Source organism: Astatotilapia calliptera, chromosome 15, assembly GCF_900246225.1.
Source record: "Astatotilapia calliptera chromosome 15, fAstCal1.2, whole genome shotgun sequence".
Taxonomy (NCBI): domain Eukaryota; kingdom Metazoa; phylum Chordata; class Actinopteri; order Cichliformes; family Cichlidae; genus Astatotilapia; species Astatotilapia calliptera.
The window spans coordinates 698365-820260 of NC_039316.1; the positions used below are offsets into that span (position 1 = coordinate 698365).

Consider the following 121896-nt stretch of genomic DNA (forward strand, 5'->3'; position numbering starts at 1 on the left):
TTAATATGGCTTTTGTGTTGTTAACATGTTTAATGTTTTGTATTTTCTTCTATTTGATCTCAAAAAGCTCCTAAAACAGTCAGTGATCACTGTTGACCTCCCTCGGCTTTTATTACCGCTAATCATTTATTTAAGCTCAGTTTTTAAAACCTTAGGATGTAACTACAGCCCAGCCCATGCAGCAGTATATGAATGACTAACCTCGTATTGTGGATGGATTATCTCAGTTGTTCTCCTGGCTGAAGTTTGGTCCTTTTACAGCATCCTGCCATGCGATTACATTTGTTCCTGACCACCGAGAACACTCACGTTAACTTTTATCGAGTGGAAAAAAAGTTATCTTGTTTATATTATGCTAATATAGCTGTGTTGCTAGTGGTCACGTAGCACAGCTAGCCAAACTTCAGTAACCCTACGAACGTCACTGCTGTTTAGTTTTCTGTCTTCATTTATGTTGGAAGTGATAACAGAGCTGTACGTTTTAATTTGTTTCCAAAACCCTGCAGTCAGGACATGCTATATTGTATTTAGATAGAAGCTAGCGAGCTAACTCCCTGCTAACTTCTAACTCCCTTAAATGTCATAAATTCCGTTTTCATGGATGCCTGGATGTTAAACTCAGTTGTTACACCTAGTAGAGCAGAACGCTGATCATTTTATTAAAGATGAAAGACTTTAGACAGTTTTTCAACACGGCTAGTGACGTCAGACTGAACAATCGGATACTCCTCCACTTGTCCAGTTTCACCAAGTTGTATTCTAACTTCACAAAACTGAACAAGAGGACCAAAGAAGAAGCTGCAGACCTAAAAGACTATCTAGAGCAGTTAAACAGTATTTGAAAGTCATGTCCTTAAGAAATAGGAAAAAGAATCCAGCAAAGACCTGACAAGACCCGAGAGAAGAATCTGGTTGTTCAGTTGATCAGCAACTGTTTGCTGAAATCTCCTTATAAATACTGTCAGTGGATGTGTGGCTGTCAAAGGGGACATTTTTGGTTCAAATGATTGCAAATATATACAAAAGGGTTCAGGAGATGTCTACAGTGTCTACAACCATCTGTAGATGGTAAAGCTTCAGTCATGGATTGGCCTCCCCTGAGCCCGGACATAAACATTATCGAAGCAGTGCAACAGAACAAAAGGCAGAAACATCCAAAGAGGAGCTTTGAATGTCCTTCAAGACGCCTGGAGAACTAATCTGAAGACTACTTTTAAAAAATTATAAGAAAATCAGGCTCTTTGTAGAAATGTTTGTACATTTCAATTGACTCTGCCTATTTTCCATATTCATAGAAAATGTAAAGAAATAATGTGTGGCCTTTAAGTTGTAAACTTAGGAGAGATTCTCTAAATTAAAATATTGAAATACTATCAAATGTTCGCTTTATTAGTTTGACATTATTGGATAATTTAAAAAAATCTCCTTCAAATGATTATGATCGCCTTCTTTCAGACCTGTAGCACGATCAACAGGATACCGCTGATGTGTGAAGTGATTTTGTGTCATTATTTGCCAAAAGCTGTAATCAAGAAGCTAACAGGAGTTTTAATGTAAAAATGTAACGAGCGTTCAAAGAACAGGTGAGTCGTGCTGGTGGGTGTTTTTTATACAGGAGTGGAACCGGAGTTTCTGCCAGAGAGGAGATAAAACGATTGCCAAGGTGGGTTTCACAGACTCCTGTGATGTTCTCAGTTTCATTCTGAGACCTTACCTGTTTGTATCTTGAGTGGCAGCTGGCAGGCGGGTGGAATTCCAAAATGGCAGAAAGAGATTTGGTGAAGAGTAGGCAGGCAGGTGAGTAACAGGCAAGTGTTATCCTTTACAAGCGTACTGACCAGCTGGAATGCTCAGGTATAACCGGAAGTGTCTGTTAAATTCCTCACGGAAACAGGAATTCAGGAAAACAGGGTATCCATTCTGGCAATGGGTGGGCAAGTGGAGAACAGACGAGAAAGCAATGCTAGAACGCAAAAAACATGTAGGCTAGGACCATGACACCACACTCTGTGATATTTAAGGTAATATAGAACAGTTCAGTGGCCCTAATAAGCAATCATACAAATATACACCAATTAAGCAAAACATGATCAGCTTCCTAATATTGTGTTGGTCCTTCTTTTGCTGTAAAATGACACATTGTGGCATGGACAGACCCCTGAAGCTGTGCTGTGGGATCTGGCACTAGGATGTTAGCAACAGTCCTGTATGTTGTGGTGTGGAGCCTCCAAGGATCAGACTTGTTTGTCCAGTTTCACTGGTTCACTGCTGTTCCTTTCTTCCAAACTGGGAACACCCCACAACACCTCTAGCCTTTGCAATTTGGCCCTCATCAAACTCACTCAAATCCTTATCTTTGTCCATTTTTCCTGCTTCAACTTTGAGGACAAAATGTTCACTTTCACCCTCCCACTCACTATCATGTGTAGATAGTAGATATAATCAGTGTTATCCACGTCACCTGTGACATGTCCCTTAGCACAGCGGTCCCCAACCCCCGGGCCTCAGACCGGTACCGGTCCGTGATTCGTTTGGTACCGGGCCACGAGAGTTGAGGCTCAGGTGTGAAATGTATGGTTTTCAAGGTTTTTAGCATTATTTTCTTATCGTTTTTATCGTTAACTCTGTTTTCCTGGGTCTTTTCACGTGTGTTATGAATAAATCTTCTTTTTTCCGGTACCGGTACTAGTTTTATTTTGTTGTATTTATCCGCGACACCTTAAAGGCCGGTCTGCGAAAATATTGTCGGGCATAAACCGGTCCGTGGCGCAAAAAAGGTTGGGGACCGCTGCCTTAGCATGTAGCTTAAAGTGCCTTTGTGGCTGTTAGCATGGCTGCTAATCTGACAGCAAACTCTTGTGTTTTTTCAGAAATATTTCACGAGATTGTTCTGATCAGTGTCTGGGGCAAATGTTTTGTGGCTAAATCCCAATCTTAATCTTTTTTTTTAAATTAATGTCTCCCATAAAGAGTCAGATCCAGTATTTCTGTGTATAATGAAGAAATGATGAATTTGCACACCTTGATTAAAATAATGATGCTTTGATTCCTAACTATTGAGTTCAGCTTAAACATATCAGAAAAAGAAAAAGGTTGTAATGCTGAAGCTTATATAAGACATCCCATTCTTTTAGTGTTTTCCAAAGAAACAAAGCGCAGCTTTTTGTTCCCTCATAAAAGTCTCTGGCACAGCACAACATACATTGATCCCACCCTTACTGAGCCAGTAATGATGTGTACAAGCATAGACAGGCGAGCAAATGTAAAGTGGATATTTATAATTATTGTGCTGGTTCAAATGGCTGCATTCCTCTGTGCCACGTTTTAATAAAGAACCAATTTGTCAAGGACAATAAATTGTGACAAGTGGAATCAGGTTGGTAACTTGATTTCTGCAACCCCAACGTCGTCTCTTACTCTGTTCAACATGACAGATTTCGGTTCCACGGGCCCTTCATTTTCAAAAAGGTCATTGATGATGCGGGGACACATCAGCACACATCTGATCGAGTGACAGCTGTGCCTGCGAGCCATCTTTCTCACAGCACAGACCAATTAGAGAGGGTCTTGTATCAATCACAAATCAAATAACATCTCATCAAACCCCCTGTCTGTTTTTGATTCCCCCTTGCCCCCAAGAGATCCACGGGACTCCCCAGATTTCATCTCCATCACCCTTCTTTGGGCTTCTGACTAGAGCCCATATCGTATCTTAACAGTGCAAAAATTAAACAGATGAACATGAACACACATCTTCACATACAGATACACACACACACACACTGCCCAGGGCAGTGAGGGACAGTGCAGGTAGCCAACCCAATTAACACCTTAATGAGGTGGTCCCCAGTAGCTGTCGGATGTGCTCTGCACACACAGCCGAATGCACAGCTCTTATTTTCTGGGACATAGCATCCAAGGATCTTACAGGTCAACTATAGCTGGATTCTCTAGGTTCAAAATTTCCTGAAGGGCAGCCAGCATAGATGAACATCTTTTTAAAAAAAAACACAACTGGATTAATGCATAACTGCATAAATCACTAGTGGAGAAACCCAGAATTTGCAGACAAACCCCAGTTCTCTTTGGATAAACTTTGCTTTCCCAGTGCATTTAATAAGCCACCAATCATGGAGCTGCTGTGCAAAAATGTAGAGTTTTTTATCCGTCACTCATTGTCATCAGTTTTTTGTTTTTTTTCGTAGAACAACAACATACACCAGCAGTTCCCAACCTTTTTTGCACCACGGACCGGTTTATGCCCGACAATATTTCCACGGACCGGCCTTTAAGGTGTCGCGAATAAATACAACAAAATAAAACCAGTACCAAAAAAAAAGAAGATATATTCATGACACACAGGAAAAGACCCAGGGAAACCCAGTTAACCATAAAAACGAAAAACCCTGAAGACCATAAATTTCACACCCAAGCCTCTCATGGCCCGGTACCAAACGACTCACGGACTGGTGTCGCTCTGTGGCCCGGGGGGTTGGGAACTGCTGACATACACCATCGTACATGGAAGAACGAGTCCTGAAATTCCATCAGTCTGGGACAACATGGAGGATACTCAGAAAGCCTGAAACCACATGAGAACCACGGCAAGTTTTTTTTTAAAAGATATGAACCACCTGTCTAGCAAATAAGCGAAAATAATGAGACAAAGCTTTTAATTCAGTTGCTAAGCTAGACGTCCAATCGGAACATCTCAAGTAGGGCTAGCTATTTCTGCAAACCACTTTGCAACCCCCTTCCACTCCAGCTCCTCTGTTCATGCCGTTTCTGATTCAGCGAATGTCATATTTTCTCTCATGGATGTGCGATCGGTTTTGTGCCAGGTATTGCTGCTTTCTCCAGCTTTCCATGTGTGCCATACTGTCAAATAGAAATTGCTGCAGAAGAAAATACCAGTGGGTTGACCAAGCCCACAAGCGAGTAACTTGAAGAATTATGACTATTTATCTCACACAGAGGCTGTTTTAAACACCAGTTTAATGTTAGTATTCTAGTTAATACAGAATATATATAATTTCATCTAAACATGAGACACTACTGAACTACTTTTTAGTGTAGGGCCAAGAAAAGCTGTTGATAAACATCTGTCCACATCACATCAGTAAATACAACAGAAGGCAGACAATATTAGTCTTATAAGTGAGTGAGCCTTAGTGATTGCAGTGCAGTCGTAGTGGTATCCAGTGTTTTAGTCTTAGCAGAACAAGTTGACAAAAGCAGCGTGATGAAGACAGAAGAAGAGTGTTGGACTTGTGAGCTCCTGAAGAAACTTTGAATCTCTTGCTTGTGATCAAAGAGGCAGAGTGACTCAACCCGAGCTTTAGTTTAGCCACTTGTTCTCTCCTCAGAGTTGAAATCCAAGTTTGCCTGGAATAATAATAGCACCTTGATGAGGCTCTGTGCGGCACACTGCAGCATTAGGGCAGGCGGTTTGATTCATGGCTCTGACAAAAATCCTCTTGTTTATGATCACACAACATCTGTTGACGGTGAATCACTCCTTGTAATCAGCACTCTGCTGCTGTTTGATCATTTTATCAGTCACAACGTAGTGTGACTGTGAATGTGTGTGCGTATGTTTATGCGCGCCTCTCAAAGCACTTTGCAGCACAGGCTCCTATACAGGCAGCTCTATACCTGCCTAGAACTGCACTAATAACAAACTGCTCGGGGTTATGTGTTTGTGCTTTTGAGCATGGATTCGATGGTAGATGAATGAAGCCATAATCAGCACGTGAATGTGCGCGCTCGCTCCTGAGGGTCCACGATGGTAGCGGTTTCCTATCATCAAAGCTGATAAACATCAAATAGCTATTCAAACATCCACCAGTGCCATTAATGAGAATGTACCAAATACCAAAGACAATGATGTAGCAGCTCGAGCAAATAAAGCTGCGGCCTGACCCTGGAAATCGAAACCTGACTGTTATCCGTTTGTTTTTGAAGTGAGAGCGTGCGCTGCTGCCACTAATTCCAAACGCTAATTCAAAGAGGATTCGTAGGCATTTTTTCTAGGTCAAACATCACAGCTTTGAAAAGCTCTCCTTCCCTTGCTGTTATGGGGTTGTTGTTTTTTTCTGGTGCTTCTGCTTTTCTAAATTGCACTTCTGTTGAAAGTGACAGGAGTTTTAAAAAAAGAGGTGGGTGGGTGGGTGAAGGGGGGCAATCTAAAGGTTACAAAGTGGAGCCAAACAAGAAAAAAAAACCAAGCTTGCACAGGTTGGTAACTCTTGATACTCGCTGAGAGGCATTACATCTTTCATTTGTATTTGTTTTCATGCTCTTTGAGCGATGTGTCTTACTCTAAATCTTCCCCTGTTCCCGGTAGAGAGATCAGGCCAAAGCCTTGAACGCTAAGCGAACACGAGGGACCAGATACAAGAAACCTTGATCCAGAAAAGCTTAGCCATCAGCTGGCTTGAAGGGTGTCGCAGGCCTCCAGCACCATGTGCTGAAGTGATAATCTGTGATTTTTTTTCTTCTTGTTCTGGCAACATGTCGGTGCTAAACGATCACCTCTGCGGTGTTTTGCACTGGTCTGCCCACCAATCACTTCAGTCCAGTGTCACTATTACTCTGACATCACTGGGCTGACAGCAGCTGATGACCCTCCACTTAAATATATAAGGACACTATAAATAGCAGCCTGACAGTTTTCTACTGAGACATGAATCAAACATGCCTGTTAACAGAGCGCGTTACTCGAGTTATTTCTTATAGCGACAATTTCAAAATGAGCAGCCGGCACAGGCACAGGACTTATAACCCCAAGTAAAGATCAAAAGAATAACGTCATAAACTAGCGTACACGTCTGCAAAAACACGACCCACAGGGCAGGTGCTTGGTAAAGAAATGAGCACTAAAAATAATTACAATCTGATAATGATAAACAAAAAATGTGTCCATGTCCAGCTGTCTTTGTGAGCATTAAAGACCATAGAACGTTTTTATATCTTTTTCAAGACTTTTAAGACTCAGTTTGAGGTCTAAAATTTCAACATCATCGTAACAAGTCCAACCATAACTGAAATCCCAGGCAAACAGAACATGTCATTTCTGTTTTTATTCAATTGTTCTCCCAAACCTTTGGTGAATAACAGGGAACAAATAAAAGAATCCTTCTAATTGACACATATATTTTCCAAAAGATCCATTTCTTTGTTTCTCCAAAAGTAGGTTTACTTTATTGTGAGGGTTAGTTAGGTTTGGGGTAACATTTATACAGGATAGTTCATCTTCAATCATCAAAGAAATCATCAGTGATGAATCCTGACCTAGCCATGTTTTCTGGAGTCCAGCAAAATTTATTTTTCAGCGGAAAAACACAAAATCAATTTTAGTGTTGGGATCTAGTTGACGACTTAGACCACAGGGGGCACACTCGGCTTAAAATCTGACAATCACTCATCCCAACGACCTCAAACTTGATACTGCACTTCCCCGGTCCGCTCAGCATCACACCTGTCAGTTCAGTAACTGATCAATGGATGTGCAGAGATTTCTTGAACTGTGTGTACAACATGTCAGTGTAGTAATAGTTCATTTGGCTACATACAGGCACTGCTTTTTAAATGTTTCCATTTTCATCAGAAATGATAAAAATTAAAGAAAATAATCAGTGTAAAGTTTTAGGTGTCAAAAATAAGGACAGGGCGTTGAGTACTTCCACTCATTTCCTTGTGAAGCTCAAAGGTAAGCTGGAGTTTTTCTGTGGATTTACTTTGTCTCAGCCTCTTTGATCTTCTCACATAATCCGAGAAACACATGAGTTTGAAATCAGGGAAGAATACAGGAAATCTAACGTGCCTAAACTTTTTTGCTCAGTCCCTCTTTTCCACATTGCCTTTAGCTCCTCTACGTTAGTGGATGAATATATTTGAATGTATTCTGTGTGTAACTGATGGGTAGTATTTTTAGAGCAGCAAGAAGATTCTTAGTTAAAACTCCAGAATGGAGTCTGCATGTTCCTCCCACAGTCCAAAGAAATCCACATCTTACTATAATGGTCACAGCATATGTATGTATCAGGGATGTTCCTGACGACTAATTTCTTAGTCAACTAAACGTGGAAAACAATTAGACTGACTGGTCTAAAACTAAGAAACACTCAGATATAGGGCTGCCACGATTAGTCGACTAGTCACGATTACGTCGACTATCAAAATCGTCGACGACTGATTTAATAGTCGACGCGTCGTCTGAAGCTTTGTAAGATCACAAAAGACGCAGGAATAAGTAGTAGGATTTAAGAGCGTAATAACGGACTGAAACAGAAGATGGCAGCACTGCATGTACAAGGATGCTGCAAGCAAGCAAGCTGCCGTTAAACCCCGAAGAAGAAGAAGAAGAAGCTGTGTCCCAGAATTCATAGCGCAGCCCAGCTCAGTTTCCAACAATGGCGGCAGCTAGTTAGTTTTAATATTACTCTTATTATTCTTTCTGGGTCACAGAATAAACGTTTAATATATTTTCAGGCGAGAATGTAGCTGTGTAAACCTCAAATATCTGCTCAGTTTATCAAGACACCGCATATTTTCAAAAGCGCTCCGACGTTTTCGGAGACGTCTGTTACCCACTAGCTCGATAGCTAGCCGGGGGCTAGGTCACTAGCGCCGTGAGAACCAGTGTTGCCAACTTAGCGACTTTGTCGCTATATTTAGCGAGTTTTCAGACCCCTTAGTGACTTTTTTTCTAAAAAAAAGTCGCTAAAAAAAGACGTGAAAGCGCGTATCGCTTTTACTCTCAACAAGCAGCAGGTGCTGTAACGCAGTCAGTTCTTCTTTTACTCTTATGCTGTTTTGTGGATCACAAGGTTTAAAACTACTTATAAACACACACACAAAGTAACTCCACCAGAGTGCCTATTTCAGGTCACTTTTGCCGGTCCAAGCCCAGGTAAAGGTGCAGGGTTGGAATTGTGACATTAAAAAAACAATAATTGCTAAAAGAAATTTAATTTGTAGTTCTAAATAAACTCTAAATGCATTTAGGACGTTTTTTACTCACTTTATGTCTCTTCCACGATGTTATTTCTCTCTCCAACAACATAGGTTACAATTAGATTAGCATGACCAATTATGCAAATTAGGCGATGACGTCATTTAGCGACTTCTAGCGACTTTTAGGACAACCAATAGCGATTTTCCTTACTGAGGAGTTGGCAACACTAGTGAGAACACCGGACTCCCGGCAAATCGTTTTCAAACCCACCGCCGTCTTTCGCTACTCAGCTTAAACATGATATATGAGTCACTTAGATAACTTAAAAATGTTATTGTTTGGCTTTTTTTAGTGTTTTATTTGTTCCTGAGTAAATCTGTTTGGCTGAGATTAAAGTTTTTACACAGCTGAATAAACATCAAGCAGACAGCTGATTATCAGAAGTGTGAGATGCTCGAGAATTTACTCCGGTGTCCTGTTATATTTTAGATAGCAAGGAGTTTATTAAACTTCACTGAAACAATCTGCAAATTTCATTAAAATTTAATAAACTATCATCTTGTCTTTATTTTTAGTTAGCACCTTAAAAGCTTAAAGCTGTAAGCTAATGATAGTTATATAAGAGCAGATGCTGCTGGTGCAATAAGCTGTACGTTTTACATCCAATGGATGATGATTTGATTAGTCGACTATCAAAATAATCGTTTGTGGCAGCCCTACTCAGATATCAAGTTAAATTTGAGACAATTTAACATCAAAAAACTTAAAGGCAGTAATCACTTTGTCCAATGATGAATCACGTCGCTGAGCTGCGCGGCTCATCGCATCGTCAGCATTGCGTGTAATACTCCAGACAACGAAGAAGAAAAATTGTCCATTATGAATGTTGCACGCTGTTCAAAGATTCATGACAACGACTTCAATAAAAATTAAAATCTAAAATAACAGAAGAATAAATCATCCATCCATTTTTTTATGCTTATCTTAAGTTGGGTCACGGGGAGCAGCAACCTAAGCAGGGAAGCTCAGACCTCCCTCTCACCAGCCTCCTGCAGCTTATCATATGTAGAGGCCAGGCCAGCTGATAGATGCATGTTCTCCAATGGGTCCAGGTCTACCCTGGCAAGTCAGAACATGTTACCCAGAAGACGTCCGCTATAGCTGGGCTTCTTTAGATGTGGCGGAGTTGCTGCCGCACTCTGAGACCCTCCCGAATAACTGGAATTCTCACCCCATCACTTAGTGAAAGCCCTTCCATCTTGAAGAACTAGCAATAATAGTGTTGATCATCAATCATCAACTTTTATGAGCTTCAACCTGCCTCTTATCAAATAGTATGTGTAATATACTTTGAACCCTTATCAACCCTTCTCCACTTTCACTCAGTTCTTTCTCAAACTCGGGCTTTTCTTTCTTTTTATAAGTCCTTGAATAGAGGAGCAGATTTTCAACACTCTGGTGTGAAGACCAGAGTCTCCACCGTTCAAACAATGCTTGATTTTCAGCTGGTGCACTTGTGCAGCAGGTACTGACTCTCTGTGAGCCCAGCCAGGGCGGGTGCTATGTGCCCGGTGTTGCAATTTATTCCAAACAAACCACTTTTGCTGCTTCCAGAGAAACAGCAGATTCATTACCGCCTCATGCCCGAGGGCTTTTCCCTGTTAAATACCGAGAAAACTCCAATCCCCTTATCAGTGTTTACAGCGACAGCAAATAAAAAGAAAAAGTGAAAATGACTTTAATTTATATTCAAATGCCACGTATTTTACTTGAATTCTTCCTTTTATGCATGGCCAGGCTGGCTCGCAGACAATACATTTACAGTGAAACACGAGTGAACTGAAGCACCACCTTGGGAACTCGGCAGTCTTTCAGAATGATCCTCTGAGGTCTATATTTAGACACGAGAAACCCCTGAGGCAGAGGTTTGTTTTGTTCAACAGGGAATACAGTTAAACTACACCATGATGAAAGTGTGTCACACACACACACACAGAGCGTGGCACCCACGGTGATAAAAGATCATAACTGACGATGCAGCTTGAAAAGAAAAGCAGCATGCTGACAACACTGGTGCTATAATACCTGTAGAAAACAGAAATATATTGACATTTCTTATTAATACCTGTATGCGCTGCAGCCGATGTATGAAGCGAGTCCTTGGCAAACAAGTCTTTGATGACGCTCACTCCTGTGTAACCACCGTAAGTTTACCGTGCTCAAAAAACACTCTTGTGGTGCTTTTTGGACACCTCATATAAACAGACAGAAAGAAAAGCACAATCGTTCATGTGAAGCTACTCATCGCGTAAAGCCTCGTGTTTCTGCTCTGTTTTACATCACCCTTGTTTACTGCTTCAGCTTGTCCTAAATAAGCTCTAACCTCTACTTACTGTGAAGTAGGGTGTTTAGCTGAACCGACCATCAACCGCCACTACTTTTGTATTTTCATTTTTGAGGTACTAGTGATCCTCATCAAAGGGTTTGTTTAAAAAGCTCTGCGGCTTACTGACGATAAATCTGAGAGAACAGAATGGGACGCACGAAACGAAAAGAAAAAACACCGCCTGGTGTGTTACAGAAAATACAGTATGCGTGGGTGGTTTGACACGTCATAGAACCTTACACAACTATTTACTCTGAGCAACACACCAGTGGATTTTTAATCAAACAATTAAGATATGACTGAAATTTTTTTCAGGGTTTTCAGCACAAACTGTTTAAGAATTATAAACCTTTGTGTACAAAGTCCTCTCATTTACAGTAATGGGACAAACTAATATAAATTTAAACATAAGATTTGTTTTAATATTTAAATGAAACTACTTTGAACTCATGAACATCACCAGTTGTTGCATTTCCTCTTTTGAGATACTCTGACAGCCTAGGTTTCATCTGTAGTCCAAGTTCAATTCAATTTTATTTATACAGCACCAAATCACAACAGTCACCTCAAGGTGCTTTGTATTGTAAGGTCGACCCTACATAGAGAGAAAAACCCAACAATCATATGACCCCCTATGAGCAGCACTTTGGCGACAGTGGGAAGGAAAAACTCCCTTTTAACAGGAAGAAACCTCCAGCAGAACCAGGCTCAGGGAGGGGCGGGGCCATCTGCCTCAAGATTCTGGGTTCATCCAATTCCCAAGATTCAATTCAATTCAATTTTATTTATATAGCACCAAATCACAATAACAATCGCCTCAAGGCGAGAAGCCAGCAGCAGGGAGAATTTCATGGTTTGATCCCGGAGCAGGAGTGAAGCTCACAACTTCTTTAGTGCATGTTTCGAGATGTGAGTGGAGCAGTTTGAGCTCCTGTTGACAGAGTTGGGACCACATCTGAGGAGGCTGGGAAATCATTTCAGAAACCCGATTTACCAGCTCTGTGTGTGAGGTGAAATAGTATCATTTTACTATTTGTATATTGAGTACTGGTGGGTCTATTTTAGGCTGTGAGTGCACTTGTAGCCAAATGGTAAAAAATCTAACTTGATCTGGAAAAATTTAGTCAGCAAAGCAATGAAGTGCCAGCAAACAGGCCGAGTTAAACAGGCTACAATTACAGAAGCTGCAGTTTAAAACTCCATCATACAGTGGGGCAAAAAAGTATTTAGTCAGCCACCGATTGTGCAAGTTCCCCCATTTAAAATGATGACAGAGGTCAGTAATATGCACCAGAGGTACACTTCAACTGTGAGAGACAGAATGTGAAAAAAAAATCCATGAATTCACATGGTAGGATTTGTAAAGAATTTATTGGTAAATCAGGGTGGAAAATAAGTATTTGGTCACCTCAAACAAGGAAAATCTCTGGCTCTCACAGACCTGTAACGTCTTCTGTAAGAAGCTTTTCTGTCCCCCACTCGTTACCTGTATGAATGGCACCTGTTTGAACTCATCATCTGTATAAAAGACACCTGTCCACAGCCTCAAACAGTCAGACTCCAAACTCCGCCATGGCCAAGACCAAAGAGCTTTCGAAGGACACCAGGAAAAGTATTGTAGACCTGCACCAGACTGGGAAGAGTGAATCTACAATAGGCAAGCAGCTTGGTGTGAAAAAATCCACTGTGGGAGCAATCATCAGAAAATGGAAGACATACAAGACCACTGATAATCTCCCTCGATCTGGGGCTCCACGCAAGATCTCATCCCGTGGGGTCAAAATGATCATGAGAACGGTGAGCAAAGATCCCAGAACCACACGGGGGGACCTGGTGAATGACCTGCAGAGAGCTGGGACCAAAGTAACAAAGGTCACCATCAGTAACACACTACAACGGCAGGGAATCAAATCCCGCAGTGCCAGACGTGTTCCGCTGCTGAAGCCAGTGCATGTCCAGGCCCGTCTGAAGTTTGCCAGAGAGCACATGGATGATACAGCAGAGGATTGGGAGAATGTCATGTGGTCAGATGAAACCAAAGTAGAACTTTTTGGTATAAACTCAACTCGTCGTGTTTGGAGGAAGAAGAATACTGAGTTGCATCCCAAGAACACCATACCTACTGTGAAGCATGGGGGTGGAAACATCATGCTATGGGGCTGTTTTTCTGCCAAGGGGACAGGACGACTGATCCGTGTTAAGGACAGAATGAATGGGGCCATGTATCGTGAGATTTTGAGCCAAAACCTCCTTCCATCAGTGAGAACTTTGAAGATGAAACGAGGCTGGGTCTTCCAACATGACAATGATCCAAAACACACCGCCCGGGCAACAAAGGAGTGGCTCCGTAAGAAGCATTTGAAAGTCCTGGAGTGGCCTAGCCAGTCTCCAGACCTCAACCCCATAGAAAATCTGTGGCGGGAGTTGAAAGTCCGTGTTGCTCGGCGACAGCCCCAAAACATCACTGCTCTCGAGAAGATCTGCATGGAGGAATGGGCCAAAATACCAGCTACTGTGTGTGCAAACCTGGTAAAGACCTATAGTAAATGTTTGACCTCTGTTATTGCCAACAAAGGTTATGTTACAAAGTATTGAGTTGTATTTTTGTTATTGACCAAATACTTATTTTCCACCCTGATTTACGAATAAATTCTTTACAAATCCTACCATGTGAATTCATGGATTTTTTTTTCACATTCTGTCTCTCACAGTTGAAGTGTACCTCTGGTGCAAATTACTGACCTCTGTCATCATTTTAGGTGGGGGAACTTGCACAATCGCTGGCTGACTAAATACTTTTTTGCCCCACTGTATGCAGCAGCTAGTGAAAAGTTTGCTTCATTAGCACGTATCCCTCTGCATGCATGCATCAGTGCACATGGGAGGATGACCGAGTTGCATACTCGACTCTGCTTGTCGTTTCTGTTTTTTCTTCTTCTTTTTTTCATATCAGTGTGGGCTGACAGTTAACATCGCGCCGAGGTAGAAAAGTTACAGCAGAACTGTGAATGGAAATGTTTTTGGTAGACAGCCATTCAAACACAGCCTGTTTCTTCAGCATCTGTTGCCAGCTTCACGGAAGCTTGAGCCTGCAGCCTCGGGCTAAATCCTGCTTTAAAGACGACAGCTCGTCAAGATGAGTGACAGGTGCTGGGGTACGAACTTGGCCAACTGAGTATGAGGAGGAGGGCGGAGCTGACGATACACTTCCTACCTCAAGGCATAAAGTTACATCTGGTAGCCGGGTGTTACCGTGATCATTTAAGAGCTTTTTACTGCGAGGGCCCAGAGGGCGAAGTTTGTACAGCACCAATCATCTTTTCACACACCGCGTAAGGCTTGTCAGGTCACCATTACTCATTAGGTTGTTTTCTTCTAAGTGAACCAGCTTTACAGAAAGACTGTCTCGAGGAGCTGGTGGCTCAGAATCAGCCCCTGCTTTGTAATGACGGAAAAATTACAAAGCTCTCTGACCCGTTTAAGACACCGAGGGCTTTATGCACTTATTTATGACCGCTTCCTGCGTGCAGCTAAGGGGAGGGAGGTGGCGAGCGCAGGGTGCCACTGTGCCTCTATCACTTTATTAACAAAGGGAGGACACACGGCACAGCGGCGCATTCATCATCCAACCAGCAGCCGGCCCTGCGGATAAGACAATACACATTGCTTTGAGCTCGCATTTGCTCACGATGCTGCAGGTGTGTGTGTTGCTGATGGTGTTAGATCCCTGCGTAGTTGAGGTAAGTGATGGCGACATCCCACAGATCCTCTCCAGACAGCTGGGAAAACTCTAATGAGCCTGTGAACCTGCTGAGAAGTGTGTGTGTGTGTCTGTATGTGTGTGGACGTGCGAGGATGTGGTGAGCGCCTGTGTGTGTGTGTTTACTGCGGTGTGTAGACAGTCCTGTGTTTTCAAATCTGTAATTCTTATCCCAAGACTGAATAAAAATAGAACCCTTTCAGAGTGATGCATCTCTTATGGTTTGCAAAAACCAGCTCTTCATATTCCCCAAATACAAAATGAAATCAACTTTATCTGAATCACTGCTCTCATCTGTCTTCCTTTGTACAACAACATCCTGCCTGCTTTGCTTCAACCATAAAAAACAGTCGGTGATAAAACAGTATTGCAGCCGGTAGTTTGTGTGTGTGTGTACGTGGCTTTAGCTGTGTTCCACTCATGACAGCCGCCCAGCAGGGGGGAAACACACACTCCATCTTGTGACCTTCGCGGGTGTTAACGTCGTTGCCATGGCAGCGACGCTTGATGCTTTGACAGGTCTGATTTGCCCTTGACAGAAATACGGCTACAGGCCTCGCATCTCCTCGTGTCCTTGTCTCATCTACAGTATATAAACCTGTCATTTTCACACACACACACACGTATCCATATGCTCTACACATGCAGTTAAATTACATTTTAACTGTATGAGCTCGTGGCGAGCTTCCCGGCTGCGAGGCCCCCTGCTGGCCTCTTTGTAGCTCGAGACTTAAGTGAGACGAAGCCGTTTGAGGAACAGAGACTGTACAAATTCATGTTGAGCTCAACATACTCCATCTATCCCTCTTTTTCTCTCTCCTCTGTTGACTCCCCCCTAACCCCCCATGACTCTTTGTCTTACGCTGGTTCTCAGGCTAAAAGTTCACTTAAGATTGGATGGAATCGGTGTGACTTCAAATCCCAGCCACTGCTCTAGTGAGTCATGGCGAAATATTTCACTATATAATAGATGGCGCTGTAGTGAGATAACCTGATATATCTGATGATGGCGCAAACATGCACACACATAAACACACACACACTGCTTCCACTATTCTCCCTGCTCTTTATCTCTGTCTGGGCTGCACCGGGACCCTGTGTGCACCTCTCTGACGTTGACAAAGCACTATGGGTGTTTTTGGCAGTCATCCTCCCCTCAGCTACCTGCTCACCACTTCATCAAAACCACAGGCACCAAAATGGCGAGGGATCCATCAACTTCCCACGCTGAGAGATGATGTCATCAGCGAGGGACGTCTCCTGGGGGACCATTGCTGATGGCATGATGGTGCATCAGCTGCTGCTAGGTCTGAAAATGCCCTTGCTTATTTCCCTTTATGGATTTAAGTGTGGAACTTTTTTCAAATCCCATGTTTATGTGCAAAAACTTTCACGTAAACATTTGCCCGCTTACTTCAATAAGATTAAAAAAGACATAGCAATGGGAAAAAATGAATATTAGAAGAAACGACTCAAAACCCATAACTACACATCTAAATGCACACCAGTCAACACACAGACGCAACAAAAAAACACTCCAAATCCAGAAACATCTCAAAACACAAAACAGTAACAAACAAACCTCCAAAGGTTTTGGAAATTTGATGCAAGTCAAAAATGAATCAAACAGACACAAAAGAAGAATGTGCATGGAAATACTAAAAGTAAATATGTTCATTTAAAATATATCTGCAGTTGGAGGTTTCGTCCACTCCATATGGACGGTCAGCCCAATCAGTTCAGGTCAATTCAATTTTATGTGGAAAATAAAATATGAGCAAGCATTTGGCAACAGTGGGAAGGAAAAACTCCCTTTTAACAGGAAGAAACCTCCGGCAGAACCAGGCTCAGGGAGGGGCGGGGCCATCTGCTGCGACCGGCTGGGGTGAGAGAAGGAAGACAGGATAAAGATATGCTGTGGAAGAGAGACAGAGATTAATAATAACTAATGATTAAATTCAGAGTGGTGTATAAACACACAATTGTGAGGTGAAATGAAACACACAGTGCACCATGGGAAGCAGTGCGGGCCCATTGCAGCGTAACTAAGGGAAACTAAAGAGAGCAAAACACAGCAGACTCCCACTGAGGTCAGTGAATGTAGCACACATATAAAGGTAAAAAAAAAAAACTTTATAGGAATATATTTTTCACTGTTTGGTCTTTTTCCAATTCTCATTAATTGTCATATTAATAAATACAAATTAACCAAAGAATACATTAACTATAAACATGAATCTGTACTCAGTATGAGGAGCTTGGTTTCTGGGATCTTTGTTAGTTGCATTAACAAAAGAAGGACCCGGCCATGATTCAGTGAAGTCCTTTTTCGCTTGGTGTGGGTCTAACTGTGAAACTGCACTCACTGAGCATATTCAGGATAATCCTCCTTCTGGGGTTCAGTACAGCCACAAAATAGATTCAATGCTTTTCATTTGTGCTTTTTTAATACGACTGAAAATGAGAGAAAGACCCCTGAACTCATCAAGAAAGTGTTTACTGAGTCACTTTTCCATAGACTTGTTTTTGCAGCCACAGGTAACCCCCTCGTGGACATTAAAGACGTGAAAGCTGTGTCCATATTATGTGGTCTGTTGTTAGCACAATAATAATAGTAAAAGTGTTTTGGACATTACATAATGTGCAAATGTAATCAGTTACTAATGTAAGCAGCAATTAATGAAGCAGTCACATTGCTTTCTTTCACTCAGCGCAGTAGTGTCAAAAGTTGAATTCTTGCCGTCTCAAAGCTGCCACACTCTTGTCTCATTGCAATTCCCTGCAAAACCACTGCACACCCACACATATGATTTCATTATTTTTGGATAATTGGAGCTCATCTTGCGGGTTTGTGGGAGTGTGAAGACTGTATTTGATTGACATCTTGTTCACTCTCTTGTTTGCTTTGTCGCACCAGCCTTGGGGGGACAAATTACACCCACCTTACGAGGCTTCCCACCTTCAACCTGAGCAGAGGTCTAATCAGCCAGAATAAGTGAAAACACATGTGAATGTGTATGCTGCCCTTAATAAGCAGTATTTACTTACTCGTGATGAGCAGCTTGCTCAGCTCTGCTGAATATATGCATTACTCTAGAAGTCCTGACAGGGAAGCTGCAGGGTTCGTATGCCCTCCAGCTCTGAATAAAACCAGGGGATCTCTGAATATCTGCTCACCAGAGACTAGCTAATCTGCAAGGAAGATATTATAAGAGCATGAAAATAAAACAGTTTTGTTGCTCCTGCAGGCCATATTCTTTCTTTTTAAGTAAGCTGTGACATTATACATCCCCTTCACAGAGATAACGTGTCTTGTACGTCACACTGAAATCATCAACCTCCATTTAGCTCCTGAAATACAAGCGAACTCACTCGCAACCTGAAAACTGTAAACACTGAATTTGGTGCTCACTGAACAGACTTGATGTGCCAGTTTTTTGCAGCTCTGTTTGCTCCAAAGCATTTTTTTCCTAAATCAAATGAACAAGTCACTAAGATGGTTACAATAAATGATGGAAATATGGAAATAGTCCACATTTACCAAATTAAAAAAATATCAGCCAAAACCCAAGCCAAATGGCTCGCTAAAGCTGGCACTGGCAACTTTATTTATCCAATAAATCAGTTTTGTAATGACTAATATCTATACTATCGCCCACAGCTCATAAGATTCTTATGTTTCTTGATGTGTTTAAATGTTTTGACTCGTCCTAGCAGTGAAAGGACAGGTTTGTAGCAATAAAAGGTCTCAGCATGGATGGATTACAAGAATAGCGAGTCCTTGAGTGACCTCTAGTAGGTATATGTCTTGTGTTCAGGCTTTTGCACACAAGCTAAAACAATGATGACTGTCATAACATGGATGAATTACTGGAGCTGTCTCACCAGTCAACACTACATGTTACGTGACAATTCCAAAACAGCATTTTTCAAGTAACATGAACAATAATCACATCATTTCTAAACACGTGGCAATAACTTGCCTGCCACATTGTACGTGTGATGCAGCAGGACGGAGACCATCCAGCGACCACGATATATATCAGACATATATTCCCTGACCGATTGGCAAATGGTTGGCAGAGGTTGATGGCAGAGGTACGCGGTGGTCACTGCAGGTTGCTGCGATTCGCTGCATTTTCTCCAAACAAAGCCAACTACTCTATGAGCAGAAGTGAAAAGTTACTCAAAATGAGTTACCAAGATCATGAACGATGTGCTTACAGAGGTTAGCAGAGAAAGAGCCTTTTCCCATAGATTTCTATGGAACTGGAAGTATTTTTGGAACCACAGCTATCATCATCCGGTGCCCTACAGATAAAATTCATCTTTAAGGCACTTCCACAATGGCTTCAAATTTCTGACTGGAAAGCTACATCCACTTTTTTTAAATGCCTATGTTTGTGACCAATTATAGTCTTTTCACATATACATAAAAAAAAACCCACACTGAATACATGTAAAATACTATATAGTGCATATATCAAGCATAAATTATATTACTCATCCATGCACAATTACAGGGCCCTGCTTTATTCTAGGTCAGCGGTCCCCAACCCCCCGGGCCGGTCCGTGGGTCGTTTGGTTCCGGGCCACAAGAATTTATGGTTTTCAGGGTTTTTATCGTTATTTTTTAATTGTTTTTTTTTTCGTTAACTCGGTTTCCCTGGTCTTTTCCCTCGTGTTATGAATAAATCTTCTTTTTTTGGTAGCGGTACTTGTTTTATTTTTTTGTATTTATCTGCGACACATTAACTGGTCCTTGGCTCAAAAAAGGTTGGGGACCGCTGCTCTAGGTCATGTGAGCACGCGCTATAAGAACTTCTGGTATAAGTGCATATATTCAGAGTTAGCTGCTTGTAGTAAATTTATTTCGTGTGCGTATTTTCAGTCTTTGGAGTGTATACTCGTCGTTGGGCCGCCATAGAAACCTTTTGAGTTTTGCTTACTTTTTTCTGGTTTTCTCCTTGTCAAGCCTCAGAGAAAATACTAGAAGTAAAGAGTGAATTAGCCTCAGTCTCAGCTGTAGTTGTTGGTCAGCACTCCAAAGTATTTCACCTTCTCTTGTGACTCTGTTAAATTTATAAAACAAGTCACAAACAGTGGTCTTCCTTGGGATCTGACATATACATGATTAGTACATGGCTGTGTACTCTGTGTTATTGTGTAATCTCTCACTATGACTGCTGTAAATCCTATTTGAGGTAATGTAGAACACTTTAAGGCTCCCTAAGTCCTCTTGCATGACACTCATCCTGAATTTGCATTTAGCTCCTCTTCATTATTCTCTTTCTCTCTGTGTGTTTTCTTTGGCTGCTCTCAGCGTTGCCGTCAACACTGATTGGTTTCCTTTAACCAATTAAATCATCCGAACTCATTAAAGCATAATTAACTAAGCCTACATCCACTTTGTCAGCACTGCTCCGTTTTGCCTTCACCGGTTCTTTTTGTCGTGTAATTGTGTGTACCTGTACTTTCTCCGCATTACAAGAAGAATTTGGATTCCTGGCCCTCTCCATTCTTCAGCCCTTTAATTGACATAATTACAGGATTACAGTGTAAAGCTGCTACTCTGTCACTTCAGTGCCGCAACCGGCGAGGTGACAGTGCAGAGGCGGGATCCGCACAGCCTCTCGGTTTGACACCAACATCCAGGAGGACAACAAAGATAAGGAGGGCTAGAGGGAAAACCCTGGTTGTGACAAGAGCAAATTAACCTGCTGTGCCCGACAGAGAGCTGTCGCGGTCTCCTCCCTTTGCCCCAGTCATTCTCCTTCCTCCCTCGTTTCCTTCCCTTCCGTAGGCCTCAGCTTGAAATTTTGGTTTACTTTTTCCCGCCTGCTTTAATTGAATAATGATCTGTTGTTATCAGTGGTTTCTTCCTTTATGTAATCTCTTTTATTACCGTGCTTCACCATAATCACCAGAAAGCTGGTCTCTCATTCTCATCTCCCAAAAGAAATAAAAAGAGGGTTTAATTTCCTAACAAGGTGACCACTCCCTTTTTCCCATAGACTCTCACTCTCCTTCAAACTCTGTTTCTTCTCCTCTCGTTCCCTCTCTCATTATTGTCATAGCGACGCGGTAGCCTCGGGCGTCTCACCTGGTCTGAGACGTTACTAATCATGTCCCGGAGCTAAATGGACTAGAATGGCATCTTTATCAGGCCTTTGTTGTCTATAATACCTCTGCAGCACCCCGGGCGTGGATTAAATCCCTACATATCTAAAGTCATCTGCTGCTGCCAAAGTGCGTCTGTTAGAGTGGGCGTGTTCCGTCCTCGGGGAGCCCAATCAAGAGGTTACACAGAGCAGCAGGTTGGCAGGGGCAACATCATATGTTGTGATGTGTGTGGGTGTAGGAGGTGTGGAGGGGAGGCTATGTGTGCGCTAACTAGCCCGTGTGCAAAGGGAGGACCTCCAGGCTCGTGACTAATTAGGAACAGCAGATTGGTTAATAGAAACGCGTGTTAACATGTAACGTGAACTCCCAGCACGCCCTCTCTTTGACACCGAAGGCCCCTTTCTTTGCCCTCTATGCTCGAAACTACAGAGACTCGATCTCCCACCGTGACCTCTGCTGTCAATACAGCGTCAGCCTGACTGACGTGCCGTTTATTTGTCTCCCCCTCCTCTGCAACATCCACCCTTCCTTTGTTGTCTTTCTGCGTGACTAAAGGTGTCACTCACTTCCTTCTAATCGCAAAGTTACATGTCAGGCATCCGCTTCGCTGCGCCGCGTACATGGGTGAATTTGCCGTCATGAGCACGTTTATGCTCGGCACACATATGTTAATGAGAGACTGGTGAAAAGGAAAAGAGCCGTGCTCGTTGATTCCCATTGAAACTCACGATCGGCCTCGTGCGGGCTGATCAGTTGTGCCATCAATCCAATGCAGTTTACAACCTGCTTCTATTATTGTTGATATTTCAGGTTGACACATGATAAGAGTCGGTGGAGGTATAACGATAGACTGTCATTTACATTTGTTTGGAGCAAATACGAACCCCGAATCTCTGCTTTGGTTACTGTGGAGTGATTTTTATTCATCTTCTTTTTCGCCAGTCAGCCTCCAGCAATTCCGTCATGCTCATTGCAAGAACTTCTCTGCTTCTCGGGGAAACTGTGATAGATTTCACAGCTGACATTTTGACTTGTCACAGCAGAGAAAGCACAGGCGTATTAATGATGGCTCAATTCCATTAAGCGGAGATCCTGCCACCTGTGACGAGTTGAAATGTCTGCATGGAAAAAAGGTCTGGTGTAAAATGTTCTCGACTGCAAATCACTGATTACTGCTCGCAAAAAGAAAAAGCATAAAATAATCTTCTTTGATCTTATTTGCTTACACTCGGCTTTTATCCAGAGCAACATGCAAACTGTAAGCTGAATACTTTCTGTAGTGTTTATTTTGCCATGTAGTTGCCTATAAAATAAGATGCTGGCACCAGATGCTGGCACCAGTGTAGTCATTCCTCAACAACAGAATAGTCCAGTTCAGTCCCAGTGCAGGTAGATTTCTCCTGTTTCGAAGAACAAGCTTCGATCACTCTCAAAAAGGCTTAAAGTGTGGGGAGATTTAACATGCACTTATTTAGACAGACAGGAAAGGTTTACGGCATAAACACAGGAAGTACCGATGGAAGAAAAAGCTCCTTCACATTAGAATAATGCTCTTTCACAATAAATGCACACTAAAGGCTTGAGTTTTTGTTCCTTGAGCAGAGTTACAGTAAAAGATATTCAAAAGCATTTACAAGTTGATTTTGAAAACATAAAATCAACAAGGACTCGATATAATTTCAATAAAAAGATGTCTACATATGCATATTTCAAAGACTGTATATCAAAGATGGCTGTAGCCACCATGACATAGCCCAGTCTTGCCTTTAGCTTTATGGACATCACCGTCTTGATTTTTTACTGCTGGGAGTGAGATTATGTATGCAAGGGACTGGGGTGCTACAATATTAGATAATGCTAGTAGGTTTAGCTTGCAAGAAATGTCCATAAGGTATCAGTAGAACCCACAGACATAGATTTCTACTAAAAAATAGATTTTTCTCTCAGTGAAAATTTACCACAAAAGTTTTGGATTCATGCCATTAAAAATCGTCCAAAAGGCACCAGCATCCCAAACATGTGGCAAAAATCGAAATGTCTTAGTCATGTATAAATATTTTGTTTTTAATCTATAATTATAGAGATCAAATAGTATTTTAATCAGGCTGTAAACAAGTAAAATCCACCATTTATAGCAAAGGAGTGTAGTCTTTAAGAAGTGATCCTCCAGTGGCTATTTGAGAACTGGCCCAGGTGACTTTTTTTCAACTGACAAATCGCACTTGCGTCAAAACCATCGGCCTTTACATCTGCAGCTGTAGCCTTCTGACATTCATAAACAATGACAGGCACTCACAACAAAGACGTTTTAGCCGATGATTAAACCAAATACTCGTTACTGTCTGATGATAGGACTTGTGAAAAAAGGTATGTCCAAGGTTATGTCTTTATAGGTAATCAAATACAATACTGGGGAGAAAAGACAATAGCAATGATCTCTGAGAAGCAACTGTTGCTGCCCATCAATATGGGGAGGATAATCCTCCCCATATAAGGTCAAACTATCTGACGTCCATCATCTAGAGTGAGAAATGTTATTCATGAATGGAAAACATTCAAAACAGATGCCAGTCTTCCCTCGAGTGGTCCCAGCAAATTCACCCAAAGGTCACAGCAGGAAACTCAGAGAAACAGCAAAAAACCCGAGAGTGCCATGTCAGACTCAGGCCTCAGTTAGCATGTTAAAGGTTAAAGTTTCTGAGCATACAATCAGAAAAAGATGGATGAGTATGACTCGTTTGGACAGATTGCCAGGAGAAAGCCTCCTGGACAAAAAAAAAGACACGAGAGCACATCTTAGGTTTAATCTAAACAAAGAAGGAGACTTTCACATGAAAGCAAAGTGGAGCTGTTTGGTTATAATGTGCAGCAAAACCAAACAAAGCACATGAGCACCAACATATCATACCTACTGCCAAGCACGGCGGCAGAGGGGTGATGATTTAGGCTTGTTTTGCAGCCACAGGACTCAGGCACCTGTCACTGACTCCATCACTTTTTTGTATTCCTCCAAAGTTTTCTAAATGTGCAGCCATCTCTCGAACAGCTAAAGTTTGGGTCATGCAACAGGACAATGATCCCAAGCAGAGCAGCAAAACAGAATGGTTGAAAAAGAGCAACAGAACTGACTGAAATGCTATCCGGTCGTTAAGTGATGAGGTGACGAATCCTACTTCCGGGCCTAAAGTAGTCTGCGTTTAATATGGCTTTTGTGTTGTTAACATGTTTAATGTTTTGTATTTTCTTCTATTTGATCTCAAAAAGCTCCTAAAACAGTCAGTGATCACTGTTGACCTCCCTCGGCTTTTATTACCGCTAATCATTTATTTAAGCTCAGTTTTTAAAACCTTAGGATGTAACTACAGCCCAGCCCATGCTGCAGTATATGAATGACTAACCTCGTATTGTGGATGGATTATCTCAGTTGTTCTCCTGGCTGAAGTTTGGTCCTTTTACAGCATCCTGCCATGCGATTACATTTGTTCCTGACCACCGAGAACACTCACGTTAACTTTTATCGAGTGGAAAAAAAGTTAGCTTGTTTATATTATGCTAACATAGCTGTGTCGCTAGCGGTCACGTAGCACATCATTATATACCAGCTAGCCCAACTTCAGTAACCCTACAAACGTCACTGCTGTTTAGTTTTCTGTCTTCATTTATGTTGGAAGTGATAACACAGCTGTATGTTTTAATTTGTTTCCAAAACCCCGCAGTCAGGACATGCTATATTGTATTTAGATAGAAGCTAGCGAGCTAACTCCCTGCTAACTTCTAACTCCGTTAAATGTCAGAAATTCCGTTTTCATGGATGCCTGGATGTTAAACTCAATTGTTACACCTGGTAGAGCAGAACGCTGATCATTTTATTAAAGATGAAAGACTTTAGACAGTTTTTCAACTCTCAGTAATGCCATAGTGATCGTTTGATATATGGACCTGCAGCGGAGTTTAGGCCCAGACACGGCTAGTGACGTCAGACTGAACAACCGGATTGTGGGACTAAAGAAAGCTGTGCATAAATGAATGACCACCTCAGTGAACTGTGGCAACATTGTAAAGAGGAGTGAGAACTCCTCAACAGTGATAAAAGTCATATAAAAACAGTTACTTAAAGTTGTTGCTGCTAAGCTACTGAATCATGGGCTGTACGTAGCTGCTGACAGGTCGGCTTCTGTATTTTTTTGTTAAAAAAAATAATGGCATGATGTGCATCATGTGTTATTGTTCATCTGACACTGTATTTAAAAAATGTTAGACCCTGCTGAGAAACAAGTCATCGATACATAAGAACCGCAGAATTGAAGGAGTGTGTGCTTTCTTTTTCACATGACTCATTTATTGTCTTCAGATAAGTGCAGTTTGTAGACTTGGTCTTAATCCTGCCTTTGCTTTGGTATATCAACTTATAAAACAGCTTCATTTCTCCTGTGATTCTTATAAACTGAGATGCTGCTTTCCAGAAATCCCATGTCAACATTTGATGGGGTTCACAAATGCGGACTGGTGCAGTCTCTAAAGATAAACTGGTTGCTATAGCTTTGCCAAAACCCTTTAAATCCTCTGGCCAAATTATCCCAAATTGTAGTCTGAAACAATTAGAGAAGGGAAACTGAACCAGGATATAAAGTGATTGCCTCAAACATACTTAGGAGCCGCTGACTGTTTGCTCAAGATCTTTTTGCCTGACTATGGATTTCTCAGTAAAGATGTCTGGATTAATATGGATTTCTGCGTTTCTAGCATCTACATATTGCCATCTCTCGTCCTCAATCTGCTGCTAAATATTCCGCTGCTCGCCTGCAGTAATGAAACAACTGCATCCATCTGGCTTATTTTTTGTTTAGGCATTGGAACGCATATTGTACAGTTTCCTAATCTGCGAAAACAAATTGACGAGGAGCACATGAAGACACAATTAGTCTAGGAAAAACCCCAAAAAGAGCCACTAAAACATTCTGATTGTTTGAGAGTGTTGTTGGCTCAAAAAAAATATTGGTTTGAGGGTACAGACAGCTTGGCAAAAGCAGGTTGTGTGTTTATCCGTTCCTCCCTTTCCCCCCTCCCTCTCAGTGTTGGTTTCCATCCAGTTCCAAAAACAGTGAACGTTCAAAAAAATAAAAATAACTTTTTCTTCCTTCTGAAGGAAAACCAAATGCCTCTTTACGTGAGGTACGCACAAGGAGGTACTTCACCCTGCTCAACAAGGGGATCATAATCTTCTTGACACAGACACTCTGGGTATTGGAGCCGGCCTACAGCAGCACTTCTAGAGTTTGTCAGCAAGAAACCTGCTTCTCCCAGGATTCCCATTCTGCCTCCTGCCTCACACTTTAACACTGACTTTGTCATTAAGGCCTCTTTCTCTGTTATTCCTGTTCCCCCTCCTTCCTTTCCTCATCCTCCTTTCTCCCTGTCTTCCTTCACTCTCACAGTCCCAGTTACCACAGCCTGCTATTACACATCTGAGTCAAGCATTTAACTTGCATCTGTAATTGACAGAAAGAGGTTGGGTTTAAGGAGAAGTCACATATTGCATTCGCTATTTCTGTGTGTGTGTTTGTGTATATGTTAGTCGTGTGTTGCCATACATTTATCTTTACTGGCCAGGAATAGCTCCGATGACCCCGCTGTGTGCATGTGTGGGAGCTGCCATCACAAGTTAGCAGGATCCTACATCAGTTTTGTCTGCGCTACACGACAGTCGTAGCTGCAGCGCTGTTACAGATGGTTGCTATTTTGGGGTGGAATCGGCCAGTTTTATTCCACTTTCTTTCTCGCCTTTGTTTTTCATCTCATTTTGATCCGTCGCCCTTATTTCTGAGACAAATTTCAACCTCGTGTGAAATGCTCATCGTTATTCTGTCTGTCAGTCTGTCTGCGTCCAAAAAGAGATGTCTGATGTTTCTGTGTGGGCGTTTTTGAACACCCTGCTGGGTGGGCGGGCACCGTGGACACCCGAGTTTGTGAGTACGATAACTTGAGAACGAAGCTCTGTAGGATTTTGAAATTGACACCACTGTACAGCTACTAAAAATCTCAGGCAATTTCGAATTTCAAGGTCAAGGTCAAAGGTCAAGTTTTCTGAAAGTCTTATGAATGCCATAACTAGCAGTGGCACTGGCAGCCATCAGTATATTTATGCCTAATATCTTTTCTTATATTAGTAAATAGACTTTAGTGAAGAGCTCATTTTAATCAGAGGGTTATATATAAAATAAAGAACAAGCTGTTTTCTTTAATGGGCCAAATTACAGTCAACCCCGTCCTTTTTGGCTACTTAAGTATCTTTATAGATCTGTGATGTTATATTTGTTACAGTTTTTGGTCAAATCTGTTTTAAAAAGGACATTTTTTAATGTCAGTGACACCTTTAACCCAGATAAATAAAGGTTTTATTTGAAATTCACACAAAAACAAATTTCTCGCACGTGGGACTAATAAAGCTTATCTTATCTTATCTTATCTTGTCTTATCTTAAAAACTGATTGCAGCTTGTGCCTTGTGATACAAATGTTCTTTCTAGCGCAGAATGATTTGATATCATTCATGATAAGATAAGATAAGATAACCTTTATTAGTCCCACACGTGGGAAATTAGTTTTGACGCAGCAGGAAGTGGACTGTGCAAAAGTTATATAGCAAAAATTAGAATACAATACGAATAATATGCAGTACACAACTGAACAGAATAGAATAAAATACAATACTATATACAGTAGAATAAAATAGAATAAAATATACAATGGGATAAAAATAGAATACAAATTCTATATGCAACTGAGTAAAAATACAACTTTGTCAGAAAAGAGTATTGCACTTTTATTGCACATGAGAGATATGTTTGAGCCAACGAGTCTTTTATAACAGTTTAAAATCGCTTTTGGCAGATGATCACGTTTTAGCACAACATTGTCCTTCCCAGCAGAATGACGGCAAAGGTTCAAATGATGGAGCGCACCGGAGGCCAGAGCATATTATGTCTACAGTGAGGGGTCGGCATGGTTGATGACGAAGATCGAGTTTAAAAAAACAGCACAAGGGGATGACCCGAATTACAGAATTAAAAGAAGCAGAGTCAGAGAGCAGAGAGAGCAGATATTACCGGGATGCAGGGATTTGTTTTGTTCCTGGACAGAGGCAGAGATGGTGGCGTCCTGCTCAGAAAGCAGCTGTACGAGCCCACAGGTTGACACTGCAAAAAGCCGTGTGACCACTAGGGACCGGTCTTTACAGCGTTGGCCTCCTCTTCCTTGTTGCCTCCAGTGGTAACAACATGTTTTTTGTGTCTTGTTGTTGTTTTTGTGCACTCCCAGCAGGATTGGAGAGAAAACATATTTTTAGTGTTCGTTTTTCCAGGTGTTGAAACATTTCAAGCTTTCCCCCCAAAAACCTCACCGATTTGAAAACATGTTTACAGCGGGCTACACCGCCACAGTTATCCGCCGAATAGAACGAGCCAAAAATACCCACAATACGCTACATCCAGGAGAGTCCGGGCATTTGGATGGAGTTCCTTTTCCTCGTTGCGCTCGGATGAATGAATCACGTGGATGTTTTGATTTATACAGTCAAACCTACAAGCATTCGGGAGAGTTTCTTCTCTTCAGCCTGTCGGTTCGCCAGAAGCAAAAAAACAACCAAAAAAAACGATGCGTGACAACTTGATGGATGGTGATAATAGTAGGGTTTGTATAAGGCCACTGTGGCATTCAAATGATCTCCAGTAGTCTACACGCTGTAGCGAGCCGTTTAAATGCATGCTTGCTGGTCTGCATAGTTTCGCGGCCATATGGGAGCACACGCTGCAAATGTTTCCTTCAACAGTAATGGGCTTTAATTTTTATTACATGTTACCATTTGTTTTCGCATCACAACTGTGTTTTCTTGGCATTTTTTTCTGGCTTTCATTAAGATACTCGGCTTTTTCATGCTTTTGACTTACATAATGGAATTTTATGCGTGACCAGGCTTTCTTTTGATCCTCTTCTACGTCCGGCTGAAAAGCTTTCAGATGTTTTGTTTGGAGATTAAAGCCCATTGTCTTTGAGCAGATTGCGCTAAATGCGGACTGTGTCACCGAGTAACGCTGTGGGAAATGAGAACAGGATCTCACTTAGCATTTCACCTCGATTAAAAAAAGAGAAAAAAACAGACTCTGCGGAGTGGCTCCATGTGATGACACAGTCATTACTCATTCTTTTTGCTGCATTAACCAGGTGCAGAACTTTATGGAAATTGACTTTTTTTTCTGCCCATTTCTCCCTGGACATACTTGTGTAGACTCTTTAAATCTTGTCACGAGAGTCCATTTGCTGCTTTGACCTCAAAATTAAGTTTGAGACCTTCCAGAAAAGGCAGGATCTGAAGCTTTCGGGATCTCCTGTGTTTCTATAGATGACAATGACCCAGTTGCCTCAACTACTCTTAATGATTGCTGCTGGAAAGTGCTCATCATAGACATCGCTTTTTATTCCTCGAGGTATTTATTATCCGATCAGAGTAATTAAGTGTGTTGCTTTCCTAAGAAACTGTTATTCGCTGCGGTTAGCGAGCTCTTTGCAATCCAGTCACTCTGTTCTTTTTTTTTTCTTTCACGGGGTAAACCATTTTCTTTCCAGCCCCGGATCTTGGCTGTACAAGTAAGGAAATCTGTGCATGCAGAGAGTGCTAAAACCTGAGTGTGGTGATGAAGGCCATTGGAAAAGGGATAAGTGATTCAGCAGGCGGATCAATAGAGAAAGATCCATGCCTCACAGCCGGCTCAATCAGACCCCCAGGGGGTGAGCCAAACATTAGGAGACAGAAAGATGGACAGAGAGTGGCGTGTGTGTGTGTGTGTGTGTGTGTGTGTGTGTGTGTGTGTGTGTGTGTGTGTGTGTGTGTGTGTGTGTGTGCTGAGAGAGAGCATGCTTTCATTTAAGGCCTGATTAGACCAGCAGAGAAAGAGAGAAAATGTGGATCTTTTGTCTCACTGCTTTGGCATTTCAACCGCTATGCTAATGAACCACATTGTACTGAAGTGAATTATAATAAATTGAACCAAACTGAAAAGGGGAGACATAGAGACTAAGTGCTTCGGGATTGAGCTTCTTCTTTTTTTTTCATAATTTCTTTTCACGAATTGATCATGAATCTAATTTTTCAGAGCCACACGACAAATCAGATGTTTGATTCGCCCTTGAACTTAAACGCTCGCTTCCACTCAGGTTCATTGAAGCCCGAACGACTCCGGTTCCTCCACGAGATGAGTCACTTTCCTCGCCACTTCATCCTCTAACCATTTGATGTGTGATTGATTAAAATAGAAGCGGGTGCAGCCTCATCACGCTGCTGCATTGATGTTAACATCTCTGGTTGCTGGTGTGGATTTCAGCACTGACCTCTGCTCAGTCTTGTAAGTCAACCCTGCAGCCCCCCCATTCTCCTTGTACGACCGTCACACTGATGCCCCCAAAGACAGTTCAGTTTAGCCCTGACAAGCCGGCACACATGACTCCCCCCCAGCACTCACTCTGAGATGTTTTCCTTACGTGAATAATGTATCAATTTCTACAGAAACGGCAATGTTTGCATTTCTCTCTTCCTCTCTCTTCCTCTTCCTCTCTCTCTCTCTCTCTGGATGGTTCTCCCTTTTCAGTCTGAAAATAGAGTGCAGAAGAAGGCTGTTGCTATGGTGATACATCCACTGGCGTTGCCCGGGACATTTTTAGCCACGCGATGCGCGGGGGGATTTAGCTCGCCTGTAACTTTCTGTAATTTCCATTCTAATTATATCACTTCTGCTTGCGCTGTGTGCCACCGCATGGGGTAAAACAGCCGAGCACGGCTGGGTGAAGATCCAAGACTCTGCTCTCTCCGCTGCCCTTACACCACATTATGCCATGCTATCGCATAATATCAGCATTCAAAGAAAGAGGAAAGACGGGGACGCGGGCAGGGAGGGGGAATTTGTGCCTGCACGCTCGTTGCACTGGTACGTGAACGAGAAACTGAGACAAAGGGAGAACTGCCCGAGCAGAAAGAGTAATGCTGCTGCAGTACTGTACATGACAGAAGGGTGGTTTTACAATGTGATAAAAGACCACACTCTGTTACTACTCAGTGGACAAATCAAATGAGAGACGAGCTGAGATTAGTTGGGCACTCACCGGACTTAACATTGGTACCAGCAGGGGGTCTCAGCTATCACTAATCACCAGGAGTTTGAACTGCGTGCATGCAGCAATGCTACAGCTTCCTATGAGGTTGCGTAGTCCACCAGCCAGGATAAATGACACATATATTATTTGTCATATTTCATTCATGTCAGTATCCTACTAAACTGTCAAAAACAGAAAGCCATATGTGGACACATTTGGGATGTATTAAGACAGATTATTGAGCGCTATGTTTAGGTGACTGAAGCACAGTCCTGCTGTCAACTAAACAAAACAAGGGGAGGGAAAAAGAGAAAGTGGGCTTGTAAATCTAAACGTATGTGATGACCTAAATGAGGCGACGTCTTGATGCATGCTCAGTCATCCAGGTAAGTAAATCCCCAAAAGTGGATTCTGTTTAAAAGATCGGAGAAACCTGCAGTCAGAGACTGAAGAAGTCACCTGGACGAAACGTTTCTCCCACTGAAAACGTCCAGATGAACAGAATCAAGCTTTTGGGGATGAGGAGGTAACATTGCAACACCTAAAGGTTAGACAGCACTATTAAAAAGAACAAAACTGTAAAGCAACATTTACACATCAGTCATATCTCTTATTTCTTACTTGTAAAGGAATTAAAATACTGGGTCCGTCGTGGGTCTGAACTAGTGGACCTGCTGTGGTTTAAAAAACAAAAAAATAACGATTTTTTATGTCTACAAAAAGAGTGAATTTTAAATTGTTCAGTTTCAGGAAAAGTGGGTCAGAATTACTGGCAATAATTTCAGCTATAATTAGATTTTTCTTTTTTTGGGAGAAGTGTGGGGGACATGAAAATGGCTCTGCAGAGTCTAGATTATTGTGAAGCAAAAGTTCTGTATATGGCCATAATTTAAAAACAATCATGCTTGTTAATTATAACATTAAATATAAACCTATGGTGACACTGAATGAATTACAGTGTAATTTCAAACTACAGTCTTGTGCAAAAGTCTTGACTCACCCTTTGTTTCTTTATATTTTTCTTGAAACTCAATATTTGGTGTGACCACTTTCACGTAATTTCTTTAAGTAGTCTCCGGGAAGAGTTCTCCAGGCTGCTTGGAGGACATTTAAAGCCTTTTGCTCTGTTCTCTGTCAACATGATCCCACACTGCTTCAGTAAAGTTGAGGTCCGAGCTCTGGGGAGGCCGATGCACGACTGATGGTGTTCCACTGTCTGATTCTACACCCAGGTATGCTGGTTGTGAACTGGCAGTGTGTTTGGGGTCATTGTCATGCTGAAAAATGAAGCTGTTTCTTTCCAAATGGTGCTGCATGCTGGATCAAAATCTGATGGTATCTTTCTGTTTGTAGTTCCTTGGACTTTGACGACAGCTCTGTCTGAAATGAAGCTTCCCCGTGTTTCACAGATGGCTGTACCTCTCTACAGACCTTCTGATGAGGTTTTGAACCGAAAATGTTCTAATTCGCATTTATCACTCAATAAAACCTGATGCCAGTGATTTTCATCCCAGTTCATGTGTGATATGGGATACCTCAGCCTTTTCTCCCTTTTCCCCCGGTCCTTAAAAATGGCTTCTTGACCCCCACTGATGTAGATGGATCAACTGAAGGGTCAGATGGATTTCTCAGGTCCTGTGTCAGGTCTTTCAGATGCCATTTATCTGCTGCAGATCGTTTTTAAGCCTGCCACTTCTTCTTGTGTCCAGTTTCCTCAAATGTTTTAAGGACACACAGCACACCATGCCCAGATATGCCAAGGCTTCAGCTGAAATCACCTCGTTGGTTCGAAGATACTATATTATCCTTTATACCTATATTGTATCTTTGCCATCAGCTTTTTCGTAGATTGAGAACAAATGATGTATTGTTGTGACATGCTGCTAATAACAAAGTGCCTAAAGATACCATTTAAAATGGGTGTTTGCTAGTTTTTTTTAATATTCAGGCAAAACATTGTTTCATTCTTTGTGTTTTTATGCTTAAATAATTCATAGGCAAACGTTAAGTGGCTTAAGAAGCAAAAAGAAACATTCCTGTGGACTGAAAATGAGTGAAAGAGTCGGCAGTGACAAAGAAAAACTTTGAATGGCATTCAGAAAGTCTGAAGAACCATCGCTCAACATTTACAGTGACAACAAAGTCTGCCACCTTTGAAGCAAAAGATAAAGAAATGAGGTGTGGCTCAAGACTTTTGGGATGTATACGATTGGCTAAACTTTTTCCTTTCCTAACGTCGTCTCTGAGATGCAAAAATAGCCCTACAGTACGTGACTGACAGAGAGCAGGTTGGGACTTCAAATGCAACTGCTGTAAAATCTACCAGAGAATTACTTGTGTTTGAAGACAACTTACTTTAGGTACTTGGATAGCAGCACCAACCAACTGTGTAAAAAGTGTTTTGTTCCAAGACACTGTGCCCACCATTTGGAAATAAAAAGAGACACCCACTCTTAAAGGACAGAACAAAAGTTTATAAAACACTTGTATTAATGGATAAAATGTGCAAACTCTTTGGAAAAAGGAATTCTAGCACAGTCTCAGGCGTTGCCAGTCATGGGTGCCTTTTTCTTTCGTGGTATCTCTCCTCACTCCAGTGATAAAGATTTGGTGGGGTAGCGCTGGGAAGTAATTCCCAAAGTAAGGAATTATTTTAAAAAGTGTTGTCTTTAAATAATTCATGGACATCAAAGACCTTCCTCATTGAACCTCATGAATAAATCAAAACCTTGGCCAAGCTCAGCGTTCCACAGCACGACTTCACAACAGAAAAACCTGAAATATGTTTAGAGATAAAACAGAAGGAGACAAAGGATGGAAAAGGAGCAAAGCAAAGAAGATGTGTAACATCTGAGCATTGCTTACTAAGCGTGCAGAATAGTTAGAATGAATCATCTTTGGATGTTTAACTTCTGCTGAATAACTCTGGTGCCAAAGCCTGAGACATTTAAAAAGTGAGTGAGCTGCTTCTCTAAACTAAAGTGTATGTGTAAGGAAATGAAGAGTCTGACTGATGTAGCCGTTCCCTCGTTGACCATGACATCTTGTATTTCCTAGTGTCATTTTACGCTCCATTAGGGCTGCTGATGTTCATTAAAGATGACTGCCCTTCAGCAGATGTGGCACCGCAAACTAATTACAACTTTTAGCAGCCGACGCCCCCAAACCTTCATTCACTGTCATAGTTCTGCGACAGAAAAAACTGAAGTTGAGTCGTTTCTAAGTTTAAAAGATGCCAGAACTCGGTAAAAAGTAAAAGCCAGTCATTCTTCACTTCAGCACATGCCTTATGCAGGAACTAGACTGTGTATCATCCTCCAAGTAAAAACTCCACTTTTAATTATTTATTATCAATTGCATCAAAGTTGTAGGTTTGCAGGGGCCAACAATCTATCATCGGATTTCCTGCATTATATTAGTTGCTCTTATGAGGGGCCATTTAACCACCTGTGTTATTATTCTTGTAAACCTTTGGATGTTTTCTTATTTTCTGCTGTGTGTGAGGCTTTTAAAAGGTAAAAGCAGTATGTGTGTATCCCATACAGCACAGCTTCCTACCTGATGCCTTTTAACTTTCTGCTCAGATGTTTCATTTGCAGTGTCATTTGGCATCTTGCTAACTGGAATATAATATTCATAATCTAGTTCAGGGTCAATGCATGTGTACACTGCAATATATAGACTAATGTAAAAAAAGAAATGTTTTTGTTTTTAATAAAGAAAATAGTGGTTTTTATAACTATTATAACATTAAACTGCCTGAATATGTTCTTAGTTAAACTCCACACAGCGTGTACTACTCCCTTCATGGGGGAGGTCAAGTGTGCAAAGTACATCAAAGTCTCTAGTTTGAGAAACAGACACCTCATACGCCTGTAACTAGCTGCTTGTTCACACGGTAGCTTTAAGAGTCAGACTGTGCAAAGCTGCACGAAAAACAAAATATTTGGGAACTTAAAAAGCTTTTATTTCAGAAGGTTATTTGTTGAGGGAGCCAGAGGTGGGGAACTCCAGGCTTCAAGGATCAGTGTCCTGCAGGTTTATCAACCTGGGTCAACACACCTAAATCAAATGATTAGGTCATTACCAGGCCTCTGGAGAACTTCAAGACTTGCTGGGGAGGTCATTTAGCCATTAAAATCAGCTGTGTTGGATCAAGTACACGTCTAAAACCTGCAGGACACCGGCCCTTGAGGCCTGGAGTTCCCCCTCCCCTGCTTTAAACGGTAAGAAGTATAACTATGTAGATGTATTATATAACCTGGTATCACTTCTTTAATTATTAGTTTCCATTCACTTTAGTTTGATCAGTTATACTCGGTAAAGAGAAACCTTTTCTTTCAGAAACAGTAACATTTCTCAGTGACTCCAAACTTTTTAATGGCTACATTCTGGTACTAATACTATAACCTGCAGTGTGTGGAATCTGTTAAAAATAAACAGAGCTACCTTCAGTGGGTCAGCATTGCACGAATCCTCTCTGTGTCTCGTTTGCTTTCTGTTGTTAGCCCTGTACACTTGCTGGCGGTACATCTGACCTACTTTTTCCAGCCAGTACAAAAGATAGTTAACATGTGTCAGCTTGTGCAAACAAGTTCCCTGTGCCTTTAAATGCTCCTCTATTCATTTCTAGAATACATGACCTTTTTTGCATGCTGGTTTTTGCTTTGGGGAAAGTCTGGTTCTGAATTGGCCTATGACAAACATACAACAGTAATTGAATTAGATGGCCTACTTCTGCTTAGTTACCAGTTAATGTAGGTATGGTTATTCAATTTCTCCACTTTCAGCTTCAGCAAGAAGCTAATGCAGATTTTATTGTTGGACTCAGTCTATTTGTGGCTTTGGCAAATGGCCTTGTGCCTTTCTCTGTGAGTTAACATTAGCAGTACTAAACTGGACATGCCAAGTCTTATTATTAGTGCCTCTAAAATTAATTCCAGTACAGAAATTCACTGTTCTCTCTTGCTTAAGAAATCATATTTTTATTTGTTTATCTGAGCAGACTACAGCGTATATAGCAAGGACCATTTTCTGCATTCTCTGGCAATGAGCCTTACTTGGCTTCTTATAGTGTTTAAGTAGATATTGAGTACGCACAGACTCCTTACACACAGGAAATGTAAAATATTGCAGTATTGGTGTTTAGTTCAAGAGAAATCATTTGGATTCTTGCAGTTTTTCTGTGTGTGTGTTTCTCTCTCACACAAAATCTTTCTCTCCATCTTCCTCGGTTCCTCTCTTCATCCTCTTGATTCCAAGTAAAGCAGGCAGGCAGTCTCCCTTCCACGGGAGGCCTCTCCACAGCAGATAATAGTCCATTCCACTCATTTTGGCTTCCTTTTATTTGTTCACATCAACATCAAAGCCTGTCTGTTTCCTCCACTGGGGAGCAGGGCTTTAAGTCTTTGACTGATCTGCCTCGTTCACTCGTAGCGCTGCCCTGGTGTGTTCATACATGCTAATACACACACACAGGGAACAAGGAGCTGCATAGGCATGTTTAGAGCATGTGTAGAAAGCCTTACATAGAATCTATGGGTTGTAAATCAGCGGTCTCCAGCCTTAAACTGATTTGCGCCACAGATCAGTTTATGTCCGACAATATTTTCGCAGGCCGGCCTTTAGGTGTTGTGGATAAATACAAGAAAATAAAACCAGTACCGCTACCAAAAAAAGAAGATTTATTCATAACACACAGGAAAAAGATCCAGGGAAACCCAGTTAATGATAAAATAATAAAAAAAAATCACAATAAAATCAGATAAAACCCCTGAAAACCATGAATTTCACACCCGAGCCTCAACTCTCGCGGCCCGGTACCAAACGACTCACGGACCGGTACCAGTCCGTTGCCCCTGTGTTCTAAAGTATAGTGGAAAGGAAATAATAGGATTTATAATGGTTTAGGCAGAAATACACCAAACACAGGAAGAGCACAGCTAACCTGTAGCAATGCTAATGCTCTCTAACTAGCTTGCTGTGGGAGATTTTTCAACCACATAAATGTGGTTTTGTTGTTAATTATCATCTTCAATATAAAAGTATTTAATTGTGTAGTCTTGTGTTATCAGATATTCAGCAAGATACGAAGCACAAAAGCTGCTAAGCACTAGGCAGATAGCTTTTTATGGTGGATACGAGTCTCCATAGGATCCCATGTTAAAAATGGGCGGATAATTAGTATTAAAAAGAATGACATAAAGAAACAGACAAAATACGGCTGAAAATTGTTGTCAGCTGTAGACCTGGTGAACTCATCAATATGGATGCAGGTAAAGAGTAAATGTAGGGGCATAGATGCTGACAGTGGAGCTGACACAGGAACTACAGCTGTGCCTGATCTTTTTCAGAGGAATCTTTTTTGTTTGTTAAGACACTTAACACTGACCTATGAATCATTCAGACATTTAAAAGGAATCTATCTCAAGGGATGAACATCGCAAAGAATAATTTAAAATTTTATCTTTAGGCACTTTCCTACCAGCAGCCCGTCTTGAAAACACATGATTTGTTATCATTTCTTTAGTTGAATCTCTGAAGACTGGCAAAGATAGCACAGTCATAAATTTGCACCACCAAGGTGAGTCCCAAAGAAAACTTGGCATATCTCATCATGGTGTGCAATGTGTCTTTATAACATTTTTGGAAACCGGACAAATAGGGACAAAAGAAGAAGAAGTGGCAGGGCTGTTTGCCAAAACCTCAACTGAAATGGTCTCAGTGGAAGGATGGCTGTTAAGTTATTCTCACAGAAAGGAAACTGGGAGAAAAAGTTGAGGGATGCCAAATTACACAAGAACTGAAAATCAGTGCAACAGGTCTTACTGAGGGATGAATCCAAATTTGACATTTTTGGTTCAAATTGTCATCAATATGTACAAAGGATACCAGGAGAGAGGTGCAGCAATCAAGGACTCACATGGAGTAACAGACCTCACAGACATCAACATTGTTGAAGCAGTGTGGGATCATCTTTACAAAGAACAGAACAAAAGGCAGAAACATCCAATGAAAAGCTTTGAATGTCCTTCAAGAAGCCTGGAGAACTGTTCCTGAAGACTACTTAAAGAAATGACACAAAGCTTGACGAAGAGAGTTCAAGTTGTGTTGAAGATTAAAAGTGATCAACACTGACTTTTAATCTTGTTTGGACTGTATAAACTCTGTTTTTTCCCAACATACTGTATTTTGATTTATGTTTGCACAAGTTTCAGTAAATCACAGCACCTACTTAGGGGTGGCTCTGCACTTCTGCACTGCACGCAAAATGTCTTGATGCATGCTCAAGAAAAACTGTCATTGTGCAAATGCACTGTTTGTAAGATCGGGGAAACCTGCAGTCAGCTGAGACTGAAGAAGTCACCTGGATGAGTGACGAAACGTTTCTCCCACTGAAAACATCCAGATGAACAGAATCAACTTTTGCGGTGTGCAAAATGTTCAATTTTCCTAAACAGTAAACAAGAATATATTTTCTAGCTGGTTGCATGGAGAATTAGCTTAAATTTGACTTTTTCACAGTAACAATATATGACTACATGATCCCATTCCTATAGTACAGAGATAAACCAAATCTTTGGAGTAATGAAAGGAAAATTTTTCATTTGGGGAGTTTTTTTGCTCAGTTGGAGTCAATGCTACACACAAAAAGACACGACACTGTAGGATACCAAGCTGTTACTCTTCAATCTAACGTTAGCCAGTCGTGGTCAGATGTATTAGCCTTACGTGAGGTTTATTTACAGTGGCAAATCTTTCTGTTGCCTGGTCTGACAGCTGCTATTTCTGCCTGATGTACACATTGAAAATGGTGTTGAATTACAAACATGAGCTTGTTCTGAAGTGGGAGGAGCTCCTGGTGCCCCGGGAGGTATTTAGACCCGTCTGCACTGACAAACTGAAATGATTTCTTAGAAGCTGAAATGATTAAACTGGCGGCCTTGGTATGAACCCTATATGCTAAGAAACATAATGATTAGGGTTTGAAAGAAAAACTGAATTAGAAATCATCAGGGAGCATCAACTATTACTGTAATAAACAACAAGGCGGATTAAGAAAGAGCACAAAATCTGCTCTTGAATTTCAAACCAACTTCTTAAGTACCGGTACCATGAGATCATTTCGTTTCAGCGCTGCAAAAATAATTTCACTTGATAAGCCCATCAAAACATGTGCTCTGCTTATCATTGTTGTCCCTGAAGTTGTTAAGTTCCCCTTCAGAAAGTGCTATTCAAAGGTTTATTGGCATGAGAGGACCATTCTTAAACCCCCACCCCAATGCAAACACACACACACTCACATTGATGCTGAAGGCACAAGATCAATTGCTGATCAGATGATGGGGGCTCCTTCTCTTGGCTTTCTTTAGAAGTCAAGCTCTTTGGTTTCCACGTAATTGGCCTCTAATCTCTCCTTTCTGTATTCTCTTTCTTCCCCTCTCTACTCTGGCTTTATTCCATCTGTCTGCTTGGATATCTGTCTTCTCTCCATCTTCCTTTCCCCGTCGGCCTGTTTTCTCTTTGCCCGTTGTTTGACCACCCCCACTTCCTCCCCTGTGTCTCTTGACACTGCTCCTAATTACAAAACGCGTAGGGACCATTAGCGCGGACCTCCAGCCGACGCCTGTCCCTTTATCCATTAATTCCGTCCCTTCTGTCGTTATCTTTCCATCTCTGCCCCGCTTCTTCCTCTGTTCTTGGTCAAAAGTCGCTTTGTGTGGAACACATTAGGCGAACAAAGGCAGCAGGCTGGAGCGGTGATCAGAAAGGTCACAGCGATGTACGGCCCTCAGCACTGCTGCCAGGGTCAGGCCTGTCTCCATGTGGACACACTTAACACTCACACAGCCAACAGCGGTATGGCATTTTGCAGGAAACACTTTTTTTTTTAGCGTTTCTTGAAATAGCATTCAGTGCAAAGCTGGAAGGTTTCCTTTGGTTTGGGGAAAATAAAGCGTAAATTTTAGCACTGGTTCCATTAGACAGAGCTTTTTAAACAACAGCTGTTTATTATGAGGTAAAGGGCAGTGCACCCTAGGGATGGGTATAGTTTTGGTTTTACCAGTATACCAGTACCAAACCGGTACTTTTGAAACGGTGCCGGTGCTTAAAGAATGGAGAACACAAAATTGGTCCAAAAACCTCTCATGTTCAGCTGTTTTTTTGTAAAAAGATAACAATGTTAGCCTTTTCTGCAGCTATGGGGCATATATGGCATCACTCTTGGCTGGAAGCAGTGCTTAAACAATGGAAAAAACACAAACTTTGTCCTAAACCTCTCATGTTTAGCTGTTTTCCACTTTTTCTTTGGTCATTTTAGCCTTTTTGGCCAGGGTGAAGGGAGTATCTGCCATCAAACAAGGAGACAGCCGCATGTAGCTATGATGATGTTTGCTAGTTCACCTTACATGCATTAATGTAATAACGTGGTTAGCCTACTCAACGTAAATTACACACGAACAACATGAAGCTACTCACGCAGAGAAGAACGGCTGCTGCTGCATCATCATCCTCATCATTTCTGCTACACTGGCAGGGCTAGGGGCCAGGACTCTCCTCTTCGTGTTCTTGGGGGATGTTGCTAACTCCGGGTCCGATAACAGGCACCACACCCGCAGTAGATGTGCTTGGTGTGAGGTCTCGCAGCAAGCTATCAAATACGGCGCATTTCTCGGCTTTTAAAAAAACGCTATGCGTCGCCAGGTGTTTCATCAGATTCAAGGAGTTACCTCCTTTGACAGTATCACAGTATCAGCTTAAAGCACTTGTTGCTGCTGAGTTTGCATCTTTTGCTGTGAAGTACAGCCAGACTTTGACCGCTTCGCTTTGGGCATTTTTAATCTGTAGCTCTGCTCTAAAAGAACATACGTACCTGGACCCGCCTACTACGCTTGCAAAGGTAAAATGATTGGCTGGAATCCAAAGTGTATGACATCTCATGAACAATAAAGCACCGAAATGTGCGCTGCTTTTCGGTCTGGTTACTGCCGTTTATGTCAGAATGGCACCGGATACCGGTACCCATCCATAGTGCACCTCTACAAGACAGAAATCAGGAATCTACAAGTGGTTAATTAATTAAATCAGTGCTTACAAATAAACTAATTAAACTAATAAACACAATGGATCAGTGGACCCTCGGGTCCTCTACAGGCATGGGGCTTTGAGGATGGTTGCCCTCCATGTCTTCACTTGCCTAACTAAAGGTAAGTAGATGAGGGGGATGGTTGCCAATGTACACTGAGGTTTTTTTTAAAGTTCCTGCCAGTCAATCACACCCCAGTGTTCCTCTCTAGTTTTCTGACATTCTCTTTATCCTCTCAAGGATAACTAGTGTGCGTGGGAGGTCTACCTGTGTTTTCTGGATTTGAGAAGGCATTCATTCATGTCCCTTGAGGTATTCTGTGGGGGATCCGATGGTAGTATGGGATGTCCCACACTACCATCCCTTTGGTCCCTGAAAACCATTGCAAGAGCTTGGTCTGCATTGCTGCCAATAAGTTTGACTTATTTCTGGTGAGTGTTGGACTCCTTCAGTGTTGCCCTTTGTCACTAATTCTGTTCATTATTTGTATGGACAGAAGTCCAGGCATTGTTGGTCTCAGAATTTCTTTTCTTTTTGCAGATGATGTGGTTCTGTTGCCTTCATCAGGTGGTGGCCTCCAGCTCACACTGGAATAGTTCACAGCCAAGTGTGAAGCAGAGGGAAAAAGATCATCAGCACCTCCAAGTCTGAAGCTGTGGTTCTCAGTCCGGAAAGGGTGGCGTGCTGTCATGAGTGAGCAGAGTGGGAGATTTACAAACAGATATGGGCCATGGCTGCAGTGATGCAGTATGTGGTGCATGAGAGAGCTGAGCGTAAAAGGGAACCCTCACCTATGATCACTATGATCATGTGGAAGAAGATGGATGGATGGACCTCCAGCCACTTCAAGTGCTAGACTCTGCATAGCATAAGGCAAGACACAAGAAACACATTTTAACGCAAATAAAATCCCCAAGGGGATGCAGATTGTGCAAATTGTAGTGTCCTGACTTACTCCTGACCACTGCTGACCACACTTGACTTACTCCATCACCCCCCAACCCCCAAGATATAGACTTTGTTTGTTCAATATTGCCACTCCAACAAGAGACGCCTTGTGAGAACTCACTGATATGAACATTAGTTATGTGTAACCACTGTTCATGAATATGGATCAAATGACCTACAAAGAGTTTTTCAATTGCTGCTTGTTGCAACCCTATGACATCATCATGAGAAGTTTCTGGAAGATGCAAGCAATGATCCAGTTTAGGGACATTAGGTTTCAGTGTTAAAACAGAATTTTTCCACCCAAAGCAAACGGCAGCAATAGCGTCGGGTTGGGATCTAAATATTACTGTGGAAACTCTGACTTAGAGCTGCACTGTTGTTGCCCCACTTGTGCTTGTACTTGTGTCTCCATGAAACTGCACAGCGTGTAGGAAGATGTGGTGTTTAAAGTGCCTGCATTCATTGTCCTCTCTCTTGTCAATGGCTCTCTGTGTTGTACGCTCTGTGAATGATATTTGTGTAAGGCGCTGTGGCTCGTGTCAGGCTTCCAGAGGACCAAGAAAATTAAATCCCATTAGTGTTTTATTCTGCATATATCTCCGGATGAACATGCAGTGCAATCTGAGTGGGCAAGGTTTGCCCCTCTATGGCATGTACAAGCCTGCGCATGAGTCGCATTTCAAACTAGCTGGCTGTGTTGCATTACTGCACGTTGTTTGTCGCTATGGGACAGCCTTGACCCTGCGTGCGCTGTGTGATGTGAGCCCTCCATCCTCTTGCTATGCGTTTGTCATGGGATGGTGCAGCTCCTGGTCATTACGGCAATCACATGTTAGATTTATGCTGCTGCCTGATGTTTCATGGCTTTATAAAATGAGATGAAAGTGGATCTCAATGGCCGGGAAGGGAGAGGGGGGAGCGTGAGGGATATGGGAAAGAACAAAAAAATATGAGGGGATTAAGGGCGGCGGGGCGTCCTGAGCGTGATGCTGTCGATATTCATTAGCCGATAATGAAAGTGGACCATTACCTTCTGCAGCTAAGTAACTGTTTTGTAGAAGGAAACATGAGCAACTACGTTTTTTCAAATTGGTAGACATCGGGAAACATTGGAGGCTAAACCAGGATTGACCTTTGCATGCACACTCATAGTGCACACAGGCACAGCCCCCATGCCAGCCCCACTCCACTTCACCGGGCTCCAAACGGCAGATGGAAGACTTCATTACTGCTGTCGTTCTGAGGATGACAGACACACACACACACATGCACACACACACAGATTTTACTGAAAATTAAATGTTTGGCTCACACCCTGCATCTTTTTCCCACCTTTAGTCATTACACAAACCTCTACAGTAGATGGAAACATAAAAGCTTTGACTCATAAATGCAGAGTACATAACACAGTTCTCTTCTGCACACACACACACAAGCATGTAACTCTTGCAAGACAGTCGTCATGTCGTGTCTCGGCAATACCATAAGCTTGTTGGTTTTGTTTATTGTTAGTCTCCAGGCACTGGGAGGCCTTTTTTACTCATGCGCGCACACACACACACACACACACACTCACACACACACTCACACATGTGCAGGCGCTCCAAATTGTTCGATTAAGTGGGTCATCCTCTCCTACAGTCTCTTGAAAGAGAAAACAGCTTTTTTGTGCATTTCTAGCCGCGAGGCAATCGCACCCGTCCATGGTTTTGGCTGCACCTTTTAGGAGTATTTATGGAAATGACAGGACGGCACTCTGGACGGCTACACGCTGCTCGCTTGTTGCTTAAGGTGTGTGTGTGTTGCATGTGTACACATCTACCAGGAAAAAAGAACTCGGCAGCTTGCGTGTGCGAGTGCGAGCCTGCGTCAGTGGTCATTACTGTTTATTTCTCTGTGTGTCTATATCTCTTGCATTGGACTGCTCTGCACATTTGGCAAGAGAGCGCCGACCCTGACCTGTCACTGCAAACGAAAGTCAACTATCCTCCAACCAGTCCACTTTGACTGTCTGAGAGAGCAACACTGAGAGGAAGGAGAAAAAGAAAGGGAGAGAGAGCCAGAGTGAGCGGCCATGTCTTTCTCTACCCATTCTTTCTGTCTCTTTGGACAGCTCTGTGGCAGCCCAGTCTGATCAGACTTCCTATCGCTTTGGAGTATTTGGACTGAATCGACTCCAGCAGCCACAGCTGCACAGGAAACGCCGTTGCACAGTGAAATAAACAGGCGGCACATTAAAAATGAGGGTGCATATGTCATCAGACGGTATTCAAGGTCTTTGGTTAATGAAGCATGTTATCTCTCCTGTTTGTGTAGTGGTTGTGCACCTGCGATGCTCCGGGTGTACAGTCTAATGCCAAAGGACGCCCACAATAACACAAAAAGTGCTGGTACTGTGTGTGAAGGTGTTAAGTCATGAAAAAAATGCACTAAAGCATTATAGTCTATTAAAAATAGAAGAAGCAAATAAAAATAATATTACACTATTAAGTACATGTTAGCTCATAGAATGTGGATAGAAAAATTAGTTAGCAATTATATCCCATGTTTACTATTAGCAACAAAAGCTTTGCTGTCTTTTATTATGTTTCTAATACATATACAAGTGGTTACATCTAACCAAGACGTGCTGTTATTTTATCACCATGCACGGACCTTTGTCAGAGAAATGTTGTGTAATTCTTGTATAGGTGCATAATATAGATAAGATAAGATAAGATAAGATAAGATAAGATAGAACTTTATTAATCCCTCGGGTGGGTTCCTCTGGGAAATTCGACTTCCAAAAAAAGCACAGCAACGACCGAAGTTGCAGTTACAGAACTGTTATATATATATATATATATATATATATATATATATATATATATATATATATATATATACACACACACACACACACACACACACACACACACACACACACACACACACACACACACATATATAAATACAGAGACAAATATAAATAAAATATACAAAGGGGATAAATAGAATAAATAGGAATAAAAAATAAAAATACAAGTGAATTGCACATTTCAAGTATTGAGTCTATTGCACTGTTGACTATTTACAAAAGTATTGCACAAGGTATTGTACAGTGAGGTGCAGAGGCACTACAGCTTAGTTGTTCCCCCCTCCTTTGTCCTCCTGTCTCCCCTCCCTCTCCCCTCCAGAGAGGAGTTAAACAGTCTGATGGCGTGTGGGACAAAGGAGTTTTTAAGTCTGTTAGTTCTTGTCTTGGGGAGAAGCAACCTGTCACTGAACAGACTCTTCTGGTTGTTAATGGCCGTGTGCAGAGGATGCCCAGCATTGTCCATAATGTCCATCAGTTTCTTTAATGTCCTTTTCTCTGCCACTGTCACCAGAGTGTCCAGCTTCATGCCGACCACAGAGCTAGCCCTCCTGATCAGTTTCTCCAGCCTGGATGAGTCCCTCTTTGCTGTGCTGCTCCCCCAGCACACCACAGCATAGAAAAGTACTCCAGCAACCACCGACTGGTAAAACATCCTCAGGAGCTTCCTGCAGACTCATTAGAGTTTTAAGGTGAATTGAGTAAAATGCTTTGTGAGCTCCAGTTTTTACTAATATCATCAGAAATTTAGATTTATCATCTGTCATCTCATCTAATTTGAGAAAGCAGCAGAGACTGAAAAATGAAGTCTGAACGGAAGTGACAGAAACTGCAGTTCCACAAGTGGCCACTTGAGGCTGCTTTCAAAAACGAGACAGTCCACAAGACTTTCAAGGTAAAGTGCGAACCTTTGTAGCATGAAGAAACAAGGGTACACCCTCACACAAAGAAAGGTCAGTGTTTCTTCTTTTATAACAACTGCATAAAAGTACACAGTGTTTATAAAAGCAAGCAAAACCAAAGCAGCAAAAATGTGCACACAATGAACCAGCTGAACAACAACAGTTGTTGTTTAGCATTCTCACATTATGTGAGACCTTATTCACCAAGTCACCGAGTGATATGTGATATTTGTCCACGCTCATCTATGCATGCAACTCACTGACAAAACTAGCTAGCCAGCCTTAGCATTAGCTTAACATTCCATCATCTGGTCACTGCTGATGTCGATAACCCACAACAGACAAAACACAGTAGAAACAAATAGGTGGCACCACCCTCACTACAGTTTATGGCTGTGGCAAACACCAGCGTACACAGCTTGGCGATCTTGCATAAGTTTAACGAAGAAGGAATTTTATTCAGCACATATGAGGAACCAAAATGATAAAATAAATATGCATATTTTTTATTTATATATATTTTAGTGAAAGCTTGGCTTAAATACTGAAAAGCCAAAGCTCCTTGGTAATTAAGCAAAACTTCATCAGCTATGAACTTCAAAATCTGCTCTCACTTTACTGTTTTTAAGTTGTTATAAAAGAAATACCTCACCTATGCTGGTTTGTTTGTTAGGAAAGCAAGTGTAAAAGTCCTGTGCGTGACTTTTTTGTCTACTAGGAACAAATGTAGGTGGTCACAGTGTAGGTGTTTCCATCGTCTCATATGAGAGATGTTTACACAGTAGTAAGATTTAAATCACTTGTATATAACACACCTACACACCTACACACATACCTATTTGACCCGCCCACTGCCTGTTTCAGGTAGAACTTTAATGCTTATCATAACATATAGAGACATCAGAGTCAAGTTGTGTGTGTGTGTGTGTGTGTGTGTGTGTGTGTGTGTGTGTGTGTGTGTGTGTGTGTGTGTGTGTGTGTGTGTACGCTGTTCATACCTATGGAGCTTATGTCTACACCCTAACAGCAAGGTTGACATGAAGCTGAGAAGGAGTGTGAAGGGCACAGCACCTCAGGAGGAATGACACAAACACACATGCATATACAGCACACGCGAACACACCTCCTCTCCTTTCTTTTCTCTCTTCGATGACTCATCCCACCCAGGGACAGTGAGCGAGCGAGGCAGAGGGAGAGTGAGAGAGGAGAAAGGGAGAGGAGAAGAATTGGAGAGTGTGAGCGGCGACACAACGGCAGAGAGGCAAAAGCAAGTTAATAGATTCACAGAGAAGACATATGGCGCAAAGCATCTCCTGACTGACCTTTAATTTTACTGCTGTGCAAATCCCATTGTGTTCTTCGCTCTAAAAGTAATTCACAGCCATTTATTGGCTCCAAACATGCATGATGAGGCTCACCGGTCCCATGTGAAGTCTCACAAATGATTTCCCTAAACATTCCCGTATTCTCCTTTAAAATGCCTTTTCCTTCCCAACTAGCTCAGCAACATGCTGAGCTTTGTCCCCGCTGGTCCACTCTACTCATTTGATGGTATCTGTTAGAGCGATCCCAAACTTCCTAGGCATTCCTGGTCTGTATCACTGCACATCACAGACAAAACTCTCTTCAAATCCCATGGTCTCTAATGTCTTTATCTTATGGTGTGGGGATATTTGAGAAAGTAGATAGACTCTCAGGGAGCTAGGAATGTTGTCACAAGAGGCGATTATGCTGCATTGAAGGAGGCACGCTATTGAGCTGGCTGTATTGCTGAGGATATGTCTGTATTGCTGACTGCTGCAAAGCCCACAGATAGTTGAGTGGTCAGGTCCCATGTGCCCGTAGAGCTACACGCAGCATATGGCTCTACTGCATTGCTGTTCTATCCTTTCTGAACATTTTAAGGGCACTAGGTTTGCTCCATAGTTAAATATACTATCTGATAATTAAAAAAAGCTCCCTTCTCTGATTACATTGAGAGTGCGTCAGTCTAAAATTGACCTGACGGTGATGTGTCCGTCATGTAATGATGCAGTTCTCTGACAGGATGGTTTTAAATGAGCTTCAGTCAATTTCCAAAATGGGCTTTATTTTAAACCCTGTGCGTTCAGTGTGGAAGCTTTAACTAAAGTAAATAATGGTAGCAAAGCTCGTTCTCCTCATCGGTGTTTAACTGCAGTGTGTCATTCTGATTTCATGTTGAAAATGAAGGTGAGGGGGGTTATATACTTTATACAGCTTTTCCACTGATGGTCATTTTTACGACCATCATGCCGCCTCGCAGGGCAGCAGGGTTTGGGTTGCTGCTAGATTGCTTCAGATAATGCAATGCTCTCAGGCGGAGCCCAGGTTTGTGTGTGCTGTGGGCCTGCCTTGCTGCCTCTGAGGGGAATGCTTCTACCCAGAGATCCAAACCGATCCCCCAAAAAGGTGTAAAAGCAAGCCCAGACGAGTCCTTACAGAGTGGCATACACTCTAGAGCTTTTGGTGTCATTATTAGACACAAATCAAAGTGATTTGGAGCATCATATCTGAAAATGTAAAAACTGATTTGCAGTGAAGTTTTTTTTAAAGTCATGTGCAGAAGCTGGGTGTTAATTAGTTAATGATTAAAAAAACTAATTAGGCTCACTTGCAGAGGATCAGAAATGACTTAATCCTTTCTCAAAGTCTTCTCAGAGCTAGTGCTAGCATGTTTCCGATAGCCCAGGGATATACTAGAACCTCAGGCTGTATGACATCATCTGAAAAGTGAAGTCAATGCCTTAAACTTGCATTTTTTCCCCCCAATGGTCAGCAGGGGGCAACACTCTGGCTGCAGAAGGGTTTATAGCTCTGTGCAGGTCCTCTTGAGAAAACAGCCCTCAGGTCCTTTGCTTACTGAGCTCAGTAAGCACCTTCCTGATAGGTTTATAGTGTTAGTTGCTAGTTTCTGAACTGAAGTTCATTTAGTAAATTAAGGTGTCCAAATGGGCTGTTCATCAAGGTATGCTTTATGGAAGCTTTCTTCATGTTAAAAGGGAGGTTTTCCTTCCCATTTTGCCAGCTTCAAGAACTGAATTCAACTGTCTACTTAACAAGTTGCTACCCTCTGTGTAACGTCTTACACAAAATTTGTGGTTGACTAGAGAAAGCGCACATTTGCTGGGGATGGCCTGCCTGCCTGTAGAGAGCTCTGTAGTCTGATGGAGGCACTGTACAAAGGATGTGGGCCGCTCTTGCTTGTGCTGTTGGTCCGTCAGCCAACCACAGAGAAGAGCAAAGTTATAACACACAAAGAACTGAAGTAAAACAAAGACTGTTAAAAACAGTGAAGTGTCCACTGCAGGCACTGTCTGTGCTTTTTATGCTTAATTTTATTCAAGTTTGTCGCTACCTGCTCTGTTCTCAGTAGTCAAACATTCAGCGTTCAGCAGACGCTCACGTCATCTATTTCCACACAGTCAGGACTGCACAGTGTTGGACGACCCCTCTCCCACCTCGTCTGAATGGAAACGTATATGCAGATGAACACATTTGCATGACTATAAATTAGACTTTAGAACCATCAGTTAAATGGTCCAGTTATTCTTAACAAAATGTTAGCTATTAATTAACCAAATAGTATTATAAATGATGATAATATCAAAGGAAATATTTTATCAATCTTTGTATTTTCTTCCACTCATCTGGGGCTGGGTCGCAGGGGCAGCAGCCTAAGCAGGGAAGGTTTAACCCTAAGCCCAGACCCCCTCTCACCACCCACCTCCTCCAGCTTGTGCGGAGTAACACCAAGGCGTTCCCAGGCCAGCCAAGAGATATAGTCTTTCCAGTGGGTCTGCCCTTGGGTTTCCTCCCAGTGGGGCATGCCTGGTACACCCCACCACCCCCCATGAGGAACCCAGGAGGCAGATGCCTGAACCACCTCAGCTGGCTCCTTTCGATGTGGAGGAGCAGCGGCTCTGGAGCTCATCACCCTATCTCAAAGGGGGAGGCCAGGTCTTTCTGTCACTACCCAAATCTTGTGAACATAGGTGAGGGTAGGGACGTAGTTCGACTAGTAAATGAGAGCTCTACTTTTCAGCTCAGCTCTCTCTTCACCGCGATGGACCAGTGCAGCACCCACATCATTGCAGCGGCATATTCCCGAGGCACGTCCCACAGCACACCCCGAGGAACATGGTCAAATGTCTTCTCCAAGTCCACAAAGCACATGTAAACTGTTTGGACAAACTCCCATGCATCCTCAAGTATCCCCGAGAGGGTAAAGAACTGGTCGAGTGTTCCGCAACCAGGGTGAAAACCGTATTGTTTTTCTTGTATCCGAAGTTCAACTAACGCACGGACTCTCCTCTCCAGCACCCTAGCATACACCTTTATGGGGAGGCTGAGGAGTTTAACCCCCCCTTTCGTTGAAGCACACCCTCCAGTCATTTTTAAAACATTTTTTAAAAATTGTGGTTGAATGTAAAGCCACAAAGCTTCTGAGAAATATCCAGACAAGCAGGGACATGTAGTGACTGAGGTAAATTTCATTGAGTAGCCTAAAAGAATGCATTACCTGGGGCACCACCTGTCCACTTTGAATGCCAGGTGGATGGAGATACAGGTTATAGATGCTAGCTAACCGCTAGGCCTCGCTTCCACTGACTCAAGTCACTAAACTGGAAACCTTGACTGTATTTGGGCTTTTGGTGCTTTTTGGAACATTTAAGTCCATTTCTGATTAAAAAAGAAGCTCTCAGTCTATGAAGTCTGTGGTCACTTCTGGGTAAAACAACCCCCAACCCCCAACCATCACACTTAACCTTTACAAACTAAGGGGTGACATCATAATGGCTAGGTCTATCTTTTATGTACGCCTATGGTTTTACCTCCATGTTATGCAAGAGTAACACTAACAGTGTTTGGAAACCGCAGCTAAACCAATAATGTTGCAACCACAAATTTGCAAACTTGTGGCCTTTGAAACATTGCTTGCAAATGTTGTGAGTGGTCCTTGGACCTGGTCCTGGATTTAATGCAAAATAAAATAGGCACTCGGCAACCTTTTACATAGGAGTAGAAACAGAATATAACCAGTTGGCAGCCATTTGAGCTGAGTCCCATACCACAAAGAGACAAGTCGCAGATGAGTTTGGCTCATCGCCACAGACTCAGACTGATTACAAACCTTGTATGTGGTGACCTGTGCAAACACCTTGCAACTTAAAGCAGGTACCCCGAGGTTGAGGGTGTTGCACCATCAACTTCTGGGGAACCAGTAGCTGCTGCTGCTGCAATCGCTCTCCAAAAGCAATTCAAATTCATATTTTTACTCTAATGTGTCTGAGTTATTAGCCAATATGATTCTCTGTGTGCTAATGGACTAATAATTCAATTTATTCCTAAGCTGTACACCTATTTGTACAGCTTAGGCACCTATGGCTGCTCCAAGGGCCTGGGTTGAGGCCCACTCCAGGTCATTTTCTTTGTGTTGTTATCCCTGCACTGTCTCCTTCTTGTCCCGTCTTGATTTTTGATTCTAAATGTCAAAAGAAAGAATAGATGATCAACCCTCAGCATCAGTTCCAGGGTGAAAATGCCCCCACTCAAAGGGTCACCAAATAGTTTGAGTAGTGTCAAAACAATGTAAATCACATGTTACAGCACTCGTAGGAAATAGATCTCAATGAAATTAAAAACCTACAGAAGACTATAAACGCATTTGTTAAGCCTGATAATTATATATATATGTTAAACCAAAGGCATTAAAAGTCACTTAATGGAACTTGAAGCTCCACTTAGCTCATCTGTGTGGCGGTAGACAGATAGACCCATTACCACTGTAGCCAGCATCCATAACATGAATTAGCATCGATAGTTCTGGTAGGAGAAGCCACAGACAGTGATCATCAATCGGGACTGAGCTTATTAACTTCAAAAACTGCTCCAGGGTGTTAATAAGATGGCTGGCGAGTAGCAAAACATGCTGAGAAGTGCTGTGGTTGTAACACGGTCATGTTCCTGTGTCTAAAGCTTTATCTGTGCAGTAAATCCACACTTTGTCGAAGCTGCTGTGATTGGTTGGCTTGAGTAACGATTTGTCCAAAGATCATGCCTGTGCTGGATGGTCTTTCATTGCCTTTATTGTATCTATAAGACAAATTCCAGGATTCTGTAATTTCTGTAAGTTTCTATAGAAGCAACAAGTTTACTTCCAGTCTCCACGGTTTCAAATAAACTCAACACATGGGCATCAGAGTGGAGCAAGTGCCAAGTTAGATTCAGCACAGGACAATAAATAAAGCTTATTGTAGTGCTTTCCATCATTATTTTCAACACACCAACATATTTTGGTAGAATGGTGATCCGCCAGAGTTTCAGAGACCAGAGATTCAAATGCCAAACTGCACTAAAGCTGTTCTGGAGGAGCACGGTAGCACAGCACATTAAAACGCCTTCTAGTCCATTTTCCTTTAATTTGTCACATGTCTAAATATTTGTAAGAAGGGGAAAAAGTTCCGCTGTGATGGTAGAATTATAAATTCCTGGCAGGAGTGGACAACCAGCGTACAGAGGTCCGGCCTAGCCAGCTGCTGAGAGCTGCCATTCCCAAAGAACTGAGTGTTTGGCAGGGGACGGCGTTGAGACACACTGGGTCCCCTCCTTCAGCCTGGAGCTCTGCGAGCTCTACTTATTGGAGGAGAGGAGAGAGCTCAGCCCAACGGGAGGCTTTGCTTGTCAGGCCCTGAGCGTGCTGAGTGTGTACTTGTCGCTGTGTGTAAGTCGGCGTGCCAGTTTGTCTGCACCAGTGCGCGCCGTGTTGTGCTTACGTGTGCGAGCGCCCACTCCAGCTGCAGCGAGATTTATAACGTGGCACGCATGTGTGAGTGCGAATGTGGATTCTGTCACCCGCTGGGCCTCACACACATTCCAAAATAAACGGCTCCCACCGAGGATTACTATCGATCCGTGCGGAGCGCTCGGCTGCATTTGGAAAGAGAGAGTATGCAACTTCGTGTCTCTCTCACTCTCTCTCTCCTTCTCTCAACCCGACCTGTCTTCTGAGGAATGTTGCGTGTCTGCATGTCTGCAAAAAAAAGAAAGAAAAAAGTGTACGGGATGATTTGGAAACACAGTCCACTAAAGTGTTACAATGACAAATCACTGCTAGCTGTCTTTCAGACGTGCGAGGCTGGGAGTGTGCGCACGTGAATGTGTGCGAGAGGGCTACAGAGACAGGGAATGTTAAAAGGAGACGGGGAGACTCTTACACCTCCCTCTCACTTCTTTTTTCCTCTGTGAACTTAGAGAAAATCTTTTCCTTGTCAGACTTGAGGGAGAGACGGGATGAGGAGGAGGGGGGAGAAAGAGAGACGATGAAAAGCAGAGAAACACACATGGAGAGGCAGCACAGAGAGAGGAAATAAAGAGGCTATTTGACAGCCAATACGCCTGCCTGTTTCCTGTCACCCACATGATTGCTGACCCACCCCTCCGCCCGGCCAAAGCCTCTGGGTAGACAGGCAAAGATGGCAGCCCCATTTAAAGAATGAAGTATCATGAATGGATGGATAGCTCCTAGGCTGCTCAGCGTCTGCGAGCTTGCGTGTGTGTCTGAATGCGTGTTAACAATAGCGCAGTGAGTTACTAGAACTGAGTCATTATATTAAAGTCATCTCATAATTTCGGAAGTATATAATGTGAACAAGCAGATAAGGAAAGCAAATATAATTGAAGAACACAGGAAATTCTTGTCAAACTACAACAACAACAACAAAAAGAGGCATCTGTGGAAATGCAGGGTTGCCAGGTCTTTGTGACCAAACCACCGCAGTGAGCTATCAAAACCGGTCTCTGTCCAGCCATATATGCAGATTTTAAAGCCCGACAGGATCCCAGATGTCTTGTAATATCAACAAAGCAACACTAAAAATGCAAGATTCCCTAAACAGCTCTTTAGCTCGGTTCAAATCTTTATTTGTCAGGGACCGTGCACAGCTACGTTCCAGTCTGCAGTCCCAGAGCAGACAATGCGTGTATAGACTTTCACCTTGGTCCTAAAATAGTCTAATGTGATGAGTTACAGCTTATGTATATGTATGCAAAACAGCTCTACCCATCGAGCAGACAAAAAAAGTAACCTGTGGCAACACTTCAAAAGTAGCTGGATTTCGCTTAAAAACCACAAATCTTCTTTAACTCTTAGGCCCAATCTCCACACTCATGGACTCGCAGACTTTGAGGAGCACTCCTGCTAAGACCATGAGGACTTAAGGCTGTCCCACTGTGAAATTGTCAAGTGCACGAGGGGCTCTCTCACAGACGTTTTGAGCCTTTCATGCACACTTTTCTGTAAGTCCAAATTTCTGCAGCCTTTGCCTATAGGGGAATTAGCTGCAGTTCACAGCGTTGTGACATTAAATGCAGGGTTACCAAGAGAAGCCTGAAATCATGGAAATAAGCACCAATCAACCCTGACATCACGAGAAAATACGTCTACAGGAATTCAGAGGAATTTAAAAATATACTATGTTGCACTCCCAGTTTATTTCAGACAGCAAACTACTAGATAAACGTTACCCTAAAATAAGCAAAAACCAACAAACATACATATTATGTTAATAATTATAGACTACTTGAATCCAGTCATTTTTGTGTGTTGTGTTTTATGGTTTAGTTGCATTTTACCCAGTTGCATCCTGTTAAAATTAGCACTGATTTCAAACTCTTGACCCCATAAGAATTTTCCCTGCAGTTTATTGTATGGACCAATAAAGGACTTTTTTTTTTCAGGCACAAGAAACATTTATTCAGTGTAGTTGTTTTACTTATTTGCTTTACTCGCTTATGGTAACAGATGGTTGTTGCTCGTGGCGTCCCAAACCAACACGTTCTCACTCCCAAAGCGTAACATTTTACGCTAGGTGACAAATCGTCGGTATATTGCGCTTTCGGCCACCCAACATGTCTTTATGTTACGAGTTCGGAAAAATGAGGAATCAGTCTACACATGTGCGTTTATTTTACTTAAATCGCTTTGGAAAACACTATCTAACACATTTAAGGTGGCGGTTACGGTTAGGGACAAGATCAGGGTCAGGGCTGGAATACACGGCTGGAACGTGTGTTATCGCGGGAGCGTCATTCTATTCGATTTCATCCACAATTCGGCGCGTAGCATAGGAACGCAGACGGTGTCATGGTCCTGGGTCAGTGTTTTTGATTGTTGTACTTTTACTTTTGATAGTTTTATGTATTATGACTGTTGTGTTTTGGTTTCCCAGGGTTTAGTTGTGTTCCCTCTGGTTGGTGTCATCCCTGCCTGTGTGTCCCCTTTAGTCTCCGTGTTTAGTTCGCGTTTCTTAGTCTGTGTCTTTGCGTGTATGTGTTCCTGTTTTACTTTGAAGGTCCCTGTCTGATGTCAGTGCGTTCTGTTTATGTTTCCCTGCCTCGTCAGCTGTGATGTCTTCCAGGTGTGGTCCCCTCCTGTTTCCCATCCCTTGATTCCTGGTGTGTGTATTTATAGTGTGTGTTACCTCGTCCTCGTTGCTGGTTCGTCTGCGTCTCTCCGTCTGTCGTGCCTCCCTGCATCTCTTTCTGTTTTGTTTCTGTTAGTTATTCCCATGGAACGCCTCAGGATGTGACAAATCGTCAGTGTGTTACGCGTCGGGAGTGAGAACGGGCTGCCCAAACATGTGTGTTGCCCTCTGGTGGTCGAACTATGCAACATCAAAACTTGTAAAATGGTTGAAGGGTGTTTCCCTTGTCAATTCATTCATTCATTGGCAGTTATACATGCTGATATCATGACACGGGCAAATAGCTAATATCTGCTGATAATATCAGCTCACAGATAAACCAGTCAGGCTCTACTTGTTTCAGCTAGTAAAGACCAGCTGGGAATTACTGGTACAACTAAAAACTAATTAGCTCTTGGAGTTTTGGGGGCGCTGGCATTGTTAAACAAAGTAGAACCCAATAATGCAAGCAGTTTGTCATGTTCTCGCTATCCACAAAGATATTGGAGATTTATTTGGGTTTCAGGTGGATGCAGCAATGTAGTTTGTGATTAGAAGTGTTTAGTTGAGCATAATTTAAATCATCATGAGTGATGCCACAGTCACAATATGTAATTAACTGGTTGTCAGCATGCTGACCCAAGATGGAGCTGCTTTGAAACACAACATATAAATAAGTAAACATGTATTTTTGTGGTTAAAGGACACACATATTAATAGAGGGCATCAATGCATACACAGTAAACCGAAATACCATAATTTGTACTGTGGCACATCTGGAGGAAGTCTGGCTTGCATGATTAGGTGTCAGCCTAGCGTAAATGCAGTCTGTGGATTGGCAACACCTGCAGTTTAGTTAATTTTATCTGACAATGGTTGTGATCATAAAATAATATGTTTGTCTGTAGCAGCAGCTTGGGTTTCTTTAACAGACTCTCTCCATTTCTCCTTCCCTATCGTGCTGTTCTGTTGCAGTTCGGCTGTATATGTGTTAAGCGGCAAATGAAATGGATCACTGAAATGTAATTTAAATGAACTGTCAATAATGACAGACATTTATAACCACTTAATTAAATGTTCCAGTCCCACTGTGGACAGGACTGCTAAAACAAAGAACCTCTGCTACCATTTCTAATAATAATATACAAATAAAATACTAAAATTGCATCCAGTATTGAGTTAAATAGTAGTCCTCTTTTGAAGACACAAACACTATCAAAGACCAAGCTTCCAGGTTTGAAGGTAACGTAGAAGTATCTTAACTCAGCATTCATCTAATGGAGACCAAAACGACTTCCAGTCCTGCAGAAGTCTGCAGGAAGTCCTTCATTGGCTCTGAACTCTGTAAACAGTTTCCTGATGAGATTATGGCCTCAGTCATTCATTTCTGCTTATATTGATTAAAAAATTAAGTCAGTTTTATAAATTATAGTCATTCTAAGAAGTAATTCGCCAATGAGAACGTGGTTTCACAAACAGATCTGGTCTAGGCCATCACAACAAAATGACAACAGCGAAAACATTCAACTGGAGCTTCATAATAGGACTTTACTAACCAGTGGGTGACATCGATCTATTAAACTGTCCAAGTTTGGAGCTAGCCTCGAGTGGCTATTCATGGAACTTCCAACAGGGCATATAGCAGTTTAGTTATTTTAGAGAGCACATGGACATAAAAACCAGATCAGCTGGTTGTTGTTTTTTGCATCCCAAACGTGTGCTGCCGGCACAGAATTTGCCCTCTGGTGGACAAACTGTGCAACATCAACACTCGCGACATGATTGAAGGGTGTTTCTCCTGACTCTTTTATATTTCTTTATTTTTATTGGCAGTTTGAAATGCTTATACCTATAAATGAGTCCAGTACAGTCCGTTCTTTAGCCCCAGAGGTTGCTGCCTAGTTTTTCAAACCCTGCTGTATTTGATAAAATATGCTTTGTGTGGCAAAATAGGTTGTAAGAATCTTTTTCTTCACCGCAAGTTAGTTTTTCATGTGGGCACATTTTCATAACACTAAGGCTTTTTCTTAATGTGTTGACATGATCTTCCTGTCTGGCTTAACCCACCAGAGCCTGGAGCCAGTGCCAGGCTAATTCACATTGTGGCTAAGACTAGCCAAGAAATACAATGACTACACTTGTCTACTTACTCATTATGATAACCACAGACTTGGAGATTAAAAATTTGTGTGCCAATAAACACTGGGGAACTTTAGCTGTCCAAATGCAGTGGGACAACAATGCTTCTTTTTTCCATCCTATTGCTGATTGGCTGTTTGATGACAGGGGCGGAACAAGAACAATTCAGCATTTCAATTATTAAATAAATTCCTGCTGATTTTAATCCGAATTCTGAACTGAACGGACTCTTTGCTGAAATTACCCATCACTCTACATGCCAAACACACTTGGTCCTCTGGTGCTGGATCAAAGTAGTAACCTGACTGATTTAATCACCCAGGTTATATCTGTGTGATCAATAACTGACGTAGTTGACTGCATCATTAGTGACTATAGTAAACCTGTAATAAATGCTCTATTGGTGTGTATTTTTACGGCAGTGAATGACTTGATCCCAGTTTCAGTCTTAAAACTTACAAGATAACCAGTAGCTGACGAGTAAAATCATCACACATATCTTGTTTAGCTGTGCTGCTACCTGGACTCTGTTTTTCCTTCACTGTCTTAAGCCTCGGCTCGTCTCTCCTCTCCCAGGCTGTTTGTGGGGCTCAGAGATAAGATCTCCCTCAATAGCAAACTTTGGAAGACATCTTAAAGATCCCCCTCTGTCGCTTCAGCTTAATGCAGCCCCCTAGGCTTGCAATACAAGCACACATGCAAACACGTACACACACACGGCCTCCCTCTAATAATAGGGGCACGGCGAAGCAGCCTGGATATGAGGGCCTGTAAACACACTTCATTCTCCCAACACTCGTCTTTGATCTTTATTAAACATAACAGTTTCCTTGGTGCGTTTTGAGCTCAACTTGAAGCACCGCACTTTGCCCGCTTCCATTTCCCCGCCCATATATATAAAAAGAGAGCACATTTGGATTTCCTTGCTGTGGGCTCTCAGTGGGCTGATCACTGCCACGTCTGTCAGATTCATTAATTCAGAAGTGTGGCAAGCAAGTTCTGGTGAACTGTTTCTGGAGGCTACGTGTTTACATCTCAAAGCACCCTATTTTGCATATCTAATGAAGTTTACTCTATTTTTAGCAACGTGCAGGAGTGGTAGGCACGCATTACTTATGTTATTGAAGGGTTTAAATGGATTATCAAAGCTGCTTTTTGCCCGTCAAAAAACCTGCTCAGTCAAAGTTCTCACTACTCTGGCTGTTTAACTAAGGTGTTCAAGCCTTCCTGTTAAGGGTTCCTGCTTCCTGTGTTCACAGGAAAAAAAAAAAAAAAAATCATGTCCTTCAGTTTCTGGATCCCATGGTCCATAATGATCTGATCTCTGTCTCCCATAGGCGGGCCGTTGCTATGGTAACCTGATGACGCTCTGAGGCAGGATGGGGAAAGGAGAGGAGGGAGGGGGAGGGAGGGAGATGAGGAAGACGGTAGCTGCACGGGAGATTAAACGAGTTCAAGAAGATGACTCACTCTGTTAGGAAAGAAAGGCGTACGCCATATTTTAATAAAGGTGCTGTACTTCTGCCTCACACGGCGACGCAGTCAAGTTTTTCTAAGTAGACCCGAGTGAACCCCGTGTGTGCGTGTGCCTGTGTGCGTGAGAGAGAGACAGAGAAGGTAAAGGAAGCGGTGTTAAGGCTACTTGACATGAGCAAATGAAAATGTGATTTATGACCCGGGCAAATGCGTCCAACGGAGCTCAGTCTAGTTGATGTGCAAAAGGACAGAATGCCCCTCCATCCGCCATCTATAACAGCTTCTACTCCCTTGCATGACTCCCTGCATCTGCCTCTCTGCCCTGCTGTTGCCATAGCGACCACTTGGGTACAGAATCAAAACAACTTACTGGCTTAAAGATAAATAAATAAATAAATAAATAAATAAAATCCCACATTTTAGCTTTGGATGTCATAATGGCTAAACGAACCTTTTGTTGAATAGCCTTCTTATGTTCTAATACTTAATTATTTGTATCTATGTCACAAGGATATATATCTATAAATCTATATCTATATAGATAGATATATTAGTTCCTTAATTTAGTAATGTTTGTGTGTTCAAAATGCATCTTACTGAAGATTTAGAAGATTTATTATTAAATCAAAGGTAATATGATAATCATTATACTTTAATATTATCATATTACCTTTTTTACTGCATTTTTTTTGCTACATATATGTGTGTGTGTGTGTGTGTGTGTGCGCGTGTGTGTGTGTGTGTGTGTGTGTGTGTGTGTGTGTGTGTGTGGTAAAAAACTGGTGAATGAATCGTCTTGTTAAGATTATAGACGATCTTTGGACATGTCTTCCGTACACAATGGCATTCTTTCAGGGAACAGAGCTCTCTCTAGGACCCAGGGCGGGCACCGGGGGAAGTCCTCTGCTGCTTGCTGCTGCTGGCGGGGCAAAGCAGGCACAGCACAGGAACACACACATCCACGCGCGCGCACACGTACACAAACTTGCGCATACACACGCTCACCGAGCTCTTCTCCGACAGTAGAGAGAGAGGGAGAGCGCGAGCTCAGAGAGGAATAAACAGAGGGAGAGAGCGAGAGAGACCATAGGAACGCAGAAGCGGCTTGTGTGTGTGCGTGTGTGTGTGTGTAGGTACGCTTGCTCGGCGGTTAGAAACGACTGGCTGGGCGGATATGGAGGGGCTCGGGAAAAACGCTGGGAACTGACCGAGTACCGAAACGAAGAGTGAAAGAGGGAGAGAGGGAGAAGAAGGACTGACGGATAGCACGGTAGGAAGGACGGAAGGAAAGGAGGAGAGGAGGAGAGAGAAGTCTAAAAGAGGAGAGGAAGAGTGTGAAGAAGGGGCTCGTCTGGAACACAGAAGGATCCTAAGGTGACTTTACTGGGCTTTTTGTGGCATTAATGCAGGTCTGGCAGAGGTGTGTGTGAGTGTGTGTGTGATGATGACATGTGCTGCACGGCTCTGCACTTAAAGGGAAGTGCTGTGGAGGTGCGTGTGCATGTGTGTGTGTGTGTGTCACAGTAAGTATGTAAGTATACAGGTGTGTGTGTGTGTGAGAGAGAGAGAGAGAGAAAGAGAAAGAGAGAGTTATGAAGGTTGTTTTCCACAAGCTAAAAAAGGGGCCAAAGTGAGCTGAAGTGACCGCTGTAAACTGGAGTGAAGGGATCAAAAGGAGTGGATACTTTTTAAGGGAACAGTGTGATCTCATTCCAACACAAACGCACTTTTTCTTTTTCCTGGTAGGCTACTTTAGGCTGAAGGAGAGAAAAATAGGGGCAAAACACTCTCTTTAAGTCCGTTTTCCCCTTTCTTTCACTGTGTGTGTGTGTGTGTGTGTGTGTGTGTGTGTGTGTGTGCGCGCGCTCAGGTGTTTGGAGTGCAGCAGGTAACACATCACTTGGCGGCGACGAAACCAAGGCTGAATGAATGTTGTTTTTCCCAAGCTTGAAGGAGGCTTGATAAGTAGTAACAGCTTCTGAAACGTGTGTGTGTGTCTGTGTGTGAAATAGAGAGGGAGAGAAAAAGTGTGTGTGTGTCTGTGAGCCATAGACGGCAAACAGGTTGACGGAGGCAGATCTGATCAGACGCACAGCAACAGAGGAGAGAGCATGGCACAGGCTGAGCAGCAGCACATTGGATTACACACACGCGAATACACACACACACACACACACACACACACAAGCTCTGTGGCCAGGAGAACAGCTGGGAGAAGTGTGTGTGTGTCTGAAAGCCTTACACTTAATGCATGCATCTGCTTTTTCACATGCAGGAATGTTTGCCTTTGCATTATCTTATGTGCCACTGTGTGTGTGCACGGGTGCGTGTGCGTGTGTGCGTCCTACTGAATTTGCGCAAATTCAGTAGGACGAGGGTTTTGTCGTCTCTCTCAGACAGACGGCGTGTCTCTACCTCCGTCACCCCCCCCCCCCCCCCCCCTTCTCAACCCGGTCTGGAGACAGGAGGTGGAGGAGGTTTGGGGAGGGGAGGAGATCAGTTGACCAAGAATGAGGCAGATGAGAAGATTAATCCAGTAGCGAGAAATGAGACAGAGACGGAGGGGAGAGGAGAGGATGATGGAGATTTTAGGACAGCAGCAGGGGGAGGAGGAGGAGGAGAAATGGAAAGAAAGCAAGAGAGGATGGAGTGAAGGAGACAGGGGGGCTGACATGCTCTCTCCAGGAGTGCTGTGAGAGCTGCTCATTCATAATTCACCTCCATGGCAAACGTTCATTCACATATTGACCCCCCATGGCTGAGCTCAATGGAGTTCTCGCCCCTCCACCTCTCACTGTCTCTCAATGGACACCCCTGTGGTGCGACGTTCAGTTAGCCCGCTTCTTTTTCACTTTGGAGACAGTTGAAGCTCTCAGACGAGGCTTATGCCGCTTTTGTCCGTTATGGCCGTTTTGACGCCTTTAGTTTTTCCAGCTGGAAGCTCTGATGGGAGATTGAACTGTGTAAATTGAATATTGAATTCAGACTCCACCCTAGACACAGATAATTGGTATGGATGGATCAGTGGGTTAGTGCTCTCAGCACAACTGTTGTTTGTCTGATTCCCTCAGCACAGCTAAAACAGCCCATAATGGATCTATAATTCATGTGTGAATGAATTGAGTAGTATGCAGTTTGAATATAGTTTTTATTGGATGTCATCTCGTGATTTATTCAACATAAACACTCAAAAAAATGGCAGTTTTAATATTTCTCGTTGCACTGGTCAGGCTCAGAGCTACGCAGTAAGCGCTCTGGTCAGCTGTGGCTTTGAGCCACGTGTGTGTCTGAAATGCACCGTCAGAACAAAGTATACAGCAGAGGCTACAGCACATTTAGTTCTGAAAGGTAAACACTACAGAAGTGCACCTTATCAGCAAAAGTGAGGAAAAAAATGTCCTGACTTCTTAAGTTTTATAGGTGAAAAGAGGACACAGCACGAAGGTAAACTGGCGGAAAAAAACAATGGAGAAAAAAGTACCAGATTATAGTTAAATCAGCTGTTGTGCTGTGTGAAGATATGGCCCATATCTGGGCTCAGAGCAAGGCAGTGCACAGACGACGATCGCACTGCTACTTCCATTGTAAAGAGTTTGATTCCTGCCTGGTCAAACTAAATATGGTTACACTATTTATATTTATTGTTAGCCAATATCCTCATTGTAAACCCTTGAATTTTACCATGTAGCAAAACTTTCTTCCAAAATACATTGATGCATAGACACAGGTGCAAATATAATCACTACTTTGTGTAATGGAGTACTTTTTTATTAAGAAATTTCCACTTAAAGTGGACATCTGTGGTCCGTGATCTGGTTTGTAGTAACTGGATACTATATTGAAATATTTTTGTTTCAAACTAAATATATCTGTATACGAGAGAGAATTATGTTTTACTGTTTAGTCCACTCTGCCCTCAGTGGAGCATTTGGCTGGTGGCAACATTTAGAAATGAACTCAACACAGGGGCAAACACTGCAGTTCCTCTAAATGTCCACTTGGGGCATTCCCCATAGACGCCAGTGTTAAAATGCCGAACTTAACAACGTTAAAAAGCACGTTCAGAGCCTGGGTAGAATATGTTTTTGGTCTTTAATTTAATTTCCTCTTCATAACTACTGTACAGAGGCGGAGCCTTTTGAAGTGTTATTAATGCTTAAAGTGATTAAGTATTATAAGCATGGCTGCAATGCGCGGTGGATGGTTGCCACGACAAGCAAGCGTTGCCGGTAGCTGTTGGGTAAGCGCCACTTGAGCTAATATGAGTCACCACACTGGAACTTTGAAGTGAATTCAGACAATAATAATTCAGACAATTATCTGACGGTATGAGTTAGAGTCATTTTAACCAACAGAAATTCCAAGAAGTGAGTGCTCCAGTTTTGAGAAAATTAGCATTTTATGGACCTTGCTAACCTAGCAGCAAAAATAGCAAAGCTGACCCTGAGATTGGCGACAGCTACAGGAGAAGCTACAGCCACCCCTTGTGTAGAGTTATACAAGTTTTATATTTCCACCTCTACACTGCTAAATTCTCTGAGGCAACATAAGCCCCTCTTGATTGTACGCTACAGGTAGGCGCTGAAGTAAAGTGTGGTATTACAAAACAGCACAGGCCAGGGCTAGCTGAATAGCATGCTAGCTTCATTTGATATCTCTGCATATTTTGCCATAATGTCAGGACTGTTAACTAACATGCTAGTTTATGAACTGAGATTATTTTTCTCCTACTTATTTCCACTCAGAGATGAAAAAAGAGCTTTTGTTTCATTAATGTTGGAATCACAGACTGTATATAAAAGATGGACATAGTTATTAAAGTACAAAACAGTCTATGAGAAAACAGCCTTCAGCTCCCGTTCTCTGTCACCTTGTCAATGTTTTTTTCTCAACACGTTTATGGCTTATGGTTTATTTAAATCTTACTGAATAAACCATTCAAATTTTGTGAATTATTTTCCCCGAGTCAAAAGCTGGACAAAGCAGGATGAGCTGTTCTGTGTGACTGACACTCAATTATCCAGTGAGTGTCACAATCAGATCTACCTGTTGTTGTTATATGTGGTATCTGGTTTCAGAAATGCTCAGGTCTGCTAACCAGTGGGTCAGTTATACAGTCTATGCTTGTAATCCGTAGTCCACCACGAGATGCTAGAATACTCCCACTCGCCGTATTTTTTTACTTAACAGCTGCAAAGCAGCTCCAAAAATAATTGAACTTCTTAATAGCGATTTTTAAGCACCCAACAGTGCCCCGAGATTCAGTGTTGTCCCAGCTGACTTCAGATCTTTTAAAACTCAGTCAGGAACTCCTGACTCTGAAAACACTGATAGCAAGCCGGGAAAATTTTTAGCACGAGCCATTAAGCAAAAGCATCTTTAACGCCGTCGCCTCACTGGTAAATGTGATGGGAAGTGTCTTTTGATTCTCTCCTGAATAAAGCATCGTCAGTTGGCAAATATGCATGACAACAAATTAAATATGTGACTTTTAGATATACTGTGAGTTTTTATTTATTTACAAGAAACAACTTGTAAACTTGAACTTGTGGCGGTGCTTTATTGATTGCAGTGAAGAAGAAAGCCGCTCCTTCTGTGTGTTTGCGGTAATCGTTGTATTTCAGGAATTATTTATTAGTTAATGACTGAGCCCGCTGTGATTGATTAGGGCTGATGAACTTTGCCTTTCATGCACAGGTTCATATGTTAATGCAACCGGAGAGTTAAAAGACGGGCTGTAAATTGCAGTGGAAACGCAGCCGGCCAAAGTAGCCGAGATGGCTTAGAAGAATAATGCTCCTCTGTATCCCCCAGGTTATAATTGTCTTCAATAGGCCTCCTGCTGATTTGAAATGGACTCATTGTCCACAGTGCTGGGCACCTCTGCTCAATTAGCCCCTCTCTCCTTAAGTCCTGCTGAGCTATTGGCGGTCGCATCCTTAGATAGTGCACGCACATAAATGCTCACTGACACACACACACAAACGCGCACGCGCAGCATCGTGCATAGAAAGACGTCAGCGGGTGTAAAAATAGAGCTCATAAATAGGGGGAAAAAGTGTTTTATGTTTACAAGGGGTGATGTCATGTTTGGTGTAGATCCATAGCTGACGAATCGGAGGGCAGCTGTGGCGAGTATCAGTCTGCTCGGCTTTGGCTCTGCGATCTGGCGATTTTCTTTTTCGGTGCTTTTAAAGGAGCGGCGTTTAAGGAGTTGCAGTTTAATGTGTGTGTGTCTGTCTGCTTGTTTGTGCGTTTTCAGCGGCAGAGGCATGCACACGGTGACGCTGCTCTGGTTGCCAAGCAACACAGGAACGTGGGTGGAAGGATTTCCTGTCCTTAGGAAGCTTTGTTTATAAGTGGGGGGGCGAGCGAGTGCGCGCGTGTGTGCAGATTTCAGTGGTACGCTTGAGTGCCTGTGCGTTTTTAATGCACTCTTTGCCTCAAGTCAAAGTGCTACATAAAAGTCATCTAGGACACACACACACACACACACACACACACACACACACAGGGAAAAGGCAAAAAAGGCCCTTTTTTAGTCTGAGTTGGATTTGCGTTGCATAACTTCTCCAGCCGGTCTGTTTGCGGCACTCTGTCTCCTTCTCTTCTACCCCAACACTCTCGATATGTCACAGCCACCACGCTCACGCCAAGCTGCCTCCCGCTGATGATGTCATCAGCATGCCTCACTTTATGTTTCCTCTCGCACATGAGATTGCAATTATGTGCCCTTCATGCAATCACACAAAAACAAAACAAAACCCAAAAACCCGTGCACGGCGTGCCTGTCCTGCAGGCGTCGGACCCCGTGATTACGTAATTGACATTGAGTGAATGGGATGACGTCAGCTTGGCTCTCTCTGACTCTCCTCTCTCTGGCTAGTTACAGTGATGTCATAAATGGATGCAGCCATACACTGCTTGTGTGTGTGTGTGTGTGTGTGTGTGTGTGTGTGTGTATGCTGGCATGCAAAAGCATGTGTGAAGACAAAAATGACCTCAGGAGCCATCTGATTTATATAATGACATTACTCCTCCCCCTTTTTTTTCTGTTAAAGTGAAGATACTTTACAGCTAATGGATACTTTTTGGTATTGTATGCATCGTTCATAGACACACACACACACACACACACACACACACACACACACACACACACACACACACACACACACAGTGTTAGAGCTCGTTACAGCCCCCTGAGAGAGGCTTCTATTTGAAATGGATACCCCAGTGTCTCGCGACGGGTAACTCCATCGCCTTGCTGCCCTCCATCTGCGACTGTCTGACCTTTGTCGATTCTCATCCCGAGATTCGCCGACGACTGCAGGCAGGCAGTGAATGAAAAGGGAGAAGAGATGGTGCTGGGTCGTCTCCACGGATACTGTACTCGCCAGTTCTTATTTTAGCAAAAGAAAACACAGCGTCACGGAGAAAGAGTGATTTTCTTTTCTTTTTTAGCGGTTGGCCTTCTTCAGTGCGCCACAGAAATATCTGTTTTTAGCTCTCCGTTTGAGCTACGGGGTTTTTAAGCACAGAGGAAGACTGCTCTATTTGTGTCTCGGGTTGAACAGGCCGCCTGTTGTGTTCTCCAAGTGTTGTGGTTGACGCTCTGAACATCAGCCATCTAAATCTGGATGGGAGAACTGGGAGCTTTTAACGGACCTGAATACACACACGCAGACGTGCGCTCAAACACACTTTGTCTTTCTGCTGTCCTCTGATAGTTTTTTCTCGTTCCAACCTCAAACCCCAAACCGTGGGGAAATCACACCGCACGGTGGCTTAAAAGTTTATGAACCGGGAAGCAAAACACACACACACACACACACACACACAAGAATGCTTTAAGTAGACACACTCGTGCAGACACACAGAGAAACACAAAATATGCAGATTTTCCCCAATAAACTGATTAGCATTAGCTCAGCCCTGCTAAGGCCAAACCACAAACAGAGTACTGTACATAACCGCGCAGCAGCTTAACACTGAACAGGACTGTTTGATACCACTGCGCAAATATACACACACAAGCAAGAAAAATACACACAAACACACAAGACCATAGCAGCACAAGCAGATCATGAACGCTGTCCAAGCGAAGTCCGCTTCAGCTAGTAACAGTTCGACATAGATACACAACCAAACTGATTATATACACATGCGCCCCCCCCCCCCCCCCCCCCCCCCCGGAGTCTTAGGGCCTTAGTCAGCGTCTGTGTCCGTGCGTGGGCCTGTTCCCTGGCAGGGTGAGGGGAAAAAATACCTTCCCATATGATGTAAACACCAAAGTCCCTGTTTGTGTGTGTGTGTGTGCACGCATGCTTTTAACACTATGTGTATGCGTGTGTGTGTGTGTGACTGGCACCCTCTGAGATAGGATTCGCTCGCTGTGACAGTTTTCCAAATTATTCCACAACACAGTGCAGTTTCTTTTTAAAGATAAGTTTCTCTGCCATCTCTGCTTTGTTCCACTGCACACAGCGGAAAGGAGAAAGACGGAGTAGACAGAGGGGCTGACGTGTGACATCACTAACCAAATGAAGGCAGTGAGGTTAAAAAAAAGGAGAGGCCACTGCTTTTAACTCGATTCATAAAAATCTCTATTATTGATTTTGTGATGGTTTTAGTGCAGGCAGCACTTTGTTTTGACTAATGCCAAACAAGAGGACTTCATTATTTCTACTGTTTTATAGGAAATATAATTATTGAGTCTTCAGCAGGTCCCTTGGTTTTTGTGGGGGGTTTTTTTTTTTGGTTTAATAACGTGCATGACTCACACGTTAAATGTGTGTGTAGTGAAGAAAATGTCACTGGCAATTATTGCTACAGTTAACTCAACGAAGAGCTGTTAGTTAAAACGCAGCATATCCTTTGTGGGGTTTTCATTTCAGGGCTGTCAACGAATATTCTGCATACGATAATGAATCCTGATATTTGACTGTTCGATTGTGGAACGAAGCTGAAGTGAAGGCAGGTAGAAGGCAAAGGTGGAATAAAAGATGCAGGTAACACACAGAGATGTATAGATGCAGATTGGAGAGGAGCGTGCAGTGAGTAGCTGAGCCTCCTGTCATTAGTGAGCATACACGTATCAGCTGGTCAACTGTAAATGATGGCAGATGCTCTTAATCCTCTGAGGACTACAAAAGTCTCGAGCCACCTTTCATTTCTTTATATTTTGCTTTCAAGGAGCCAGACTTTCTGGTAGTTTTTTAAAGTGGTCTTGAGCAATAGTTCTCCAGGCTTTCTGAAGGTCTTTCAAAGTTTTTCCTTGGACGCTGTCTGCTTTTCAATCATTCAAGCTTAAAAAAAAGCACCTTACTCAAGAGATGAACCAGTGTTATATCTACACATAACAGACAGCTTAGCAAAGAACCAATTTGAAATTGTGTCTTTAGGCACTTTGTTACTAGCAGCCTGTCACAAAAACACATCATTTGTTCTCATTTCTTTAGCAATGGGAACACAGTTTGACAGCCACATCATAGTATTTTTGCACCAACAAGGTGATTCCCAAAGAGCTTTTAGTTGAAAATCTAGCATATCTCAGCACAGTGTTCAGTTTATCCTTAGAAATGTGAGGAAACCGGACAAGTGAAAGACAAAAGAAGAAGTGGCAGACCTAAAAAAGAAAACTGCCTACAGCAGATAAACAGCATCTGAAAGTCATGTCCTTAAGAAATAGGAAAAAAGAAACCCAGCAAAGACCTGACACCGGGCCTTCGGTAGATCCATCTATTGTTCACTGAAGCCTCATCAGAAATGGTCTCTGTGGAAAGACGGCTGTCATGAAGCCGTTCTAACTGAAGGGAGAGGAGGCTAGGCTATACCAAATTACACAAGAAATGGACTGAAAATCAGTGGCAGGGCGGATGTAGTGATGACTCCAAATTTGACATTTTTGGTTCAAATCATTGTCAGTATTTCTGGGGGAGGTCAGGAGAGAGTCTACAAGCATTTGTAAAATATGCTGGAGGCTGTGTATGCTTTGTGGCAGTATTTCAGCCAGTGGTGTTGGAGATCTTGTCAGAACTGATGGACTTATGAATGCAGAACAATACTGACAGATTTTGATCCACCATGCAGCACCGTCTGGAAAATGTCTGATTGGCATTGGCTTCATTTTCCAGCATAACAATGATCCCAAACACTGTCAGTGCAGAAAAGCATGGATTGGCCTCCCCATTATTGGAGCAGTGTGGGATCATCTTGACAAAGAACAGAACAAAAGGCAGAAACATGCAAAGAAAAGCTTTAAATGTCCTTCAAGAAGCCTGGAGACACACAAACATGTATATCTGCTAATTAATGATGACTAGACTGACTCATAATAATAATAACAGAAGTCTGCTCAACAGAAAACAAAGCAGAAATATACTCATGGTCCATACCACACTGTAGGCCATATTACCTATTTTAATTCTATTAAAATATTCCAAAAGTCTGATTCATTGACTACAATTGGTAGTGAAGCCAAGCAGACACTAATCAGCCACAGAGCCCTGTGTCGGCACATCTGTCAATCAAAATCTCTTATGAACTATTATACTATATACTAGGGCTGGGCCATATTATACCGTTCACGGTAATACCGGTATAATGTTAGGCAACGATAGGAAAATGAAATATCGCGATAGAATGGGAGTAAAACGCGCATGCGCAGTGCCTTTGTTTTCATACGCACATGGCCGATTGTTGAGTGAAACAGATGAACCAGAATTGGTTTGTAAAAATGGAGCAACTTCCGTGATGTGGAACTGGTTTGGTGTTTGTCCATCAGATACACAACAAAGCACATTTTTTTGCAGAACATGCAAGCGGCCGTTGTTATTGTCATATTTGTCGGACTAAGATGCTCTTAAATCTGGGAGTAATCTGGGTCCTAAACTCCGTATACTTCAGGTCAAACAACACTGCAGCATCACTTAGAGTTAAAAACTGTCTAAATTCTTTCATCTTTAATAAAACGATCAGCATTGCTGCTTTACCAGGTGTAACTATAAAGTTTAACTTCCAGGCATCCATGAAAACAAAAGTTATTACATTTAACGGAGTTAGAAGTTAGCAGGAAGCTAGTGGAAGTTAGCTCGCTAGTTTCGCTAGTTGCCTAAGCATGATATTGCATGTTCTGACTGAGAGATTTCTGAAAAAAATCAAACGTACAGCTCTGCTATCACTTCCAACATAAATGAAGACAGGAAACTAAACAGCAGCGACGTTTGCAGGGTTACTGAAGTTGGGCTAGCTGGTATATAATGATGTGCTACGTGATCGCTAGCGACACAGCTATGTTAGCATAACATAAACAGTGAAGCTGGAGGATGAACAGTAACACTTTTCCACTTATAAAAGTTAACGTGAAGGTTCTTCATGGTTAGAGACAAATGCAATCGCATGGCAGGATGCTGTAAACGGACCAAACTTCAGTCAGGAGAACAACTGAGATAATCCATCCACAATACGAGGTTAGTCATTAATATACTGCAACAACATGGGAATAGAGCAGCTGCCAGAGAATTCAACATTAATGAATCAATGGTACAGAAGTGGAGGAAGCAAGAAGAATGAGTTTAATCAAGTTTGATTTATCTGACTGCTTTGTTTCGCTTAATGTGCCTTATAATCCCGTGCACCTTATGGTCCGAAAAATGCGTACTGCACACTGCAGTTTAATGTTGCAAAGCACCTCTTTTTAACTTCAGTGGATATTATACATGGTTATGCTCAGGATATGTCAGCCCATTTCTACTGGAAATGCCTTTTGGTTAAACTTTCAGCAAGGAATTTGCATTTGCACTGTTACATTTTTAATGTACATAAAACCAGCTTCTTGTTTAAGTGAAAATAAATGGAAGGTTGTCTTTTTGCACTAGTAATGTTGTGGAGTTGTATTTTGTCTCGCATCAATTATATCGTCGGTTATATCGTTATCGCAAATTTTCAAATATATATCGTGATAAATATTTTTGGCCATATCGCCCTGCTCTACTATATACTATACTATTATAAGGGGCAGGGATAGCTCAGTAGGTAGAGTGGTGGCCCAATGATCGGAAGGTCGGAGGTTAGATTCCCCTGAACAGCTACCCTGAGGTACCCCTGAGCAAGGTACCTGCTCCCTGGGTGCCCAATGGCTGCCCACTGCTTCACTGTGTGAACGGGTTAAATGCAGAGAGGAATTTCCCCACGGGGGTCAGTAAAGTACACTTACTTTCTTTCTATAAACCCAAGCTTATTGGAAATGTCTCGTTTTTGGAACCAGACTCAAGTCGCCCCTAAAACTGCAGTTTTGGGCTCTGCTGCATTGGGCCCAGTCTCAGTCAGTGAAGGAACGTACATAACACAACATCACATTAGAAAAGCTACACACCTCCACCTAAAGGGTAGGCCTCAGGGTCAGGTGATGTTACATTTAAAAGTAACATCTAAAGAATGCTGAAACAGTATTCTGTTACTTTGTAACCAAGAGTTCATGTGTTACCAGAAATTATTACATTGGTAGCTTCTCTTCCAGCACCTAACCAACAACAAGCTTGTGAATTTCCCTCGCAATGATAGCGTTAGCTGAGCTGAAAGCTAGCTAGCTGTTCAGAAGACGCCACACCGGAGTGGTTCTCCTTACCCCTGGTGCTGTGGAGCTGCTGAGTTTAGTTAATAAAATAATTCAAATACTAATGATTTACCCCCAACACAGTGCATCAGTTACAACAGAGAATTAAGAGATTTTCAGAAAAAAGTAGTAGAAGAACGTCAGAAGTCACATCATGGTAACTCTTAGTAGTAAATACTGATCAGGCTTCGAAAACACTACATTTACACTTCCCATAATGCAGCATGGAAAACACTGGTGTCTGCGTTTTTAACCCTGAGCTTGCAATGATGGCTTTTTGTTTTTAAAAAAAGCACAAAACTTCTAGTTGTCAAGCCTACAGCAATCGTGATGACATCATTAGTGGTTACTTTTTTCAGCCACAGATGACATTATAAAACTGCTGTCTCTGCACGAGTGCACCATGTTTGCTAGCTGCTACCCCGGGGGCAGTTTGTCATTTACATTTCGACGAACGAGACAAATCTGTCGAATGTACTATTTAGGCGTATTCCCAGCTAAAAGTCGAGCCTCTGCAGAAGCAGCCCAGATTTTGCAGCTCACCGATTCTGTTTTGAAGCGTCACCGTGCACAAAGGGAACAAGGCAGAGAGGACAGGAGCCTCGTTCCTGTGATAACCTATAAAGAATTCAGCACACAGATGGGCTGAGCTACCTGCAGTCCTGATGAAACACACTTTTTTTTTTAAAGTTGGAGGCAAAGTCACTTTCCCTTTGCTGTACTCGTGTTAGTGTTTGGTAGCTGCTCGCAGGGATTTGCTGTACGGAAAGCCGCAAGGGACGCAAGTCATCGAGGGACGTCGCTCAGTCACGAAACAAGGGAACCGTACCTTAAAGCTCGTTTTCAGACAAACGGAGGGGACAGGTGTCACTTGAACTCGAACAGCAGGAGCAGAAAAACTCTTAAACCACTGATGTTTGTGTTCCTCTTTAGTGGCACACTAACAAGCTGGTGTTCTGCTAACTTTACACTTTGTTTTCACCGTGGAGCGCTTACAGTGGCACAAGATTTATTATGGTCTGTCGTGAGGCACATTCAACACATCTCTCCTCAAACACTGAGTGAGTGGGAGAGCCAGGTGCAAAACAATCATCACCTGTCATCATATTCATTATAACCACATTCAGATGTGGTCAGGGGCACGCTGGGAGGGGGGGGGGGGTTGGTGGGAGGCCATCGCACTGCAAATTATATGTGCCGTAGGTTTGTTGCTAAGCGACTTTGTCACAATACCCCTGTGACCTTCCGACCCTGCCAAGCCTGGTGTTACTGTCCCCGTCTCACACTTGCATGTGCATGCGCGCGTGAGTGTTATCCGAGACGATGGTGAGACTGCCGCATAGCAACCGAGAACAGCTGTGATTTCTCTGTGGTTCGGACGAGCGTGTGCGTGCAGATTTGTTGTGCGTTTGCAAGAAGCTGCCGTCACTGTTCATCTATGCGCACACCCACTACAGCATAATATGGCACGCTGTCACTTCCACAGCGTGATAACGGCAGAGACTCAATCAGCCAAAATGCCCCCCAACACACACACACACACACACACACACACACACACACACACACACACACACACACACACACACACACACACACACTCGCTCAACCCTGTTGTCAAATTGCAGCTGAAAATAGAGAGCGGAGGGAGCGATGGAGCAGTCATTTCCCTGAAGATCCATTCATGTAAAATACTGTTATTCAAACCTCCCTCCCCCTTATTCAATAGTCTTATTCATCTCTCTCCTGACTGTAACACCAAACAGGCCTTGTCTTCTGCTTCCCAGCGTCAGCCTTTGCGCCTGTGCACGCACAAGCGGGCGCCTGTGCGTTGTTCTCAGCTCTTCTCCAATAAGAGGAATGTCCTTGGCCTGTCCGACCCTCGCTGCTCCCGCTGAGCCCTCCGTCAAACACCTAAGGCGGGCTCTCCCGTGCTGCTCCAGCCAATCGGGTACCCTGGCAGTTAATGACATCAGTTAGCGGAGGATCTTTAGGACTGGCCCCTCGAGGTGATTCGTCGGGGAGCGAGTGCTCTTATTGTTATGATGATTAAGTGTTATATGAAGGGCTATCAGAGGAGAGCCCCTTAATGAAAGTGGAGCGCAGAGAGCAGAGGCAGCAGCGGTGCCGGTGTTGGTAGCGGCGTAGAGAGCTACAGAATTGAGCTAGAAATAGAGTAACGTTGGAGGGAGAGAGGTGGGGACAAAAAAGAGGAGAGTTTTAAGGTGGAAGACGGAGAGATACTGTGAGAGAGAGCGAGAGGGAATGTTGGGCTGAATATTTAACAGCTGTGTCCAGACTTGCTGACTCCGGGTGTTCATGATCTGAATGTACCATGAGAGGTAGACAGTGCGCACAGGAAACCGCTGTAAAAGAGCGAAAGGGGAAGAAGGAGAGGAAGAGAGAACAAGTGCACGTATGTGCAAATGCATCCAAATGTGCACGGTTTTGCCTTTTTGTAATTTGTATTCATCCGTGGATCCTTGCAGGAATGCGAGCATGCGTGTGTGCGAGTGTGAACGCCGGAGATTCCCTGGCTGCTCGGTGAAAGCGTAGAACGCCCTGCCTCGGAGGAAAATTCCATCCCACGCTGTTGTAAATCATCAGGCTGGGATGTCCAACGTATTTTGTCATTTTCCTAATGTGCACTTGTCATTCGCTTTTCTTTGTTGTGCCCCCCCTCACAACAAAGTCTTTTACTACATTTCCCAGAAAGCCTCCTGATTGATCTTTATCTGCTGGAGTCTAATGTCCGTGTAGAGTTCCATCAGGATTTCTTAGTCGAGAAATCTGGAGTTCTGCCACTTTACTGAAGACCGCTACAAACTGAAATACTTTGTAAAGACACTGCTTACTGAAAAAAGTGAGAGCAACACCCTTTATCTTGTTATATTGTTATTTCTCTGTGGCTCAGTAGAACTATATTAATGTGAAGTTATGTTAAATTGGACTTATTATATTTTCGTTCTGCTTGAGTAGACACCAGAGCTTTGTGTCTGAGATGGACGTGTTGGTGGCACCTTATACATCATCCAAGCCAAGGGTGGAAAAATGCTGCCTGAAGCAGAGCATTCAGAGCAGACTGAAGCCTGAGCGTTTGGCGCAGAGTTTATTTGTGTATACTAACCTCATCATTTGAGTGTATATGTATTACAGAAGATAAAGGACAGCATAATAGGCCAATTTCTAAATATCCAACACTTTGCACTAGAATTGAACTGGACCGGTTTGCTTTGCATGTTTAAGGGTGTGTTTTTTATCTGGACAGTTTTCAACACTTAAAGTATTCTATTAGCATGGCCTGCACTGACAAGCGTAGTACCACACACCCGAGTGCTTTTTCTCAGGTGCACTGATTACTGAAATTACCTTTTTGACTCACCTTTCTGCCAAAGCATTCAAAGTTGCAGTCTTACGAGCCGAACAGCAACTATCACTGCTACTGTTACAGAAGTAGTATGCTTTTTTTCTTTATTACATTTCCATCTGCATTTTGTGTACACAATGAAGTAACTTTCTCACTTTTCAAGGCTGAAACAGAGAATAGTTGTGAAGCATTTGAATGCTTTCATGTAGAGATGCATAACGCATGCATTTGCTTCTTGTAGATGTGCTAAGGAACACAGCTGCACAGACACATGAACCCTTTGGATGAGGCTATAGTGAACATAAGGTCATCAGCACACTGTCAGAGGTCTTAATACTGAGCCCATTCTGTCAGTCGGGTGCAATCAGTCTGTATGCCGGGTCACTGACAAAGTAAAAGTCTAACAATTTGATGACGAGGTGCAAAATGTGAGTGGTGTGCAGCGATTATTAAAGTGCTGCTGATATGCTGAATGACTCAAGTTGGCTCAAAGCTGTTTCGATGGTGGTCTTTGGCCATATTTCAGTCCAGCTCAGGCACAATCCAGGCTGATCAGCTGATGACTTTCCTTATATCTCTCTACACATCCAGTTGACAAATCTGTTTAAGTTGCCTGCCTAGAGTTCCTACCCTCTTCAACCCGCTTTGCAACCCACCCCAGCTCCTCCTTTAATGCCTGTCATAGATGCTCTGTTCTGTGCTGAGGTCTCGCTGCTGCTCTCAGGCTTTCCATGTTTGCACTCGAAAGGGGGGGGGGGGGGGGGGTTGGATACCAGAGACGTGCAGCCAAATATATATAACCGCAGATGAAAATAATCTTCTTTTTGACTACAGTGGTCCTTACTGAAATGAATGCAAGTATTAGATTGCAGCACGAGTAGCCATTTTTTAGGGTGAGGGATAAAGTCACATAAGATTCTGCAAAGCCCCGTCATAGAGTGCAAACGGGTGTAGAGGTTTGGGATTTGATGAGCCATCAAAGTCACGGCTACACTCCTCCCGGATCGTGTTACCACATCTCCGCAGTTCCTGTGCACAACCGCAGAGCCCCTCGAGCCTGCTTAAGTGTTAGCCTGCCTCTGAGTGGGTACCTCGGTCGTCTTCAGGGTTAATGTCGGGCAGCAAACAGATGGACCCTTCTCAGTTTATTCAACAAACTCCACTATCACTGGCATTCATTTGGCACTTGACAGATGGAAACTTCCGACTTGGGTTCACGAACTGAAAGCATAAAAGAGAGGGTTTCAGATACCTCCTGCAGCGATACAGAGAAAGTCAAGACTTACAGTTGCTGCACTGGGGCTAATTCAGTTTGTGCTGAGGAAGAAGAGGCCCGGTAAAGCACAAGGTTTCCCTTACTTTCCTGTAAAAATCTCCGACCAACACTGAGCCTTCATCACATATTTTGCACTGGCAGAGAGAACGTCAGCACACACCCCCACCCTCCCCCTCACACACATCACCCCTGGCTAAAGGAATGTAGTGGAAAACGAGGGACTCGAGATAGAAGATCAGAGGCCTTAATATGAACCACATTGTGTGTTGTTCTCCTATTTCCCATCTCCTGTGTTCTCCGCATCAGGAGTGAAACAGCCTTTGATGAATATCTACAAAGAGATTTGAGACTTATAAAGAGCGGCAATTTAGCCAGGTATGTTATCTTAAGCCTGGTAATTTGGGAATTCAATTCACTCATCGGGGGGAGCCTGCGGTGTTTATCGGGCTGACTCGCATCAGCGCCGTACATTGAAATAGAGGATCTGGGGGCTATCCAGTCAATAACTGACCGCATCTCAAAACGCAGGTTATCGCATCGCTTATACCCACAATTCCCTCCCTCTCTCGCGCGCGTGACCGTGGATCAGGACCTGCCTTTCCCCTGAGTTACACATCTAATCACAGCAGCATCATCCCTCATCCCTAATTCTGTTGGCAGGGCCTGTCAAACAGCATACGCTGAAAGACGAGGTGACTTTGAGATGCTGCTAATGACCCTAGGATATAACTCCCCTCTGTCTTTTACTCCCACTCTCTCTTTCTTCCTTGTCCACTCCTGTCTTTATTACTCGCGGTCATGCTCATTCTTTTTCACTGCCTCTCTCTGAATCTGCAGATTAGAAAACACAACCCAGAGCAGGGTGAGTGGAAACAGGGAGTCATGCCTATTTTTTTTTTAATTTAGTATGTGGAAACACTGCGGAGTCTTTAAGGGTCAACGCGAAGACGAACTTCTGTTCAAATGTTATTCCACCTTTGTTTAAAGCGGGCAGCCCCGCAGGTTAAAAACCTCCTCCATCACGAGAGGCCAAGCAAGACTCAGCATCTGCGCGCGCACACACACACACACACACACACACACACACACACACACACACACACACACTCTCTCAAAGCCTCAGACAGAAAAACACACCCCAAAAAAGCAATCCTAGCCGAGTACTGACTACTTTATAAGCACTCCAGTAGACAACACTTCATCGTCAAACCAGCGGGCTCGTTGCCAAACCTATTTAAATCTTGACTGAACAAAGCAAAGGCAGCTCCTTATTGTGTCTGCCACAAGAACCTTCATTAACCGTGTAAACTCAGCAAGTGAGCTTCAGATAATTTCACAGCCTGTTCCATGAAGAGGGAGACGAGCACATACAGGCACTCGTGCCTAATTTGGTTTTGAGAGAGACGACAAAAACAAATCACGGGACTGTAAAAAGACTTAACTGCTACATCGAGAGGATTCCCAAATGTTTATATAAAAAACGGCAGGTGGATAGGGTGAAGAAGGGGTGGTGGCACCGATGAGCAACAGAGTGCGGTCTGTAACGGAGTGGGTGACGGTGTGTGGATATAAAACAATATAATCTAGTGTTTGCATGAAAGTGAAAAACTTTTTCTCTGTCAGCAAAAAGATTTTTTTAAAAACCCTCATGACCCAAATTCAGCTTTTGTCCTTTTAAAACCACTCACTCCGTTGCACAAGTTTTTCCTACTTCCCAAAATAGCTTCGTTTTTTTTTTCCATTCAGCCTAAGCGACTGCAAAACAAGCTGCAAAGGTTGTGACTGTGCTAAGATGGGCAAAGCATCACCAGCTTCAGACGTTTACACACATGCTCTGCAGCTCTGAATGCCAGTGTGCAGCAGTAGATGCTCTTTAACCTGCACGCGCGACCCAATCAGCACCACCTCCAAAACCATCGAAGGCACGTCTTAATAGGATTCCTGGATCTTCCAGCATTTTCTGGAGTTTGTGTGTTAAAATAGCTGCGCTTTCTTTTCCTAGTTATCTGAATTTCACCAGCTTCACCAACACACCAGGTTCAGGATCTGGAGGTGAGGCTTGCAGCATGAAGCATTTCTTATTAGACACTTAGTTGCAGTTGTAGTTTTCTGTTTTTAGTTCAGTCTATTTCCAGGGTTTGTTTCAGTTCCGTTTTTAATGTTTGGAAATGTTTTATTTTAGTTTTTATTAGTTTCATTGTTAGTTGTAATCTTTTTAATTATTATTGTATGCAGGCTGTAAGTCAGAGGCAAGATTTAGGTACAGAAAGCAGTGACACAGTCTGCCAGATATCCAGAATAAAAACATCTGTTATCAGGCACGAAGCTGTAACATTTTTATCAAACAGATTGTTTCTACTGAATTTTAGTTTGTTCGCCACGTTCACAAAATTGTTTCAGTTAGTTTTCTTTTTTTTTCAAAAGGATACTTTTTACCCCTCAGCTAAAAATCTCGGATGAGCTGGAATCTCAGAGGTCAAGTTTTTGGAAAACTTTGTGGATGTGATAACCGGAGAACAAGGGACGTAGGATTTTAAAATTGATACCACAGGTCTGTCTACTTTTTAAATTTTAATTTAGGTATCTAAATATTGTTTCACGTCTACTTTTAGTTTGTAGTTTACGTTTAGTTGACGTTAATAACCTTGCTTAGTTACAACCTTTTACTATTTCTAAGCTTTATACATCTGTAGAGTCAGTATCAGTAGTCTCATTGGCACTTGGCTCACTCATCGGTTTAAAAAGAGAAGTCAAAGTGCATTAAAAACTTGATGTCAGTTCACTTTACCTGAATTTCATCGATAGACGAAGCCATGAGTACACAAACATGGAAAAAGCTTTTAGGTCGTCCACGCTCTGTCACTTTAAGAAAGTATTCGGATAACCGGGATTAATATACTTGGAAAGCTGTCAGCGAATAAAGCCCGTGTTCAATGTATCTACGGGATAAATCAGTCCTGTAAGTGCCGGAGGATGCCCTGCAGAGAAAAAGAGCCTTTTTGGGACTCCGTTCGAGCGATAGCTCATATCACTTTTTCTCTTTTGGCCTGTTTGCGAGTTTGTAAACAGCCTGAATTTTGTTTTGTCAGCATTCGGAACACGTTTCAGTTGACATAAGGTATCTTGTGTGGCGTTAAAAACAGCTTGTAGGAGTGGGAGGGAGGAGTGAAGGATGTAAGCAGAGTTGTATCATCAGCAGAAGCCGTGGAAGTATCGTCAGCAAAGGCAGGAGAGGACCGCATAGGTTACTGACAAACTGCTGCCTCACCCCCTCGTCCTTCCCGTTTCACTATCTTTCAAATTCCACTTTCTTTTCACGCAACCGGAACGCAATTTCTTTCCACCTCTGGGATAAGGGTGATCTACTAAACTGCTTTACTTTCTCGTCTAAACACAAGGCGGTGCGGTTTCTCGATCGCAAACTTCTCTCAGCCTCTTTGAGCTGTTTTGTTATTGATTCCAGTCTGTGGCCAAAGCTGGAGAGCTGGGGAAGCCAAAGAGGGCAAACCTTTGGAACCGGACAGGCTCTTCCAGCGCTTGTTGCCATGGTTTTTTGTTGTCGGGACAAACTGTCGACCAGTGGCTGAGCGCCTGAGCTGCTGTTTGTTAAAGATAAGTGGAAAAGCCAGAGGGGAGAGAGACAGACAGACACAGAGAGGGAGCCCTGCTTCTTCTTCCTTTTTTCCCTTTTTTTTGACTGCAGGACAGCCGACTGAAGAACACTCACCACCTCAAAGCTTCATCCACCCCACTCTCCCCTGAATGCGGGGATCCCGATAGATCACGCTCCCCTCTTTAAACCGTTCGCTAAACCTTTCTCCTTGCGCTTTTGTGACCCACACTCCTCTCTGCCCACTATCAAAGCTGTGTTGGCTGTGCTCTGGCCGCTTTGATATGGTATAGTGTTTCTGGCAGTCTCCCTTTCTCTTTCTTTCTCCCTCTCCCCTGCTCTCGGTCTGTCTCTCCCTCGCGTTGTCTCTCCTTTCCTACAGTATTATAAAAGAGCACTGAGCGCCAACAGGGACCTGCTCACTGTCAGAAAGAAAAGGCAGGGAGGCCTTAGAGGGAGAGCGGGTGGGGGGATTGGGTGATGGAAGGAGAGGTGGAAGCAGTCAGATAGTGTTATCTTTATTACTGTTATAATTATGATTGTTGCCGATGTCATCTCAGGTTTGATAGCATCTTTATCAGATCTGACCTTGGTATTAGATCTGGTTATTGTATAAGGATCCTTTTAAACTACTTACTTTAGGTTCTGCTTTCGACATTTTTCTTCCAGCTGCACTGGTGGGTCTGGTCAAGAGCGACTCGGTGTACACTCCATTGAACCGTAGTTTTACATTTAAATAAATGAGCTCTTGTTTTATCTTAAATCCAAACAATAATAACACTGTGAGGTCTGTGTGTGTGGCTCTGGAGCGCTGAGGTAATTAGCGTAGCTTAGCATCAAGCTGGACAGAAAGCTAATGTTACAAACATAAATATTCAGCTTTTAAAACCTGTTCATGTGAAGAATTTTCTTTGCTTGTTTCACTCAGATACTAAAACGTGTAAATGATGTTATTTAGCAGTTAAAGTTACATGTAATCGTGTTTTTTAATGACAGATGAATTTAGATATACAGATTGTATAAATAGTGTGTTTGTGGATTCTTTAGTTTGGGATCTGTCTTTGGAAACTGGACACAGTGATGTGAGAGATTAGAACTGGTCAGCTGGCGCTAAAGCTAACTAGCTTGCATCTGTTGCTGTGTCTGTTCTTCACTCTGGTATCAGTAGGGATGCTAGTCACGTGCACTCACTGGAAAGACTGAACAGGCGGCTCTTGAACAAGCATGGTGTGGACCTGGGTGGACCACCTTTTGGTTTCTCACGCAGTGTGACTCTAAACATAATGTTTTACCCATTAAGTCCTAAAACTAGCAGCTGGAATCATGAACTCATCAGGAGTTTGTTTACTAAGTGAGCTGCTGTCTCTTTCTAAGACTTATTATTGCATCACGAGGATTCCCCCTCCCTCGCTGGCCGTGAGAAACGATGCAGACTTGAATGGACTTGACTTTAAGACTCTGAGGTTATAGCCATCTTTCTAATACAGTCTGTGTTTTCTGCTTTGGTTAAACTGAAGCAGGAGTGTGGGTTAATGCTAAGATAGTCTTATTTATATTTATATAATGCATTTTTAGTCTTACTAACCGCTCAAAGCACTTTAGACTACAAGTCACAAACAACCATACATGCATGTACACTTTAAGGACTTCTGTAGATACAGGGACTAATGCCATGCTAGGACAATACACTGACTTGGACAAAGTGTGCGAGAAAACGCTGGGCAGAGTGAGTAACCATGTGAGAGTGCCCAAATGTGCGATTGCATGTCGGCCTATGGTGTGTCATGGCCATAACCATAGGAGTCTAAAGCCTTGGGCCTGGGCTTTTTTTAAGCTTGACCTGACTGTCACAGGCAGTTCTGCACACACAGTCTAGCCCTGCAGTCCACCAGGGACCTCCAGGCTGCACACACACACACACACACAAACTGAGGTTGCGAATGTGGATGCTTGAAGGTGACTTGTGTGTGTGTGTGTGTGTGTGTGTGTGTGTGTGTGTGTGTGTGTGTGTTTCTGACTCTGATTGTTCGCCATCCGCAGAGAGAGAGGTTGGGGGGGGGGTAAGCGTGACTCCATGATCGCTGGCTGCTGATGAATCATCCCAAACTTACTCTGTGTTTGCCTGATGCAAATGTCTGTTTGCTTTGTTGGTTAGCCTACTTTGGAGGATGGAGGCTGTGTGTGTGTTCGTCGTCTTGAATTATTCACTAGCAATATTTGATTTGGCTTTTTTCCTTCTTCGTTTTTTCACACCGTGCATTACACATGTCCGTTCTCAGCTTCCTTGAGTAAAGCAGCCTGGTGCTGCTCTTAAAGCAGAACCAGTGACCCTGTGAATTGATGCGTTTTATGTTTTCATTTTTCAACTTGAAAGTTCTGGGGCTCAGTTCCCCTAAATATACTGTATATTATGTGCTTATTATCTGCTTAGTTGCTTTGCCAATAGACAGTGGGGATAATGTTTAATCCTCTGGCAGAGCAGGCTCTGCAATATTAAGCGTGCATTGCAACACAAGGGTCCTGACCTTTCTTTGTTAAGTTTCTTATGCCTTATTAATTATAGCTTTGATTTTGTGCTTTTGGCAGTAAGTAGTTGGAACAAACAGCTCAAGGTAATATTTTGCACTCACTTGAGTTTTCTGAACAACTGTCTGAACCCCAAAGAGGTTTAATTTTCACTTTTCACCCAAATCATGCATTTATTCCTCGTAGTTAAGCAGCTGACATTTTAGAGTCGACAGTGTTGATTGTTCAGTTGTTCAATAGCTTAACTAACAGTAATAAAGATTCCACGACATCCATCTGAATTCCCTTGTTCTTTCTCTGCAGCTCCAACAGCAGGTCACAGTGTTTCAGTGAAATATCTACCTGAAGACCTACTCGGTACCAGGTGCTTGTTTTAGTAGCTGCTCGTTCACAATTCCAAGGGAGCTGATTGGCCAGTCGATGGCGTCACTCGATGAGTCATGAGAGCACAAAAACTTCTTCAGGAAAATCAAAACTGCCACTTTTGAAATGTGGCAGCGAGAGAAATGGCTACAATACACAAAAATAAACACTGTGGTCCCCTCAGACTGAGCAGCAGATAGACGGCCTCCATTGTTGTGTTGTACTTGTGTTATATACAAATGGTGTCATGGGACTTTTGGCTGCGTTGCTATGACAATGCCACACACATAATCAGTTGTAATGGACCAAAACCAAGTGTAGTGGAGTCGAGTTGGTACTAGTGGAAAAGAGGCTTATGATTGAGCATGCATCAAGACATACCAGTCATTAGGTTGTATTTCCTGACTGGTTTTCAGGTGGCTGCTTGAGGTAGCTGGCACTCACTTGGTAAAATATGGTTGCAAAACCCCTTGTTATTTCTTTAGTAGATTTCTGCAGTTGACTATAGTTTGCATAGAAGGCGGTCTGACTTCTCTGTGGACTGTTTACTCGCCGAACGGTTCGGAAACGGTTAAAAGTGAAGTGAAAATCAGAAACTTTCACCTCAAAACTAAAAGTTGTCCCTTTGAAGTGCATTTGTTTCAGTTGTTAAGGCACAACCTTTATTTTGAAGGTGTGGTTGCAGGCAAGTCAGCATCGTCCCTGCAAACCACAGGTGACTGTGACAGCCGGCTGCTGACCACAGTCTATAAATAAGATCAATAAATAGAAACAAAGTACAAAACTAAATGCAGACATAACTCATGATGGTGTAAATGTTAGCACTTGTCAGGACCCACCCCCTTATATACATCAAACTAAACTTTATACAGGCTGCCTACATTCACGTACACAAATCAATATTCATGAAAAACAGGATGTGGAATAGTTTTTATATTTTCAGTGCAATAACATGAGTGTATTTTCTCCATTTAAACAATAAACATACACAATAAATGCAAAAACAAACAAACGGTCTATGATTGACTATGTAACCTGTAATAGAAGAACCTTAAATATTCAAAGAGCGGGTCAGTTAATGTACATTTACTATATTTTGATTGAGGTAAAATGCAAGCAAAGAAAATAGCCAACAGATGTAAAAATAAGAACAGGCATCAAGTTGTAACACGTTCATATGCACATGTGTTTGCAACAGCTTTAGCTGCCAGGCAGCTGAGAGCAGCCGCCAGCACAGAGGGGTCAGGAGGCGTCCTGAGGGACGCCTCCTGACCCCTGACCTTCATCCCGTAGCTCTTTGCTGTCGTGGATGACATAAAAGAAGAACACAGTGAGACCTTATAGGATGTGATCGGCCCTGCTCCGCTTCCTTAAAGCAGTCAGAAGCCCTGATATTTGTCACCAGGGAAAAGCAGGAAATGTAGACGGTGGACGGGGGAATGATTTCATGGGTTGAAAATTGAGGACATCACAAGGGTTCCTACAACCTTTGTTGACACATATGTAGCAGAAGTTATTATTTCCCAGTCTCTGAGAGAGTTCTCAATTTCTCCTTCTCTCTGTTGGTCTTCCTCTCCCCTTCCATCCATCCGGTATATGTGTAGGAGGGATAAAGGTCGTCCTTTTGTCATCAAAACTCCAGATTAGTTTTGCCTCGGTGCATCTGACTCTCCGCTTTATCACTGTGGCCAGAGGAGCCACAAGGTTCAGCTCACCCCTCTGCAAAGTAATAACTCCTACCAGCCACTATTCTATTCTCTGCTGCTATCTGCTGCACTACTATTACTACTCCATTCTGAGGTGGGGGGGATTATTTTCGTGGCACCTGCTTTATTGGGCTGTATAGTAAAGACTGACAAGGAGAGGGGGGAACGGGAAGATATGACATACGACATACAGTTTGTGTCACAAGCCACCATCAAACTGACAAAGTTGTAAGAGTCGCTTGATCCACTGAGGCCCAGAGCAGAGCTAAATGAGCTGCTGACAGCATGTCTCCAGCCTATCTGGCTTTTATTTTATTATTTGTGCATTGATGTGGGTTTTTTTTTTTGTAATTTGATGACTTGGGGATTTTGCTGAAAGTCAGTTTGGCTAATATCACAGCAGACTCCACAACAAGACGGCGAAATGAAGGATATTATTGAAATGTTTCCTCTGGCTTTCGGCGCTGTGAACGACTGCAAGTAAGACAGAAAAAGCTGCCAACGGGGAACGGAGATCTTCTGAGGATTACGTAAAAGTGGCATGTGATTTAGACAAGTGTCTGCAAGAGCATGAATGCAGCGCGAGATGATTACACCGTCAATTAGAGCGCATGAATTAGCGTACAGCCTGTCCACTCTTGCAGGCGTTTGTTAACCTTCTCCCCTCCATGTAAACACCGGTCCCCTCTGCCTTCAGCTACAGAGACTGCCAGGTCAGAGGTCAGCAGGGGTACATCAAGGTCGCTGACAGTTTTCAGAGCAATGATGCTCTCTGTTTCCGTCTAAGGTCTTAATGGTCTTAGCTCTCAGTTCAGCTCCTTGAAATCTTCAATTTTCCTTCCTTTTTTAAATCTGTTCATTCTGTTAAATCAAGTTAATTGATCCACTATTAGCTCTTGAACCTAAAATAGCATTCTGATCGTTTCCTTCCTGTTTTTTTTTTTTTTTACACTTGTGACATGAAGAAATGCCGGATTGATTTAAAAAAACGTTTTATTTTAAATCTTGCACACCTCGAAAGCCGAGGATCCGTTGAGCTGGAAACATGCAGCAGGAACTGTGTCACACACACTGACTTAGGAAAGCAAGGCCCTTTCAAAAGAAAACATAATTGCTCCTAAACACAGCTCACAGTTAGCCTTTTGCTTGGTTCTTTTTTTCAAAGGAATTAAGCTTCAGGTGTGTTCACTACTTTACAAAATTAACAGTCTGAATCCCACTTATGTTTTTCCATACAAGAGTATGGGATACTGTAATATTTCAAATATATATGAAAAAAAATGCCATTTTGAGAAAATAACTAATTTCGAGTTAGCTCTGCCAATTAGGAAGCTTTGTGAAGTTACATCATTTCCTTGTTACCCGGAAGCAGAAAGCTAAAGGCATCCACATTCCAAACCTTCATGCTATGTTATCGTTCACTAGAAGGCATTCAAAGCTGAAGAACGTGGTGCCAGTTTGTTCACATTGGTAGCTCACTGATCCTGTCACTATTCGAGTGCTCGTGCATATGCGTCATCTGCTTCTGGGAAAAGGGCATCCTTCATGGAGCGTCCTGACTGGCAGAGCTGATGCAAAAGAAATCAGAATTTCAAAATATTAAGTCAAATTGTTGACATACCTAACTTGAAGCTTGAGCTTCCACAGGAATGAGCTGAGTTGATGACCTAAACAGTTGAGTTACATCATAGATTGGCCAATTTCCACGGATACTCTGTCAAGCTTTCCGGGTCAGGATACCCTATCCAAACATCCATAGTTCTTACCTGAGTCCCGTGGATTCTGAATTCATGGCAGCATAACATTTACGAGTGCACAGCCCATCACTTTCCTTTTGGATGGAGTTTTCATTCTTATTGAATGGTGTCTTTTAGAGTTTATATTATCAGGGTGCAGAGGAACAGTGAGAACAGGCACACTGTACAGAGCTCAGCTGCTTGTAATTGTATTGGTATGCACAGACACTTGCATGAAGAATGCACTAGACAACTAGTCAGACAGTGTACTTACAGTCCAATGCGCACGTGCACACACACACACACACGTAGACAAACGCAGAAAAAAAACACATGCGCACGCTAAGCCAAATGTGGACATGCCAAACAGAGACGAACACAAATCAAAACAAAGCATGCAAACACAAAGGAGATCCAGCAAATGAAGAAGACAGAGAGAATAGCACAGTCCCATCTGTCAAACAAATGTGAGGATGCTTCTAGCACGTGCGCGCGCGCACACTCACAGCAAGCGTTATTTAGCCTGAACTTGAGCGATAGCTGCCTTTGTCCTTTAGCAGTTGGTCCTGAGGGCTTCGCAGTAGAAGTTGCATGAAAGTTTGTTTAGAGCCAAGCAAGTGTGTTAAGCTTTATGAGAGCCCATGGGAGACATGCTAGCACACACACACACACACACACACATGCATCCCCTCATACACACACATGCACACTCAGGCACGAGGCTTGGGCGGCAGCTCGCGATGGCCCCAACCAACAGTGAGGAGTTTGTTGTCATAGCAACAGTAAAATGAGATGACTTTACTGTCAGCCGTAATGTTTCATGGCCCCCTTGCCGCTATGGCAACATAACAAGGAGGAGGAAGAGGAGACAGAGAGAAAGAGAGCATCTGAGCCATCTATGCATTCCGGTGGACTCCTACTAGGAACAATGTCACTCCGATGCCCTTTCTTCCTTCTCAAGACAAACACACACATGCACCGTGACAAGCCTGTCAAACACACGCATAAATACGCACACACACACGCACACCTTGAAAAGCCTGTCAAGCACTCTTCCCACCTCGCCCATCCCTTTGATTGTGCTCTCACTATTCTCAGCTATCGTCACCGGGGCAATTTGAATTCATTATGCTCAATGTCAATATTGGTGCAGCAACACTGTACCTTCAGACAGGTACAGCTTGTTGAATGAGCGCGCGTGCTGTCAAATAGCGCGAGGACTGGAAAAGAGGGACGAGAGAGAGAAGAGAGAAACGAGATCAAAGCTTCGCCGAGCGTGTTCCTGCGCCCATGGAGACCGTTAGATGGAGCGGCGAGGTGACTGTAGGCTGGCCGGCTATACGTGGAGCAAGCGCTATACATCACTGTTCTATATTTAGCGCCGTCCTTCCGCTGCAGCCCGTCGGCACCGTTAAAGAGAGTTATCTGCGCTGGGAGAAAAGTGAGAAAAGGGCGAGATGGGAGGGAGACGCGGCAGAGGAGAAAAGGAGATGAGTTGTTTTGCTCTGTTGCCATGGCGACGCAGCGGGCCAAAGCTGTAGCGAGCTGACAGTTGTCACCGTGCAACAACTCGCCACGGGTGACAGCTGTCAGTCAATCATCCAGAGTGAGGGGACAGATCGGCTGATGATCACCTTGGATTAGAGAGCGATCGCACCACACGGGGGCCGCCCAGAACGTATCTCCACTTAATCCCCCAGTCCTAATGGTGTGTGTGTGTGTGTGTGTGTGTGTGTGTGTGTGTGTGTGTGTGTGTGTGTGTGTGTGTGTGTGTGTTCATCTGCTTTTACATTCACAACCTTTTAGAACCCCTGCTCGTGTTTGCATGTTCATCCGGACCTGTGCAGATTAGATTTAGATTTGCATTTTCACGTGTGTGTGTGTGTGTGTGTGTGTGTGTGTGTGTGTGTGTGTGTGTGTGTGTGTGTGTGTGTGTGTGTGTGTGTGTGTGTGTGTGAGCAGGCATGTGTGTCTCGTCTCTGAAACGTGTTGAGAGCGAGCGGAGCAGATTACATTTTTGCTGTAGCCGCTGCCTGGGTCCTTCCCACAGCTGTCTGTGCTAGAGGACAATCAAAGGCCCGGTTGCGAGCCTTCTGATTGTGGTGTGATACTCAGACCCGTTCCCCTTCAATTACGGCGCTCTGCCTGCGTGTAACGAGCACAGCATCGCTCTTATGTTAGCAGAATAACGGTCTGATTAGAATAGGGATAGATTTGAACTCACGCTGTAATTTGTTTTGCTCTTTTCTTTGCAAATTTTCCCATCGCATCCCTATCACATCCTGCTGTGGAACTAAGTCTGACCGTCGGACTCCATTTCTAATGTTTCAAATCCACCAGATAAAGGGTTTTTTCTTCTTCTGCACTCATTTGTCGCAGCACGTTTGACAATTACATTTTCTCCTGCTGGAGAGATGTTAAATCACCAGCGATTCTGCGACCCCACAACTATAAGACCTTTAACAGTACTCATATGTTATGACAGCAACCCCATGTAATGTCAATACTTTGCTGTTACGCTAGTAATTAGAGGGTAGTTGTACAAGGCAGGATTTCCTCAACCGATGAAGCACTAAATTTGCTGTTTCAGTCAGAAGTGGATAGAAAGCCCAGGAGAGAAATGATGATGTATACTTTCTCCTTCAGATCTAACGCAGCCTAATTGGGAATGTGGTCAAAATCTTGTTACGCGCCTCCACCCTTTGGCCTTTAACAAAAATGAATGAACCAACAGTTTCATCAGCTAATGTTGTTTCTTTTCTCTCCTGCTCCCCCCCAAAACCCCTCTTTTCTGCTGCCTACAGGAGCGAGCCCTGGGCTGGATGGGACCCACCATGCCCCCCAGTAAGAAGGCCCAGAGCCCCAGTAGTGGAGCTAGTGCCTCACAGGGCATGAGCCCACCGTACCGGCAAGGTGACGCCGCCACGGCGGCGTCTGAAGCCGAGGCGGCTGACCTCTCCCTTTCCCTGTCCGCCTCCTTCTCCAAGGCCGAAGACGAAGAGCTCACCAGCCTCTCCTGGCTCCACGAGAGCACGGACCTCCTCAACAGCTTCAGCCATTCTGGGCTTCGTAGCGTCTCCCCTCTGCAGGACCCCGATGGCCAGCACCCTCGCTCGCCCTCCTCCTCGTCTCCCTCCCCAGACGACCCCCTGCTCGGTGACGCGCACTCAGCGTACGACTTGACGGCGGGGGCCAACCGAAAACCTCCGTACTCCTTCAGCTGCCTGATTTTCATGGCCATCGAGGATGCGCCAAACAAGCGGCTGCCGGTGAAGGATATCTACGGCTGGATTCTGGAGCACTTCCCTTACTTTGCAAGCGCCCCCACAGGCTGGAAGAACTCAGTGCGCCACAACCTGTCGCTCAACAAGTGCTTCAAGAAGGTGGATAAAGATCGCAGCCAGGTAAAGAACTTCAACATTACTCTGACGAATGTTGCATAATCGCTCCTTCCAAGGTCGTTTGGAAAACGAGGTTTATTGTTGAGTCATTGACTTCATCAGATGATGAATTTGCATGATTTCAGTGACTTAAAAACTGAATTGCCAATCAAATCTGATACAAAACTGCTCACAATTTTCATTGAATCATCTCTTTGTTTCCACATGCATGCACAAAATTACACAAGATTATCACGAGGATTATTTGTTTCCCAGTTTGACTGCCGGTGCTGTACTTTGGGAGAACAAATGGGACTGTCGGGACAGTTAGCAGTAAATTGTGCATCCGCTTGATTTAAATGTTCTCCTTCCTAAATTTTGCACTTTGAGAAAGAAACTCCCAGAAATACAGATGCTGCCTGTGCTGTCTTTGGAAATGCACGCAGTACTTTTTTGATGCTCATTTTGTGCAATTAATCTTTGCTCAATAGCTCGAACATGATTTGCTCAGCTCAGCAAGCACCATAGAAAGCATTGATTTATGCACATGAAAAGGCTCAACACTGCCAACTAGTGTTTTCGATGCAGAATTACAGCACTCCAAAGTCCTGTAAAACATTCGAGATGGTAGCTGGCAGGTTAGACTTGATAAGGCAGAGCCACGATGGTGTGTATGCATGCACTGATTGCATGTGGAATAACATGCTAGTCTAGTGAAAGCTGTAGTAGTGAAGAGCTGGATATAGATTATTCGTGATCCAGCTATCATGCCTTTCCATTTCATGAATAAAAATAAAAAAAACGAGTTATGAATCGAAACTGTGCCCTCAAACATGGATTATGGATTTGGAGAACTGATTCATCCTTACTGCTGATTCTTTTCCTAATCTATATCGTATATACCTGTGATGTACAGCATCACTGTAGCCAGATGGTAAACACAGGCCCATTATTCGCTCTCTCATGTGTGGTTATAGCTTATTTCACAGCCAGACAGTTATCAGCGAGTTTGCAGGCATATCCAACTTGAAGTCAAACATATTCTGTATTTTGTCTACAGCTGTACCAGATTCGGCCTTATCAATAGTTGATGATCTCTGCTTTCATAGTTCTCTTTCACTCCGATGATATGTGCTTCCCCAGTGGGAACAGCATTTCGCTTTTGATTTAAGACTTGATACAGTCTTTTATACCGGCGTTCTCATCCCGATTTTGCTCCATTAAAGACTCGGGGTAAACGGGGAATGAATCCCTCACTCAATTAGCGCTAAATTAACACTGGAGGATTTAATAACACAGATGCCAACAGACTTTAGATTTCATCTCGCCCGAGGGTGTCGGGGGTGGGCGGGGAAGGTTGGGCACAAACAGTGAGGATCAATGCTAGCTTTGCGTGTTTAGCTGATTGCGATCATACTGGGGGGATATGAGAGCTCTCTGTGCTCTCCTTGACCAGCGTGTGAATCTGAACTCTTTCTTCTGACTGAGCTTGTGTGTGTGTGTGTGTGTGTGTGTGTGTGTGTGTGTGTGTGTGTGTGTGTGTGTGTGTGTGTGTGTGTGTGTGTGTGTGTAAAAGAAAGAGAGAACAAAATGGATGAAGGATGGTGTGTGAGTTTGTGCACACGCCCTCACGCTATGCTGTCATCTGGCCCTTGACTACAACGGCACAGAGTTTCTCTTGTATACATATCTCCATAGTAACAAGGTTGCAGTTGATATAAAAGTATGCTGTTGCTGTAGCAACGGGAAAACTGATTTGGCTTTACTGACTTAGGCAACTGTGTGTGTGTGTGTGTGTGTGTGTGTGTGTGTGTGTGTGTGTGTGTGTGTGTGTGTGTGTGTGTGTGTGTGTGTGTGTGTGCGTGCACATTAGCCTGAAATGGGCACTGAGGTGTTCAGTGGGGGAGAAAGAGTATACGTCCTCATCTAGTGTTATATGCACATATGTGTGTGTGTGTGTGTGTGTGTGTGTGTGTGTGTGTGTGTGTGTGTGTGTGTGTGTGTGTAGAGCAGCGTGTGCAGAGGTGAGTTTGGCAAGGACAGCTTGTCTTGTCTTCCTGTCACTGCACACAGTTTAAGACAGCACACTAATTAACCCTTCAAACCTATTTCGTTCTCTCGCTCACACACACACACAGGGCATGTCTGACACACAAACAAGTGCGCACACACTCACAAGCATGCATGAATGCTTAAAAAGCCTCACACACACATATGCGCTGTGCCGGTGTGGAAATGAGGGCACATCTCTGCAGACTCTTACTCTACCTGCCAAGTGCTGTGCTTTATCTGAAGCTGCAATTACAGAATCTCTGTCATTTTTAGTCAGACTCTGCCATTCAAAGCTTTTCAGTGAGAATATCTGCATGTGAATACAGCTTTTTGTTCCCTCCCGGCTTTGCTTTTTCCTTTACCTGTTTAAGTCTTTTTCAGTTGAGTGTGCAATTACAGGGTGTAAGATATTTTTCGCTCTTTTTTTTCTATTTGCGGGGCGTCATTATGTGTTACGTACTGTTGGGGTGGGGGTGAGGGGGGTTTGGTGTAGGGGAGGTCAAGTTATCGTTGTCCAGGCAGAGAGAGAGAGAGATGGGCAAAGCGTGCAGACACGGCTTGCTTTGAACACACCAAATTATATTTCCATCAATTTACAGAGGTGGAGATTAATATGACAGTGGCCTATTTGTTCCAGTGGCTGTATTTCTGGGTCATATCCAGGCAGATGACAAGATGGGGACTAGTTTAGAATAAGCTTACTGCTCCCTGTGTGTGTGTGTGTGTGTGTCAGTTTTGCGTGTGGGAGTGCAAACTTGTGAGAGAGAGCGTGAGAGAGTACCACGGTTGCCATGGCTTTGTTTACAAACAGGATTCTTCACTGTGCTGAATGACAAGTGTTGTTGCCCTCAGACTTGTGGATGAGTGTTGTAACAGCACACACACACACACACACAGAGTCAGCGATATATCTCTGAAAGCCTCTTATGAAATCACAGCGGAGAGAATGGGCAGGTTTGTAATCTGAAACTCGCTGCGAAGTCTCTCGGTGTTGCACTTAAGTGTGTCACCTTCTAACTTAACCTTGCCCCGTTCAGATGAGAGGCGTCCTTGATGCCTTTATGTTTCAGCACTCGAAGCATTATGAAGAGTGTTTGAAGTGAGCACAGGAAAATCTGTTAGTTTAAGGTGGTTTTTGATGTTCATTTGTCGGGACTTTGTTGCAGTCACAAAACTACCACTGCTGGATTTTGGGGGGAAAGCACAGATATGATTGTGTTGCATTTTCTAGAGTGCAGTGTTAGTAAGCCAGGGCTGATACTGAGGGTGCTGTCTGAGTCCTTCTCACAGTTGATCTCACAACTCAGCTATCTTCAAACAACTTGTTTGAAGATAGGTTGTTTTGATGCCTTATCTATCTTGTGCCACTCTCATTTCATTGGTCACCAGGACATGAAAACATTTAATTAAGTCTCAGTCAAAATTGATAAAAACCACTGACTTTCCCAGACTTTGGTCGTGTAAGCCACTGTGACCTAAATATTTTTCCTTCTCAGTTTTGCCAATTTAAGCATCCAATAGGCTCAAATTTTGGTCATAACTGTATTACCCTTCCAGGACCTGGAGCTCAGTAAAGCACCCCACCCACAGCCAAACCCTTCTGTTCTCTGATTGGATTGTTACATTTGTGATTGACATAACATTGACCAATCAGCTGAAAGGAAGAAAAATTGGGTCAAAATTTGTACTCGTAAGTTGAAACTCACACACAGCCAAGTTTCTTGCTGGTATCTGTAACCAGATCTTATCAAAAAAAATTGTAACTTGTGTAAATATTTCTTACAAACACACAAATTCTCATCTATAGATGCACAAACATTAAATTTTCAGATATTTTGGTTTACAAGGTCACAAAACTCAGTTCACAACTATGCATTTAATTTACAAGTACAAAACATTTATGACGACAGTTTGAGCCATAAAATCCTGTCACAGTGGGATCAAAGAAAGGTGAAAGGTCCTTAAAGGACGAGCAACACTTGTAATGGAGTAAAAATATCTCGTTTCATCCAAAGAGAAGATATCTGTGTGCATACATACTGTATGTTAGTTGTATTGAAAGTAGAAAATAAAAAGGTTTATGTTCATGAACTTTCCAGCTGCTGCTTGACTTCTCACTACATCAGCTGTGATGATCTACACGAGTATTGTAAAGAATGGAGTCGCTCTGCTTGACTAATGGATCTAATGACAAAGGCTACGTTCACACTGCAGGCGAAAGCGCATCAAATCCGATTTTTTTGACCCTATGCGATCCATATCTGATCATGCTATGACAGTGTGAACGGCACAAATCCGATATTTTCAAATCCGATCTGGGCCACTTTCGTATGTGGTGCTGAATCCGATACATATCTGATGTTTCAGAAAGCGACCGCTGTTTGATGGTCAAGTCGCATTAAATCCGTCTTTTACGTCACCGACACAAGACAGACACCAATTATCAGCGCTGGAGAAGACATCGCGAACGCTTCCTGGCCATCCAGTGTAGATGTCAGTGAAACTGTTGGGAAGATAACGTTGGAGAAATGTGAACATTTTATTTGTACTGTATAATCTGCAGATTCTGACAGAAATCTGCAGCTATCCTTTGAAGCAGCGCTCCTCTAAAACAGCAATAAGGATCATTATTAGGTTATTTACATTATTATGTAAATAACAAAATAACTTAAAGCAAAAATTGGGAAACGTGAAGTCCAAAGTCTTTATATTAAGGCCATCAGTCAAACATACTGTTGGTCTGGGTCTAAACAGAGCGCGTTGTGTGTGAGGTTTTCTTTTGCGCATGCGCCGCTTTGAGCGTTCACACTAGAGCGCGTTTGCTGTCGCATTTTATTTGTAGTGTGAACGAGCAGACAAAAAAATCGGATTTGATCAAAAAATCGGAATTGAGCATCAAGACCTGCAGAGTGAACGTAGCCAAAGTTACAAAGAAAATGGTCATGACATAAACGATAAGTGTCAGGCCTAAAATACTGCCTGTAGATTGGTTCAGATTGTCAGTATGTTCAGAGGAGGCGGTGCAACAGTAAGAGTTTACATCCCTCTGTAAGACACGGTGGAGGCTTTGACATCATCTGAGTCACTGAATTATCGATACACAAGATTACAATTAAATTTTGATCCTCTGTGAAATACCATCTGGAAAACCTCAGATTGGCTTCATTTTTCAGAACGACAGTGATGCCTGTTAATGCACAAAAACCACATCTGGATAGACAAACATACAACTATCAGTCATGGATCGACCTCCTAAGGACCCAGACTTTAAAATCATTGAAGCGTGGAAGCATACATTTACAGCTCAGATTAAATATTACATAAAAATAAACTATATAGAAAGTGTCTTTGAATGCTAGAGATGCAGAAATGTGTGCATGTAGCACAGAGCCATGGCTCAGTGTCTGAATGAGTCTCACAGGCCTGAATGTGTTTGATCTGCTGCTCACCTCAAACAAGCACAAACATACGTTTTGGATTTTTATCTGTAAGTTTTACAGCTTTTCCTACTGAAAAAAACCTCCCTCATGGCCGTTCACACTACACAAAATAATTAAGCCATAAACAGTTAACCTGTTGATCCCCAATGCCCCCTGCCCCAGAGGTGAGAGGGAGAACATGTAGAAAAACAGTTACATATGTAACGTCTTGAAACTGACAGAAAGGGGAGTTTCACTGCTGCACCGCAGGCTGTACGTGGGCCGCGGTGTAAAATGACCCTGGTATAAAGAAATGAAGGGTGCAGGATATGTGGATACCATCGGCCGATCTAAACGCTGAAAACCCCCAAATTTCCAAACATATTGTACTGATTTTTCCAGACTTTTCTTTTACAGGTAGATTTTCCTGGATTCTTTAGGTATGCATATAAGATCATATGTGGAACAAAAACTGCAAGCAGGAAAAAAACAAGTCAATTCAACTTGTAACTGAAAAAGGATAAATTCACAAGGATCGGCTCCTTGACTGAAGTTTTTTAAAGCATCTTTCAGGTGAATGCTTTGCTTTTATGCATCAGATGTTTCCAGTCATAGTGAGCAGAAGAGCAGTGAAACACAGGCTTTGTTTTCCTCTCTAATGCAGATAGAGATGCAATGTTTGTCTTTTCTCTTAAAAATACCTCTGTAGAATATTGACAGATAGAGTTGGTCTGTGCTCTGTGTGTGGGTGACAAATACACAGCAGTGATGTACGGGGCAGAAGATCTACAATTTTACTTCTGTTTACTTTTACTGCTGCCATCTTGGATTGTGAGGTTGGGCTTGGTAGGGCTTCTCCGACTTCTCCCCTTGCTTTCTTTACCTTCTCAATAACAGCCAGTGGAACAAATTGCAGCTAGTGTCGCATTTAGCAGCTAATATACCAGATATTTCTGCTCTGGAGTCAGTGGAGGCCAAAAAATGAGAAAACATGACTCAAAGTCCACCGTAAAAGGCACGATGTAATTGCTGCCTTTAGCCAAAAAAGACAGCGGTCATTAAACGCATCTCTGCCTTTGTCTATGTGTTATTGTTCTGTAACAAGTTTGCTTCTGTCATTGTGATTCACAAGTCATGAGCCTTGTGACCTCATTGGCCTTCTCCAGTGCGGCCTTTGGGACGCACTGTAAACATCTGGAAGACTGCTGCTTGGGAAGTTTGGGAGAGGTTTTCCACAGGTACCGTGACAAGCCATGGAGGAACCAAAACCCCGGTGATCTCGCTCTAATTAATTGCTCAGTGACAGCATATCACAAGCACTCTGGGAATCGCTTCGCTTGGGCTCAGTCCAGTTTGTGTCTCTTGTCCTGTCAGAGTTTATATGTGCGGTGTTTTTGAGTTGGAGGGGGAGAACTCGTGAAATCGGCCGTAGCAGCTTTTTAGAGCCTTGAAACAACAGATTCGGGTCTTCTAGAGTCTGCTTTGTTGTATTATTGACGAAACACAAACGTAATCACCGATTCAAACAACGAAAAACCAAAACTGAAATGAAGGAATGACGACAGCACGGGAAGAGCAGAACTCTGCTCAATCGAAAGCACGTGGGGAACAGCTTTGTCAGCCGTGGAGGAAAAGGGAATTCGTAACACCTGTAGACGACATTTCGGCGCATTACACCGCTCGGTTTTTCTACGTCCTGACAAAAAAAATTACCTGTTGTCCGGCCAACGTGTAATGTTCATTCCCAACTGTGCCGCTTTGTCCTTTTGTTGCCAAAGGGCTTTTGACGAGTCTTGAAATTGTCCGTCTCGAGGACCCTTTTTCAAAAGAATATTCGCCTTCTTGTATTTTTCCACTCCTTTCCCCCCCCTCAGCTCTCTTTACTCTGCATTAAACTTTGTGCTCGTGAGCTGCAGACATCATATCTCCAGCTTTACTCAGTGTCTGAATTAGTGTTCAGACATGTATCTGGTCCGTGCTGCACTAGTCCTCTGGTATATTATTAATCCTCCTGATTATCTCTGTGTAAGTAAAGATGGATCCTTGTGTCGCAGCGGGTTAATCAGGGTTTAAAAAAGCCGGGGTTAAAGCATTTACCGCATCTGAGGATGTCCGTCATGAAATTGTGCGCAGGCCTGATACTTTGGATTGGTGGTGTAGGTTAAGTCATGTTGCACGGTGGACGAGAAAGCCTCTTACACTGATGCTTCCACGCAGAGTGGCAGCTCTGTGCTCTCTGCGTCATGCATCTTTTTTTAATCTCATTTCGCTGTTTGAGTTGGAAACAAAATTTACTGTCTCTTCTCATAATAGCCACTGCAAACTGCTGAAATGGGTCTCCGTGGTGTATGGATGCCATTATTAATGATGATAAAACTGTTTAAAGCTGTAATTATAGTTGAGGATATACAGCTGTGCTGAGGAATAGTCACAGGACACGTTTTGTTTGCAGTTTGGACACAAATCTAAAACTCCTGGCTGCTTTCTGACTCCTCAGACCCGTGACACTGAGCGCCAGAGCCCATTTCATTCTAATGACGAGCTTAACCTTTAAAACTGTTAGGTAAGTTCTGTAAACAGCTGTAGACTTTAGTTTTAGCAAACATTAGTCAGACGGGAGGACGTCGCTGGGTACTATTTTCAGCTGAGCATGAAGACGGAAGTTTAGTGCCAGTGGGTTCTTACAGCTATGATGATGTCTATGGGATTGACTGGAAAATGAGCCGATGCTGTACGTTAATGCGAGATTAACGTACAGCTGTGGCACTGAGGAACATCAGATCACTTTAAATATACTCAGACGTTACGTATTAGTTGGATGAATGTATTGTTTCTGTTGTTTCTATGGGAAAACTTTAAAAGTGGCTTATTATATACCTTTCTTTGCCTTCTGCTGTTTAGATGAGATAAGATGAGCTTTATTGACATTTCAGGAAAATGGAAGCGCTGCTGTACTTGATGAGAAGATTCCAAACACGAGGTCAGCGTACATCACACACAGTGTTTTTGTGCTCGTGACTCTGGATGATGTCGCTGAGAGCAGATAACTCACCTCCTGTTCAAACCTTTGGTTTGTAAGGGGCAGCCAATCACAAGGAAGGGCTCAAAGGCAGCTAAAACAGCTTGATTGAGGCAGCAGATCATTATTCATGAGTCCAAAAAAGATGTTTTGAACTGTGGATCATGCAAAGCTGTGTCTGATTAGCAGCAGCATCACCTTCAGAGAAGTATAACATCCTGAATTACATCATGAGCTCACAGATATCGTTTGTTTATTGTAAAGTGTAGCATACGGCATCTTTGGAAAAACACTGCTGACCCCATTTTAGTTTGAACACTCTGGGAATGCATTTTCACTATCGGGGGGAATGTGGCACACGCCCCTGCTGCCATTACTTGACCATTTTCCAGATGAAAACAAATTTACTGCAGACAGCAAATTACCGGCATTGCTGACTTTGTTTTCTAAGCATTCTCAAGCACAGCAGCACGGACAGCAGTGAAACGGTGCCAAAGTGAATGTATAATGAACGTGTCGCCGTGGATGTGGAAGAATCAGCGTAAGCAGTCACAATACAACCTGTTGAAAGTGATGAGATCTGAAGGCTCAGCGTTCATGTGAACAAAGCTCATAGATTTAATCTAAAATGAGGGGAACACTAAAGTGTAGTGTAGGTTATGTCAGGATATGTGTGATGTTTCGTCATGTAGTGAGGAGTGTATTAGGGCTGCCACAAACGATTATTTTGATAGTCGACTAGTCACCGATTATTTATGCGATTAGTCGACTAATCAGATCATCATCCATTGGACGTAAAACTACAGCTTATTGCACCAGCAGCATCTGCTCTTATATAACTATCATTAGCTTACAGCTTTAAGCTTTTAAGGTGCTAACTAAAAATAAAGACAAGATGATAGTTTATTCAATTTTAATGAAATTTGCAGATTGTTTCGGTAAGGTCTAATAAACTCCTTGCTATCTAAAATATAACAGGACACCGGAGTAAATTCTCGAGCATCTCACACTTCTGATAATCAGCTGTCTGCTTGACGTTTATTCAGCTGTGTAAAAACTATAACTTTAATCTCAGCCAAACCGATTTACTCAGGAACAAATAAAATACTAAAAAAAAAAAACAACAACATTTTTAATTTATCTAAGTGACTCATATATATTTAACCTGAGTCGCGAAAGACGGCGGTGGGTTTGAAAACAATTTGCCGGGAGTCCGGTGTTCTCACGGCGCTAGTGACCTAGCCCCCGGCTAGCTATCGAGCTAGTGGGTAACAGACGTCTCCGAAAACGTCGGAGCGCTTTTGAAAATATGTGGTGTCCTGATAAACTGAGCGGATATTTGAGGTTTACACTAGTGATGGGACGTTCTGTATCGAGGCTTCGGAGCGTGTGTCGAGTAATGGAGGGGGCGTTTCCGCGAAGCGCGTATCGAGGCTTGCTTCATTTATGGGAGGAGCTGAAAATGATGACGTCCGAAGCCTCGCTGCCCGGCTGTACCACGTGACTGGTTCATGAAGCGGTTCGAACTTTGCCGCAAATAATCATTTTCCATACTGCCAGCATAAATATACACAGTATACTGCCATCACTACAATATACATGTTTTACACACTCCTTTTGTTGTTGACATTTACAGGCTGTGTGCAAAATGCCACACTCTTCAAATTCATGCCAGCTATTATTTTTACGTCCAGTAGGTGTCCTGCTAGAGCAAATGAAGCTTCATGAAGCTTCGCGTTGGGGTGAACCAATTGGATGAAAAGCTCCAGTGCTTCATGGGGCTTCATCTGCCCATCACTAGTTTACACAGCTACATTCTCGCATGAAAATATGTTAAACGTTTATTTTGTGACCCAGAAAGAATAATAAGAGTAACATTAAAACTAACTAGCTGCCGCCATTGTTGGAAACTAAGCTGGGCCGCGCTATGAATTCTGGGACACAGCTGCTTCTTCTTCTTCGGGGTTTAACGGCAGCTGGCATCCTTGTACATGCAGTGCTGCCATCTTCTGTTTCAGTCCGTTATTACACTCTTAAATCCTGCTATTATTCCTGCGTCTTTTGCGATCTTACAAAGATTCAAACGACACGTCGACTATTAAATCAGTCGTCGACGATTTTGATAGTCGACGTAATCGTGACTAGTCGACAAATCGTGGCAGCCCTAGAGTGTATGCTACTTTTTTTTAAATATCTCCCATTTCGAAGTGAGACCAGCCCCCACAGCTTATATAACACAGGAAACAGATGTTAGCAACACACAGTCATCCCTCTCGCACTCTGTCTCCCCGCCTTTGTCTCCCCCTTCTTCCCCTTTTTGTCTTTTACTCACATCCTGATGCGTCCCAGGCAGGTTGCAGTTTGTGTAAAACTCTGTTGAAAATAAACACCAAACTACTTGAACGCTGGTTGTAAATTCAGTCCTAATGGTTCACCTTGTGCACACGCCTCCTGCCTCCATACATCTGGATTAGGAAATGTGGCCGCCCTCTAATAATTTGGCAGCTTTGCTGAAGCACAAATTTTCAGTACAAGTTAATGGAGCTGAAAGAAATGCAGGAGGGTGACAACTGTAGATTTGGTTTATTCTAATGAGAGGAAGACTCAAAGAACAGCGTGTCACACATCCTGTTTTAAGGTTATTTTTGCAGCGTTAAATGAGTTAGAGAATGCAGGCCGTACACCAAACCACTGTGGTACACGAGTGGGAATTAATAACAAACAACATTCAAATTTGACATCTAAATTTAGCTTTCAGTGAATTTTAGAGTATTATTTCATGTTTTCACAATGATGCATTCAGGAGGTCATGAGTAAAGTACCAGAAAGGGGATGCAAACCCCTCTGTACCCTCCACCTGTGGATGAACTGATAGGACAGCACAATTTGGAAACAGCGGGTGACGCACCCTTGTTTCAGGCGTGCACTCAAGTGTTTAAAAAATGTAGGAGAGAGGAAACGCATGAAATTTCTAGATTGGAATATTTTTTTAATCTGTGTGGTATCAGATCTGAAAATTCACAAAATGTAACCCCCTTTCTTTGCAGATTTGTTAAAAAACAACAAAAAAAAGTCCTTTTCACCTTCTCCAGCTTCCAAGATTATGATGCTTGTTGCCAAGGCGACTGTTCTAACCCAGGTGGCGGGCCCTTCCTGTGAGATGCGCCCTGTGATTGGCCTATCGACAGATAGGCTACAGATTAAGCATTTTGATTGGCTCGCTGGCTGGTTGGCAGCGGCGGGAGCCCCAGCAGACAGAGATTCTGGAGAGAGCATTGATTCAATCGGCTGGCAGACAGTAGACACACACACTCACACACATACATAGAGGTATATATACAAACGCAGGCGAGCTGGAGGTGCAAGGGGAAATTTGGCCCAGTGGGGGTCACCTCTGTGGGAGCGAGTGTATGTGTGTGTAATATCATGCTCTCCAGGAGAGGCGTTGCTGGCAGTAATAGAAGCACTCCCAGGAGCACACCACGCTGGGTAATATCACACTCCCCAGGGAACTCGTCATACACACATTCTCACACACACACACACAGAGCAGAACAAGGCACATATGGCCTGTGTTCAACACGACTGACATACTAATGCAAAGATCCAGACGGGGGGACACAAATCAACAGTGCGCACACATCCTATTAGCTTCTTGCATTCTTACAAGGTCGGGAGCTGCAGCAGCCCGTAGCACAGTTTTTGACTCTGTGGACATCTAAGGATGAAGAGCCACGCAGAGAAACACAAGAGGTTCTGCACGGTCACCGCTCGGTGGAGATGATGGAGCCTGAAGGATAAAGTTGGATATCAGACGTGATTGTGAAGTTTTGAACCTGTGCTGCAAGACATCAGATATTGGTGTTTTTTGGTTAGTGTATATGTGACCTGCTGCTCTAATGTTTAACCGGAGCAGAGCTGTAGGAAAGCAGGTCATACAGCATCGCAGGAAATTTAGTTCATCGCTCCCTCGGCTTTGAGTCCTGTTTTTCAAATAAATGTTTTCATTATGTGAAGTGTAAAAAATACATACGTTTCACATGTAGGCCTGATCAGGAACCTGAGAGGAAAAGCTTTCTCGTCGAATTTCTTCTGACAAAGGAGGGAAAAAAGACTGAAACTTAAGAGAGCTCTGTACACTTTTCCAGTTAAGTACAGAGGCATTAGCCACTATTTGCAGCTGCTTCTTTCATGTGTTATCTGCAGATTTGATCGGGTGCTACAACCAAATATCCAACTCCAGCCGACATCCTGTCATTTCCTCCTGATTTAAATATTCACATATTAGTAAAATCTTCTTTGATAGACAAATCTTTGTTGAATATATTAATTAGAGGTTTTATCAATACCCTAAACTGGGGTGATTTGCATAGTGGTTTGTGTACCACTACAGATAAGAGGTTGACCCTCTAATGTAGCAATATGGTGATTATTCAACCCTTAATTAATATTCGCCTGCATAACTGTGATATTTCCCTCTTTATAGATTCCTGGGCTAGAATTAGGAGATTGTCAGGAGTGGACATTAAAAAGGGGCGGGGAAAAGATGCTGGGGTGTTGTAGAAACTGCATCATCTCATAGTTTGTCCAGCAGAGCGGCTCCAACACTTGTTTCTGATACATTATCCTCTTAGAGACATTTCCTCAAAGTGCCATCACTAACAGGGAAAACTATTTGGCAGTAGTGGCTTAAACCAGTTTTTTGTCTGGTGCTTGTTTCTCCAGGTGTTTACTGATTGGTTCCCCCCCACTTCTAAAATAAAGCCTGCATCCTTGATTTCCTTTCATATCGACTGAAAATCAGAAGCCCGGAGTCCCGTCGTCTTCCCACCCATAGCCTGTACCTTTTTTTAATATCACAGAGCACTATAAACTGAGTTGAGGACGACACCTTAAATTTTTGTTTTGTGCGTTCCTCCCCAATCTCTGCCTCTGTCTCTACCCCCACCCACCCAGTTTTTCCAAATTCAGATGACAAGGCAGATGAAAGCATGCTGAAGGCTCTGAGAGACAGAGACAGTCTATTTTCATGGCACCCTTCTCTATAATCTATAGGCTGGCTTCACTCAGGTTGGGGGGCCGACAGCTTCATTAGGTGAGGGGGGGAGCCGCTTTGATCTAAAAATACGCACCATCTGGAATGGAGAAAGTTAAAGAGTTTGCCTACGTCCTCATCAGAAAGAAGCTTCATGATTTCTTTTTCCATAAAGACGGACAGGAAAATGCGGAGCAAGGTGGCTTTGAGGATGTTTTACTTCTCGTTCCTCTGAGTTTTATCTTCCTTGGGAATGCAGGATGGCTGTGTGTGCACGTGGTTTGGTAAATAGGAATCCTGTGAAAGGCTGAAGTTGAGCTTTGGGCTGCAGTCATTGTTCTTCAATAACAACTTTCTCCTCTTCGTTTTTTCTTGCTGTCTTGCAGAGCATAGGCAAAGGCTCTTTGTGGTCCATAGATCCAGAGTACAGGCACAACCTGATCCAGGCTCTGAAGAAGACGCCGTACCATCCCTACTCGCCCAGCCTGACCACCCCCTCCACCTCCCCACCCACCCTACCGCAGACATTTCACCACAGGTAAGACGGACCCTCTTATCCACTGACTGAGTGAATCTCGGCCGGTTAATTGATAAACCCGTCGACAGGGAGGGGATGCTGCCAGACTCTCGTCATGCTTGCCTCTCTGAAGAGACTTTAGAGAAATGAACACGTTCAAGAGAATTTGTGGCAGCCACCTGTTCAAAGGTATCATGTACTTGTCGTGTTGAATTGTCTCTTAGGTATGAATGAAATTCAGCGGTGTTCCAGAAATGTCATCCTGAGTCCCGCACATGCTTAAAGTGTTTAACTCTGCTTTTTTCAGCATCTCTCTTCATTCTGTCTTTATTTCTGTTCCAGTCTTTGCTGCTGTGATATTATTTACGTTTTCTACGCCATAACATATGAGTTCCTTTACTTAAAGTAGTGAAGCACAGTATATTTAATATACCAAACAAAACAGCTTAAATGATAAGTCAAATGATCTTAATATAACGGGATAACAGCGGAACTTATTTTAGGTTTAATGTGCCTAATGTTGGAGCAACACTGATATCGGCTGATGTTCATATTTGAGCTAAAATATCGAACCGATTTTATGTGCTACACGGCGCTCAAAAATCTGTAAAACAAATGTTTTTTTTAGTACGACTTTGCTAAGCTACGAAGCCGCACCGCACAGCATTACGGCTACTGTAGTCAGGAGCCTCGCGGAGTAATCAGGGTCCTAAACTCCGCCTTCTTCAGGTCCCAAAGTCAAACGAACACTGAGAGTTAAAAACGGTCTAAATTCTTTCATCTTTAACAAAATGATCAGCGTTGCTGCTTTACCAGGTGTAACAATGAAGTTTAACATCCAGGCATCCATGAAAACAGAAGTTATTACATATAACAGAGTTAGAAGTTAGCAGGAAGTTAGCTCGCATGATATAGCATGTTCTGAGCATGACTGAGAGATTTCTGAAAACATTTAAACGTACAGCTCTGCTACCACTTCCAAATGAAGACAGGAAACTAAACAGCAGTGACGTTTGTAGGGTTACTGAAGTTGGGCTAGCTGGTATATAATGATGTGCTATGTGATCGCTAGCGACACAGCTATGTTAGCATAATAAGCACAGTGAAGCTGGAGGATGAATGCTAACTTTTTTCCACTCGATAAAAGTTAACGTGAGGGTTCCTGATGGTTAGAGACAAATGCAATCGCATGGCAGGATGCTGTAAACGGACCAAACTTCAGGAGAACAACTGAGATAATCCATCCACAATACGAGGTTAGTCATTAATATACTGCAACAACATGTGAATAGAGCAGCTGCAGAGAATTCAACATTAATGAATCAATGTTACGGAAGTGGAGGAAGCAAGAAGAATGAGTCGACTTATCTGACTGTTTTGTTTCACTTAATGCGCCTTATAATCTGAAAAATATGGTAATCAAGTGTTGCACCTACCAGCTCAAATTCATTGACTCCTTATTGCAGCTGAAGACATCAAAAGTGAGTCTAGTGTTTAAGTTTGTCAAGTTTTTGAATAATTATGTTATAATTGAGATTAGAGTAGCAATCACACTAATCGTTGTTATTGTTTTTCCTAAACTCAAACAGCTTTACTGTACTACTTCCTGCCCTACTAACCACAGAGGAGAAATCAGTCATCTCTAAAATATGAAACTCAGGGATAAAACGCATTTAGTCAACTAGAAATATTCGATTTTGCTGTGTCACAGGATTAGTTTAGTGCCCTGTCTGAGTCTTTGTCCCCGTGGCTAATTGCTTGGGAAAAGTCAGCACAGCTTTCAGCCGCACAAACAATGGAAACCACCTCACACAGTGGCCACAATCAAAAGATGAGCAAATAAACTATTTGAACTTAAACATTAACAATCTCTAAAGTCTTTGGTGTCGACTGTTTATTAGTTTTTCTGTTTCCTAATTCCACACAGCACCTCAACCTCTCTCTTTGTTTGACTCTTTCTAAAAAAGTCGTGGATACTCTGCAATGAAAGGCTGGAAACGGGAGCTTTTTATGAATGTGCGTGCCACTCGGTGGGTTCGCTCTTTTGTTTCACAGTTTTCTAAGGAGGGAGCCGTGGCTGTTTACTCGTGGAATGAAAAAGAAAGTTCTCTGGGTAAATTATCCGGAGAGAGATAAGTTCATTCTCGTAGTATTTATCTGATGTAAGTGGATCTCCGAGAAGCAAATAAAGAGCAAATGAAATGGGGACTTCGGTGCCAGCATCCACATATAACATAAAGCCTGCACTCTCGTCTGCTTGCTTACTCTCTCCATCCTCTCCCTCCATCTGTTACTCTTCACACCCACTCTCTCCAGGCGTTATATACCTGACCTGCACCATCCTTTCCTTAAATCTTTTTGCATGCTCTTTTGATGCAACAACACTTCTGTCCCTCCTCCTATCTCCCTCCCCCCTCAGGCACATCACAGGTAAAAAGCCTTTTTTCTCCCCCCCCTCCACCTCACTCTTTCCTCCCCCCTTGTTTTGCCTTTCCTCTGCTCCTACTGTGCCTCTGTTCCACTCATCTCGCTCTCTTGTCTCCTCTTTTAATATCCCACACACCCTCCTGCTCATCCTCAGGCATGCATTACAACTAGTGGGGCACCCAGTACTCAATCTTCTTTATTTATCCCTGCTGTGATTTATTCCCTCTCTCTCCCTCTCCACTCTTTTCACTCTCTCTCCATCACTTTATCATTCAATTAAATTCCCCTTTGTCTACATTCACTTTATTCTCCGACTTCTCGCAGCCTCCCCCCAAACACACACACATCCCTCCACAGTGCGGCGGCATCCACCTGTGTCGTTTCCTCCACGTCTCTCTCCTCTCCTGACCTCACCTCCTTCCTCCATCCTCTCAGTTTCCAGCACCTTTGCCCATCCCGACTGATACGTCAGAGAGAGCTGCTATGAGTTGCTTTATTTTTTAAATATTTTTCATTATTATTGTTTCATTTATCCGCTCCTTCTATTTTTTGTCTCTCTGCGACTACACAGCCACTGCCAGCCCTACAACCCGCTCCACGGTTGATCCGGGTAGGTTGGCTTGCAGAGCCAGTGGACTGTGTAAGACAGAATAATTGGTTCACCGTAAAATGTAAAAGTGTCATTTTGAACAATGAGGTATGTGGAAGTGGAACAAATTGGAGGCTGGATTTGGAACATGCACGGGAGGGCGGAGGGGTGCAGGGAGAGGTCGGAGTGTGGAGGGGTAGTTGTTCATTTGCGTCGTGGCACACAGCAGGAGATGAGAGTGTGTTTCTCGGTTTGAGCCGAGCTGCAGGTCCACTGAGACGCTGCACCTGAAGAGCATCCCCCCGTGTCTGTGTATGTCCAGTTATTTCATTGCTTAATCCCAGTTTCGATGTAAGCTGATGCCTGTGAGCGCTTTGTTTTCTCTGACAGTTACTGGAAAAACTCAAAGAGATTTGAGTGATATAAATCAGGGTACTGCAGCACAAGAAGACACCAGAACACAGTGGACGCGGTGTTGTGAAGAATAAATGAGACAATTCAACAGGTTATTGTGATTCTCCGAGTTTTCAGTATGAAGTCAAAGAAAATTCACTTATTACTGGTGAGAGGAAATGATGAGATTTATACGTTTCCCTCCAGTTCTGACCTCTGATTCAACAACATGAATATTTGTTATAATAATAGACAAGTTGTTGGTGTGCTTTAGACAGCAGTTGAATGTAAATGCACAATCACAGCATGCTCTCCACTCTGGACCTGCTGGATCAAAAAGTTCATAAAGACTAAAAACTAAAGCTTTACTCAATATAAGCACTTTGGAAAGAATTTATTATTAGTGTTTAAACAGACTGGTGTGAAATGAAAGAGTTCAGAGGTCAAGAATTATTAATATTTCCGTTCATAGCAGCAGAAGAACAAGCAGACAGAAAAAAATGGTCATAAATGGCACTTTTTTTCTTGTTAAAAAGACTGTATATAAAAGATGGCACTATCACCTTGACATCACAATCTTGTTCTGTGGAACAACATGTAACATACCCGTAAGCAACGTTTACATTACAAGCTTTCCACGCTGTAAATCAAAAATAAGGCTCAGGGGCCAAATTAAGCCCAGCAGAGACACCAAGCTGGTCCACTGAACAACAAGTTTTACAACCTTTTATTACAGGTTTAAGGCATATTGACTTCACTTTGCAGAGAGGAAGATGACACCTTATCTTTTTAGTGTTTTTGACCTGAAAAAACAGGCAACTCAGGGTAAAGTTACGAATCAACAAGGGCTTTGAACTAAATAAGCCATTCTTCACTATATGCACAGAGTCAGTGGTTGTTATGGCGATGGATCTGTCAGTGTTTCTCACTCGTTTCGCATTAAAACAAAGCGAGCTTTACTTGCAGATGCAGATCGTGTGCCTTTAAGTTGGATTGCAGTTTCACCCTCATCTTCTATCACAAAGATGAATTATTAAACATTACTTTAGATTTTTTGTGCGTGTGTTTTATCAGAAGTGTAGCGCTACCGTTTCACTCTGAAAAAGGTGCTACGTTACGTCTTTCAATGTCTGGCATTAGCTTTGTCCTTTATATGTATCCTGGAACTCAAGTCCAATCAATATAACACAATATCTCTCTCAACAGCTCTCACGCTCAAGAATATTATGTTATGAAGTGTAATGACCGTGAATGGTTGCACAGCATGTCTATTATGTTAAGGTCAAGGACTGTCTCAAGCCGCTCTATACAGCACAGAAGTGGGAGATGAACACGGGGAGTGATAGAGATAGATAGGAGGAAGTGGCTGAGAAGGGTTGTGGGGTGGGGTGGAGGGGGGGTGTAGCTGGAGTGCAGTGACGCTCCTTTGTCCTCTGCTGTTTGTCGCTCGCACCTCTCGCCTTTTCATGGCTATAATAACTCACACCACAGCAGCCAGCCCCCACGTGCTGTGTGCGCCAGAATATGGGTGCGTGTGTGTGTGTGTGTGCGTGTGTGTGTGTGTGTGTGTGTGTGTGTGTGTGCGTGTGTGTGAGAGAGAGAGAGACTCTGCTCACTTAAGTGTCTCAGTCCAGCTCTGTGCTATTCATGCTTTTTTTAAATGGGTGTGTGTGTCTGACACATGTAATGGTGTGTGTGTGTGTGTGTGTGTGTGTGTGTGTGTGTGTGTGTGTGTGTGTGTGTGTGTGTGTGTGTGTGTGTGTGTGTGTGTGTGTGTGTGAGAGAGACAGAGCATGCTGGGTAGGAGGTCAGCTCTATGGTGCATTCCTTCACACCCCATCAGCATCTGGATGGAAGGAGGAGGAGGGGGTCTCTACCTCCAGTTCTCTCTCCTCCCTTTTCTCCCGAGTGAGGGGATGTTGAAGGAGGGGAGCGGCGAGTTTAGCCCCTCGCCCACCGCATTAAATGCACAGGGGTCGTCTTGGCAACGGGAACGCCACCATGGCAACACATGTAGTATAAGTCAGGTGCTGTCGCGCTGCAAACCCATTTGTTGAGAAAGGGAGGGAGTGAGAGAGGTGAGGCGGGGAAGAGGGGAGAGACAGACAGAGAGAGGGAGAGAGAGATGGGGGTGAGACGGGCGGGAGTGGGGGGGCTGGGGAAAACAGACAGGCTGTTAGCACAGGAAAAATATGTTATCGCCGTGGCAACGCAATGTGGCAACTCTCCATGGCAACAGCAGGTGGCTCAGGGGCTGAAATTTGCTGCTTCCGCTGCGTTTGTATGCGTGTGTGAACAGTAAATATCTGCGTGTGTGCGTCCATCTTTCCCCGGCATCTGGCGAGGTGAGAACCGCTTCACGAGTGCAGACGTGAATCCTCTCATTCAGCAACATAAAAACACAACTCGTGCTACAAAGGAAACTCTCCAAATGAGTGGAAGCAAGTTCACAGCGTTCCCCAGGTGTTTTCTGTGCCCTGTCTGTGTGTGTGTGTGATACCAGTGTTGACTGTGTTTGAGAGACGGCTCGTCTGACTGGGAGCTAAAGACCACTCAACCTGGCCCAACGCTCTGTCTTTAAATTACAGATCCAGCAGCATCCCTTTTGTGTGTATGTGTGAGTGGAGATATCTCTGTCTATGTGAGAAATGCCGTCATTACCTCCCTCATTAGTGGTGCAATGATCACCTAAACCGAGTCGCCGGCTTTGTGTTTTCCTGTGTGTGTGTTTTAATGTGTCGCGCGCGCCGTATACAGATCGGTCTTAAACATGGCTGTCTGGCATGAGTGCGTGTTAAGTGTTTGCGAGCTGATGATTTCTTTCTTTCTTTTTTCTTTCTTTTTTTTTAATGTGTGTGAATGGACGAGTGGCGGGCGGTGGGGGGCTGTCATGAGAAATTACCCCCATGGACTACAGCGTCGAGGCTGTAATTCTCCGAGGTAATCACAGGGAATAATGGCAACAGTGGGACACCCGGGAATCTAATCACTATAATCAGAAGCACTGGCTTATGGGCTCAAATTCCTGCCTTGCTATCCGCCTCGTGATGAAGCCGGCTGGGCTGGTTGGCTGCTGCGACGCGATCAAATGATTGACCAGTTTTCTCTCCTCTCTCCTTTCTAGTCCTCCGTTGTGGTCGGGGAGTCCCCTCTTCAGAAAGAACGGAGGAGTACTCCTACAAGGTACTGTTTCACCTCCGAGTGTGTGTGTGTGTGTGCGTGTGTGTGTGTGTGTGTGTGTGTGTGTGTGTGTGTGTGTGTGTGTGTGTGTGTGTGTGTGTGTGTGTGTGATCTCCCGCCTGTTTCTTTCTTTCTCTCTGTCTCACCCGCTTCCTCTCTCCTCCTCCTCTCTCCCTCCACCCTCTACGGATGTGCCAACTCCAATCATCTCAATTCCAAATCCCTCTTTTTAGAAGCGCACCTTGAGAATACTGAGTGCTGAGTTCTGACACTTGGCTCAGCACCAAGTGTTTTCTAAGTTTGTGGAGAAAAAAAATTTATAAAAAGGGGGGGGGGGGGGGAGGAGTGATCGAGACACGGCGAGCAAGGCAGGGAGAGAAAGAAAGGAAGAAAATCTGAGCTTCAAATCAGAGGCTGGGGAGCAATCCCCTTGCCTCCTTTGCTCATCTAGTGCAACATATGTACAGTCTCACTTTATTTTTACTCCTGTGCACCCCCCCCCCCCCATTTCCCATTATTCCTTGCCTCCCCTCCCTGCCGAACACCCCCCACCCTTCCCTGGTGGTTGGACGGCCGTTTAAATGGACATTCAATCCCAATCAGGGAGCACTCCAGGAGCTCGCTGGGCTGCCGAGCCCTAAATGGAGGAGGAAATGGATACATTAGGCGTCTGCGGCGCGCCCTCCATCGCCGCTGATAATGGAGTAGTAATGGTCAAGGAGCCGGGCTTGGAGAGAGTGTCTGAAAACCTGGACTCCCTCTGGACACACACAGAGAGTCTGAGTGATGCGTCTGAACAGCTGGACAGATGGACGGATGGAAAGAAAGGGGTGGAAAGCTGATTTGGGAGTGCGCATGTCAGGAGGAAACACAGGAGAAAAAAGTCATTTCTTTTTTTTAATTTTCCTTTTTTAATGTGTGTCTGAAAGGAGCGAGTGCAGGAATGGACAGGTGGGAGCGTCAGAGGCAGCAGGGACGGGAAAGCTGTGAGAGACAGCCAGAGGCAAAGACGAGGGAAGAGTCGGGGTGGGGGTGGTCGGGTGCCAGAGCGAGCGAGTTTGGGGCTGTTAGTGCCCTCAGTTATTACTTCCATCTCCCATTCCCAGAGCTTTCAGAGCTGCTCCGCTCTGAGGTGATGTGTCCTGAAATGTGCCTCTCCCCGCTCGACGTGGAAGAATGCAAGGACAATGGCTGGGAGCCGAGTGCTCGACGCAACCTATCACCCCACCTCCACGAGGTTCATTATTCAGTAGCTCTAAATTATAAAGCTTCTGCTCGGTCTAAGTGCTCTTTTTAAACTCAAAGTTCTATCATTTCTGGAGCTAACTCATTTGGAACCAGCTCTGGGCCGTTATTAACCTGTCAGCTGCAAATGAAGGGTGTATCCAAGTCAATAGAAAAATTGACCAGCTTGTAAATGATTCATCGCAGGCAAACCGGTGCATCACAATCGCTTCAAACAAGCATCGGCTTTATGTCTGTTGACAGATATCTATTGACAAATGATTACCAGCAATTCCAGCAGGACTGCAAATCCCGCCAAATGGTGGGAACTCATATGCTTGTACATTTCTCCATAGGTTTGCTGTTCTAGTAAATGATAAGCCGTTACAGGAAGCGCAGTGTTGCTGCAGTAGCAGAGGTGAAAGTTAAGTACAATTTGGAGGAATTCAAGAAAAAAAATATTTACGACATTTTTTTATCAGCTGAGTTAATTTGCCTTTTAGGCTTAAATCATAACTAACAAGTGAAATGCTGCCCAAAGTTAATTAACGACCTGATGTTGTGTAAAATTCTTATAATTATCTTCAAAACAGCCGGCTGCAATATTAAAATTAGCTGAAGATGTAAATAAAAGTGGCAAACCTGCACTAAGTCAGTATGTTATAATACATATAAAATGAATCATCTCTCTGCTCTGCTTTTGCAAAACTTCATTATTATCAGTATTTATGTTTGATGTGGAAGAAAAATCTAGAAAAGCACGTGATATAAAATATATGGAGCCGAGTAAAAACTAGATCGTGATGATTATGTATGCATGTGTACTTATTCAAACCAGGTACTTCAGTAAAAGAAAGGTTCCACCTGTCTTGTCGGGTCTTTTTGCACTGCAGCGTTGACGCTTTTACTCAAGTCTAAATACGTCTTCCAGCGCCGTGTAGGTGTGATTTAAAAAATCTAAAACGTTCAGCAACTTTGGTTCAAAAGTGGCCATCCTGCCCTCCAAGACCATCTCCAGTCCTGTGCTGTTTTAAGATTGCACCCAGGAAGTCCTGCTCTCCGTACTACTGGATCTGCTCCTGTGTCAAACTCAAATATGAACTTCCAAAATCTCTGATGTTGAGCAACAGTTTTGTTGAACTGGCCAAAAAAAGCTTTTATTTGTGACAGGTTTGCTGAACTTTTTCATTACGCCTCATATGAGGTGTAGACAAAATAATGAAAGACTTCATGAAACAGGAATTAAGGCACAGGATTCAAAATCCTCAATAATGTATGCAGCTTACACTGGTTCATTCAATTCAGTGTTGTTTATTTATATAGCACCTGTCGCCTCAAATCGATTTACATTATATGGTAAAGACCCTCCGGTGACACAGAGAAAACACCAACAATCAGACGAGTCGCTGTGAGCAAGAACTTGGCAACAAGGGGGACGAAAAACTCCCTTTTAACAGGAAGAAACCTCCAACAGAACCAGGCTCAGGGAGTGTGAAGAGAGCCAGAGATCAATAATAAACAATAATAATACTTGAATAACGTCAGACCCTCCCTGCCTGGTACATGCAGTTCTCTTACAGGCCTGTTCCCGTGTTTTCTAGCACGTCTGTTCTAAAATGTGTGGTCTTTTGCCCTAAACCGAGAGAACGCCGATGACATAATCAGGGTTACTTTCTCATGCTTTGAAGTGCTCTCTCTCTCCAGAGCCACAGAAGATACTTTACAACAGCATTCTCAGGATAAGAAGAGCTCCTCATGTCAAGTAAACTCTGCTTCAAGTATAAAATTGATGTAATATCCCTCAAAGCTAAAACGAGACTAAAAGAGTTCTAAGAAGCCTATCGTTGCGCATACTGAAGATCAAAATAGGCGTAGAGGAAACATTTGAAAATCACAGGTGCTGATTAGATTTCAGCCTGATAACGCCTGTTTGTAGTTGTGTTTAAAGGGCTTTTTTTCAAGTCCGAGTAATCGAGTGTTGCTTTTATTTATTTTAATCTCCCACCCCTGCAAGTTATAGCAGATGTCAGTCAGCCAACCACTTAAACACTCGGCTGTAGCGTCAGATAGACAAGCCAGTTAGACATCCAGTTAAACTGCCAGCAACTTCAGCCCACCAGCAATCCAGTCCGTCAGTCAGCCAGTCAGTCAGACACCATTAGTATGCATCCTGCCCTCAGACTTTAACACACAGCAGCCAGGCCGGGGGAGAGGCGGGAGGCGGGGGTGGGACACGTTTTGACTGAGCGAGAGGCCACGTTCAAACGGTTGCATTCTCAAGGTCTGCTGGGAGTAACCTTTGACCCTTTGCACTCCACGTGTGTGTGTGTGAATTCAGCGAGTGTTTGTGTGTTTTGGTGCCTCTGCTGGCCGCGTGGAGACTGCAGCCTGCAGGGCCATGTGGAACTCATTTAACAGGAGAGCAGAGGAGGTTGAATGCATTTACGGCACATGAGAGGGGAGGGAGGCCGAGGGCTCTCGCTCGTCCTGGAAAACAGGCAGGCAGGGAGACAGGCGGCAGGCGAAGACGTAGGAAGCAGACAGAAAAGGCAGAGCAGCTGACCAGACATCGGAAAAAGACAGACTAGAGGATATTTTCTCTCCAGGAAAAAAGAGATAGAAATGCAGACAGACACCTTTTCTTGTCTGTTCATACATTTCTTTCTCTTGTTTTCTGCTTCCAACCACACAGAGCTTTTTTTCCTCTGCCTTTCTCCAAGCTTGTAAAATGTAATGCTCGATCTCAGCGAGCGGGGACGGGCTTTGGGAGTGCTGCCTGGTCTTTCTCAGCTTAGTTTGTCACCTCATATCCACAGCATATGTCCCAGGTTTTTTACCTGTGGCGTCGGCGTGCGTGCTCGGTTGGAGATATGAGTCACCACTATACATAGAATGACAGATCGATGCACAGAGGGGAAATAATCAACAAGTGAGGATGGAAGAAAGAAATTCAAACAGTCAGCAGAGCGAGGAGGTGAATGTAGAGGTCACATATGTAAGAGGAGCTCGCACCTATAGTAGAGGTTATATGTATGTGTGTGCAGATGTGTGCATCTAGGATAAACTGCTGTTGCTGAGGTGTGAGAGCCCATGTCAAACATTTCTCTCTCTCTCACTGTTTTCACTCATGAAATCTAGACAAGACTGAATCTGGACGTCGCCCACTGGTTTGGGCTCAGCTGCATTAGCCAGTGATGAAAGATAAAGCAGATGCAGTTCCGCACATGGCCACTAGAAGCTCACTCCCAATAACATGTCAGTCCCCTTGGATCTCCATGTTAAAATGTCCCGATTTACAGTCTGATACAAACAGCTGTTTTGGTTTGTATATTACATTTATGCTTATGTTGTTTTTAATAACATACAATTTAATTCTTATTTAAGCTTAAAGTTTGCACCAGGTGTCACCTCAGCTAATCCAGCCCACTGAATTTGCTGTGTTTGTGCCTTTTCGGCGATAATTAGCAAAATAATGAGTCTTACAGTGTTACCACCAGACTAAGAACTTTGAGTTCTACTTTGTTCGTGTGTTACTTAAAACTAATTAGTAGATATCAGTGTTTGTTTGTTGTTTATGGAAGCAGCTTGCTAGCCAAACCTGCCATCTAGGTCAGTGGTCCCCAACCCCCGGGCCACGGACCGGTACCGGTCCTCGAGTCGTTTGGTTCCGGGCCGCGCGAGTTGAGGCTCGGGTGTGAAATTTATGGTTTTCAGGGTTTTTATCGTTAACTCTGTTTCCCTGGGTCTTTCCCGTGTTGTAGTTGTGTGTCTTATTTTGAAAGAAATATTCACACGTTACCACAGCAACCAGAGAGCATTAAGGGGCAGAGAGGAGGATGTGACTCTCAATGTTGTTGGCGCATTTCAGGAGGATGCTGCTAATAAAGTTACACAATTAAACAGCGAATTCATGTTTATTATTTACAAAATAGCACAGTTTTTGTCTCGGTCGTATCATTTTATTTTGTTGTATTTATCCGTGACACAAGGCCAGTGACTTTGCTCATCTTTTATGCACAGTCTGTTATCGAGGCAAGTTTAAAGCAGGCTGACACACAGCAACCAGCCGTTTGTGATGAGGTTTCAAACAGAGCCGCCTGCTCTGCTCTCACATTCGAGAACTGATGCATTAAAGATTGTTTACCGTCCACCGAACCGACGCGTCTGCTCGATAACGTCGTGAAAAGTTTAGGGTGCGAACTAAGAAACGGCTTCTCTGCCCTGCTTTCCCAGAGTGGTAGATCCCTTCTGATGCATGATCTACCACTCTGTGGCATGTGGAAAGGGAACCGTTGCTATGGTAACCCAAAGCCTGACTGGAACGAGAGGTGGGGAGGAGAAAGGGTGGGTGCGTGTCAACCCGGGGAGACCACTGCCCACACGCACACATCCATGCAGTGAGTGATCAAGATTACAAAAGAGACTCTGTGCAGGGACTTACTTATAAGGTTATGGAGAGCAGAGCTGGAGATATCAGGGGCAGAGCCGCGCTAACAGGAGTCAATAAGATTACTGTGGACACAGGCGGCCAGAGAGAGGCAGCAGACGCACACTTACAATGACAAAATCATAATGCACGAGTGTTCGTGTGTGTGTGTGGCAACATGAACCAAATATACAAGATTGCTTTCCACATGGGGGGGGGACTTGTATGTTTTAATGAGCTTGTGGTTCTCGAGGCAAATTAAATTTCTGCTCATAACATCGATCATAAATTCACTGTATGGGCTGAGATTTAACCCCTCCTCCCAAAAATGCTTCAGCTGCAGTGTATTGATGGCTTGATGAACGGTGTTCACAGTCACACCTTAACAAATGTTTCTGCGGCAGACAAAAGGAAACAGCAGGTCATCGTTTGCGAAACACAAACTGACCCCAGAGATGAAAATGACAGCTGTTCCAGGGAACTGGGATGACTGTGGTGAGCAGCCAGCCTTGAATAATGAGAGCTTTTGGATCAGATGTACGCTCTTCTTTTCTCTTCTCTTCAAAGTGTATAATCTGTGTAGAAACTATATATAGATTCACATAAATTACAATTAAAGCTTAAAACCTGTTTAGATCTTCCTTCTGGTCTGCCACAGTCCAGTCTGAGTAGGAAACCAGAGACAAGACTTTGGCCTCGGTGGAAAATCTGAAATGGCTTAAGAAACAAATTATCATGTGGAACTTCTTAATGTTTGTCTTAAATCTGAAATGTTTTTCCAGCTGAGGCATTGTTGTAAACTAGAAAAAGTTCTAGTATATACTTAAACACCCTGAATACTAAAAAAACTTTTTACATTATTTCTCCAGCATCTTGATTGCAGGTTAGCTGTAAAAGTTTACTTTGTCTACCCTTAGTTTACAATCTCTTTCATAATTACAAATTAAAACCATATGTCGAAATTTCACAGACCTGAGTCACTGCGCGATTCATTGGGGAAGATGTTTTTATCGCTGTATTACTGAAAGTTAGATGACTGTTTTTAAACAGCACTTTTAATCACTTTTCTTTATTATGATGATCAGCTGGTTCTTATATAGCATTTTTCTACACTAGCTGATGACTCAGAGCGCTTTATACAACATGCTTCAATCACCCAAGCACTATTTTTTATCCTTAAGTGATTTAACTGTAACACATACTCTGATGATGGATGCATCGGAGAGAAACTTGGGGTTAGTAACTTGCCCGAGGATATTTGGCATGCAGACTGGAGCAGCCATGGACTGAACCACCAACCTTCTGACTAGTAGCTGCTCTGCCTCCTGAGTATTTTTAACCCAGTGCTGTATTTACATTTATTCTTTCAGTGATTACTTTGGTTATATTTGCCATCTCTTTTATCTATTCTTCATGATTTGTGGTTAGCTCGGCGTTTTCATTCTTTATAGTTTTGTATATAAGAATTTTTGGGGCAGCTGGAAAACACTTTGCATAAACGCCTGTTCTACACACATAAAAGTGACTTTATTTGAAAGACTGAAGCTTCTTAAATGTTGTCAACTGTCTGTACTTTAAATATGAAGCTACAGCTAGCAGCCGGTTAGCTTGGTGTAGCGTGAAGAGAGGAAAGAAAAGCTAACAGTCAGGGTGGTTCTCTTTAAAGTTAATATAAACTGTCTGCCACCAGACAGCAACTTTTAGGAAATCAAAAATAAATGAATATATATCATATTTTTTGTTGTTTAAGTGTTTCTATCTTATGCTAAACTGAGCTAATTTAAGCTAACTAGCGCTGCACTGCAGCTCTACATTTACCGTACAATCACGAGAATAATATCAATCTTCTTACGTAACTCTCAGCAAAAAGGAGCAACTAAGCTAATTTCCATACATTAGCTGCACACACACGATATTAAAATATCAAGGTGAAAGGTTGGACGTTTTTCTGCCTGCTGTTAGATTGGCTCAGGTTTGTAAGCCGTAACCTTCGTCTGTCACTACAGATTTTTAGGCCCAAGTTGTTCCGAAGCCAGTCCATTTCCACGACCGTGTGTTTCAGGATGTTGTCTGTGTGGGTTTCTTTCTCCAGTGACCTCTCTGTATTCTGCACCAGTCACATCATGCTTCAATGTGGTGACCACATTAGCGAGGTGATTAGCAGCACCTGTCTTTGCCAGTAGAAAAGCTTGGCTTTCCAGACATGAGAATTCAATCTTTGTCTCATTAGTCTGCAGAAAGTATCGTTTGGTAAACTCCAGGTGGGCTTGCCATATGCCTGTTTTTTCAGCGGAGTAAAATGGCACTTAGGCAGAGTGCCGCAGAGTTGTCCTTCTGGTGGGTTCTTTAGTTTCTTTGAAAATTGGTTTGCGTGACCACTGGCTACACTTCCTCCTCCCTGACCAAGGCTTTTCTTGCCTAGACCAGATGGACGACTGTTGGAAGACAAACTTCTTCCACAACAATAGAGCTCGCTGCCCAACGCAGTCGGATGTCGCAGGTCTGCTGAGGGTTCTTTGAGCTTCTTACTGTGGCGTTAACACTGATCTGTTGAGCTACTAGTTCACCTTCAAGTTTAATGCTAATGATGGAAGTCTTATAGGCCATTTGTCATGTGATCAAGTAGTTAAAAGTTAGTTGAAAAAGTCATGATAACTATTATATTCATGTCTGACACAAAGAAATGGAAGTCTTGTTGCCTAGATAACCACTGAATGTATTTGCCACACAGCCATTAATCAGTAAAAGACTTTCTTCACTGAATAAAGTTTGAAGGTAAAAAAAATAAAGTCATTGAATGTCTTTATTTAACCTTTATTTATACACAAAGTCTCATTTACAAGAGAGACCTGTTCAGGCTTCAGGTTCAGATGAAACGGGGGAAAAAGTGAAATTTAATGACGGTTTCATAAAATAGACACTGAATCATTTTTATCTGCAGCTTTAATTTCAAAATACTAACCCGCTTTGGAAAATGTTGCTTTCTGACATTTGAGACGAACCAATAAAAAAGATCAGCAGATAAATTAGTAACGTAAAAAGATGTGAATTCGTCCCGTTTTTCTCCCTCAAAAAATAGATTTACTTGGTTATTTTAACACTTGGGTTCGAAACAGATGTGCCTTTCAGATTTTCAGATCTGCGGTTTCCCCCTTTGCGTTCCAGCGGCTGCTGTATCAGGCAGGCTGGATTTGGCCGTGCCCAGCGGTCGTTGGTAATTGAATGATTTGCAGCGGCCTTAACTCATTTATGACGCTTTCCTGCTCAATTTAACCTTGCCTCGCTCATCAATATTGCCCCGTTGGCCTCCTCGAATGGACAGTGGATGCTCATCGAGCTGCTCCCGGGTCTTATGGAGGTCGGATCTGAGAGGTTTTTGTTTTTTTAGGAGCTTCTTCTGTTGCTGGCTTTTTTTTTTCTTTCTTTTTTTTTTTATCCCTCCGCTCGTCACTGAAACTGATTCGTGTCTTGCGTGTAACTGATGTTCCATCTGCTCTCTCTTTCAGTTCCTCGAGGTGTGATCCAAAATGGCGCCCGTGTCAGGAGCCAGGCCCTCTTCCCTGTTATCAGACCCTTACCTGTAAGCCCTGTGGGGAGCAGAACCTCGGCCATAAGGTGGGTAAACTTTGCTCCTGCTGCCTTCAAACGTATAATTAACACCAGCGGGGGCTGCACAGACGCATTCCCTCTCCCACAGACACGCCTGCACCTACATGCAGTGGCACAAAGCTCGGGGAGCTCCCAAATTTTCCACTGATAGTTTACATAATTACATCTTTATTGTGCTCGAAAGTCAGAGGCGTTCACACGCTTCCCGCCGTGCACAACGTTTCATCCAGGTGTGTTTATATAATGGCCTCTCGCAGACACACAAACACAAACAGGTTTATTAGAGGGAGAGGCCTCGTGATTCAAAGAACATTGGGAGCATGCACGGACATGCACATCCATCACAGGAGCACGAGAGTATGATGGCCTGCACTGCATAATGAATTAAACATACCCGAAAGGCTCACTAAAGGTTTGCAGTGAATATTTGATCACTGTAAGGGAGTGCATGTTTTTCTTATGAGATATTAATATGCTCACGCTCTCATTCTGGGGGGAAGGGGGGATGTCCGGGGGGACAGGGCACGCTGCTGAAGCTACTTTTTGATTTATGGGTTGTCAGGATTAACCCCCATCCCACGCCGTCCTTTGACGCTTTACAGCGAAAAGTGTCTCCTGACTAATAGAGCAAAATGGGCGTCGCAGTGTAACGAGGACGAACAGTTAAACGGCCTCGCCGCAGAATCGTCACCGTCGAGGCGCTCTGACTTTAGAGTTCGCAAGGTTCTTTATGTGCTGAGCAACCTTCGAGACAATGGGTGCTGCTAAAAATGCACCGTGTCATTGGGGTGGGGGGCGCAAAGGTGGCAATCTGAAAATGAGGCAGCTCGTTTCTGAAAAGGATGGCTGAGTCTTTGTGAAATACGGGCTTTTATCTGACCTCAGAAATATGCGCATGAGGCCCGAGGGAGCTATTTGTGGCTGATAGATTAGAACCTGAACTTTCTTTCTAGTAAAGCAGAGAAGCTTGAGTGTCAGTGGAGTGAAGCAGGTCCAGGCAGGCAGCCCGCCTGGCAGTGTGACAGCACGAGTAACGTTATTCTCTCCCGCTCTGTGTCCTCGATCCATACAGATCATCCCTGGGCGATTATCTAAGCCGAGGACAGGACAGCCCAACCTGCTACTCTCCTCCGCCCTGCGGCGAGGACCTCCAGGACGACCACACTTACAGCACCGCCAAATCCCCCAGCAGGCTGTGCTCCTCCCAGGTCACCTCCCCTTCCTCCCCCGTGGACGACGACGACATTATCGCCGTGGAAATCCAATCAGACGTCAAACCCGAGCCCCGGGAGATCCCACTGGACTCTCACGTCACCACTGCCGCCACCACCACTACCTACATTTCCCAGCAGCCCCCGCGCGGACAGAGACGTAGTTTGGGGGGAGCCGGGACTCTGGCTGGGAGCAGTTTGCCCTGGACCAAAAGCCGAGCGAGAGGCATTAGTGACACGCTGCCGCTGAAGAAGCGGCGCGCGGCGACGGTGGAGAAGCCGCCGGAGAGCGACGACGAGGAGATGAAAGAGGCGGCGGGATCGCTGCTCCACCTGGCGGGGGTTAGAGCCTGCCTCAACAACATCACAAACCGCACCGCCAAGGGCCAGAAGGAGCAGAAAGAGGCCCTGAGAAACTAAGACACACACACATAGAACAAAGCATAGACACACACACACAGACGGCTTATAGCTCCAAGCACACACACACACACACAGATTTACACACACACACACACACACACAACTAGGTCAACAGGTAACATTACTACAGCATTAGTCTCAACGGACACTTGTCATCTCCCTCTATCTATCTGCAGGGCATTAGGTGAATCCTACTTATTTGTGGCAATATCAAAAATCTATGTTTTCCTACATGTTCAGCAACACTAAACATCGATGGGTATTTCTCATATGTCTTTGTTGGTTTTTTGTTGTTTAAAAAGGGGATGAAAGCCATAAAAAAAGGAAAAAACAAAAGCACGTTTTGTCACTAATTTGGACGAGCGCGACAAAACCGAGTCACGTTGCCGGGAGGGGGAGGGCGGGAGCTGATGATGGCTGTTTGTCTTACCTGTTTGTTTCTATGTGAATCTGTAGCAATCTTGCAGTGATGCCGGCAAAGGCGGGTCGGCCGCCCGCCGGCATCACTCTCCTACATCCACGAGCACAAAT

General features: G+C 43.3%; 1 protein-coding gene across 2 annotated transcripts; it reads left to right on the forward strand.

Moving 5' to 3' along the window:
* Nucleotides 1–60345: 60345 nt before the first annotated feature.
* ches1 (checkpoint suppressor 1) lies at nt 60346–121411 on the forward strand. 2 transcript variants are annotated; one of them, XM_026143270.1, is made up of 6 exons: nt 60346–60635; nt 89266–89865; nt 103753–103904; nt 110417–110475; nt 119629–119737; nt 120804–121411. In XM_026143270.1, exons 2-6 carry the CDS (start codon nt 89284–89286, stop codon nt 121360–121362), a joined length of 1461 nt encoding a protein of 486 aa, XP_025999055.1. In that variant the 5' UTR covers nt 60346–60635; nt 89266–89283; the 3' UTR covers nt 121363–121411. The 2 variants fall into 2 exon arrangements, with proteins under 2 accessions (XP_025999055.1, XP_025999054.1); XM_026143269.1 differs by lacking the exon at nt 60346–60635 and adding an exon at nt 61705–63501.
* Nucleotides 121412–121896: the final 485 nt, after the last annotated feature.

What these genes read in the sequence shown, in the direction of transcription:
- ches1 (XM_026143269.1), top strand. Translation starts at nt 63,442, where the DNA reads ATGGCTGCAATGCGCGGTGGATGGTTGCCACGACAAGCAAGCGTTGCC. An exon ending in GCGTTGCCGGTAGCTGTTGG is followed by an intron (nt 63,502 to 89,265) that starts GTAAGCGCCACT and finishes TGCTGCCTACAG; the next exon opens with GAGCGAGCCCTGGGCTGGAT. An exon ending in CCGCAGACATTTCACCACAG is followed by an intron (nt 103,905 to 110,416) that starts GTAAGACGGACC and finishes TCTCCTTTCTAG; the next exon opens with TCCTCCGTTGTGGTCGGGGA.